This window comes from Pezoporus wallicus, unplaced genomic scaffold, assembly GCF_028554395.1.
Source record: "Pezoporus wallicus isolate ANWC-B61680 ecotype Strahan unplaced genomic scaffold, APGP_CSIRO_Pwel_v1 contig_1739, whole genome shotgun sequence".
NCBI classification, from domain to species: domain Eukaryota; kingdom Metazoa; phylum Chordata; class Aves; order Psittaciformes; family Psittacidae; genus Pezoporus; species Pezoporus wallicus.
The window spans coordinates 446,845-589,010 of NW_026637351.1; the positions used below are offsets into that span (position 1 = coordinate 446,845).

The 142,166-nt window shown below is 43.6% G+C and overlaps 5 protein-coding genes across 18 annotated transcripts; 1 reads left to right on the forward strand and 4 right to left on the reverse strand.

The window, feature by feature from the left end:
* Positions 1-286: 286 nt before the first annotated feature.
* PKNOX1 (PBX/knotted 1 homeobox 1) lies at positions 287-29,329 on the forward strand. 2 transcript variants are annotated; one of them, XM_057405011.1, is made up of 12 exons: positions 296-426; positions 3,235-3,377; positions 4,912-5,013; positions 7,599-7,711; positions 8,845-9,016; positions 18,745-18,915; positions 20,527-20,626; positions 21,656-21,753; positions 24,138-24,266; positions 25,273-25,349; positions 26,903-27,075; positions 28,042-29,329. In XM_057405011.1, exons 3-12 carry the CDS (start codon positions 4,963-4,965, stop codon positions 28,251-28,253), a joined length of 1,296 nt encoding a protein of 431 aa, XP_057260994.1. In that variant the 5' UTR covers positions 296-426; positions 3,235-3,377; positions 4,912-4,962; the 3' UTR covers positions 28,254-29,329. The 2 variants fall into 2 exon arrangements, with proteins under 2 accessions (XP_057260993.1, XP_057260994.1); XM_057405010.1 differs by lacking the exon at positions 3,235-3,377 and having other exon boundaries at positions 287-426.
* An 11,199-nt stretch (positions 29,330-40,528) lies between these two features.
* On the reverse strand, positions 40,529-43,779 carry LOC130596978 (fibulin-2-like). The gene is made up of 2 exons (XM_057405104.1): positions 43,243-43,779; positions 40,529-41,889 (listed from the first exon to the last, which is right to left on the reverse strand). Exon 2 carries the CDS (start codon positions 41,883-41,885, stop codon positions 41,394-41,396), a length of 492 nt encoding a protein of 163 aa, XP_057261087.1. The 5' UTR covers positions 41,886-41,889; positions 43,243-43,779; the 3' UTR covers positions 40,529-41,393.
* An 885-nt stretch (positions 43,780-44,664) lies between these two features.
* On the reverse strand, positions 44,665-70,896 carry LOC130596933 (cystathionine beta-synthase-like). Of its 3 annotated transcripts, XM_057405014.1 has the most exons (16): positions 69,910-70,896; positions 68,663-68,817; positions 64,952-65,058; positions 62,523-62,657; positions 61,111-61,190; positions 59,774-59,905; positions 58,533-58,602; positions 57,219-57,310; positions 56,261-56,386; positions 55,248-55,332; positions 53,543-53,648; positions 52,889-52,960; positions 51,516-51,650; positions 50,898-51,006; positions 50,052-50,136; positions 44,665-47,283 (listed from the first exon to the last, which is right to left on the reverse strand). In XM_057405014.1, the coding sequence occupies exons 1-16, from the start codon at positions 69,919-69,921 to the stop codon at positions 47,186-47,188; spliced, it is 1,599 nt and encodes a 532-aa protein (XP_057260997.1). In that variant the 5' UTR covers positions 69,922-70,896; the 3' UTR covers positions 44,665-47,185. The 3 variants fall into 3 exon arrangements, with proteins under 3 accessions (XP_057260997.1, XP_057260995.1, XP_057260996.1); XM_057405012.1 differs by lacking the exons at positions 68,663-68,817; positions 69,910-70,896 and adding an exon at positions 65,170-66,554; XM_057405013.1 differs by lacking the exons at positions 44,665-47,283; positions 68,663-68,817; positions 69,910-70,896 and adding an exon at positions 65,170-66,554 and having other exon boundaries at positions 49,605-50,136.
* A 10,933-nt stretch (positions 70,897-81,829) lies between these two features.
* LOC130596934 (cystathionine beta-synthase-like protein) lies at positions 81,830-105,919 on the reverse strand. Of its 5 annotated transcripts, none has more exons than XM_057405016.1 (18): positions 105,783-105,919; positions 99,612-99,742; positions 98,287-98,498; positions 97,592-97,698; positions 96,741-96,875; positions 94,853-94,932; positions 93,459-93,593; positions 92,850-92,919; positions 91,494-91,585; positions 90,504-90,629; positions 89,761-89,845; positions 89,460-89,565; positions 88,540-88,614; positions 87,695-87,829; positions 86,837-86,945; positions 86,097-86,126; positions 83,987-84,071; positions 81,830-82,326 (listed from the first exon to the last, which is right to left on the reverse strand). In XM_057405016.1, exons 2-18 carry the CDS (start codon positions 99,651-99,653, stop codon positions 82,217-82,219), a joined length of 1,734 nt encoding a protein of 577 aa, XP_057260999.1. In that variant the 5' UTR covers positions 99,654-99,742; positions 105,783-105,919; the 3' UTR covers positions 81,830-82,216. The 5 variants fall into 5 exon arrangements, with proteins under 5 accessions (XP_057260999.1, XP_057261001.1, XP_057260998.1 ...); XM_057405018.1 differs by having other exon boundaries at positions 98,287-98,471; positions 105,778-105,881; XM_057405015.1 differs by having other exon boundaries at positions 105,778-105,881.
* An 11,435-nt stretch (positions 105,920-117,354) lies between these two features.
* On the reverse strand, positions 117,355-131,468 carry U2AF1 (U2 small nuclear RNA auxiliary factor 1). 7 transcript variants are annotated; one of them, XM_057405022.1, is made up of 10 exons: positions 130,872-131,468; positions 129,726-129,813; positions 129,449-129,505; positions 127,373-127,403; positions 126,730-126,796; positions 122,424-122,473; positions 121,725-121,823; positions 120,440-120,573; positions 120,011-120,103; positions 117,355-117,611 (listed from the first exon to the last, which is right to left on the reverse strand). In XM_057405022.1, the coding sequence occupies exons 2-10, from the start codon at positions 129,770-129,772 to the stop codon at positions 117,473-117,475; spliced, it is 717 nt and encodes a 238-aa protein (XP_057261005.1). In that variant the 5' UTR covers positions 129,773-129,813; positions 130,872-131,468; the 3' UTR covers positions 117,355-117,472. The 7 variants fall into 7 exon arrangements, with proteins under 7 accessions (XP_057261005.1, XP_057261007.1, XP_057261004.1 ...); XM_057405024.1 differs by lacking the exons at positions 127,373-127,403; positions 129,449-129,505; positions 130,872-131,468 and adding an exon at positions 125,850-125,916 and having other exon boundaries at positions 129,726-129,750; XM_057405021.1 differs by lacking the exons at positions 127,373-127,403; positions 129,449-129,505; positions 130,872-131,468 and having other exon boundaries at positions 129,726-130,221.
* Between the last annotated feature and the right edge of the window lie 10,698 nt (positions 131,469-142,166).

Here is a 142,166-nt window from a genome sequence, read left to right on the forward strand (position 1 = left end):
GAGGCTTCAGCAAAGGTAAATATGGCAAATGAATGAAATAAGATGAGGGAAAGCTCAAATAATAGCATGAGTAGGTGTGATTAGCGATTATTAAAATTAAAAACCCCTCCCCCCAAAAAACCAAAATCACACACACACAAAAAAAAAAACAAACACCAAAAAACCAACCAACCAAAAAAAAGAAACCGGATTTGCAAAACGTGCAAGCAAGCAAGCAAACAAAAAAGGCTTGTCAGTTTCAACTTGGGGGTAATAAACTGTAATATTTCCTTTGGTCATACTCAGTCTCAGAAAGTATGTGCTATGTTGTTATCTCCTGAATATTTCTCTGTTGGTTTTTTAGGTTTCTGTTGTCTACTTTGTACATCAGTGGGATCACTCTACTGGAACAAGATAATGTCATTTTCAACCCACTGAAGGAAAGGGGTGAGCTTTCTCACATCCAATATTTTATCTCCTTTAAAAAAGCAGTGCGCCCTGGAAGCAAATATCATTATGTATTTTGATGAAAAGTGAAGATGGTTCTAGATACCTTTAATGTGTCAAACAGACTTGCTGTTTTGATTTTTATTTCTTTTTAACTTTGTATGTGAATATAAGAGTGTATATTATAGAGCAATGAATGAACAAATAGCTGAATCTGCCAGTCGTTCATTTCTTTGTGAAGGACTTCAAAGGAACATGTATAGGGGAAAGTTAGAGGGAAGGATTACTTGTTAACAAGTCTGGTAGGTAGTTTCTTCACAACCCTAAGACAGTTAGTGGTTAGTTTATACCCTGAGGCATAACTATTTATATCTCTTACAAACATCTGTTGTAGCTTGTATATGTTAAAAATGATATTACTGAAATCCAACAGCTTGGTTTTACCTTATGTTAATGTTACTGGGTGGTCCCTTCGCTCTTAATTATGAAGGAGTAAGTAGAGCAAGTGAGGAGTGATGTATGTTAAAGTTATCACTTTGTGTACATGTTTCTTCTCACCTTTAATCTCTTCTTTTTGATATTCCTTAACTTGCACAGTCTCCACATTTCTAATTATGATTATTCCTCTTAATTTAGCTTCCTTTCTACTCTGCATTTTACCTTCATACTTATTAAAGGCTTGATTTTTTATTTTTTTTTTCATTTCTCTTTGTTTTCCAGAACACAATGCTTTTATGAATTCCCTTTTGCCACAGATCTCAGTGGAGTTTCTGATTGCAGTTTGTGCATCAGCTTCCAGTTTACATGACCTTAAACATTTCCTTGGGTTTTCCTCACACTTTGTTTTCAAAATAAATAGAATCAGAGTTAATTCTGTTCTGCATGAAGCAGGCTGGCTCACTTTCTCACCCTTGTGTTATTTTTGTTATTTGTAACTCTTTGACTGTAACACAAATGCACAGTTTTCCTTCTACTCTCGTTTACTCTTGATTTCTTTAACAAAAAATAGTTGACGTTTTTAGAGCTAAGTTGTTCAGAAGTCGTGTTCTTAGGCTCACTTCAGATACCATAGGCTATATAATATTGGGTATAGCTGTGCTGGTTAAAGATGGTCCTGCTGTGAGTTGATAATTGCCACACATGAGCAGAAATTACCACACTAATAGGTCAGCCAAGAGCAGGGGTTGCATGAGTCCACAGCAGTGTGCTTCAGACAAAGTCAGCTGGTTTACATCACAGCCACCTTTAACAGCGGGTTGAGCTAGCCTAGCTGACTTTGTGTAAAACGGATCAGAAACAATTCACATGTTCTGTGTGCGCAGTGGTAGAGCTGTGGAAGTAATTAACTCTGCCAGGGTGGCACTGATAGAACATCTGGGTGCGATACCATTTTCATCTAGCATCATTGCTTGCAGAATGAACATCTGCTTGGGCTGTGTATCTGTTAACTAGAACTGGGTGCTGTAGCCTAAATTAGGTTATAAAAGCCAAATGTGTAAATACCTTTTCAGTTATTTTTCTTACAGTTTAATGTAGTTTGTTTCTTACCAGTACTGGGTAATGAGGAGATGTTCCTCTTTACTGAACCAAAGTAATTCCTCAGTTAATTGCCTCAATATAAGTATGTGATTAGCTCAATTTGTTCTTCTTGATTTGCAGTAGTTGTCTTCGCTAAATCCCATCAGTTGTTATTTTGCCTAATAGCTTAATCTTCCACTGTAATTATAAGTCAGAGGTTAAGCTTTTACAGGAAATGAAGGATTTACCCATGTAGAATTTTCAGCTGTTCTACTGGGTGACAATAGGACAAAAGTCCTTCTTGATGAAATAATCTATGGATCTAGCTTTTTCTTTCTTTGTATGGCCTGAGGGACATACAGATGTGGAATGTCTTTTCCTTATGGAAATCTAGAAGGAAGGGTTGATCCAGCTTGTCAGATTCTCCAGCTATTCTTGCAATGTCCTATTGTCTTCACCAGCTTGTGTGTGTTATCTTTGTTGCTTCCCTCTTTGTTGCTTTTTTGTGTCACTAATATGATTTTACATCCTTGCTAACTCTTAAGACATTCTTTCTCTTCCAGGACTGTTTTACCTCTTATTTCCTCACTTGTGACTAAGAACTTCATCTTTCTCCCGCAGCCAAAAAGTTTCTTTGCCCATATTTTGTAAGGAGCTTCTTCAGCTTCTAAATGAATTATTAAATAGTGTTTTCTCTTCTTTTACTGATCTGTTCTACTTTTGAGGATAGTCTGGTCTGTTCTTTGGATATCACAGTCAGAAATTAAATGTGTGCCTTTTGAGAAGGAAGACAAGCAGCATTTTGTATGTGACCATTCATTCTGTTTGTATAGAAAGACGCTAATGCCCCAGTTGCAAGCTACCGTTTTTTAAAGAAAATAAATGGTTAAATGTAAAACAAATGCTTACAGGACTGATGTTTCAGAATGTACCCCTCTGAAAGTATTTTGAAAGATAAATCAGCATTTGCCACAGGAAAATGAGATAACTTTAACATTAACAATTCATAAATACATATAAAAAAATCTGAAGTACTTCTATCAGTGAGTGGATGTATGTCATTCCTTTTTTGTGAAGAAATCATGTTTTTGGACTTTCAAAGAAAGAACTACTGATGTTCTGTAAAGACAAATTGGAACCGGAAAATACTTTCATTAAAGCGATTAGGAGAACTCTGAACACAGTCTTTACTCTTTTACTCTGTAAATCATATTCCTAAGAAAAATATACTTTAGCATAGGAATCCCCAAACTGTAGCTACTTAAGATGGTATGTGCGTGTTGTCTACAGATAGCATCTTGTTCAGCTCTGCAAGCGCATGACCCAGTACCAGAACTAGGATCTGTTGTCTGTTCATATTTGTGGTTCTGAAGATGCCTTTGCATGTGTAAAAGGGCAGTCTCCCAAAGAGTGTCAGCTCCATTTAAGCATGAGTGAGTGAAAGTCAGTAACCTGCTTTTTAGAGGAGGTCATGTTTATGTCATCCTTGTGGATTTCTCTGGTCTTCGAAGCTAATTAAAAAATCAAAAATCTATGAATGAACAAATAAATAACCATTAGGAATTGCACTATGGGTAGAACTTGATGCACAGTAAGGCTTGAGGCTTGTCGCAAGAAGTTAGGTTTGTCTCTGTGCTTGAAACTGTTAAACAAAGCCGAGGATCCTGAAATTTCTTCGGTTTAGTAAATGAAACATTTACTTGAGACTATTATCTGTGCTGGAAAATATCCAGAAATGTAAACATTGCTATTCAAAATGGTCACATACTTTAGTAGTATGCAATAGTGAATGAAAGGTTTAAAAATAGTTTAAAAAAAAATGTAATGTTTGAACACGTTACAAAGAAAAAAGGTTTTGTTTCAGATTTGAAACTGCTGAGAATACTGAAACTTAGTTCTTTGATACTGGTATAAGTGGAAGAGAGCAGAAAACCTGGAATTAATACCAGGATATAATCTTTTTCGAACTATGAGCTCTAGTCTTCTTTTTTAATATGAGTATTTTTAATAGTAGCTAAACATTAGGACTCCTGCATGTCAAGGTAAATTGAGTTCTGTGGTAATACTTAATGGTAATAGCCTAATGAATGATGTGATTTCAGTTGTAGTGGCTGCTAATCTGACAAGAAAATGAAATGTATATTAGTAATATGATGAATAAACTCTTATCAATGTGCTATGCTTTTTTTTTTATTACTTAATGTCTAACTTGGAAAAGTGTTTTAACTCATTTGAGCACCAAACTCTAGCTAATGCTTAGAATTTCTTACTTGTGCTATAAATCCCATTAAAAATAATATTTCCCAAAGTATCAAATGTCTATGAAAATGAGACTTCTGAATTCCTAGGTCACTTTTGAAACTATAATCACATAGGCCCAAGTGTTTAAAAGTTGTTAGGTACTGTTCTATTCTTTGTTGAGCCTTAAATGGCTGGTGTCAGAAGTAATTTGAGACTTTGGTTTCTAAAAGTAATTTCAGGCCTTAATTTTAGAATAGGATCCCTATAAGTAAATAGGGTATTCCTAAATACTTTTTACATTTGGTTCATCGTTTGTAGTCCATTGTTGTTTCAGTTACAGTAATGGCTCAATGTTTTGTTAGCCTTCTCAAAACACAGAAATGTAGATCTTTTCTCTGTCCTAGATTTTTATATTACTTTAGAGTAACTTAGATAAGTAGCACAAAAATATATGCTAAAGTTTATTTGAAGTTTGTAAAAGAACCACAGCCACTTATTAAAAATCTTATGTTAAAATATAAAAGGATCTTTTTGCTGATGAAATGTTGAAGCATTTTCCAACTTGATCATTGTCCTCCCTCCCCGACACTGAAAAATACGCACCTAACTATCATTGTCAGATTCGCAGATTTTTGGGGGGAAATGTGCATAAACCTTTATATTTTCATCTTTTATAACTGGATTCTAAGTTGTCACTTTTATAACTGACCTTTTTTTTTTTTTAAGGATATTTGTTCGTACTTATGATGATTTGACCTAATTAACGTATTACTAACCATGATGGCAACACAGACATTAAGTATAGACAACTATCAAGATGGACAACAGGTAGGTGTGGTTTTCTTTCTCTATGAACTAAATACAGTTAGCAAGAAAAAATAAGGTAGTGACTTTTTCCTTAATGCCTGCTTTGGCATTCTTTTAAGTATCTCTTCTTGTTTGCAGAGCAAGATCTTTAAAGTGATAAGCAGTTATTTAGATACTTATTAACGGCTTTGCTAATCTTTGCATGACTTCGATTAACTTGTGAAAGAATGGTTAGATAAGAGGTTTTCTTCTGAATCTGCTTTAGATCACTTGTGTGCTGTAATGTTCCTGTTTTTAGAAAAGTCGAATGGGCATCCATAGTACTTTGTAGATGATATTTCAGTGTTATTATGTGTCTGCAGTTACAGTGGATGACACTGATGCAGTCATAGACTTGTTGGTCTTGAGCAAGTGAAGGATAAATTTAGTTACCTAGAATTATATGCTACTTAGACTACACTTAAATTGATTCAATTACGCTTCAGGCTGAAAACTGGAAAAATACTTGAATTAATATTAATGAAGTCATTGATAAAATAGCTAATTAGGAAGCTGGTCAGTGGGCTTCCAGTTTCTTACTTATAGTAACAAACAGCTAGAATAATGAAACATACTCTGATATGTCTGGCTGTGTTGTTTCTTCATTGTACAGCAGGCTGTATATTGCAACTATTTGAATTGCTACATTAAAATACTGTTAACTGGAGACAAGTGATGCAGTGGCCTGTACTCTGAAGACCCTTTTTTACATTACTTTATGTCAGCCCTAAGCAGTAAATACAAGTACTTCTGTCAGCAGATGGAAATAGTGGTGAACAGTCAGAATTAAAAAAAAAAAAAGAGGCAACTTTTCCCATGTCTTATAAAAATGTGTTTACCTGAATGCGATCTGGGATTATTGATTTTTGTTGTTGTTTGCTACTTTTATTGCAGTTCGAATTTCTCTTCTCTCACCTGCTTTACATCTTTTACTTTATTTCCCCTTGCCATCCTGTGACAACAAATCAGTGAAAGTAATACATCTTCTTGTAAGAAATGGATTAGTAGAGAGAATTTTATTTCTATTTGTTTTGTATTTTAAGTTCTGGGTGACCTGGGCAAGTAGTTTGGGTGCCAGCTGCTTTTGTATTTTGGAAATGGCCCACAGAAAATAGCTTGAAGTTTTAAGTGAACTATTTCCCCCTAGTGAGATGGAGCCCTAGCTGAACATGCTCTCTTCCTTCAAACTTGTAGATGTATGGCTCAACATTTTCGATCACTTGTATGAGTCATCCTCTTTATTTTGCTCCTCCTTTGTGTCATTAGCCAAGAAATTATTCCATTATTTGCATCTTTTTTGCAAGCATTCTGGTTTAAAAGTTATCTATGATTGATGAGGAACAGCTTTGCAAGGCAGGCTGCTCTGTTGGGTAGGATATGCTGGCATTTTCTCACTTTCTGATAGTGCTAGGAGATGGCTTGACATCACCTTTTGGTCCTCAATTCTGTCAGATTCTCTAGTAGTTTCTGGAGGCCAGCCCTCCTCTTGGAGGGTTTCTGTGTGTGATGGAATGTATACATTTCATGGGAAAAGAAGGCAGAGGACTGCATTCTGTACATTTCCTTTCTGCAGGTGTCAGTGCTGTCTCTCTGGTGGTATCTGTAACACTGTCTGTCTCTACTTGAGACAGAATGTGCTAGGGTTAAAGTAATAAAAAAGAAGATTGCAGGAAGTTCTTTGTACAGGTGTTCCCAGGGCTCCAATAGGAGCCTGGGTTGGGGGCAGAAACAATGATTTTCACAGGTCAGGTTCCTTTAAGACCTTTTAGTCCAAAAGACACTTAAGGCGATTTAAAAGCCACACATTTAAAGCACCTCAAAGGCATTACCAGCCATTTACCGCAATTTTGGAGCTACTCTGTAGAAGCTGTGGCTCTACGTTGTTTTTCCAATAGTGGGAGATTGTGTAACTTGTTAAATGGATTTATAGAAGCAGTTACTGCCATCTTCTCCAGTAGCTTGATATTCCTAAAATAATTGTTAATTACAATATGTAAATTTGAGTGGTAGAGGTCAGGGGAGGTTATGCTCCTGAAGATAGGAGAGACACAGAATACACAGACTATTTCAGTTCTTTAGAAGAAAATACGCATTTTAATGGACAAGAGACACTTCAAAATCTCATTTCTTCACTATCCTGATACAATGTACAGTAAGTAATAAGAAGGAAAGCCAAAGAGTAGAAACTTGCCTTTCTGTTGCTTGTATCCTAAAGGATTTTTATGCAGACATCCCCATGATTTTTTTGGAACAATGTATTTTGTATGTAACCTGTATTCCAAAGGTAGCCATTTTGGAGACAACATGCTTTAACAGTTTACTGATATCTGTCATTCGCATTTTAAAGCTGAGTGCTGAAACTTGAAGTGACCTTTAAACTACCCATCAAAAAGTGTCAAGGATTAAAAGAGGGGTTTTGTTACTGCTGCAGCTTTTTGTGCAGCTGCCAAGTCATACCAACCTTCTGGCAATTTAGTAGCCCTTTGCATTGCTATTTTGCTGGAAAACAGTATGCTTATTTTACGTCAAGCATGCAGGCTTACTTATAAATTACTCTTTTTCTACAGATGCAAGTAGTAACAGAATTAAAAACTGAACAAGATACTGATGCAGAAGGGGTGAGTCCTGCCCCGGTAGAATCTCAGACTCCAATGGATGCAGACAAGCAGGCCATTTACAGGTAGTAATGGACTCGTGTTCTGTCTTTTGAAGGGTAATAGAAGATTTTTTTTTTTTACTTTTTTAATAAATAGTTTAAAACTAGGTGCCTAGCTGTCTCAGTAGTTTGCAGGGAAAGAATGAGATCAAATTAGCTTCACTGTGAGTCTTCAGCCAAGAAAAAAATCTTCCCTTTATTGTGGGATTGTTCAATTTCAGCATAGTTTTAAAGGGTATTCTAAGGGTGGCTGCCGTTAAAGCACAAGTGAAATTTATCAAGCAACTCAGACTTTTGAACTATAGTCACTATTTGGTATGCTGCAGTTTTTAATCTTTAATGTGAGATTTTATTTTTGTTATAATTAGGTCAATCTTTACCCTCTTTAGGGATAATAATCTATTGCCCAGTAGTTAGCTCAAACTGGATTAAATGTTGATGTATAAATACACTAATTTGAGATTTTCCCATGTTAAATGCTGTGTTAAGCGGTATGCCTAGTTTTGATGAGGTTAAGTGTTCTCTCACTTTAAGTGCTTTATAAAGACATTAGTATTACCAGTTTGCATGTAAAAAAAAAAAAAAAAATCCTAGCAAAAAACCTGAAGCAGAAGGGTGTATCCAGTCATTTTCAGACTTGTGCTAACAAAATCATCTTCTACTCTGAGCCTGATTTCATAGGAGGCCTCTGAGTACAGTACTAAGAACAGTATCTATGCTATAAAGTTATTTGTGATGTTTAAGTATGAGCCACATTTCAGAATAAATGATTTTTATCAGAGTTTTAAATCTACATTAATTCTATTTTAAATCCTAATTCCTAATCTACTATATTAATGTGTTTCTTGCCACTCAGTTACAGTGAACAAAATATTATGTCATAATCTTCTTGGCTTGCAATTGTTCTCTTTATTTAAGTATACCTGGTTTACTGCTTTATTTGCCTCTAGGCTGTGTGGTTAAACCAAAATAAAAACAAAAACCCAAACCCAAGCTTCCATCATGTTTTCTGTAGCTAGTGGTATTATTTGCATTCTCTTCCAAGGCTTGTCTGTTTCTTACATAAATGACTGTACATTACATGAGGTAGATCTTTCTTTTCAGTGGTATACACAAAAGTGAAAGTACTTATTCATGTATTTTAATTTTTATTCTAGGCACCCACTATTTCCCCTGTTAGCACTATTATTTGAAAAATGTGAACAATCTACACAAGGCTCAGAAGGCACAACTTCTGCTAGTTTTGATGTAGATATTGAAAATTTTGTAAGGAAGCAGGAGAAAGAAGGAAAACCTTTTTTCTGTGAAGATCCAGAAACTGATAATTTGGTAAGTATAAACTGTTTATTTCTGAAACAATGATCACATTTGCCTCTTCTTCCTAACATCTGGTCTCAACTGATACTTATTGTTTCTCCTCAAATTTTTTTTTCCTATAGGAGATTCTTCTTTCTGCTAATGCTGAGAAACATTTATTTTGTTTTTTTTTTTTAGGTTGTTCTGACCTCTTTTTTTCCCCCTTTATCCATAAACTTACGCTGGGCCCTTCACAGTAGCTTCCCATTCTAAACTGGTTGAGGTCAGTGTATTAGAGACAAAAAGAAACACATGCTTGCTGTAGCCAGGTTGACTCTACAAATCAATTTTAAGAGTGTCAGGTATATAGACAAACTGATAAAACATGGACTAGATAAATGAGCAGTGAGATGGACTGAAAACTGGGTGAACTGCTGGGCTCAAAGGATTGTGGTCAGCAGCGTGAAGAGTAGTTTGAAGGCTAGTCATAAGTAGTGTACTTCAGGGGCTGATACGGAGCCAATACTGTTTAACATCTTCATTAATGACTTGGATGATAGGACAGAGGGTACCTTTGGCAACTTTACATATGTTGCAAAACTTGTCAGAGTGATGACTATGCCATCATTCAGAGGTACCGTCGTAGTTTAAGCCCAGCCGGTAACCCAGAACCATGCAGCCAGTCTCTCACTCCCCCACTTCTTTCCCCCGCTCCCAGAAGGATGGAGAGGAGAATTGGAAAGAATGTAACTCCCATGGGCTGAGATAAGAACAGTCCAGTAACTAAGGTATAACACAAACTACTACTGCTATCACCAATAATAATAATGATAAGGGAAATAACAAGGGAAGAGAATACAACCGCTCACCACCCGCTGACTGATACCCAGTCCCTACCTGAGCAGTGATCTGGGCCTTCTGGGTAAGTCCCCCCAGTTTATATACTGGGCATGACGTGCTGTGGTATGGAATAGCTCTTTGGTTAGTTTGGTTCAGGTGTCCTGTCTCTGCTTCCTCTCAACTTCCCCTTCTCCCTGGCAGAGCATGAAACTGAGAAAGTCCTTGGTCAGAGTAAACATTACTTAGCAACAACTAAAAACATCGGTGTTATCAGCGTTGTTCCCAGGCTGAAAGTCAAAAACACAGCACTGCACCAGCTACTAAAAAGGAGAAAAATGACTGCTACGGCTGAGCCCAGGACAGGTACTTTGTTTCTTTTGGAGAAATGGACAAACAGGAATCTTACGGAGTTCAACAAAGAGAAATATCAAGTCTTGTACTAGGCAGGAGTAACCCCATGCACTAGTACACTTTGGGGGCCATCCAGCTGGAAAGCAGTTTCACAGAAAGGACCTCACAGTCTTGGGGGATGCCAAGCCAAATATGAGACAGCAGTGCGTCCTTCTGTCAATGAAATTCAGCATACTTGGGCTGTGTCAGAAAGAGTTGTCAGCAGGTCAAGAACCATGATCCTTTCTGTCCGCTTTGCACTAGCGGAGTGCTGGGCTCCCCACTACTGTATACACGATACACATACTGGAATGAGTCCAGCAAAGGACAAAAAGACAATTAGGGGACTAGAGCATCTTCCATGAAGGAAGACAGGCTCAGCAAGCCAGGACTGTTTAGCCTGCAGTAGCAAGGATTTGGGGAGATAGCAATGTATCCAAATACATAATGAAGAAATAAAGAAAACAGACTGTGTGACTCTTCTCAGTGGCACCCAGTGAAAGGGCAAGAGGAAATGGGCGTAAATCAAAATACAGTAAGCTTCATTAAAACATAAAAACCACTTTTACTGTAAGGGTGATTGAATACTGGAGCAGGTTGTCCAGAGAGTTTGTGGAATCTCCATCCTTGGAGCCAGTCAAAAGACAACTGGATGTGGCCCTGAGCCACATCCTTGACCATGCTTTAGGTAACGGGGGTGGATTAAACAGTCTCAGAGCTATTTTGTGGTTTCTGTGAGCCTTCAGAGATTGGTTTCCCAGTGCTTCTGGTTGTACACAAGAATTGCCTCAAGTTTGCTTTGGTTGTAGGTGGGTTTGCTTTGGTTGTAGATGGGTCTGCTGTGTTCAAATAGTCGTTCCGGCCGGTTGACCTGTTTGTGACTTTAGCAGTGACAAAGTCTCTTGGTTTATGTATTATTCACCTTTGGGCTGCATGGACCTGACTGATTTTACTCAAGACGATGAGGAAGTGTTTGTTTATGTCTTGTATTCCATGGCTGCTGAGGCCAGTACTATCTTAAACTGGAAACACATTGTAAAATCAAAAATCTTTGGCATTGAACTCCTGTCCTGTAGTCATATTGTTAGCTATGACTTTCTATTACTAGATACCAAATGAAACTTGAGTGCAACTTCTCCTCTGCCTGTCCTGAAAGCTCAGGACTCTGAACAGCTGACGCTCAGACAGGCTGTTCATTTTGTCAGAGGCAATAGGAAGAAGATCAGAAGAGTTTCTGTCAAGTTGTGGAATAGCTAGTATGGTTTTCAGCTTGAAATACTGGTGCTTGTGCAGAGAAGGCTGTAGCTGGGCAGTTTTTTCTGCCATGTGTCACACAAATATATGTATTTTTTTATATATATTTCAAATTTCCTTATAGTAAAGAGGGATTGTAATATTGTTCACTTTTGTCATATCTTCTGTTCTTGCTGTTCCTCCTTTTTCATCTCCAATATAAGTCAACCATCCCTTTGAAAGGAGAAGGTAGTACAGACTGCTAATTGGAATGAGCCAGAAGGGTGGAGCAGGTAGGCCTGACAACCAGTTCCTTTCCACCTGTGCTCTAATCTGACCCCAGCAGAGTTAAAAAAGGTGTAAATGCTTGCTTCATAGCAGTCATTCAGCTTGGAGCTAAACTAAGGTGAATTGAACATTATAGTACTATAAAGAGCCAAATTCAAGTCCTGTCCAAAATGAGTTGCAGGCTTGTGTACAATAAGGCAATTGGCCACTAATTCAGTTGTTTTGGGTTTTTTCCTTGTTTTGGAAATGGCATATAGAATTCAACTACACTGTTCTTGTGATTGATCTTAAACTAATGGCTCAAAAATAGCAGAATATCATTTCAGGCTCCATACTGCCTATAGACTAATTGACTAGACAACACCCTTCACTAGAAATTGTGAAGGGTCACAGCTACTGTCTGTAGGGCCACTTACAGTCCTGGCAATGTTTGACATTGCAACCTCACTTGAAATGCATTGAATATTCCAAAGGAATAGTTTAATTTTCATACAGAGAATGACCTAATGTTAATCTGGATGGCACAGGCATTAGATCAGTTTGACTAGAAAGGACATTCATTAAGAGCAGTGTATGGGTTTTTTTCTAACTTGAGTAGCTCTTAGTAAGCTGCAGTCTATATTACCTTCTACTTTGGTATTATGGTTTCCATTCTAAATTAATTGGTGGTTTCCTGCATTTGTAGTATAAAGGAGTTTGTCATGGGGAAATAGAAGTAACGTTCACCTGAAACTTAATTTTAAGGATATCCAGGTATTGCTGAGTTTGGCCTGTAGACAAAGTTTCAATCCTTTTTTGTTATCTAGATGGAGGGGTTCCATTCTTTCTAGTTAACCACTCCAACAGTGTCAGTTTGTCACCTTGAAACAGCGTGGCAAAGAGTAATAGTCAACACAGAAATAGCTTTACTAGGCCTTTTACCTTTGTTCTGACTTTGTCAAGCACATTGTCAAAATAGGTGTTTGAAGTGAAATGAAAGAAAGCATTTCTATAAATAATGACGGCTTCTGGATTGGGATAGAACTTTGATATTAGGTTGCTGCATATTTAGAAGACTTAAGAATTTCTCAGAAGAGATTTGAAGAATTTGGAAAAATGTTGAAAAAATGGCACTTTCTTACGGAAGATTTTTTCACCCGAGACAAATTTTAAAGGTACTCTGAAACCACCTGGATGAAGCATATTTTTATTTTATTTATTGCTATGTTCCTGTTGTTTATGTACATTTATATAATGGAATTGGCAATGTTTGTGTTCAAAACCTGCAGCACTGAAAACCCCATAAAATTGAGTTACGACATCCCTGAAATGTGACATTTCAGTTACTGTCTCTTCCTTTGTCTGAGAGGTGTATAATACCTCTTTTCCTTCCTAGGAAGAGCATATTGAAGGAAAATGCAAAGTTCAGTTCTAGATCTGTTCAAAGAAAACTGAGAAGCTTCAGTGCTAGCTCCTGGACAGATTTTATCAGCTTGCTCTGAGATGCATGCAGTCTTGACATTCTAGGTATGTCTTTACTTTTAATGCAGACTCATTTTCCAGTCAGAAGAGGTAATTGTCTTTGGACTGAAACTCTCCCAGCAGTTTCAGTCCATCCCTAGTAAAAACACAAAGAAAATGACTTTTCTGTGGTAGTTATATGTTTGCACTTCAAGAATTGATGGTTACAAACAGAACTTTGAAACTTTTCCCTTCCAGCTTCACTGACTTCTAGCCACACAGGTTGGACTGTGCAGGGGGGTAAAAGAGAGAGGTACAAGTTACGCTTTTGTGCAGTAAATATTTAGTGCTTATAGATATGCATGGCATAGCATGTAATTGGAGCCAGAATTTTCCTCTGTTTTGGAATGTCTTCTGTAGGTTTCTTCTGGCTTTCATCAGTTTAGTTCTCTTTTCTGATTCTTGGTCGCTCATGCTGTTTATGTCTCCATTGATCTTCTCTGAACTTGATAGTGTTGATGGGCTGCAAGAAGTGCTGCAGATCTCCCCTTTTCAAATTCTAGTCCCTGTGGGAAGGAAAGTGAAAGCTGAAGGTTTCTACAGAAACCTTCATGTCCTCATGTTGCAGATCTTTAAGGCTTTTTTTTTTACCAGACTGGAAATATACTTTCTTTCCCTGAGCTTTTACTACTTCCATATCTTTTTGGATTGTTACTTTGCATCCAGCTTAGTCCTTATGTCAAGCAGCAGTACCAGAAGAGATATGTTTGCTGATAAGAACCAGAACTTGGTTCTTAATATGCTTCTTTCTGGAAGCATGCTCAGCTGTAGCCCCATAACATGGAGTATCATCTGTTGAAGCTCCTTACCTTTTGACATCTTTATCTCATTTTCACAGGTAAAACAGATCTTGGAATGAACCAATGAACCAACTTCTCTTTGCTCTCCATTAGTATCCGTTTGTGCTTAAGACTTAACATGGACAGGTTCCTCCATGTTCATGAAGTTGTTCAGCATGAGAGTTTGCAGATAACTTTTAGAGCTTTCACAAATTACATTATGTCTTAAGGCATTCAGTATTTAACCACTTCTTTATTGCTTACTCTTAACCTAGCCACTGCAGAAACACCACAATGTCTCAGAATGGTTCCTGCCTCTTGTAGAGCTTCTGTTCAGAAACTGTTTCCATATATGGGTGGCTTTTTAAATTTCCCCACATTCATAGGACCATAGCATGATTTCAGGTTGGATTATGAGCTCGAGCTGTGTTCCAGCCTCCTGCACAAGGTAGGGCCAGCTGTGAAGTCAGAGCAGGTATCTTAAGGCTTTATCAAGTCAAGAAGCATTACAAAACAAGGGGGCATTAAATATACTCTCACTTTCCTATTTGAACAGGACACTACCTTCTTTTGAAGACACCCGAGTTTTTTTATTCATTTGGGATAAGGAATTTTGGTTCAGTACCTTCTTCTCAAAGACTATCCTGTTGAATTTTCAGTTGTGTCAGGAAAAGTGTTAGTAGTGGTGAAGTCAGCTGATGTCGTATGGATATTCTTCACTGAACAAGCTATGCTTTTACATTTCTGAAAAGTGTTCTTGCTATTGTAATGTGCACAGCTGTCTCATAAACCTCTAATCATACCTTTGCTAGCAATGTTTGGGTCCTAGTTGGGGTCTTAAAACATAGGAGAGAGGTTATCAAATCAAAACAAATGAAAACAAAATAGCCCCCCTCCGAGAGTTCACATTCTTCCCTTGAATACCTAAATTGCCCCAGAAGGATTTGCTCAGGAATGTAGGGTAGTTGTGAATGTACATATTTTAACTGGGTTTTTTGGTGGTTTGTTTCTTGGGTGTTTTTTGTTTTGTTTTGGTTTTTTTTCAAATAAGAAGAGTCATTTGAGCGAGAAGATTAGTTGTCAGTATATGAAGATTTTTCCATATATGTTGTCCCCATCTGTATTTGCTATATGCTTGTGTTGTGTGCCCTGAAATTTGTAAAAAATGGTGGGTATATGTTCTGGATAAATGAAGGTGATCTGGGGATTATGACCATAGTGTATTCTATGCCCTATAAATCATGTGCTTGAGGCACTGAAAAGACAGGATGCAGGCACAATCTAAGGTATTTTTAGGGCTAAAGATGTCTCCAAAATTAATACATGATAAATTTATCACTGCTGTAGATAGCAGTTTTAGCAAGAACTGGAAGTTTTTCTGTAATCTTTTTTTCCCTGCTAAGTAGTTTACCGTTACCTTTATTTAAATAGAACAGTTCCAACAATTGCCATATATCTTATGGTTACTTCTGTCTTTGTGCATTTCTGTGGAAATTATGCTCCAGGTTTATTTCTGCAGCTGGCAAGGCTGAATCAGTTGTGTTATAAAAATTCATTGTTCTGTTGTAGATTTGTTCATGATTGTTGTAGATTTTTAAGGTTAGAAATTTAAGAACATAGGAATGAAGTATTACTGCTGCTGTGATCTGTCTGGAAACATTTATTTGTATTACCTTCGTTCAGCAAGGATGATTTTATCAGGAGTTCTTGCTTTTTTGGTTTGGATTATTATTTCAAGGAAAACTGACCTTTGCCAACAAATTTACGGTTTGGTCCACCCATGCTGCAAGAGCAGGAGCCATATGGCCACAATTAGCATAGCTGTAAATGAGTAAATAAGTCCTGGTGACAGGCATGGCATATTTACAAAGTTTTGTTTGCCTTCCTAACCACAGTAGCGCAGCTTCCTGTAAGAGCAGTGTGACTGTGTGTGGCTCTGCAGAAACGTGGGTACTGTTACTAATTCTTGGTTTATGGTCAGTTTTGACTTTCATTCAGTTTTCACTTCAAGTACCAACCATCAATCGGAAACTAAATCTAAGCTGAAGAAAGGACTTTTATTTTTCCCCTGAACGAATGCTGATAAATAAATAGTATAAATGTGGATTCTGGTTTAAGAGGGGAGAAAAAAACCCTCCTGCCTAAGTAAAACTAATCACTGATATGGTCAAATACTATGTGCCCAAAGGCACCTTTTTTTGTTACCTCAGTTGAAGCTGAATGTTAAGGCATTCACTAATGTATGTGCTCTTTGTTGGTCTGCCATACATGAAAAATTTTATAATTTAAGCTTTTTTGTCTTTGAAACGCAGGTAAAATATCTTTAAACATAGATGTCTTTTTTGTTTTGTTTTAAAACCTAGTTAAATTTGCAGAGCTTAACTCGGTTATGTTTAAGGTACTTAAACACAGTTTAAGCAGTCATCACTGCTGAGGCCTGTTCTAGAAGGCGTACCTTAGCGCTAGGCCATTGCACTTAATATTTAGAAGACTTCTGGTGTCATAGGTAATCAATGGTAGGACAAGGGGTAATGGGTACAAACTGGAACACAAGAGGTTCCACTTAAACTTGAGAAGAAACTTCTTCTCAGTGAGGGTGATGGAACACTGGAACAGGCTGCCCAGGGAGGTTGTGGAGTCTCCTTCCCTGGAGACATTCAAAACTCGCCTGGACACATTCCTGTGTAACACTATCTAGGTGTTCCTGCTCCGGCAGGGGGATTGGACTAGATGATCTTTTGAGGTCCCTTCCAATCTCTAGCATACTGTGATACTCTGTGACAGGTTGTATGAGTTACCAGATACTAATTTGGATCAACTGCCTCAAGTCTACAGCTGAGATTTTTCTGCAGCTGTGCTTATAAAGATATTTTTTTCTTTTTACTCCTGAGAAAGAAGAAGAGGATAAGAATTCTTTCCCTTTTTTTATCACTTTTTTGTTTTTTTGACTCTTGTTTAGCCCCAAAGATGCTATACTAGCCCCCCAGCTTTTGTTTACCATGGTAGTGTTATTGGGTGTACAGTTAACTGCAGCTGTTTAGTACAGGGGGCTCCAGAAATCAAGCCCTTTTGTGCCAAAAGCTGCCACAGAATATGGGGAGCCGTGACTGCCCATTGGGGGAGGGGGGAGGGGGGGTTGGAACTAGATGATCTTTTAAGATCCTTTCCAACCGTAACTGTTCTATGATTCTATGAGTTTAGCATACAGTTGTCTCCACTGGGTGAATGCAGTACTACTGGAGTCCCTTCTGTTGGAAAAAATGGCAAAAAGATCTGTCACAATGAAAGCTAAAGCCATCATGATGGAGAAGGCAGCACACCAAGATGTTTGTTTGCCTTGATCTTCAGGTGCTTTGAACAAAGGCATCTTCAGCTCCCAGTTGCCTTCTTTAGTAAGAACTGTACTAAATGGATTGCTTAGTAAGCTATCATTTCTTGTCATTGGATTTAGTGCTCTGGCCAGGTAAATGACCCTTCACATAGGGCGAATTTTTCCAAATAATGCTAAAAGCAAGCTCTGCACTGTGTTTCAAAATTAAACTCTGCTCAGTTTCATAAAACTGAAGGATATTTTTCTTTGAGGTCTAGCATAGCAAGTAAACGTTGGGGATAGCATGCTGTATAAAAAATAATTACTTTGCCAATGTATTATGTACATATTTGAATGTCCTCAATTTCCTGCTGCTTCATGAAAATTTAGACCATCTGGATTTGATTTTAGCTGCCGATCTTCTGTCGTGACCCTTACAATCACCTAAGCTATTTTTATGCAGTATTAGCTATCCAAGCTTACAAGTATTTTTCTCACAGAAGCATCATAAGTATTCTCATCATGTGCATATCTCCTGTACTTCAATTTTTGTTTAAACATGGATCGTTACTGGGTTTAGTGCTTTGTATTTAATGGTTTGTATTTCAGAAAGAGTCTCCTTTCTTACAAGATTTTACCCCAGAGTTGCTAATCTTTGATATACAATTGCAGGAGAACTTCAGAGCTCTAGGACTGAAGAACTGTTTGATTACTTCAGGCTTTCTGGACAATGTGACAAACTTTGGGACCTTTTCTATTCTAACTTTATAGAAAAATAAAAGCTATTGTGTTTTTATTATAGGTCAGATGGTAGGCCTTTTACCCTCCCTTGCAGTCTGTGTGACAAATTTGTGCTGTTACAGAAGGGGTCTTTGCAGTGTATCTCAAATTCTTCTGTACACTTTTGTTTTTCTTGGGTCAGGGTGTAATGTGGAACTGAACCTGATACTTCTGATATGAGGCTCAAGACGATTGTTACTTACCAAGCCTGTTTCAGCCATGCTTTCCAAATAGTATGTGTGGATGGGATTACTTGCCTTTACTTTCAGTCTTTACTTCAGAGCTGTATGATGAGGATAAAGATCACATGGGCTCCATGTACACCTTAACTGTGGTCTGTCTGCCTAATGAGTCACATGTGACAAAGGTTACATTGTTGTTGTGTTTTGTTTCCTCTTTATGGTGGTTTACTTATGCAGCGGAAATATACAGGTTTTGTATGTAAACATGATCCTTTCACATTTCAGGAGCATAATGGTCACAGCTAGAGAATTCTAGTCAGCACTTAGCAATTAGTAATACTGCTTTAATTGGATAGTCTTTGTTACTGGAAAGTAGTATCTGCTTAAATCCAGATTAAATAGTCTTTTAAATAACAGTTGAGGTTTTTTCTATTTTTTTTTCCCCAATTCCCTCCATAGATGGTAAAAGCAATCCAGGTTCTACGTATCCATCTGCTTGAGCTAGAAAAGGTTAATGAACTCTGCAAGGATTTCTGTAGTCGTTACATTGCCTGCCTGAAGACAAAAATGAACAGTGAAACTCTATTAAGTGGAGAGCCTGGAAGTCCTTATTCACCTGTGCAATCTCAGGTATGCTTCAAATAGTTATGTATTTTTGCTCAGATTTCCTTAGGAAGTTATAACTACGCTTTTGTTGCTTTAGTTTGCAAACAGAGTTTCTGCTGTTTCTTTGGCTTTCTTAAAATTGGTTATTAGGAGTAGAAAGAGCTGTAATTTTTTTTGTGCTCCCTTGTGTGCCATTGCCTGATGGACAAATTTATTGAAATGTGCCAAAGCATGTAGTCATTTTTTTTTAGTCTGTCTTCCTTTTATGATTCCTTTTATGTCAGTTCAGCAAATGGAAATACTCAGAATAGCCTGGATTTTCTATTTTGTTGGGAAAAGGCTAGGAAACAGGATAAACGAAGAAGAAAAAAATTCCTTGTTAAGAAGGTCTCCTTAGTCTGGTCTGCTCCATGAAAATATTGAAGTGACTGATACTTTTTATACACCATTTGTATTCTAGAACAAATAGACAATGTCTGATGGGTTGTGGTTGCAATATTTGAAATACATCATTGCATATCACCTGGGGTAGCTGTGCAGTTATGAACAGTACCTATTTTTATACATGTGAAGCCCAGTTTATGTGTTACTGACATTACCTAAATGTCATAACCAATTGCATCTTTTGTAGTAAGTTGACAACAGTTAATTAACAACAGATACTACATTATGGTTGATGCTTCTGCTGTTGGATGCTAGAAAGTAAGTCTTGTCATCAGAGTGCCTGCTACGTATCTAGTCTTAAGGGATGGCCCTTCTCTGACTTGCCAATGTGTTCGATGCTGTGTATTCTGAAAAGCCTCAGTGACGTAATCTTCACTGTCTGGACTCCTTAAGTCTGGAAGTGTGGAAAGGAGAGTCTAAAATCAGACAAAAGCAACTTATTTTAAAAGATGCTTTTTGTATATCTGTTACAGCCTTCTGTAGAGACAGGAGAAACTGAATTTACCATTTGGTAAAAATAGAGATTATTCCATATTAAAAGAATAATAAAGAAAGTCCTTGGTCAGAGTAAACATCACTGAGCAAGAACTGAAAGCATCGGTGTTACCAGCATTGTTCCCAGGCTGAAAGTCAAAAACATGGCACTGTACCAGCTACTAAGAAGGAGAAAAATGACTGCTACTGCTGAACCCAGGACAGTGTAACAGTTTGCATAGTCATGGTTGAGTAAGAACTATGCTGAGCAGAATAAAATATATTTGGCAACTTGAATACTTAATACATTATTTTGGAATTGAAGGAATTAAGGTAATAATCAAAATTCTAAAGCTTTGACGCTTCTAATAAGACCACTGAGGGTTCATCTCATGTGTCCCCTTTCCCTTGCACGTTTAGAAACTGTTTCTCTTAGTATCTGTATAGCTAAAATCATTTCTCTCCTAAAATTTCCCCAAGCTAGTTTTATGTCTTTTCTAACAGTTGCTTTCTTGAGGGTTTGCAAAGGTAATGGTTGGTGATAATGAAAAAGTTAATGTACGTAATGATGAACCTCTACTGAAAGTCTTCTTATCTTTGAAGTTAATCCTGTGATTAAACTCCAAATGTATTTTTAGAGCCAAAGTTACACAAGCATGCTTTATCTCCCTAAAAAAAAAAAAAAAGTGCAAGCAACTAATTGTTTTATTTTTCTAGCAAATTCCAAGTGCCATTGCAGGCACACTCAGTCCCCAAGGGATTATGGTGCCAGCATCAGCGTTGCAGCAGGGAAATGTAACTATGGCAACAGTAGCAGGTATGACACAGTAACAAAAAACTGGCGCCTTGCTCTTAATTTTGTTTCTTTTATAGTTGTTACAAAAAGCACACAAATACTTTAAAAAGGTTTTTTAACTTCAATACCTGAAAAGTTGTTACAATACAGTTAAATGCCTTAATGTTTCTGAACACTTGTTTAATTTATATGTGTACTAACTATGCATATGTGGGTGGAGTTTACATATATATATATATATATATTAAGTGATCTTTCTGTGCAACACTAGTTTTGTTAAAAGGCATTTCCTTCTTCAAAAAAAAATAATAATGGCATTCTGTTTGACAAAAACATGCATTACCTAAAATACTGAACTTGTTAGCTCTCTCATGGTCTGTGGAATTTGGAACCCCACCTACAAGTCTGTGAAATCCTGGATGTCCAAGTTGTTTTGCTGTTGTGTGGAAACGACATTTGAACCGAAATGTTTTATCTAAGCTTAGAAGCAAGATAAAAGAGAAAAACAGAGAAAAACCTTGACTACAAAGGCAACAAAGCAGTGCAGTCTTCTCCTGCAGCATATACTTGGAGAGAGGTTATCCTGAGACACCATGTGTGCTTTGTGGCTTTGGTGTCCAAGACGCTCTGTGCATTCACCAAGCTTCAGTCACCTTGGTTGATCTGAATATCGAGGTCTCACCCAGCTGACCACTCTAACCACTTGACACGTGTACGTGTGTTATTGGTGTTGAGGCTTATGTTGGCTGAAGAGTTAGCTAAAACAAAACTATGAATTATTTTATAGCCATAGTCATGGCATTGTCCTTTGAAAATGGATTCAGAATGCCTAAAATGCAGGGAAATAAAATGAAATTTTGTACAGATTTTTGTGCATGGAAAATGTAGTGTAGCAAAGAGCATATCTTACCTGCTTACTAGAAGATAATAGTTGATATATTATCAAAACTGATATATTGTTCACAGTGCTGGTGTGTCCGTGTGTTTAAAAAGAATAACGTTTGAAGGGCTTTTACTTACCTGTAATCTTTGTTGCTGTTTTATTTTAAGGAGGGACAGTGTATCAGCCAGTCACTGTGGTCACTCCACAAGGTCAAGTGGTGACACAAGCATTGTCACCTGGGACTATTCGGATCCAAAACTCTCAGGTTTGTTTCATGCCGAATACTATTCTGAGTTCAAATAAATCTCACTGGTTTTAAGAGGTTTGGTTTAAATTTAACACACTGTCAGAATGAGCTATGTGTACACACATATAGTAACTAATGTAGAATTAATGCAATCACTCCTGGAGGATTTAAAAGTTGTATAAAGTGGCATAAAGTCCCAGACAGATCTCCCTCACTATGGCAGGTCATCACAGTTCCTACCTGTTAAGTATCCTTTTTTTTTTCACTGATGGCAGTAAAGTGTACGTGGATTTAAAAAAAAAAAAAGAAAAAAAATTAATAAAAAACCCCAAACCTAACAAGCATCCCCCCCAAACTGAACAACAAAAACAAACCCCTCTGAATTAAATAGACACTTTTTTTCAATGAATAGAACTTCTCTAATTGTTAAGTTAGGTTTATGGCTGGATAGATTTACTGTGCTGCATAATGGTGTGGTGCTGGTATTGTCTGAAATTCGGCTGTTTATCATGATGGCAGCCACCAGTATTGTGAAACTGTATGTATTTTGGAATTTATTTATGCTGAGAAGTATCTTGCCATAAAACCTTCAAAACTCTCAGGTGAGACTATGGGAGATCCTTACATTGGGCTTGTTATATCCTAAAAGATAAGGGCCAGCACTTTTTTGGGGAGGCTCTTAAGGGCTGGATCTGGAGTGTTCAAAGAAACAACTAAGGAAAAGGAAATGTGAAAACTAAACCATCTTCAGTTACAGAAAACCTTGATAGCTTTCTCTTGGAGCAGGAACTGGTAAATAAGTCTTCCAGGAATCTGGAGTCAATTAAAAGTGTGAATGAGGAGCTACCATTTCCACGATATAAAATCTGGTGGTGATCGCTAATGCAGTGTCTTCTCATCTTCCTTATTCTGACCTTCCAAACAAAAAAGTATGCTTAGAATATCCTTACTTTCTTTACACTGGCAGTAGCATATATGTACTTGCCTGTATTCTTCCCTTGAATGCATGCAGTTCTGTCCTCAGATGCCTTTCAGAAAGAAATGTGTAAAATTACTATCCTAGGCTGAAGTGGTTTTGAAGAAAAATGCTTTTTATTCCTCTGAGGGGAAAAAAAAATTAGTGACTGGAAAATAATTCCTATAGCCTATAAATAAAAATGGTCTTGACCTTATATATATAAATATATATATAAAATATACATGTATATATTTTTTATATATATGTATATCTCTATGTCTGCTTTTGATGTGAGAAGTAATCTCCAAACCCACTTATGGGTTTGAACCTATTTTCCTTGTCACCCATAGGAAACCCTTCTTGAAATTCTTCTTTCTCAGTAGGGGAAGACCTATCCTGAGTTCATTGTAAAACCTCCATACACCAGCAGGTTATTTAAAATGTAAATCATTATTCTGGGGGAAAAAAAAAAGAAAGTATGTTCCGAATACATATTTGTTGTAATTTGATAGCATAAGCCTTGTTTAAATCTTGTTTCATACAACATATAGACATAATGACTGGCTTGAAAAAATTGCTCTGTATTGTCTGAAGAAACTGGTTTAGATTTATTTCCATTATAATTGTCTGAAATATAATCTCATATACAGTTTATTTACTCTTCTTGTTATCTCTGCGTAAGCATTTAAGAATGTGTCCGTCATATTCTGGTAACTCATATGTAAATGATGTACCCACAGGAAGTGGAAAAGAAAGTAAAAGTAAGAAAGAAATAGGACCCTTTAGGAAAATAGTGTGTCGTAAAATGCATTGAGGGTTCTACCATATATATCTTCTTGCTCTTTGAGGATTTAGATGTATTTCTTCAGAAGAACCTTCAGCATCTGTGTAGCTCTAGCATAATAATTAATTTTACTTTAAGGCTTTAATCAGTACTGGTTTACAGCTTGCTTTGTTGTTAGTATTTGCACACAGTCAGTATGTTCAGCATTGTGTTTTTGAATTGCTCTTCACGTGTGCAAATGACTACAGAGGCTGTCAAAGCAGTTGGATCCCTAGGGTAGCATAGATAAGTACAGAGGATCATTAACCTGACATGTGCTACATAGGTGGATTTCATTCTAACTTATAGTAAACCAGCATTTGGAATTGTCATAAGATCACGGACATAACCTGATGACAGCTATACTTCTTAAAACAGAAGTTACATGACATGTGAAAACTATAGGAATCTGATACCGCATTCTTCTTGGATAAAGATATCCTAGAATGCTGCTATAGGAGAGCTACTATTGTAAGTCTTCCCTAGCAAATAACATAGCTTTTTATAATCAGCATGCATCAAGCCTGATTTCATTCCTTCTATAAACGAGTTATTCATACATTGATACAGAATGCTATTACTGTGTTAACTGCTTTATTTCTTCTAAAATTGTATGTGCAGCTTCAGTTGCAATTAAACCAAGATCTAGGCATCTTGCATCAAGATGATGGCTCATCAAAAAATAAAAGAGGAGTTCTTCCCAAGCACGCCACAAATGTGATGAGATCTTGGCTTTTTCAGCACATAGGGGTAAGGACGGAACATGATCAGGAGTCACAGGTTTTTATGTAACTCTTTTATGTGGTCTCTTATGATTTTCCATCGTAAAGAAGGTGGATTTATTCTGGTGTCATTTGCGTAATCGCAGTTCAGTTTTCCCTGAAGTAGTTGGAGTAGTTCCACAGTCTAATGTCTGTTGATTTTTATTATTGTTCTAATAAGTATGTTACATTTGTACCTCATGATCTTAATAAACATTGTTAAAAAGGATCTTTCTTCATCACATTATGTTGAGAACTTAATGATCTCTTTGCCCTGGCTCATGGCACGAGAAAAAATGGTTCCATCTGTGTTTTGTGTTTTGTTTTATTTTTTTGAGGAGAATGTCAAAATGTTTTTATCTTCTTTCCAACAGTCCTTCTAATTTGGACTAAGTGTGCTCTTTATAGTGTGTCTTTCCTTTGCTTATCCCTAAAAGGATAAATAGGTCTCAAGTTATATCACAGTATTTAGTTGAGTGATATTTTGTCTTTTACAAATATTTTACAACAGACAAATGATACAGGGGAAATGCATGTACACTTCTTTAATATTACATATGCTCTTCATCTGTTTAGTTCAGAGTAGCTTTATTTAAGTAGAAAGTGCTTGTCAGTACTCTCATACGACATTGCTTTTAGACAGCATAACTAATCAGATCTTATCACATGCTGTGTTGCCTGGGGATCATGCTGTTTAATAAAGACTGTCAGCCATGAGAAGCTTTTTATTCTGCATTACACATCAGCAGTTTAATGGTATCACTTTCAAGGATAAAATCAGCTTTGTGTAGTAAAGTGCTGTTTGTTAAATTATCTTCATATATGAAAGTTTGACAGATTTCTAAAGTTTTGTTTTTAATGAGTCAGGTGGTCTTAATCTAGCAGCTTTAATCAGTTGTAATAAAGGAGTCCTTATTTTTTATGAGGAGATGAAACAAGCTTATGCCTTGCCTTTTTTCTTTTTTTTTTGTTTGTTTGTTTTTTGTCCTGTTCAGCATCCATATCCAACAGAGGATGAGAAGAAACAGATTGCAGCACAAACAAATCTGACACTACTCCAGGTTAACAACTGGTAAGCGCAGAATCTCTTACTTAGCATCTGTCATTGTCTCCACATGCTTGCAACATAGAGAAGTAGTTAAGAGTATAACTTGGACATGTGGACTTGAACATGTTACAAAATACATAAAAATACAAGAATTGCTCACTGATACACAAGGATATTATTTTATAGTTATGTATAACATTAACTTCTGCCATTTAGATTATATAAGGACTCCAGAAAACTTTGCAACATTAAGGATTTACGTTCTTTTCCATTGCTGAAAGAGATGGAAGTGCTCTCATGTCTCTCCTGCAAGTAAAGAAATTGAAATTTAAAGGCATCTAGTGACCTGAGGCTCTGAAAAGTGTTCTCTGGAAATTGTGGTTGCAAATGTTCAAGAAGTTACTGTCCACAGATATTCATTCTGCTCTTCAGTGGAAGGATGCTGTTCTCTGAGCAATGATGTCCAAATGGAGAGTGTCAGTACTCCAGCTACTCTAGTTCATGGTTCACCATGTTTTTAGCATGTCTCACTAGAGGTTTAAGATAATATACTTGCCCTGCAGAAAAGAGCATAAAGGGTGCTAGCATGCATCCTATTCTGCTTGTGGTATTAGTTCCTAAAATTGCTGCAGCTAAGTCCAGCAGGGATCTTCCTCAGATTTCAAAGATGACGCTGGCTGTGTGGCTGCAGAGAAATACTCAAGATAGTAGCAGTACACTCATTCCAGAAGTGGAACAGTGTAACTGTTTCTCTGTGACACCACAGTAACTGAGCTTTATGGTACTGGGATCTAACTAGTATCTCTACAAAGCATTGCATTACATCATGTGGAACTGCCAGCTGCACCTTACTTCCTTCCACTGCAGGTAAAAATGGGTCCTGGATGTGTTCTGTCAGATTTAGCAAGGGATGCCATCCTCAGTCACAGCAGCTTGCCACAGCTAGCTACACTGAAATTGATTCACCTAACTAATGGTAGCTAAGTGAGACCTGGTTTAAGTATGTTCCTTACTAGCAGAAAGTGGAAGGACAGCAATCAGCATGCTAAAGTAAACAAGTGAAAATCAGGGAATGAAAAGGAAATGGGAAAGATCTGGAAAACGTGTTTGCTGTTGTCTCCTGGATCAGGAACCAGACCTTGGAAAGCCAGGGAGCCTGTAAAATAAGTAATGCAGGAGCTTAAGGAGGTAAATGAAACCAGACCAAACAAACATAGGCAAGGGGCTATGTTTTAGGTGAACTCTAATGAGAGGAGTATCAGCTTCCTGAGCTGTGCTGTCAGCAAGTTTTGTGGTGCTTAGTTTTTAATAACATCTTGAAATGTACATCTGTCATGCTGTCTAGAGAATTTCCCCTTCTGAGGTAGGGGAAAAATTGCTGCTAGCAGCAAAATGATAGAAGTACTTTCTTAGCTAGTTCACCAAAAATCAAAGGATGTCAGTGTTCTAGGAGCAGTTTTACATGTTAGAAAGAATTTTTTATATTTCTTCCCCACCCCCACTGCACACTGTGTGAATCTGAGAGAGAATTTATAGTCAACTGCTTATAAGTACTGCTTACGTTTGGTTGTGTTTAGGTTTATCAATGCTAGAAGGCGAATTCTTCAGCCAATGCTGGATTCCAGTTGTTCCGAAACTCCAAAAACAAAGAAGAAAACGGCTCAGAACCGACCAGTTCAGAGGTTCTGGCCTGACTCCATTGCCTCAGGAGTTGCTCAGCAGCAATCTAATGAGCTTACAATGTCAGATGGTAAGGAGAACTGGCTAAACCACAGATACTGAAGTTAATTCCTCTGTAACAGGGAAATTAAGGGTTTGATGCCCTTGGGGAGAAGGAAACTTCTTGATATTTTGGTATAGATGTGTTTTTAATCTAGAAAAACATAACAGATATGTGTTAAGTTATACCTCTTTAAAAAGTTTCTGTGTTTTTAGAGGGGTATTTTATTGGAATTTATGTGAAGAGAAAATTGCTTTTGTTTCAGAAGATACAAAACAAAGGTTAGGTGAACAACTAAGTTCTTTCAGTATGTGTAATGCACATCAGTAGCATTCTGTTTGATTAGCAGTATGAAACTGAAACTGCAGTTCCATGACTCCCCATCCTGTTCACATTCCTTTCAACTGTTCCTAGAGGGACTAAGCATCTGCAATTCTATATATGCCTCGTGTTTCAAGTTGAACATTGAGAAGCAGATAAATGTAATAAAGCTTCCAAAGACTTTGGCTAAAATAACTTCCGTAGCATCAGATCAAATAGACTCAATTTAAAAAAGAAAAATAACTGCTTTAAGTTCAAGACCATCCTTTCTGTCCTACTGTCTCCTGCTTTATTCTTTCCCAGTTTGTAGTTACTTTTCCCTCAGCATCTCCTGGGTCTGACAATAGCTTTATCCATTTAAGTCACCCTGAATCTCTATGAACCCTTGCATTTTTCTGCAATGAATTAAGCTGGAATACTTCGCAGAAATGGTCTTGTGATGACTTGATTGGGAAATTGTTGTAATAGGTATCCATAACACAGCTATTCCTGGCCAATTTAATTCTGGGATTTCCTGGTATTTAAGTGTTTGACAACCTGTATAGCTTTTGTTTTCATTTAATTCCTTAAATTTTCTTCCTGTTGATTAGAAACAAGCTCTATTATATATGAATATGCATTACTTAAAATTAGAAACAAGAAAGTTAATAAAGTACTGCAATTGTGCTTCTCCAGGTGCTGTTGTAACAATTACAGCTCCAGTCAACATGAATGTAGACAGTCTCCAGTCTTTGTCATCCGATGGTGCTACTTTGGCTGTTCAGCAGGTTATGATGGCAGGGCAAAGTGAGGATGAGTCTGTAGACAGCGGTGAAGATGATGGAGGCGATCTCTCAACAACAAACATCAGTGGGCTGGTCTTGGATAACAGCGATTCTTTGCAGTAGGAAGCAAGAGAGTGTGACAAAATGTTTAGGAGAAAGAATAAACTGACTGACTGACTTTTTATAGTTTGCACAGCAAACATTTTACACAAGTTTTATTTCTAATATGTTTTATATGTAGATATAGAAGGGTGCACTTTTTTGTATTTCATAGTAAGCTTAAAGAGTGTTTTTGCAGGTGCAGCAACTTCTTTCAAATGTTTTTTTTCTCTTCATTTCTTTTTCTTATTTCGTAAAATTATATCTAGTAATATAAAGAACCACATAAGCAACCCTTTGTTCTATGAATTAAAAGTGCTGTCATTTCTAAAGAATTATGCAGTTTCAGTTAGTGCTGTTTTTTAACACAGCTTTTGATGGGCAGATGATGTAAATTTAAAGCATGTGACACTAGTGTGTGGAACTTGATCATTAAGTTAGATGCATATATTTGAAAGATGCTTCTGCACCTTAAAAACTGCTAGTCTGAGGTGGACAGCAACACACATAAAAAGAAAATGTTGATGTGTGATTCGGTAGCGAATGTATGGCAATTTAAATAAGTTTAGTTTCTCTCATAATCCGTGAGCCTGTTTATCATTTGCTATGAAAACTCCTATTTTTACCTTGCCGGGGTTATTGGATAAAAAAAATATTTTTATAAATTCACTAGGAATTGGGATGACGACTGTATTAAGCAGGAGGTAAAAAAAAAATTTCCAGAGGGGAAAAATAAATGTTTAGTATTCCTATTTGGAAGGTCTGAAAACTGACCCAATTTAATAAATGAGCCTATGCTAGCATTCTATGATTGTCAGCTGTCCCACAATGATATACTATATTTGATAATAGCATAAGAAGGCCCCAGTGTTTGGTGGGATTTTGATATTGTCAAACATTGGTTTATATTATGTGTAAACTAATACTCAGATTGCATTAACTCTGTATCTAGACTTGTATCTGCAGATACTTGCTAAATGAGTATTCAGGTAAGTAAATTCAAATACCCACAACTTTTCCAGTTTTAGAGCAATTTAACAGTTTATAGTTTGTACATCTGAATCTGAAAAATGAAAAGGTGCCTACTATACAGTCATGAATTCTGCAATCACTGCTATTTTATTGCATTTGAAATATTTTCCCCTAATACAAAAAGAAATATAACTTAAGGATTTATATAAAATTTCTTCAGATATGAAGGTTACTACCAGAATATACAGCAGGCTTTTTTAGAGTAGAAAATCCTCGTGTGTCATTTAAAAACTAAGAGCTAGTGCTAATTTTTTTGTTTCGTTTTGTGGTTCATTTCTTCTTTCCCAAAGTTTGGAATCTGTCTATCCATGAACACTTTTGAAGCTTTGTATTTCCTGTTGTTAAGTACAAATATCAGACTCCAAGAGTCTCATGGTATGATCAATGTCCTCTTTTCCCCCTGTCCATTCATCACAGTGTTGGATTAGATCAAAGCCAGAACTTTCTTCTGATTTAGACCGAAGCTAGTTGCGTTTCTCACATGACAGGGAAAAAGATGATAACTTTTAGACTCTTTAGACATTGTATTTGAACAAAGTCCTTTGGCAGACGCAAATATTTAATTGTATACTTAATTTCTGCTTCACAAAACACTCAGGCATGTGCTTAGGTCCCATTGATTTCAGTAGGATTAATGCATGTACTTTTAAACATGCTTAAATGGTTGGAAGCTGGTCTTTAAAGATTGTCTTCCAAGAGTTGGTATGAAGAAAAACTTAAGAAAGAAATGTCAGTAGCATTTGCATACCTACATGGAGAACAGTAATAGTTTTCAGTGGCTAGTAGCTATTTTGAACAATTTGTGTTGGGTATTATTCAACACAAGTGATGTTTCTGGTATGGTTTTCACTGATTCCTGGTTGAGAATCTTGCTGCTTAGTTCAAATGCTGTATGATCTCCTCCAGCTGGAGTGGTAATTTCTAAAGAATTTGTTTACTTCACACTTTTCTGCTTTGTTACTAATGTGACATGTTTGTTAAAGAATATAGTAAATGAATGATGAAAACTGTAATTAGGAAGGCTTTGACATAGCATAACTATCTCAAAGGCTATCGCCAAATCCAGTTTGACGTCAAAACATTTAAAAAGACAGATACTACGTACAAATCACGCTCCTTTGGAAACATTCAACCTACTGCTCCTACAAAGGATACCTGAAATGACTAGAGCTGAGAGGCGGATTCTGTATTTTTAGTTGGTTTTGATTCAACTCTGAGTGCTCCATCACCCCCACAGTTTCCATTACAAAGTAGGGTATATTTGTTGGTTGGTTTGGGGTTTTTACTCAGCTACCCTTCTTGATGTTTAATATTGCATTAATCCTTGTACCCCCAGCACACAGGCAGATGTACAGTCCGCTTCTGGGTGTGTACAGGCCTGTGGACAAAAATACACTTTTCTAAACCAGCCTTTGGTGGAAGAACAGGCTATTTCTCACTGTCTCCATTCCCTCCCTGACCAGTGCTGCTGCCTCAGATCTACATGCAGAGCTTTGAGAAAGTCTGGGAAGCAGCTCAGCTGGCAGATCTGTTGTGGTAGCCAGTGGCCAGCAGAGAAGGGAAGGGTAAACCAAAATGGACAAAACTTCTGTGGTTTGGAGATAATGTGGCAATGGATGTTTGCCTGCATTCAGAACTGTGAGAACTGAGATTTGAAAAAGAAAGGATATTAGAACAATTTAATATCTGTACAGATGCTGAATTAGGGTTCAGGAGCACGTGGTTTATGTGCCACTTGGAATTCAATTGGAAACAACCAGGTATCAGGGTTTGCAAACTTCTGAAAGTCTGTCTTTCAGAAAGAAACTGTTATTAGCTTTTTTTTATCCCTCCCCCCCCCCCCCCTTACACGCAGCAGACTTTCTATGCTTCTGGAACACTTGCAAACTTGTCTTCAGTTAATTTCTCAATACCTGGAAAGTGAAGTTGACAGAATTTACTGTGAAAGGGGGAATATGGAATAGTTTTATTGTCAAATTAGAGACATAAAAATATATGGATGTGAATTCCTAAAACTGAAAAGGCTTTACCGATATAGTCACAGGTATTGCTTTAACATATGGAACTCAAACCTTGTCTTTTAGTTCAGTCAGAATTTGGTGGTGGATGTGAACCCCACACAACTACTTGTTCTTTTCACAATTAAAAAAAACGTGTCCTTCATTTCTTGATGTGCAAAAAATATTGGTGGTTTAAGCAAAGCATCACTATTCAGGAAAGGTACATGTTTACATTAGTTAAAAAGTCTTTATAGGGGGGCCTAACTTTAAACCCATGTATAATTCCTCCCCGCCTCCAATTAAAGTCATATTCATATGCAATAGAACTGATTTGTTTTCAAAATAAATTTAATAATTCTGCAATTATGAATTTTGAAGCTTTTAATTATTTTTCAGTGTGATCTAGATTGTTAAAACAAGGTTTTCAGACCATTTTTTCCAAGATTTCTGTAACAGGCAAGGCAATGTCCTCTTGCTTTTTAACTTCAGAAATACTGCATTTTAGTAAATCCAAATCAGTCAGGATATATTTTTAAGTTACTGTTCCAAAGAAATAACCATGTTGGGAAACATTTAGAATTGACAGGCGTGGCTCTGGCTCTGCAGAGAGTTTGCTAGATGTGGATATTGGGTCAAGGTGGAGTCCTGCCAACCACAGGGAAACACCATAAGGCTGCATGTCAGGCAGCATTTACCTGCAAGAGAATTGGTTCTTTATTCTGGTCCCTGATCACTATTAGGAATCTTTTTAGAGCCCTCCAGTTTTATCTTGCCTGTATAGCTGCAGTTTCTTCCAGTGAAGACCAGGGTATGGTCAAAGGGCTTTGGAGGGCAGGAATTCATATTGACCTGTGGGCACTACGTATCATTTTGACATTCAAAATATGGCCAGTTCCTGTGCCAATATCCAGTTTATGGATATTCTAGTGGACTAGGGCCACTGAGATTTAATCCATGAATGATGTATCTGTTTGTTTCTGGAAGAATTAGAATGCAGTTCACCTTCCTGTCTTTATGAACTTGACAGCCAAAAAGATGAAACAAAGCCTTTCCAAGGGGTGATAGTTTCATAAAACCGTTAGTCTTGTAGCGTTTAAACAGAAAACCAGAAGACCATGGTATTTTGAAAAATTGGAACATGTGCATTTAATTGTGAAGTTGATTTAAGATCTGTTTTCTGAAGCTGAGTCGTCTTGAGAGAAAACAGTTAATTATTTGTCTATGCAAGACACAAATGTCAAAAATATGTGAATTACCCATTTTTAGGTGCTGTACTGGTACCTGTTTTCTGACTTCCTTGATTAGACTTTTAATCCTTTCAGCCATATATTCAGCTTAGTTTTTGGAGTTGAATAGGCAAAATGTAGTTTTGAAACCCTGTTGGAAATGTAACTAACCTCCATTCCTTCATGAAAATGTCACGTTAAACAAGTAAAATGGTTGGTTTCCTAATAATAAATTCAAACTCTCACCACCTGCTAAAACCAGAGCATATCCATGAAAATGCACATTTGATTGCAGCGTGCAAATGATCAGATCTTTAACCTTAATGCTGAGTACACTTTGCTCTTTACTGTTCAGTGTAGCTGAATAATAGATCGGGTTCATTTTGCCCAACTCAGATTCAGTGTGGATTTCTTCCTCCCTGCCCTTGATTTGCTAAGTTCCTTCAAATAGGTTTTGGGTTGTTTAATTTTCAAATCCTAAAGTAACTTGATCATCCCATGTAAAGTATAGCGAAATTGGCACTAACATGCTTTTAAGCCATTGCCCAGGTCATGTTATTTGTTCATTCTTGTCACCTGGCAATATAAAATCTGTTCCTTTTCTGTGACTTAGCTCTTTAGGACCTGCTGAGTGATCACAGCTGTCTTTGTCAAGAGAAAAGCAAGGTGTGAGAAAGCAGTGAAATGCTTTAAAATTCTACTAGACTACTATAACGATACTTGTTTCATGCTAATAGCATCCAGTGTTTTCAGGCCATGGCAGAAATGGTCCATAAATCTTCCCATGGGTTAGCAGCATTTGGTCTATACAATTGATAGTCTTTAAAATGTGAACCCTGTAACTTTTTTTTGCCTAGGTTGTTAGGGGATTTTGAAGCAACTGATCTGTCAAAGGATAAAATTCGAAGTGAGAATCTGCTTCATGGATGATTTGTTTTTACACTACTGTTCTCTGTGAACAGAAAAAAAAAAGCATATTTTTAAAGCAAGGCATTTGTGTTACTTTAAAGTTAACAGTGTTGTTTGGCTGAAAGACATATGTTTTTGAGAAATCTTGAGCATAGTTTCAAACTAGTTAACCAGTTCTTGGCCAGAAACAATCCTGGGCCTTTTTGTTTGGTTAGTATGTTTACTAGTTCTTACCAGTATGGGAGTTTTTATTATGCTTTTGTAATTCAGAAGCAGCTTCAATGAAACCAAGAATTAGCAGGTAAATAGACCATAATGTATGTGACTTGGGGTTGGGTTTGTTTAGGGTTTTTTTTTGTTGTTCCAAAATGGTTAATTAAAATGGCATGGACATGAAACTTTCAGTAATGGTTCCAAGCATGTATGATAGCTATGTACTTAAAAAGACGTCCTCTGTTAAGTCCCATGTGTTAACTTGTTCAGCCAGACAGATTGAAATGCATTTCTAAAATTGCCATCTTCCACGAGATCAGAAATCTTCAGGAAATTAGCTGCCTTTTTATTACAAGATTCCTCTGTTGCAAGAAACACATCCAGTGTGTGTGAGTCTTACTGAGCAAAGGTGAAGACAGACATGGGTGCTTTATAGATAAAATATACTTCTGCTTAGCACTGAAATGTTATTTATTTATTCCTACTCTTGCTTCCCTGGTATCTGGCATGATGCCATCCAAGTTCAGTCGCAAAGAGTGCAGCCCAGAGTCTGGTACACTGAGCTGCAGGGGTTGTGTGTGTGACTGTACTGACTACAACAGGTATAGCCTTGTGATGCCGTACCTCACCTGGCAGCACATCCCCCTGAGTAACAGGTGGACGTGGTGGTGACAGGGTGTGGGCACCTTCCCTTGGGTTTCATGGGCCATGTTCAGGTTATCAGGCCAGGGGCACTGTCAGCTTTCTCACTGACTGTACAGCGTATTTCCTTTATGGGATTTTCCTGACGAACATGCAGTTCCAAGTATAATTGACCATCTTAGAAAATGGTCTTTTTATAGCTGTTAACTTATTCCAGAACATGTCCCCAAGGATTTGGATCGTATTTTGTTTTTAAGGGGTTAATCTGCGATTAGCCGAGTAGTACGTGTTCTAGACACAGGAGTAATTGATCATTTCTTTGTCTAACGTTAAAAGAGTGCCCGAGAGTAGTGCGAGTTAACTCCTGGTAACATCACTGGGAATAGTTTTAACTCCACTAGTGACAGGGAACAGTTTTTTCCCTCAGTACTTGCTTTAGTGCGCAGTTTAGGGCTGTTCCTAAATACCCCTCTTTGTAGAAAACCAGAGCGCTATTCTCAGTACTAAAATGAGGAAAAAATTAATTCCACAAGTAGCGTAAAATGAGGATTCTGCAAAAAGTAACAGGTTAGGCCAGGACACATACTACGTATTGTAGTATTTATTTAAAATCTACATTTAAAATCATGCAAATTCAGCATCTGCAAGGTATTCAGGATTAAGCCTGTGGTGTATTTAAAAATCACAGTATGAAACCACCATTTAGATGCCCTACCTGAAAGCAATGGGACCTTCATAGGCTGGGGTTGGTTGATCTTCCCAATGCAGCTAAGATGTGATCTAGAGCTTATGAAGTGGTTAGGGAGAATCTGTGGGTATTTATCTTCTCTGTTGGTCTTTGGACTTTTGTGTTACTATTAGCACAAGTCAGAAGATTAGGCCCTTGCACCTACTGACTTTTATTCCTAGCACACTTTGCTAAGTTGATCACTGAATCCTAAATATAAACTGATGCATATACTAAATGTGAATGTGGAAATAAAATTTAATTTAGAGACATTCTTGTCAAGATCCAAGCATTTTTAAACTTAGATTTTTAATAGTCATGAAAATTATGCAGATCGTACTTAAAAGCTAATGATCGACTGAAACGCCAGTTTTGCTGTTCCCCCCTCCCACTGCAGCCGTTCACTATGAGCTGGGGAGTGCAGAGACTCTCCTTAATGTCTTAAGGATCATCAAATCACATTTACTACACAATTCTGCATGTAAATAGTAAATAAACCAAATAGCTCAGTTTATTTGGTTTTTAAGATTTAGACCACTTAGCAGGGCTAGCACACAGAAAAGACAGGGGGACTTACAAGGATGTAAGCAAACTCAGTTACTGCCCAGGTACTGATCTTTCTAAGATAAGAGCATATATGGCTCCGTGGGTGAGATCTGAATTAAAGCCAGGAAAGAGGGAGAAGAGTATTTCTGTTACTGGTGTCTCTCTGTATTTTGATACTGGAGCACGAGGGTGGTTGTTTTTGCTTTAACACACAGAAGGGCTGTTTCACACAGCTGATTCTGATTTAACTTGCTTAACTCAGTACTACAGCTGGATTGAGACCTGAAAGCTCTTGAGAATTTTGAGAAGCATCATCAAATGAAACTCGGAATTGTAAAACCAGGGATTTTTACGAGCTGGCTAGCAATTGTTAGGTAATACCTGGGCTGCCTTTTCAGATACTGGGGAAAACAATACTGCTTGTAAAGGCTGTGACACTTTAAGCGCTTACAGAAAGAATTTCCTCGGAGATCCTCCAGTCTGCTTCCAAACAACTGGTTTTGTATTCCTGCTCTGGTTTTCCTCCCCTTTCGTTTCTTTAAAAACTTTAAAAACAATTAATCCTTGATTACACACCCTAGGCTTTTTCTGTGTCTCTTGAACTGTGAATAGCATTGAATAATGACTCCATGAATCGCTCCAAGACTCAAAGCCAGCTTTGCTGGAAAAAGCCCAACAACCTTCCTGAACTGAGTTGTGGATGTGCTATGAATGCAGGATAGGAATGATAACCGAAAATAAGCTGTCTTTGGCAAAAATACACAACATTAAGCTAAATCATTTGAAGCCTAAAGCAATTTGTGTGTTATTTTCCCCTATCAATGTGTGTCAATTTTGTCTCCATGGTTTGTTGTTTTTTGATGTTTGTTTTTTTTTCTGTGGGGTTTGGTTTTGTTGTTTTATTTTTAATAATACGTGTTTGCTCCAGTGAAAGATCTTGGGCATAGAAAGGCACATTGTAGTACTCTGTGTCACAAAATATGCACATCTTAGGGACACATGCAAAACCCCTCCCGATTAAATCATGTGAATTCTTAATTTAAAGAAATCATACTTAATGGTCAGAAAAGTCCATTTCTGTTTTCAATTTTGGAAGCAAAACATCTACTGTATCGAGTGTGCATATATTGAGTTTGCCCTGAAACTCCTGAGCACTAAATCCTTCTTCTTATACAGCCCCTTGCTTGCTGTTCTGTAGTTTTGACTGAAAAAAACCCAGTGCTGGCTCCTCTGCTCTTCCCAGAGGACGTCTGTTTTAAGTGCTGAATCTACACTTCTGGTCCCCCCTGCCCACCTACCCGAAAGAAGGGAAGGCTGTTACTTGTGTAACACAGGTAAAACAGAGAACATCTAAGACTTGGGGATTCTCTTAATTCCATATGATACTGCTTGCAATTTATTTTAAAATACCTCCATGATTTTTCACTGTGATACTGAACCAAGGAGATAGGGAAAGAAGTTGCATTAAAAAAATGTGTTTCAGCTCAGCATCCTGTTGTGTTGTAGGTCAGCTTTCACTTCGTAATATTTTTACGTTGATCTGTTTGTGCATGTGGGTTTAGTTCTCATCCTTGTGCTACTTGCTGGTTAATATGTTGGTATGCCTGGAGGCATCCGGGGCAGCAACATATGCTTAAAATTTCTGATGAGGAACGTGTTCAAAAGATGATTGTCGAATATTACCTCCCTTCCTGCCCCCAAACTGTTAAAGTATTTCTAGGGTGATGTAGTCCAATGCATTACTAACATCGAGTGGGTACGGTTTAGTTTAACTAGGGCATCCTCTAGGAAACCTCTGTCACCTTGTTCTCACCCTGATCAGAAATCACAAGTGCAAAACCTGCCACAGGATCAGGATTTATGATAAAAGCATAGTGACAGAAGCATAGAATGGTTTGGGTTGGAAGGGACCTTAAATATCATCTAGTTCCAACTCCCTTGCCATGGGCAGGGACACAGTAATAATTCCCAGACAAAATGACGGGCACCCACCTCCTACACCCTGGCTTTGCAGATGCAGGCTGGGGGAATGGAGCAGCAGGGATGCTAAAGCTGTTTGGTGTTTAGTGAAGCTGAAGCTGTTTGGTGTTTAGTGAAGGAATTCACTAATGCAGGCAGATTGTCAGTAAAGGTAGAAGGACTTGGGGAAACACTTTAACTTCCTGGCACTGGGTATAGTTGTGCTGAAACCACATCTCCTAACAGGCTTCCACTAATAAATGTTTTAGCTTACTATTTTACAGCCTCATGAGGCAGGAACAAAGAGGGCATGTCAAAAGGATTGATGCCCAAAACATGGTTCTGTTTAAATCAATGACTGACTCATTAGCACAATGAAGAAAGGCCCTGTCTGTTCCATAAATAAAGCAATGCTGACAATCTTTTACAAGTTATGGGACAGGAAGAACACAGACACCCCCCCAACTTGACTGCACTATGTGTAAAATGAGTTACTTTTAGGAGTTACAAATTTCAGCTTTTGACTCAGTTTTCAGGGCTAGTTCAGGGATGCACAAGGGTGAGTGATGCTTTGCACTTCAGAAACAAGTACAGCTCCTAACCTGCAAACGTGCCTGGCTGTGATGCAAAGCAACAGTGACCATGCAAATGAGGAGCCACAAAACTGCACTGTTGTCCAGTCCATGGGGAAAATCTGAGCTGGAAAAATACAAGTAACGATGCCAGCAATACTGTGTCCAAAATGCGGACAAGCACATGGGTGGTTAATGTGGAGAATCCAGGGCAACACCCATTCCAATAAAGCATGACAAAACCCAAGACATTAAACTTGAGTGAATAAATTCTGATGACTGAACAGTGTGTTGTGTTTGAACAGGTTTCTTTCTTTTCTCCCCTCTGCTGGTGCTGTTCATGGAAGACGTAACACAATGCAGCTACTTCAGGGTGATGAAACGTGGACAGAGATCCTGTGAGACTTCCAGGCAGAGCCTGCACATGCAAGCTGTCCTGAAATCAGAGATGGTGGCAACCCAGGCATTGCTGTCTGTTGGCCATTTTCTCCCTCAAAGGTTATCAGTCACACAAGGCAGGGGGAGGAGGAGGGAGCTGTAGTGCAACAGATAAGATGTGTGACAAAGGATAAGCAACCCCAGCAGACCACCACCCTGCCCAGGCAAGGAGTCTGCCCAAATCACTTGTGACTCCCTCTGAACAAACACTCCTCTTGCAAACCCATTATTCTTTCCTTAAATGCTTGTCAGACACAGAAGACCCAACCCCAAGGACTAAAATGCTCACACCTTGCAAGCATCAAGCAAACAAGGGGGATTTAGGTTAGTTACAAGGAAGAAATTCGTCCTTGTGAGTGTGGTGTGGCCCTACCTAGAGCAGGCTGCCCAGAGGACCTGGTGGTGTTCAAGGCCAGGCTGGAGGGGGACTTGAGCAACCTGGTCTAGTGGAAGGTGTCCCTGCCTATGGCAGGGGGTTGGAACTACATGATCTTAAGGTCCTTTCCAACCCAAGCCATTCTGTGATTCTATGATTCTATATACAGGATGTGAATTAATTCAGCTGTTTGTTAATACCTGGGCAGATGTAATTACTGCCTTGTAGTGGGCAGAATTTGTCACGCTGCTGGCTCCAGCAGCGGCACAGGATGTCTGCTGTGTGGTCTGGGGGTTGACAACTGAGCTTTGACCTTAGTGAAAAATAAGATGTTTTCAACCAAATGGAGAAGAGCAGAGGGGGCAGGGGCTCCCTTCCCTGTGACAGAGAGGCGTGAGCAACCTCTCTGCCTGGCGAGGGTGATTTGTGACCCCTCTCCACAGCTCAGCTGCAGTAAAGTCACTGGTGGAAGAGGTGTACCTTTGCTGTTGTACGCTCAGTATTAGTCACCGTCTACCTTCCTTTATAACACCTACCTCAGAAAACCAGGGAAAAGAAGAGGTGGTGTTTCCTAACCTTGTTGGGTGTTGCAAGTGACAAGTTTCTCAGCTCTGACCTGGGAAGCACTGTGGAAATTGCTGACTTCCCAAACACAACTCAAGTCGGTGCCTCCTGTGCTTGTGGTAGCTTTTGTGAGGCCGCATCATGTCTCGGTTTGCAGTGAGGGCTCTTCCTCACCCACACCAAACCCGGCTTCACTGTGGTTTTCTATGAATCACACAGGCTGGAGGCAGAACTGCCGAGTGCTCCAGCTCTGTAGGGTGAGTGATGGCCACAAGGGTTGTCCCATCCCCACTGGGGAGCTTGCAAGGCACAGGCCAGGCACATGGAGGGGGGGGGGGGGGGGCAGTTTTCCCTCTTGAATGTGTCTGTCTCCTCTCCTGCTCCCTTGCCTCTGTGTCCCCACAGCAGGTGGTGCAGGGCCAGTGCAAGGAAGTATCCCAGCTGCCAGCTCCGCACAGAACATGTCCCCTCATGTCAGCAGCATGTGCTCTCAAACTGTCCACTGCAAGGCCACAAACCCTTTTCCCTTTTAATGCCTGAGAGCCCTCCAGACATGGGAAGAGTCCAGGCTGGGGATCCCAGCCTGCTCCCACCCTGCAGCTACCAGCCAAGAGCCATCAGTGGGGTGGCTGGGCTGAGGGGGACAGTGCAGTCACTCGGATGCTCTTATGCCGCAGGCCCTGCTTTGAGGTACAGTGGTTTTGGGGTATGCTGAGCTGTTACATCCCTGGCTGAGGCTCACTAGAGCCCTGGGCAGGGTCAGCCTCTGACAGCCCTGATTGAGAGACACGTGTTTCATCCTGAAAGGCAAATTCCCCTCCTTCCTCCAACATTCTTCTAACCCTCGCCCTGAATCTGATCGTCTCACTGTTTTTATTGCAGTCAGAGCAGTAGAGAGGATTATGAAAAAATCCAGAGGGCACATATAATGTTTTCAGGCATACATGGGGCAAGGTGGCTGAAGAAAGGCTCGCCTGGCCTGAGTAACACCAGCTGACACATAGGAAATTACATGCGTGCTTATCAGTAGGTTTCAGAAGTTTATTGGTAAAACTGATTTTATTAAACCTCTTGAAAGAACACAATTAACACTGGTTAACATCTCAGCCTGAGGAAGCTGTGGTGTTTATTGAAGTATCTCTGCATATATATATGTGTGTGTCTGTGTGTGTAATATATCTATATACATCAAAGCATTCAGAAGACGCAGTTCTGCTGTACCCTGTGTCTGTCTCCAGTGGTAACAGGAGAGCACAAGTGAGGACACAGTCACTGACATGCAGTCTGAGGTATTGGGACATGTCAAGGACTGACAATGGTATCGGCCCTGGGTGACTAGTCCATTGAGGTGGCTGTGAAGGACTGACCCTAGACTGCCAACATCCTTACGTGAGTCTTCAAGGCTTTGCTCTGGAGGATGCAGGCACAAGAGGAATTTGCTTCCTTCTAAGGACACAGCCCTGTGCTAACCCACCTACTCCTCCCACCTCAAAACAAGCCTGGAGAGAGGGATGCCAGCCAGCCTTCTGAGTTTGGTCCCATCACCTTGAACTTGATGGAATTACAGGAAGCAAAACCCTGGCTCCTGGGAGGAAGTTTATCCAGCGAGTTATATAGACAGACTGCATAAACACGTACAAAAGCACAACCATCTTACAAATAAATAAATAACTGCCTTTGCTCCAGTTACATGCTAGCAGCAACCAGTCTAAGCTCTCATAGACCACCGCCATGGAACAAAACTTAAACGAAGCAAGCTCACCCGCTATAGACGCTTTGCCCTGGTGTATACATGACATACAATGAGGCACCTCTCTAGCGCTCTTTGGCACGGCCACAGCCATCGCCAAGTCCTCTAAACCAGTTTGAAGCACTTAATACCTCCCAATGAGGATGCCCTCCTGCTGCTGGAGGGGCTCCCCTGTCCCCCTGCCCTTGCCGGCAGAGGGAACAGCGCAGTTCACTCCTTGTTCTTGCACTGCAGCCGGCCTCCCTGGGCTGGGCAGGTACAAACCTGGTCCCCCCGGGCGGTGGTGGTACCAGCGGACACTGCCATCTCCTCCTCGTCATAGCACACGCACTGTGGGCAGCCGTCAGCCACAGGGCTGCCCACAGCCTGGCAGGTGGGGGGCAGGCTGGGGCACAGCGGGGTGCAGGTGATGTCCCCACCGGGGTGGCAGGTACACAGCTTGCGGGCAAAGTCGATGTAGAAGGAGCGGCCGACGGGGACGTGGCCGCTGGCGAAGCCTTGCATCTCACAGTCGCTCTCCAGGTAAGGGGGGCAGGCGCAGGGTGCGGGGCAGGGCGGGCAGCAGCCCTCAGCAGTGGTTGGCTCCTCCATGTCCCTGTCAGGGCACGGGGTGCAGGCGCCAGGGTCACACGTAGGTTTTGGGGCCACACCACCGAGCAGGAGGCAGGCAAGCAACAGGCGAAGGGCACTGGTGAGAGCCATGCTTCTGGGGAGAGAAAGGGGAGGCCAGCGCAGGTGTCAGCCTGGGCATGGGCGCACCAAACCCACAAGGTCTGCACCCCTACAACATTCCCATAACCCATTCCCACAGTTTTGGTCATCTGCAGTGTGCTGGGGCCAGCATTGTTTGCCTTAAAACATGAAGTCTTGCGCCCAAAAGCCCACCCTGGCTCTACCGAGGTGTCCTCCAGCCACCAGCTGTGGCTGTCCCCTTCAGACAGCACAAGATGGGCACTGTGGCAGCAAAGTCCACACTGCAGCACACGCTGAGCTTTGCCATGGTTGCCCTGGCCAGCAAACAGCACATGTTCACCCCTATAATGATACTGATATTTTATGTTTCAGTGACTAATTGTCCCCGGGAGGCATTCAGGCATGGGCACTTGAAGGACTCAAAGAAGCACTCTCTGCTTTGCTGGCACATCCCTGTGGCTGCTGCTGCAGTTGGGACCCTGCTTCTCTAAGGAAGGTGTTTCCAGTGTCAAGTGGCCCTGTGGGACACTGCTCTTTGCCTTCTCCAATGCTCTCAAGTAGAGAATCTCTCACAGGATGAAATCCCCTCCCTGTGCCAGCTCCCTCCTTCTCCACCTGCAGCTCCAAGGATGCACAGCAGCGCCTGGCAGCTCATGCTGACTCCCCTCTCTGTTTTAAGGACTCTTTGCCAGCTTTTCAAAACCCGACATTTCCTTAAGTGCAGCCACAGTTTTGGATCCCTTCCCTCTGATTGACCTTAGGTGCTGCTGCATTAAATACACTTGATCCCTTCCTGCACTGGGTCCTCCCAGGCTGGGTCTCTTCTCCAGTTGCCCTAGTGCCACCTTTGACTGCACTTACATCATTACCTTCACGCTGTGCATTTGATAGCCCAAATTTCCTACTCTTGCAGACATGCAACTACTTGTAATTGCTTCTTAACATTTCTTTAAGCAATAATATTTAAAAATTGCATGACACTGAAGAAAAAGCTTGAAAGCACAAACTCCAGTTCGAAAAAAGAAAGCCTTTGAAGCTTTCCTGGGTTTAAGGTAAACTCTTGCTTAAGTTACTGTCAACTGCCATTACCAAAGGCTTTCCCCTGCAGACCCATTCCCTGCTGAAACCTCCAACCCCACCTATGAATGGAACGGGGCTTCTCCAACAGAGCCTATTTCCCACAAAACCACTACATGGAGTCTGGCCTCAGCAGCTGCAGCGGGAACAGCCTCCTGCACATGCCCGACCACCTCTCCTAGTTCGTCCCCCCCTCAGTTCTGGACAGCCGGGATGCAGGCTGGACAAGGTGCTCCCCTCTGTCCCAAGCCAAGTCCCCGGGGTCTCGGCCTCCCGAGGCGCGGGTTACCTGCTGCAGGGTGGTCGGGCAGGCGGGACGGATGCTAGGGTGCAGAGCAGGACCCCAAGTGGTGTCTCCGGTCTTTGCCCCACAGCCTGCCCTGGATCCTCTATTTATGTGCTGCTGGTGGTGGCTCCACGATGAAACACTGGTGGGGGGAGACGGAGGAGGCGGGGAAGGCTCTGTAGCACAAAAGGTGGGCGGGCAGGGCCAGGGAGATGCTTATCTTGCTGCTGCTGGTGGCTTAGTCTGTCTGGCTGCAGACTAGTCCGGCATCTCCCAGCTGTCTGCAGGTCTGTGCTATCTCCCCACCCCCCTTCCTTGCAGGCTTCAGACAAGGTTTCTGAAGCGTCAGCATCTCCCTGCGCTTCGCAGGCTGCCGGGAACATGGGTAACAGTGTCCAGAGGGAAATCAACTGATTTGAAAAGTCTAGTGAGGCAGCACGGGTGGAGGGTAGCCTGCTCTGGGGTGATGCACCCCCGAGTGCTCCCGCTCAGGAGCCGGACATGGGTATGGACCTTCTCAGGGCACACGTTTTATCCTTGTCTCCATGCAGCTTCCTGGGGCATGCTTGACACAGACCATTTAAAGTGCTTTAGGCTCTGCATGGCTGTTTTCCTCTGGATTAAGACACCTGGAGCCAGGGCCATGTGTCTCAGCGGAGGAGGTAGGCATGAATTTCACATGCAGGCATAATCCAGGTGCCCTGACCAGCACAGGCAGCCCAAGCTTCCCCCAAGCTTCTGTGGGTCCCCTCTGCTCTCTGGTGTGAAATCATCTTAGCCTGATGTACTAATGAGCTCACTGGAAACATGCCCCCCGACCTTGCAGAGGAATGGGATGATGAAAAACAGAAATACCTCACAGCAGATGGGACTGTGGAGAGTAGCTCCCTCATGTACATGCGTGTGCCCCTCAGAGCAGGAGGTGCTGCAGAAGAGCATGGGCTGGTGCTGCTGGACCACAGTTTGTCTCCTGCAATGGAGCTATGCTGTGCTCAGTGCAGTGAGCACAGCATACTGAGGTGGAATACTGCCCAGCCCTCACCCTCTTCCTGCCACCCTCTCACAGCTCCTTAAGATGAAAATCCCCGTTCCTCTGGGAGATATGTGTGACCACCATGCCCCACAAAGCCCGAGCTCACTCAGATACACTGAGCTGGGTGGCTGTGTCTCACTGCACATGTAAAATACTGGTATGGCCTTGGTGGCAAGGGGAGGGAAATGAACTTGAAAGACCAGTTATCTGGAAGGGGTTGTCACTGGTAGAAGGGACAGTGGGTGATGGGTGACAGGTCACCCACTGGGCTCTTGGCCCTGCTCTACCATGAACGCTGTGTACAGGCATGTCTCTACAGGTCCCTCAGTGATTACTGCAGACAAAGCAAGTGAAACCCCATCCCCTGCTTCCTGAAGCCTTTTCCTCCCCAGAGACGTGTGGGCAGAACAGAACCAGCCATTCCCTCTCACTACCTCCTGCATCCAACCGAGCACCCCGCGGTGCCACTGCTCTGCCCTGGTGCATGCTGTGGAGTGTATTTGCATCCTCAGGATCGCAGTCTGTGGCGAAACACCACAGATGCAACACCGACATTGCCAGCCAGGGAAATGCCACTGCTGGATGTGTCTGCAATGTGGATGTGGAGCAATCCCGGAATGTCCAGGGCTCACACCCAACTTTATTGGTTCCCACACTCACAGTTAGCACACAAAAGCCATTGTGTTTGTGACTAATACTCAGCAGTTACTTCACCTCTGCTGAGTGCAGCTGCCTGTCCTGTAGCGCTGCTGCTGCTGGGGGCACAGGGGCTAATCCGTAGGGCCCGTGCAGACTGCAGAGAGGTTCAGGGCAGCTGATACCTGGACTGTTGTTACGTGTTGTGAGCCCATCATCTGGGCTTTCAGGTGGCTGGTTTTGAGAGCTGACACATTCTGCACGCCCATGCTCAGCGTGCCGGGCAGGAGCCTGTTCTGCAAGCGAGCATCAGCTCAAATGCATCAAATAGTGTATTTGTTTCTGTTCAAACTCACAGTAATGGCACATGTTTTACATGAACAGATGCAGTTCCTGAGAGGACAGCCCTTTAGCGAGGCTTGTCCCCCACAGCCTTGGGCTTCAAGGTGGTTCAGATTCACGCTCAGGTCTGGGCTCCATGGAGTTACAGGGCACTTTTACTCATGTGAGTTTGGAATACATACCCAGACTAAGATCCTTCGGTTTGCAACAGAGCTGTTAAAATAAATACAACACGATGAGGCTGAGCTAATCAGTTTTTACTTTTTTCCCAACAAATATGGTTATTACTCAAGCAAAAACTTGCAGAAGATTTGATACAGCTCGTGTTCAGGAAGCAAAAGACAACAGAGACATTCTTCCTAAATATAAATACTTCAGCATTCTATAATTTAATAAAAGTCTTGTATAAACTAGATTAGGCTGAAAGTATGGACTAAACACTTGGCAGCAAACCAGAATTGGAATTGGCTGTTGTCACCTTGGAGCAGCTCCCAAGACTTATGGAAAGACTTATGGCAAAGCTCAGTGTCTTTGAGAGCAACTCCCCCAAACCAGGTTTCAATGGTGCTTCGGTTTGATCTCATGGCCCACCCTCCTTTCACTTTTGCTTTCATTTATGTTTAGTGCTGACATGGCAAATGGCTCTTATGACCTTCATTATCAGTTCATGGAACACAGTGCCTTCACAGCAAAACTAAGATCAACTTCTCCTTCCCCTCAATAATGAGCTCCCAGGATGCATATCCATGAGATGACTGTTACAGGACACAGGGATGAAGCCATATTCCTTCTCCCAGTTACTGTACTGTGAGAATGAGTCTTTACTTCTTGAACAGGTTTGGTTCACTGCCCCATCCTGAGGGACTGTGCTAGAGACACCCAGTGCTGCCAGCTCCCTCAGAGGTAAGGAAAGTGTTTTCAAAAGGCCGGTTGCAACTATGGGAGCCATCCTTTCCCCACCCATCGCAGCCTTTGGCTCTCCCTTCATATCTCTCCTGCCCAGGGCCCCACCTTCCACATACCGGGGTGCAATGTCCCACCCATTCCTCACTCTTCACCACTCCTCTGGGGCCCTGCCTTTCCTGCTGCCTCCTTGGTCCACAGACAGAGCTGGGGATACGCAGGAGGGTCTCCCAGGGGTGCCTGCAGCTGTCCTGTGAAGGGTGGAGAGGGGCAGAAGGGTGCAGCCATGACGTGGCTTGCCCCAGCCCTGCTTCTCTCACAGCAGAGATGGGCTCCTGTACTGGTGTGGCCAGGGTGACTCGTGGCAGCACCAGCAGTGCATTGGTACCTATGGGTAGCAAATACATGGCAGAATCACAGAATTGTTGGTGTTGTAAGGGACCTCTGGAGATCATCTGGTCCAAGCCCTGCCAAGGCAGGGCCACCCAGAGCAGGTGACACAGGGATGTGTCCAGGCAGGCCCTCAATGTCTCCAGACAGGGAGACTCCACGACCGCCCTGGGCACCTGTCCCAGTGCTCTGCCACCCTCAACATAGAGAAGCTCTTCCTCGTGTTGAGGTGAAACTTCTTGTGTTTTAGTTTATGGCCATTGCTCCTTGTCCTGTCACTGGGCACCACTGAAACGAGTCTGGCACCACCCTCCCAGCACCAAGCCCCCACCTGCTAAAATCTGTGCAATAACAACCTTTCCTTTCCCATCCCCACCCCTCCCTGTGTTACCCCTTCATACCTGGGAAGCTCCGTGTAACCACGCATGGCTATTAAACACAATTTCATTAGTTATCTTGTTGTTAGTGGTATTCTGGGATGGCGTTTAGCGGACAAATGGTCATTACAGTACAATTTTCACCTAGTCATTCTGAGAAATGATCGGCTGGATCAGACCAGAAAGCACCTCACTGGGAGGTGGAGGCTCAGGGGGCAGCTGGCTCTGCCGGAGGAGCAGAGGAGGGTACAGCCGAGCTGCTCTGCTACTTCTTCTCATTTCTGCTGACAAAGGTGAGGAGGTCCGTGGCTGTGACCACACCGAACACCATCTGCTTCATGAAGGAGCTGCCGTTCCCATTGACTGCAAGCACAGAAAACGCCAGTTTAGTGGAAATACAACCAGAAGAACCCCCCACCCAGCTGTGCAGGGGCTGCTGTTTGTTTATGAAACAAAAACCTTAATGGAACAGCAGCTGTCTCTGCTCTGCCTCAACAGGAAAGACTGATGGAGCCTCGGTCAGGTCACTAGGATCATATCAGGGAGGTTTTAGCTGCAAATAATGTACCTTTTACCAGAGCAGGAAGCTTAATTCCCCAGCTGTTTTTATCCAACCTCTGTTCCAGTCTTGCTTCTATCACCTCAAAGCTTTTCAGGCCAAACTAATGAGACTGTAAAAGCAGCACTGAGGCACTTTCTACTCTGCCCACATAACGTCCTACACCACCATTAATGAAACATCATTGCAAGAATTGCTTTGACTATCTGATAAATGTTTTCTTAAATAAAATAGAACTAGCCACCAGAGCCCAAACACGAGATAAAATGCAGGCTCTGAAGGTGTGGGGATAAGGTAATAAATACGGGGGTAACTGCGACGGCATTAAAACAGCAGCTCTGTAAAAGCAAATGGGTGTTGTCTGAAAACCAGAACAAGAAGCACTGCATGCAGCTGGCAGATGTTTTTCAGTGGGTGCCATTTAATTTGTGGGTACCATTTAATTTATGTTGAAATGTGATACAAAACAGATCTTCACTATTTTGTGATAACAAAGCTGAGAAAGGAGATTTTACCCAGCGTTATTCTCAGTGAGTGAATTGAAAATGTGAATCAAAGGCAGCTTTGAATGACAGACTTTTGCTTGCAGCAGTTTGCGGGAACATGTCTAGACTCATAAGCCAGCTTTAGAGCCGGCTTTGGGGCAGCAGGCTATAGAGAAGGAAGCAAAGGAGTTGGGATGTTTGCATGTGGCTGGTTTCAGAGACCCTGGGTTCAACAGGCAGCCCTTTGCTGGCAGTCAACACAGCACAATATTGTAGGAATGCTCTGCATGTAGCATGTGTAATCCCATAAAATTAGTACAGTTACACCCTTCAGCTCTAATTTAGAAGACCTAAGCATGAGTCTTCTGGCTGCTTTTTCATGCTGTTAACATTTTAAACAAAGCAACTCCCCGGAGATAAGGCCAGATTTGTACTTCTAGAGGTTTTACAGTATAATTGCCCTGGAAGGGTGTGTTAGGTCAGATTTGCAGAACAGCACCTGCCACCATATCTATTGTGGTCAGAGGAGCAGAAAGGTGTGATACCTCTGTTACGGATGTGTCAGCAGCCCTCATGTGGTCCCACTGCATGTGACTTCTGAGTGGTTTGCTTCACTGAGGAGGGGGTGGCTGTACAGTGGTTTGAGAATAAACCAAAGCTGCTGGTACAGCTGCTTTATTGGACTGGTCTAGTGGTGCTCCTGAATTGGCAGAGCATCCCTACAGCCAGCTGTGGTCCAGGTAAGGCTCGCACACAGATGCCCCAGGCTGTACCCTTCAGTGTATGTTGTGCCTCTTGAGTCATGTGCCTCTGATGCAGGGCTTGCTCATGGTCCAACACATTTGTTTTCATCTTTCTCAACTTACCCTGGACCTCCAGGGTAGGTGTCTGATAGCACCAGCATCAGATAGCACCCTAAGGTCCCTCAGCATATCAATTTCCCTAGGCTCCTTGGGGCACACAGGCATAAGAATGTCTCTTGGCTGCATCTCTAGGGGTGGCAAGCGGGAACAGGGGTGTTCAGAAGATGGTACAGCCTCTGCACATGCACAGTGGAAGGTCTTTGAGCAACAGGATGCAGACTGTATAGTTTACTTCCTTGCACTTAGATGCCTAAATTCCACCTAAGTTTTATCGAATGTGCACAAATGCTCCTTTCATAGAATCACGGAATCACAGAATGGTTTGGGTTGGAAGGGACCTTAAATATCATCCAGTTCCAACCTTTCTGCCATGGGCAGGGGCACTTTCCACTAGACCAGGCTGCTCAAAGCCCCATCCAGCCTGGCCTTGAACACTGCCAGGGATGGGGCAGCCTCAATTTCTCTGGGCAACCTGTGCCAGTGCCTCGCCACCCTCCTAGTAAAGAATTTCTTCCTAATGTCCAGTCTAAATCTATCTACAATTTAAAATCATTCCCCCCTTGCCCTAACACTATATGCCCTTGTAAAAAGGCCTTCTCCAGATTTCTTGTAGGCATCCTTTCAACCGTGCCTTGGGTACTAAGCCTGCGGAGATCTCTCATTTCCCTTGTTTCCCCTGTTGCTCACAACCAGTAAGGCAGTGATTTGAATTCAAGGCCAAAAGGCTAAACAAGAACTAGAGGCCTGAGCCTACAGATGTGAAGCAAATGTACTGCACCCGAAGGTGCTACTTACAGTCCACCTTGGCTGTCAGAGGGGACCAAATGAAATCCCTTAATGAGTACTTCTCAGCCCCAGAAGTGGATATCTATGAGAAACCATGAGATGAAGGGAGGGGATTGAGATGATGGGTGCTTCAGCGTCACCCCTGCATGGAGAGGACAACACAGCTCCCATGGCCAGGATCTGGGAAGGGCTCCTGCAGGATGCACATCCTGGTGCTAGTCCTGGACTCCTTTGATTAAGGCTTCCCTTCTCTCCCCTCATCTCTGTGGTGTCAGGAAAGGAAATGGGTGAATAGTTGGCAGTTCCAGGGCTTTGCAGGGCCAAAGGGCAGAAATCTTTCCTGTAGGGGCTTATACCTACCAAGCTCAGTTTGAGAATTTGCCTTTCCCCTCTCAGACATTCATGCAAAGCCCACACAGTGCTGCTGAAGATACCTACACTGCATTTGCTCATGTACAACAATAGCAAAGTGGTCGTTCTCCAGGATGCCGGAAAGCTTGCCGAGGCTGTCCTCCAGGCCAATCTGAACAGGACAGAAAGAGACATTTTAAGTTTCACTTCACATTTAAAGGAGAGTGGTAGCAGAGCCTGGTTCCTGCCTCTACGCCATGAGCTGCCAAGGTGCCACACAGCTGGATCAAGATCAGGTGTACCTCACCCACTCACACTGTTCTGCGGAGATGGGAGGGGATGCCGGCCACCTGCAAACCAGGTTTTTCTGTAGAATCAGCTAGGTTGGAAAAGACCTTTAAGATTATCAAGTCCAACCTTTAAGCATCCCCCCAGCCCAAGGGCCTCCATGGGCTAGCATGAGGAGGTGGCTCCAGCTCCCCTAAAACACCATACATTTACCTCACTCCCTCTCTGGACCATTGATGGACATCCAACATAGGCATCCCTTTCCTGCACACCCACCAGAGCCCGTGCCTGTTGTCCCAGCCCTGCTGAGCCCAGGCAATGCCTGGGCTCTGATTTCAGAGGGTGCTGAATCCCCAGCTGGACAAAACCCTCTGACAGTGTAAGACTGGAGGTGGACATTCACACACTTTGCTCCTGGCGTGAAAACTCCCATGTCTGAACCCTACAGGCTCAGCAGCATTTTTGCTGGTGCCTGTCCTTACTCTCATCTCCATGATGTTGCCAACACCCTCCCATCTCTCTTCTTTCACCTTTCTGTTTTTTCATTGACCTTCTCTCCCAGCTCCTGTCACACCTCAGGGTGATTATGCTTCTCTCCCCATGTCCCCATCCCTGGGCAGCGGATGCCACCAGGCACAGCAGTACCTTTGAGAACTGGTCATAGATGACCTTCGTAACGGAGTCTGAGAACTGTGCGTTTCCAGCTAGCACTGAGGTGAGGGTGTTGCTGAGGGTCACCATTCCCAAAATAAGCCTGTAAGGGAACAGGGAGTTTTCCAAAAGGTTAGGGCTGAGACAGAGCACATGATTTATGTAGGGGCTGAACGGCCCCCCTCAAAGTCAGTGACTAAATCACTGCTGCTGTCAACGGGAGGCACCAACTTTTTCCTCATCTTAGTGGGACAGGAAGATTCTTGTCCTCCCCAAGCTGTTGCTGTAAGAGTGGTTAAAGTCTGCTATTGCAGAGCAGGACTTAGCAGATGGGAGAAGGAAAGCTTGCAGTCTCTCCAGTTGATTACTTGCGTGGGTTTTCCACCCAGCCCTCACCTCTCCTGTGGCCTCCCTTTGCACTGATCCAACCTCTGCTGAGTCTGGCGGGCACTGAATTTGGTTTTGACTTTAACTGACTCATTTACAGACACGCTTATGCATCACAGAGTCCAGCGCAAGAGCCCCATCATGGGATCAGTAAAGGCACTTTCTCTTTAGCTTCCTTGTGGCTGCTTTTCCTATGTGAATGGCTATCTTTGTAAAAATAGTTACCCTGATTCAGCAACAACAGGAGCTTGATCATATCCCTTCTCCTGGAGGATCTCAATTGCTTTTTGACAGCTGACTTCAGGGAGGAGAATGAGAGGGGCCGAGAGATTCAGTTTCTGCACCTTGATGTTCCACCACCTGTTGAAAGACAAATGGCAGCACCAAGCTGTTACCCTCTGCTGTGGGCCTTGCTCAGGGAGGCAAGACCAGCAGAGATGAGACCAGCCACACAGAGACATTCTGCCTGCCTGCAAAGATCACCCCGCTTCTATCCCCAAAGCAGTGATGCTACAAGTCCACCATGGCCAGGTCTTGTTGAAGCCAAGCCCAGTGTTCATACAACTCGTGAGGCAGGGCTGAGACCAGCAGCTGGCAAAGTGTGGAGCTGTCCTGAATCCAAGGGAGTTACTGAGGGCTTTGCTCCAAGCTCATGAGCAGTGAGGACTGCCAGTTTTACTTCTTTGGTCTGCATCTTTGGTCCTCAAAATGCAGCATCTGCAGGTCCTCCAGGAGACAGCCTGGCAGAGATGCTCGAGTGATTTATACAGGACAAGTTACGTTTGCTTGCTGGGGACCACAGGCAACTCCCAGCTCATCTCAGCCCTTCATCCTTGCTAGAGGCTGGAAGACAAATTCTAAACAGGCACAAGATGCCTTGGAAATGTATTGAGGTTTTAGGAAATATTTGGCAATAACCCTTGGTTATAGTAACCTGCAGGAGCAGGTGACATCAGTAATACCTGCTGTCTTCAAAGTGAGACTAGGTGCTTTCTAAACAACTGGCATTTGCCCAGCCACATGTCAACTGGCATCAGCTCAGCTGCATGTCAATTGGCATCAGCAGTGTGATTCCCTCCCTTGAGGGGACTCTTTCTCCATGGCATCCAAGAGACAGCTCAGTTGCTCATCTCTGCTGGCCTGAAGCTCTGGAAAGTGAAAATATACTGTTCCCTTCCTGAAAAGACCTTCAGAGCTGTTTGAAAGGGTGCTTGCTACGGGAGAGACCCATCTCCCTGCCAGCCCCATGTTCCTTTGAACACAGCTGTGGAATAGGACAGGAGGTTGTGAGTGGAGCTAGATGTACCCCTCAACTGTTCTGCTCAGCAGGGCTTAGGTGGTCTGGACAATGACTGCCATGTGCGAGCAGATCAGCAACTTCAGGATGTAAACATCTCCTTCACAGACTTTGATTGCAGAACAGGGATTTCCGATCACTCAGAAGAGAGGAGCTGACATTACAGCCCCCCCAGAGGGATCCAGCCTTAACTGCAGTTTTTCTAAATACTAACAGATAATGCTTTCCTTTGAAGTTGTTAATTTCCAGGCTCAGAAAGCTGGCTTCTTAGCACAGTTTGTACCACTGGAAGCTGTCTTACCAAGGCTTCTGCTCCTGGGCGTCGTTTAGGAAACCGTTTTTTATCATCCACTTATCATTCAGAAATTTGGACCTAGAAATGACCAACAAAGAGTGAGTCTGTGAGCCCTCCAGAAGAAGTCGTGCTTTGTTTCATGCACTAGACCTCAGCACTGCCCCGGGGCTCCCATGATTTTTGCAGCTGGCTGCTCTTAGTCCCATTTAAGGTCAGCGGGAGCTGCGGGTGCTCAGTAACTCCTGGAAGCATGTCAGCTATTTGCCTTCCTAACTTTAGGCATGCAAGTTCAAAAACCGTAGCTTGACTGATTCCTGCTCCGTGCAGTCAGTCAGTGACAAGAGGAAATAAAACCCAAGCCTCCCAAGAGCCGGCCTGTGGTGCTTGCCACAGCAGTATGCTATTTACCCCTGTTGTTTGCTTTGTTTTTCCTATGAGCTGCTCCAGGGGGACTCCCAACTCTGGGCTCACACTGGGTGCCATCCAATGAGACGTACTGGGGTGTTCTCCAGCAACCCATGCCACCAGGGCTCAGCAGTGCTAAGCTCATGTCCCTGAAGGGCCCCATGGCCACAAGCCGTGGCATATGCAGAGTTGGGGAGAAGACTGTGGAAGCTCCCACCCAACACCAGAAAGCAGGTGAGGAAGCATGAAACTCACATGTAGTTCCTGACAGAGTCGGGCAGGATGACAACACAGCGCTGACCTTCCTTCAGGTCCTTGGCTGCCTGCACGGCAACAGACATGGCACTGCCCGAGCTGCCTCCTGGGTGGGTACCAAGAAGAGAGAGACAAGCATCGGGGCTGCCCAGGGTGTAGGACCACAGTCCCAGTGAATGGGGCACGGCACTGCCATGGCTAGTGGCACAGAGGCACCCAGGAAAAGCAGTAGCAGAGGTGGCACCTCCTACACCAGGCTCAAGACACTGGGAATAGGAGAACAATCAGCCCCACAGCCCCATAGGCTTTAGGATAAGGAAGAGGTAGGGGTTTGAAGGGATATGTTCATATGATGGCTCTTGGCAATTGGCATTCATGGCAGCTTTAAGAGTCATCTTATGAACTTCATGAACCATTTCTTGTGGTGAGTCTGTGGGCAGGCCAAGGTCTGAAAGGTTCAACACAGGGACATTCTGCTGCCCACACCATACCCTTCCTTTGGGTGATGAGAAGACCACACCAAAACTAGACCTTCTAACTGACATATCTGGCAATCAAAGATTGGCTTTAAATGCATTGTAAAGACTGAAAAAATCCATAAACATTACACTCGTGCTTAGAATACCAAGCCAACGTGATGGAAGACTTGAATGCTTCCTGCGCCTGTGTGCACACATGTGGTTTGCTGCACGTAAGGAAGCAGGTCCCTGCTTTACAGAGGCAATTCTTCCACCAGTAGTTCAAGTACTGGAAGTCAAACACATTCCACTATCTGTGTGCCAATTACACACTGCATTCAAGGCAGCACGTATTTTACAGCAGGTTAATTAGCACATTTTTCAAACAAATGGGGAAAGGCCCTGAAAAATGCAGTTCAGGGAACATGGAGCTATTCACAAATTATAGTTGGGGTCAGTAAGTGGTTTGTGGTGAAACACAATGACTCTGTGCCTGCTGGGTTAAATCAACATTTAAGTGTTCCATTACAAATGGCCTGATCTTTTCCAAAACTCCCTGGATGTGAGCACTCAGGGCTTTTATCAGCTGTAACTATAAGCCTACGTGTTGCCTGATCCTGCATGGGAACCTGTGGCTAGCTGCTCGGTGGCAGGGAAAGCTGACTAAAACGCTGACGCTCTGTAGAGGCTCTTAGGGCACAGGCAGGGTTTGTTTGAGGGCATCCTTTCATTTTGGAAAGCTGATGGGATCACTTACAGCTTGTTGGCACAGGGAGAAATGCTCAGTAAGAACATCTTACACTTTCTTTACTTCCAAGCTTTCCTTGGTCCAAAGCTGGCCCCTCCTGTGTGTGTGGCAATGGTTCAACAAGTGTACTGCCTCAGAGAGTTGTCAGTGGAGCAACAGTTCTAGCCCACCTGTCCTGCCCCGAGCCCCATTAATCCTCTCTTGAGCCCCTGTAACACTATACCGCACAGGGTTAGGCCTGAAGATCCAGTTCCATGTGCAGAAGTGCCCCGGTAAGAGGAGAGTTATTGCTTCTATAATTACTGTGGCCAATGAGTCAGATCCCAGAGCAAAGGCGCACTGCCATACCTCTGCAGTAGACACAGCCCTACACATCAGCTCAGGGTTCAGCCGTCCAGCAGGCACTAAATGCAGAGAGCACCCGCACCAAAGAGTTTTGGTCTCAAAAGGATGAGATTCAGAATATGCATTAAGAGAAGCAGCTGCTGTTGGTGCTTACCGCACAATAGTCCCTCCTCCCTGATCAGCCTGCGCGACATGAGGAACGAGTCTCTGTCGTTGCATTTATACCACTGATCGACCACCTAAAGACAAAAGCAAGAAGGTTGGGTCTTGGCAGTGTTATTTCAGGCTCTCTCTACCCTCTGAGGTATTCCGTGGTGCTGATGCCTACAATGTCTGGCAGCTTTGAGCTGCTTTCTATACTTGTTGAAAGCAAATACATTTGTCAGGACATCCTTGGTCTGCAGGGCATGCCTTTGCTTTGCAAGCACCCACTCTAGCCTGTCCAGCCAGCACCCTTTCCTTGGAGAGTTAGGGATGTCTGAAAGCTCCAGAATCAGGGTGCTGTAGAGGGAATGATGTCCATGATGCCCTAGGCTGTGTTACACTAATGGTCAATATTTGCAAGGCAAAATCAGACCCAACTACAAAAAGAGTTTGAGGTTATTACAGGTCCCAGTTCTAAGGCCATGTGCCAACAACAGAGAGGTAGTCAGCACAATACCTGAAAGCAGAAAGAATCTGAGGTCTGAGGCTGTGGGGGACCTTTCTAAGAACGAGGACTAGGGAACACAGGCAGCTTGAGTTAGGGCTTTAAAGCTCTGTACCTGGTGCCACAGATACACCAAAAAGAAACATAAGAAGCAGAATGGCATTCATAGTCTGTTGCATTATATGGCTCAGGAAATGCTAGGGTGATGAAGAGCAGCCTTAGGACTGACCTCTTCTGTGTGATCACAGTGAAAGAGGCTGCTGAGAAGTGGTACTGTGACATATTCCTCATTTACCCCTGTATTTACCTTCTCATTGTAGGTCAGTTACAAACAGATTTACTCAGATGCTTTAGTGCTGGGGTCCCAGTCCCCCCACAACAGCTTGTTCTGCACTGGGAAGGCACACAGGTAGCCTTAGATATAACTGGGTGCGAGAGCTGGCTACCCCTGACCTTGGGGGTAGGCTGGATGCAAAGCCAAAGATGGGACAGAGGCCTTTCATCACATGGCTACTTACTGATCTGTCAAGGACAGTAGGGATAAAGTCATGCCCAATGCCCTCCACTTCAATGTTTGTGGTGTTTGTTGTGTTCATCTCACTGGGCAGAGCAACGATGGAGCCTTCAGGATCCACACCAATTACCTTTGAGGGAAGGGAGTTTTGTTAAACCACTCACAGGCAAAATTACCCACAGCCTTATCAGCAATGTTTTCCTTCCCATAACATCCATTAATATTCCACCCACTGGCAGCAAGGAGAGCTTACAGGATAAAAGGACACTGTTTTGCACTGACCTTTTAAATAGATCCTAGGTAGTGTTCAGCTGCTGAAGTGACTGGTGGCTTAAAATGTTATCACTCTTGAGGTGTTTGTCCTCACTTCTTTGGCAGTGACTGCTACTTCCAAAGCCCAACCCTTAGGATAGTGTGAGTGCTCTTTAATCTGCTGCAGTGCCAGATAGCTCAAACCTCTGGAAACCCATGGCTACAAACATCCTTTCTGGATCTAGTTGTGCTGCCAGTGACACCTCCCTGGTTGCTTATAACTTTACGTCTGTGCTGAGGTCTCCTCCCTCAGCACACGGCATAACGAGGGCTGGTGAAAGCTGTCAGCGAGGTAACTTCATCCCCAGCTCCTCCAGCAGCTGGGTGCACGCTATCTCAACTTGCCTCTGTTGAATCAGGTATCTCTCACACTGGCTTCACAGAGGGGCAGTAACTGTCAACCCTCCAGTCTGCTTTGAATCACAGACTCTGCAGAATGAGCATCTATGACTGGTGTCAACCATAGAGCAGGGAGGCTTTTGCAATGGCAAATTGCTTCCAACAAAAGTCAAGCTCGCTGTGGAAAAACACATAGGTGAAGACCACAACTGCTAGCTGAGGTGGGCCGTGGGGTTAGGTTTGATTCAATCACAGGCAGGAAAACCCAGGGAGATGCAGCTCCCAGCAGGCAGCCCTGCCACCCAGCTTACCTTGCATTCTGGGCATTTCTCCTTCAGCTTCCTGGCGATGCCAGTGACGGTGCCTCCTGTGCCAGACCCAACCACCACCATGTGGACCTTGCCTGTGGGCCAGGGAAGAGAGAAGCTTGCAAGGCCTCAGCATGGCCTCCAGCATGGTCTTCCCTCTATTCAGGGCCCTGCACAGAGGCAGAGCCCGTGCCCCTCAGCTGCTAGAACCCCGCGTGTTCTAGGGTAGACAACAGTCGTGCTAGTGGTCAAAGCAAGGTCCTGTGCAGAAGCTCAGAAGAGCTTGCAGGGCAGGAGGCTGAAGGTGACCTCCAGATATCCCACTGGTCTTCATGATTTCTGTGTCTTTGTTGTCCACTGGCTTAAGGGGGATGGAGTATCTCAGTACTTCCAGTCCTTTCAAACCACACCACATTGAAGCAAAGCATCTACATTAATAACTACACGTATCAATAACAAGCACTACTTCTCTGCTAGTGTTAGCATCCACAGCAGAGAGATGGCAGAGCTCTGCCCTGGCACCTGTGTTGGTAGGATGTAGCCCCAGTGGCATCAGTGAAATTGTGCTGATTTAAGACTGGTAGGAGCAGAATCAGTCAGAGACTTGTGCTTCATCTGCATTGGGAAAAGGGCTTGTAATTCACTACTGCTGGCAGCCAGCAGGAGCAAATTTAAATGTGCAGAAGGGGAGGCTGGGACTCCTTTGTTCCTGTTGCTACCCAACTGCTTTAGTGTTATGATAACTGCTCTCCAGTTAAAACCCTTGAGTCCTGTTTACATTCTGCAGTGCTCCCAGTACTGGCAATAAATTTCACTCCTATCTACATAGACATGGGCTCCTTCATCCTCCAGCAGCTATCACATCAAACATCATTAGTCTGTGAAGTTTCAGTCTGTTTTGGTTTGCAGATGAATGTGCTGGATCAGATGCAGCCCGCCATGCCCTGATGCATTTATGCTCCCCTGTGAGGCCTCTTGGGCCATCTTGTGTTTGCAGCTGACAGGTCACAGAGATTTTGTAGCCACAAAGACTGGTTCTTCCTCCTTGGGAACAGCCTGAATTCGTCTGGTCTCCTCCCTCAGGGTTGTGAAATGGGAGGCCATAGCAGGGAAGCCCTGCAGGCTCAGGTGTATCTGCAGTGGGCTAAGAGAAGTTGCATGTCAGTATTGCTGAGGGTGCCTTCACCTACAGAGGCCCTTTTGGCTGTTTCTGGACATTTGGGTCAATAAATGATGTAAAATAAGCCTCTCCAGGGGGCTATAGCCTTCTGCACATCCTCAGCACATACAATGTACAAACAACAGCACAGACAGTACCTTCACACTGCTCCAGTATCTCCTCAGCCGTGGTGTCGTAATGAGCCAGGGGGTTGCTTGGATTTCGGTACTGTTTATTTCAACAGAGAACAGCATGAGTTACCGCGGTGTGAAGCACAGGTCACATACCAAACCAGCAATAGCTCCTGATGAGCTTTACCCAAAGCATGCGACTGCCCCCTCCTCTCCCTGGCAGGGGGTGAACGGCAGCCTGGCCAGGCCACGTCACTGGTGTTGCTCCTGGTTGTCACTCTGAGACAGATCTCCAAGGACACTTGGGATTTGTCCACATTGGAAGATTAAATATGCTCACAAACGCTCACTCTGGGACCCGTGGTGCCTATTCAATGTGGCTGTCCCAGGTTTTGTGGGCTCTGGTGGTTTTGTCATGGCCCTAGCTGCCAGAGGGAAGAGAGCTCCTTGGTATTTTAGCTATTGCTTAGACAGAAGCATTTTAACCTTTTCTGTTGCCTTGAAAAGGTTTAAAACACAGCCCCACAACACCGCTAAAAAACCTGGGGGGAAAAAATATCCCTGCACAAAAGCCATACTGGAAAACCTTCTTTCAAGTATCATACATGCATATGCAATTCTGAGAACTGCTTTGTCATTTAGAGGCATTTGTGGTTGGCAGTGCATCAACTTAGGTGGCTGGGAGCTGTGGGGCAGTGTAGCTGTCCTACCTGTACAGAGGGATTTACCACAGGGGTACCCAGGTACAGCACTGAAATGTGTGCAGCCTCATGTTCACACCCATAGAGCAGGCTGCTTCTGAAAAGTGTATTCAGACACTGAGCTCCCTTTTTCTTAAAAGGAAGGAGCTTCCCTGACTCTTTTGCACTACAGGAGATCCCTGCTTGCTCTGGGAATGCCTTCCCGCAGCGGGGTCAGACCGAAAGCAGAAGTGCCCTCTTGTACAAGACCCAGCACTGCAGGAACTGACTTTTTTCAGGTCAAAGTTAAATCTGAAGCAAAGTACACCTGAAGTAGTCTCTGAATTGTGCAGGAAACCCCAGCCTTACCCACGTCCAGGCCCTGGTAGAAGTACTACAGGTTTGGAAGGGTCCCTTATTTTGTTTCTGCCACCCCATGCTTTACAATTACATTTCAAACACCATAGAACACTGGCAAAATCTTCTCTGTTGCCAGTTTGAATGAAGTCCCCAAACAGAGGCACACTTGTAGGAGCACATGCTGTAAGCCATGTTTGGAAAGAGAGTCATTGGAGGAATGGCATTTACCTGGTCCAGGATGTGAGAGTTTGGGATTTCACTTTTCAACTTCCAGGCCACACGAATGTTAGACTCTGGAGCATCAAAGCTGGTGCATGGGGTCCTCACAATTTCAACACCCAGTGCCTTCAGAATATCGACCTTTGGGAGGGAAGAAAGCAGATGTAACACAACTGATCCCACATAGAGGCAGTAATCTGAACCTGAGGGCTTATGGCAGCACTGGGTGCCAGAGGAGCTTTGCGTGCAAGAGGTGTCTAGCATTTGGAGATACGATGTCCAGTTCTCAGTTATACTATCTCTGACATCCTCATGGCAGCCAGGGACTTCTGCCTAAAGCTGGCACAGATATCAAGCCTGGCTTTGTGCCCTGTCCTACTCAGAGGGCAGGCTGGAAATGGCAGAGGTGGGTTAGCACCGTGCTGCTCCTTGATAGAAGGAACCAGGATAGGCAACAGTGTCTCCTATATGCTGTGGTCTGAGCCCTTGCATGCAAGGAGGAGGGAGGTCTTAAAAGTTGTATTTGCCCCAGATCCCTCTGTCTGTTCACTAAGAACAGGGAAGGAGCAACTACAAATCATCCCCAGGGTATTAATCCACTGGGAGATGCAGCTGCTGGGGAGAACTGGTCAAAAGAGAAGGGTGGGTAAGTGCTGGGGCACCTGGAGATAAAGCCCATGGCAGCTGGAGGTGGCATCTGGTCCAGACTGAGCTTAAGTGAGATTTAGGTTGAAATGAGGGTGGTGCTTTGGAGAAAGGCTCAGTTTTGAGCTAAGGTAGGGTCTGGGTCTGGCTTCACTGGCAGTTCAGCTGAGCAGCTTGTGAGAGTTCTGGCTCCCCATGGCAGGTGTTTCTGCCATCTCTAGGAAAGCAGTTTCACCTGATCAGCAGCTCTCATGCAAGTGACTTCATTTCCAGCATCTCGAGAAAGCAGCTCAGACAACCATGGGTGTCTCCAGGTTTCAGAAAACCACAGAAACACAGAGACACAAAGGACACATCAGATGTCAGAAGGGAGGTCAGCAGGACCTGCCTGCCTCTCCTCCTCCCCATCCAGCCCTTGCCCTCACAGACAGCAGATACTGCTTCATGTCTCTGCAGCCAGACACGGTGTTTGGCTAAGACATGACCACATGCACCAGATAATCAGCCAGGCCATCACAGTGTGCTTTTTTTTGCCCTCAAGAGGAAATCTTCTGAATAACTACAGAGCTATGTCAGTGTGTGCAGTAAGGCTTGTTACCCTTTAAAGGAGAGAGTACTCCAACCCTACAGAGGGAGAGGCAGAGAGAGACAGGGCAGAAGATGTTCCCTGCCTGCGGGGTAATACCATACAGAGCTCTGACCTTCTCCACGCTCATCTTCTCCGGCAGGACAATGATGCAGCGGTAACCTTTCACTGCAGCCACCATTGCCAGCCCGATTCCTAGGTGGTGGGGGGGAAAGGGAAATGGTTGACAACAGCATTTGGCAAGGCTAACTGACATTCATTGCTGCTTATGTTCATCTCTGCTGCCGGTGAACATAACCTAGGTATGTTCCCTGATGAGCTACAGGCAAGAGCATCCTTCATGAGCCTCTCAGCATGTACCAGCACTCCTAGGGAGCATGGGCGAATGTGGAACAAGCAGGCTGAGCTGCAGCATCACTCCTCCTCACAGACGTCTATTAGCATGGCACAGAAAGAATAGCAAAGCTGGGGAGAGCTTTCCTGCAGCCCCCCCTCGAGGCTCAGGCCTCTTCCTCTGTTTTCCAAAACACAGGAATGCCTTTCCCCCTTCCCTAGATGCCCTCGGCTGAGACACACACACACAAAGCTGCACATTTCACCCCATGGCAAGCAGATGAAGGGGACCTCTGCTTCAGTTTCACTGTGGGTGATGGATGGAGCCAGCTGCTCCCCACATAGAGCAGGAAGGTGAGGCTGGAGGAGTGTGTCCCTGTGGGAGGCTGTAGGGGACATGGTGCAACCCCGCCTGCCCTGGCTGGGCAGGAAGCCACCAGGGAACAGCTCTGGGACACACAGGTCTCCTCACCCCATAGCTTGGGGTGGCTAGGGCAAGACAGGTCAGTAAGGAGCAAAATGGCTATAGATGAGCCCTGTTCTGCATGGCCAGTGAGCAGGAGGTGCGGAGTGCAGGGAGGAACATGGTCTCCACTCTGTCCAGAGCACCTTGACTGCCTCCACTGGGCATTTTTGCAGGAAAGCATGTTGTGCACATACATGTCCCCACCATGGTGAGGATGCTGGTGCAGCAGAGACATGCAAACTTGCACCAATGGTCCTGCACAGGCTACAGAATAGAGGGGAGGCTCCTCTGTTGTCCCCCCTCATTTTGCACCCCACCATAATCTGGTGCCTGAATAGGATGGCAGTGAAACAATCCGGATGATTTATCTTCCAGCCCATCAGGGAAACACTCCCTGGGAACCTCTGGGTATTCTAGAGCTTCCCAGCCTGAAAACACCCAGGGTTGCCTGAGCTCCTCCAGCTTCTGAAGCTGTTTGCCTTGCCACAGGTAGCCCAACAGGCACACGTGTGCAAGTGTGCTTGCAAATTTCAGCAGCGAGGCACTCCAGGATGCCCATGGCCACTGGGAAAGGAGCCCAGGGGAGGATGGAGCCAGAGCTGTGGGGTCCCAAGCTGACCACGTAACTCCAAGTGCAAGACCTCCTTGAATACCTGCCCCTCTGCGGCCCCTCTGACATGCCACCCTGCTGGGTATCCAGCTGTTGGGAGCATCCCTGCTGTTCCCACCTGTGTTTCCTGAAGTGGGTTCAATGAGCGTGTCTCCTGGTTTTATAATCCCAGCTCGCTCTGCATCTTCCACCATCCTCAGGCCGATGCGGTCCTTTACACTGCCCCCCGGATTGAAGTACTCACATTTTGCCACTGGAAATGAAAGGGCAGGCTCCATCAGGGACAAGCTGCTGCCGGGAGCATCAGCTACTTGCTCCCCCAGCCCTTGCTGCAGTCATTTGAAGATACCCATTCCTCCCCTGCAGGATGATCCTTTGCACAGGTGAGCACATTGACCATCTGCTTACAGGGTGCCAGCTTGTCGTAGCATTACCCACCATTAAATCACCCACTACGGGATGCTAAAAGTCCATCTTTCCCCTACATTTCATATACCTGCAGCACCCTCAAGGCAGCGGGCAGTGCTGGTAAGTCTAGGATGGGTTTAAAATCAGCTGAACATAAGGTGAGCATGGTATTGTCAGGGTTAACAGTAAGGTTTCAGGGTCTTTCTTGGGGCATGGCTGAGAAGGTGCCCTTCTGTAAGGATGATCTGTATTCCTGAAGGGGGAGCCATAAAGAAAAACGAACAACAGAAAGAGCACCTTTAAGTGTCAGTCAAAATTATAACTTCTTCACTAAGCTACCAACAAGAAAGGGAGACTTGCCATGGCACACTCAAACCACAAGGCACACCTCAATTTCCCATTCAGGCGCCACACACAGCTGATGCTCGGGGCAGGGCTTTTCTTACCAAGGTTTTGATGAGCATCTACATCTGAACGGGTGATACCAAGCTCTGTTTTACAGACACCAGGGAGAAACGGGTACTTTTTTTGTGTCATTCACTTCATCCAGCAGAGACAGCTACTTGAGGCTGAGAAATCAACCCAATACCTCAGCAGACAGAATGGGGATAAACCCCCTTGTGCTCATTGTTACATGTTATAATGCAAAGCGCTACACACAGGGATCCCTGGAGGCACAGGGATTACCCGCTAATTGCCTCCAACCATAACTGCTCCCTCGATGAGGCAGTGCTGCATTCGTGTGTTTGCTTGGTAAGAGTGTGCTGACCTGCAGCTCCGGGAGGACCATGCAGCTGCTCTGCCTGCCCTGCTCTCCTTCCCCTCCTGCGCCAGGGGAGGGAGACACCGTCCCAGCAAACAGGGTCTCCCTGGCTGCCCGGCTGCTGCTGGCACCAAATCTTCCCATGTCCCTAAGCCGATATTCTCCAAGGGACAGACTGCTCCAGAGGTGGGCCAGACACTGCAGACTTGTCCTCCTGCCTCTGCCACCTGTGTTCCACGGTCCCCTAACATCCCCTGAGGTCTCATTCTGGTGCAACGGGGAGGTTGCAGGGTTATGGGTCCGAAGATCCCAGATCCTGAGAGAGGATCTGGTCAAAGAGCACAACACGCTTCACACAGCCATGTGTCCGGTGGCAATGGGCTGGTGTGTGGATTTCCAGCTGCCAAACAGGACTGCAAAGTCCTACTGTGCAATTTTACTGCGAGCACTCATCAAGTCACCCCTTCATACCCAGCTATGTAATGCTCATGAATCTGCCTCCAAAACATCTTTTTGCCTAATATGTCTGAAATGATTTAATAGCATTAAAAGTTGTAGGAAAGGAGACTGAGAGGTCTGTATGCACAAAGAGAGCCTAATCTTACTCTCCTAATCTCTGAAGGCAACCAGGTTAAAACCAGCTCTTACATGAGATAACACCAGCATTGTGCTAACATCCCAACAGAGGGAAGACTTGAGTCCTGCTGGAAAACCTGGCCTTGCAACCAGCCCGTTGGCTGCACTGTGGGAAGGCCCCCGAGGGAAACTGTCACTGCTCCACAGAGAGAGATGCAGCAGGGCAGCGCCTGGCCCAGCTCCAGCTGACCTGGTGGAGATGATTCCACAGCAGAGCAGAGTCCCTGCTGCATGGGAGCTCAGTCTGGCAGCCAGGGGCTATGCTGGTGTGTGTCCCTGCAACCTGAGATGCTTCCTCTGCCCGGCTAGGCTGTGGGAAGGATCCCACCGTGCCCTTCACCCCATCCTAGGCACCATGTTTCATGAAGGCTTGGCCAGTCTTCTGTGCACACAGCACACTACTGCAGGTGCTGCAGCATCCCTGCCCGATGTCAGGATGACATCCACCCATCCACAAGTTCAGCCCAGCTCTGCTCTGAGCTTATGCTTCAGTTATGTGGGAAGAGAGATGCCTCTACTACCATTAGCCCTATTCATTGCAGCTTGAAACCATCCTATCTGGTCTGAGAGATGACTGTGGTGTAACCTAATTAGTGGGAGAACCCAACACGCGCCACCTCTGGCCTTCCCCATCTATCTGTGCCTGCTCTCGACAGAGCCTCTTCTGAAGCCCTCTTCCAACACCACCCCTTACCCTCACCTTATGGCATGGAAAAACCTGGTGGAAAGGGGACACTCACAGAGCTCACACTTGAGCCCATAGGACTTCCCAATCTTGTTGACTCGGACCATTGGGGTGCAGCCAATTCTCTTCAGGATGTTGGGCAAGATCTTTTTTTCTTCTGGTCTGAAATGAAGTGGAGAAAAGAGAAATACATCAAATCAAAACAACTGTTATGCAACATGAAACAACATAAAATTTGAGTGAGATTTCTGCAACTTTAGCAAGGCCACTGACAGACAACCCGACTCCAAGAGAAAACGTCCCCATTGACAATTAATGGCAACAGGAGCCAGTGACGGTTTTCCATCACTCCTACAATGAGTTATTAATTCTTCTGCATAAAAAATAAGGTAATTAATTTTCAGGGCTGTTCTGAAATGTCTTGTTCTGCAAGGTCCTGGGCCAGGCCTGTAATTAAGTGCAGTGAGAAGAGCTGACAAGCCTTGGGATTCGATACAGTGTGTGAGATAGCCAGAAGGCCATGCACAGTGTAAGGCTCCTCCTCTTTTCTCCACCCTACCCATCGCCATCTCTGCTCTTCACATTTTCAGCTACCTCAGGGCCATCTGTTGCTTGCCTGGCCACATGCGTGGATGGCTCCCAGGCATCTGACAGGCCCAAGACACAAAACACTCTGGAGGGTGCTTTCTGCAAATAATTAAACCAAACCCTTGGATCAGTGGAATCCAGCCTTCCCGTTCTGCTAGTCTCAGGGTCCAGCAGAAGCCAAGAACCATGTCAAAGCAATTGAAACCAGAATGAAGGACTTGTATGCCCAAAGCCAATGCATCTTGCCATGCAGTAAGAGGACTCATGTCCTTGAGCTTTTTAAAAGACAAAGGGGAAAGATTGATGAGGGCTGCTTTTATTGAGGCCACAAAAGTATTGCCCCTGGTTGAGAGCCAGCACGTCTCTCTCTCAGTGGGGTGGCAAAGCCCCACTCCCTCACTGCTCAGCTCTCCTTTGCACAGCTCTTGCCTACTATCATCCTTTGAACCTTGAACCCAAGTTATCCTCGTCAGCTATCACAGCCAGGCAGATGGCTGTCTGCTGACAGAAAGTCCATGTGGTGCAGGAATGACGTGCAGATTTACTTAAAGACACACACACCTCCCTCTGGGTTTTGCAAGAGTGAATGAAACAAACACTTCTTGCTTTGCAAGAGTACAGGGGTAGTGGCTTAGTGCAGGTCTTTACCACCAAAAGGAGCCAGCCTTCTTACACCGCAAGCCCAGAAAAGATGGAGTATTACTCGTGTGCTGTTACCTCTCCCTCCATGAAAAGTATTACTGCACACATTGCAACCTCTACTGAGTGCTGATAAATGTGAGGCAATAACTCAGTAAATGAGCTTCCCCCACTGCTGCAGCCATTTCCCATCTGTTCTAAAAGCCACCAAATACTCAGCGATTTCAGTGGGGCTGAGCCACAGCAGAGGGAGACTCCAGCTCCTTCAGGCTATGTTTAACTAGAGAGTTAAACACTGCCTTTCAAAAGAGTGATCTGTGTATTACGCTACACATCTATATTGCAGGAAGACAGCTTGAGAGAAGAAAGCAAGGCCATTTATTTGCCTTCACCTAATAACTGTGGTGAATAAGATGTGAACCCCAGCAAGAGGTGATCGATACAGCACAGTGAGACGCTTGTGCAGCTCCGGGGTCTGCAGTGGTGGACCCTAGCAAGGGGATGGAGAAGGGGATGCATGCCGGTGTAAGCCTTGCGGGGAGGGTGGAGGTGGGAACCAGAAACTGACCTGCTCTTTTGCATTCCCACCAACAGATTTTCTATGGCTCCCGTCAAATACCTTTCCTAATCACCACCATATTTTACTAGATAAATAATCATAGCATGATCAGCTTCCTTCCCCAGCTGCATGTGCCTGGAGGCAGCAGGTCTATGGGAATACAGATGTCTGTGACAAACACCTTTGGTGCTCCTAAAGGACGCAGTGCGGACACTCTAGTCCTGCAGCTGCTGATTCTGTTCAGGATTGCAGAGGACAAGGATGTTATTTTGCTAGGATTCCTGCTTTTACTCATGGCATGTTATTCCGTAAGATGTCCAGGGAAAAAATCAATCCTGGCAAACAAAGTGATTGTTGTTGAGATTATGGCGGGTCAGAATTGGCTCAAAGGATTTCAGAGCCACTCTAGCTCTGTATATTTGGAAAAAAAAAAATTAATTAATACTCTTAGTTAAAATAACATCTTGTCTTCTTAACTGAAATAACATCTCCCTCTGCCCCCATCCTCTGCTTTTACCCCCCAAAAATCAACCAAGTTGCACACAGGAATCTCAGAAAATCCAGAGATTTTTGCTACTTCAGTGCTATCTGTGGTTTACCAAGAGAGGAGAAACCAAACCACCCCTTCCATTCATTGCTGTAACAGAAAACAAATGGTGAGATGTGTCCTGGTGTATTTTCTTCACTGCTGTACAGTGGATTATGTTTCATTCCCTGCCCCAGCGATGCTGCACAGGCCCCTCATCCAGACCCCAGTACCTGATTCCTGGATGTGAGGCTGCCCCAGTGCCCTCCTACTCCAGCTGCCCATCTCCTGGCACCCCAGTGCTAAACTGTTAAAAGCCAGAAATACTATCCTGGCTGGTTGAGAGAAAAACCCCAGTCTGACTGAAAAGAGCTGGTCCTATCCTCAGGCAGCAGCTACAGGGGTTGCACTGAGTGCATGCCTGGATGCATATTTGCCAGGTCAGCAATAAGGCTGTGGATTCCACTTTGGCAGTTCCTGAGCCAGAGCCAGAGGTGGTTCTGGGTTCCACACACACCAGTGGCTGTGCTCTGGCCATGTCCTGCCAGGCACGTGGTGTGACGCTCCTCCAGCTGGCTCCCGGCTGGCAGGCATCCATGCAGAGCAGTGCCGCACCTCCCATGGGCTCCTGTTCCTCACATGCTTGAGCTAAGTCATGTTTTACATCTTTGGCACCGCAGGGATGTGTCTGCAGCTCCCCTGACATTTATAGGACAGCCTTATCTTTAATAGCTTGTCTGTGTCTGCTCTGGCAAGCTATTAAAGCGCCTCTCATTGAGTCTAGTCTGAGCACTTTGGCAGGCTTATCTCACCCTGGGAGGAAACACGCTGCTGTGAGGACAAGAACCACTCAGAGCAATGACTTTGCTTTGCACTGCACTCTTGTGTTGCTTACACATAGTGGGCATCCTCCGTGTGGACCATTTTCTGCCTATTTTAAAACCCAGGCCCTGGTTTTCATGGAAGTCTCTTAGCTATCAGTAAAGACATTGCTAGTGATCTGAAATCTTCTTACACACAGCTTCAGACTGTTCGAATGAAGAAGGGTAGCCAAACCACAACCCTTCAACTGATGACTGCGTAACTGCTACTGACTGTGCTGTAGAGCAGGATGGGTGCACAGCTTTGGGGTGCAAGCATGCATTACACTGCAGCCAGGAGAGCCATTACTGCACATCCTCCAGCATGTTGGAAGTGCCTTCACTTGTGCTGTGCAACACCAGACCTCGCAGAGTCCACTTTGCAGATGTGTACAAGACCCTGGTTGAAATCTACCTCTGAAATATGTTCTTCTGAATTCTTCTAAAATAAGATGCTCCAAACTGCTTCGTACTGACAAGTAACTGCTGACTTCAGGTCATGACCATCCTGGTGTAACTGGAAGTACTATTTACTTCCTCTTCAGAAAAAGATAGTCTGCACTCTGAAATAACCAGCATGAAAGAATTACTTACAAGGGCACGCAGGAGTGTGGAGACTTGGAGGCAGGCATTGTAGGTGTCCACGTGCACTTACTGGGCAAGTTGGGAAGAATCCAGGAGCTGTCGGCTTTGTTTTCATGATTTCCCACACAATTGCCGTTCATGAGCGGGCACAGTTTGGTCAGCTCCTGTGTTGAGGAAATAGAGACCCACCATCACCTGGGAGGACAAGCAGGCAGGAAAAGCAGGCAGGCACCTTGGCAATCATTGTGGAAGGCAAGAAGTGACACTTGGGTGTGAAGGCAGCCTGCACGGGGCATCCCTACTGGCATTTCAAACACCTGATTCTAACAGACGCGTAGAATTGCTCTTTCGGAGTGGTATACTAGACCATGTACATGGTAAATAATCATCTGGCCACCATCTCCAGTCAATCTTCCCCTGCTTTAATGTATGTTGAAACATCCCTCCCACTAGAAAATTTAATACTTTGTAATTAATTATTCTGTCAAGAGCAGTATTTGTCACTCTAACACTGAAAAAAAACTGCAGGTAAGTCTACCCAGCAATCATTTGAGAATACTTGTGTGGTGGTAGTGAATGGCCTCAAAGCGGCAGAGGACACCTATACTCTGGCATCTTAGTGTGTTAAAAATGAAAAGAGAGAATTGATAGGAACAAAACTTCAGGAAAGGGCAGCAAAGGTGCTCAGGGGTACAGAGCAAGTTCCACCATAGAACAGCTTAGAGAATGATTCTGGTGGTGAGAGCAGGCTGTAAATCCTGGGGGAATTTTTGGGTGACTGAGAAATACTTTTTTGGCTCTCAGCATCAAATAATAAGGCAAAATAAAATTATCAGGAACAACTATAGGAGCAGAGCAGGTAAAACTGGAAAAAGAATAGGATTAAACGAGTTCTAAACGCAGAGGGTTGCCTGCAGAAGGATCAGGTCTGCAGCCACTTGAAGTGGAGGGAATGTGGGAAAGCCACTCTGGCTACTGCCCTGCAGGAGGAAATTCAGGCCACTAACAGGAGGATGCTGGAGCCAACATGCGCAGCTCAGACAGTGGAGGCCAACAGGTCCACAGAGCATCATCTTCATCCTAGGCCAAAAAGGCAAGGCTCTGCCGCTCCTGTCTACCCGGGCTGCCTGCTGTGCCTGCAGAGCCCAGCTGAGTCAGAGCGGCCAGACCAGAAGCCAGCACGCTGTTGTGGCTGGGTCCTCATGACCTAATTTATCTGTGGCTCCTCACGTGAGCCCAAGGACAGCCTGAATTACCGTTTCTGCCATCCTCCTCCTGCTCGCTTGCCCGTTTCACCCACTTGGCTGGAGCTCCTTGGAAGCAGCACGTCAGGACTACCTGAGGTCAACGTTGTGCTTTCCCAGTGGCTTCCACACTGGCCGGGAGGATGTGGCTGTGGTTTTCTCCTGGGTGTTGGGCTGTCCCTGAAACACAGAAGTACACCACACTGGTGTTCGAGCAGCACCACGGCGTGTGGTCAGGCTTGCTTCTCCACCAGAAGCCCTAGGGAATCTCTGAGGATGGACGTCAACAACCTCATGTTGCAGCCTGGCCCCAAGACTGCAGCTTGAAGCAGGGCAGCAGGCAGCAGACACTGGATTGCCTTCACATCAGACACTGAGCTGCCTTTTCTCCTCCGGACACGCTAACCCCAGTCTCACAAAGCAGAGAGAGACTATGAAGGTGCAAGGATGGTCATGCCAAAATGGCTTGGACTCTGCAGCCAACAACTCTTCCAGCAAACTTTATCTCTCAGTGTTCTTCCCCCCCAAATCTGCTCTTTCTTGGGACGATTAAGGGAAAAAGAATAAAAATGTTATTTCCTTGCAAGCCAGGATTTGTGTTGGCCTTGAGTGTGTCTCCCCCAGCAAATCTGTATTTACCTAATGAATTAACTGGGAAGGAGCAAAAGTCATCTGTGGGTAAAGAAGAGATAAGCTGCAGCGTACCAGAGGCGCCTGCACGCCTGAGGTCACTGGTTACCAACCAAACTGGAGGCAAGCTGGTTTACAAGTATCTTTCTTTCTCTTGTTTTCTTTTTCCTGGTGATGCCCATCTTGACCGTTTCACAGTGAGGTGGAAGGAGAGGAAAGGCAGAGGGCTGAAACTATTAGAGCTCCTTTTGTGGGTCTTTTCCTTCTTTGCCAGCATGTTGCTGACATTATCAGCCCAAGGGAGGCTGACGTTGTCTGTGGAGCCCCACATAAGCCCCCTTTTCTCTCCAGCCCCAACTATGTGGGCATGCTGCCTGTGTCCCATCTTCCCCTGGGGGCTCAGGAGCACACTGAAGCCCTTCAGGCACCCACCTGAAGACAGCTGGATCCAAGCTCCTACCTCGCTGCCACCAAGAAGTGCCACAAGCTGCAGCATCGCCCCTGCCTGGAGCAGCCAACCTGGCCTTCAAGCCAAGAGTTGAAGGCAACATGCCATGCTGAGGCGGCTGGTGCTGGAGGACTGCATGGAAGGAAGAGTATTACTGGCTTTCTGCCTTCTAAAATAACGATTGTATTCTGCTCATTGTGTTCAGTTCCCTTAACATCTGATATAAAAAAAATGGCAAGAATGGGCATCTCATTTGTTTGCTCACCCAAAGCAGATCCAGATGTGCTTTCTTAGATGCCTGGAGAGCAAAGAAACAAGACCTGGCCCTTGCCAACATCTACATTCCTCTCTGCTGGAGGATTTCTCATGTATCTTCTCAAGGGCTGGTTAATTCCTGGTGTGGTGCTGCAGCACTGCACAGATCTTCTAGTTATGAATCACTTAAAAAATGTCGGCATCACTGTGCCCAGGGTCTGGATTTAAATTAAGATATGTCTGAAACCACTGGTTCCGAAGGGAACCTTAGAAATTACCTGCACTGTAGGAACTCCAATACTGTCTGTATGAGATGGCAGATGACCTGGTACAGTACCAATGGCAAGAAACTGACTTTCCCCTATCTTTTGGAGGCCTTGACATGACACCAGTGAGCTGCTCCCCTGCTAATGGTCTCAGCAGTCACTTCCATAAACATGCAGGCTGGGTAGCAAATGTGGACAGAAAGGGGCATGGACAATCTGACTGCAGCCAGGAATGACTGAAAGGAGCAATACCCAGTGCAAACATCTCCCCACACTGCCTCCAGTGCAGTTTTCAGTCATTTTATGTCATAAATCGTAGATACGTCCTCTCTTGATTACCAAAACTCTCACCTACCATAGAATCATAGAATAGTTAGGGTTGGAAAGGACCTTAAGATCATCTAGTTCCAAACCCCCTGTCCCAGTACAACTTCTAACCCCTGCCTGAAACTTCATCTGATGAAACTGATCATCTGATCAGGCTGTCAAATATACCTGACCTGTGGTAGGTACCCTGCAATGGCCTTGTTACTTTTCTAGATAGAGAAGCTTGATGTGGCACTGGACAAAGGATAAATGGAAATATCTACTGGAGCTGGGAGGCAAGCCAAGATACCAGTCATGTAACAGTCCTGTAGTTGTTGCCGCTCACTGAAACTTTATGACAAAGAGCATAGGCTAATGTTTATAGAGTACTTTGCAGATAGCAGATAGTAATTATTAGGTTATCAGACTCCACTGATAACATCAAAAGGAAGAAAATCAAGACACTCATTAATTCAAATGCAGGGGAAGTAAGATTAACTCAGCAGGGCACAGAGTTACACGCGAACCTGCCCCATCCAAAGCAAAATGACATTTTCTTGCTCTATTTAAAGAAAACCCCAGCACTGCTGTCACTGAGCAAGACAAATGCAACACCAGTTTAACAGAATCATGGAGTGACCCAGGCTGGAAGGGATCTTGTGAGGTGCCCAGTCCAGCCTCCTGCTCAGAGTAGGGTCAGCGCTACCTTCAGCCCAGGTTGCTCAGGGCTTTGTTCCCTTGAAAACCTCCATGGATGGAGGCTGCACAAGCTCCCCGGACAACCGCCTCTACCACCCGGCTGGCCTTGTAGCGCAAAGCCAGAACATCCCCACGTTTCAGCTTCATTCAGACCTTTCTGAAAGCACAGACACTCCCTGGATCCGCGTCAACCTTTGAACAGGCTGAGAAGCAAAGGCTACCAGATTCCTCCTCTTTGCATGCTTTTCCACAGCAAAGTTACCTGCTCAGTAGGCATGGCTCCCATGCACTCCGCCATTGGAAAAGCAGTGTTCTGTAATAGCTAAGCCATACTTACCACCTCCAGCGTTATCAGCCAAGTGCCTTCGCTGCACTCCAGCACTGAGCTTATATGCGCCCGGTGGCAGGGGACACCAATGGGCTGCGGTAAGCACCCTGCGCAAGGACGCTGATTGGGTCCTGCCCCACGCCTAAGAATGCCCAGCACCTGATTGCTCTCCAAGCGTGAATAATAGGGGTAGAAAAAAAGATGAGCAATTTATTGTTAGTTTTAATTCACACTTATCTTCAGAAGTGCTGTCAACCCATCTCTCAGTGATCCTGCTGTGGTTTTATACTTTTGTTTCTGATCTGATTTCATGTCTTGTGCTTAAACTCTGCTCATCTGTGTCAGCATGTGCCTTGCTGAATCAGGTGTAAGCAATGACAGCTATAGCATTTTACATTAGATGCTGCCTGATACAGACTGTCTGTGTCCTCTGGGAACCTGTGGTTAGTCTCCACAGCACCCCCAGCCCTAAAAACCTCTTTTTCTTGCTAGCTCCAGCTCCTCATGCAGCTGCTTTACCATTAAAAGGGCCAAGAGCAGTGAACAGCTTCTGCTCCATGGTGATTCCTGAATGCTGGCTGGGTGTTTAGGACACTATGTGAGTGCAGATTTACTGAAAGAGGAAAAGTCCATGGGAATTTCAGTCCCTCCTTTACCTGCTCCTTCCCAAAGCCAGGGCAGTGCACAGAGCCACATGGCCCAGGCTGGGGCCATGCACCCCCAGAACACAGTCGTGAAGGAAATTTCACCCCTATTCAGACATTCAGGTGAGAATAAGGCTTTTTGGAATGCTTATTTTGGAGCTAAACCTTTCAAAGACACAACTGGTGTCAGTGTGAGCGCAGAAAAGACATTACCTTTGGTCTTTTTGCAATAAATGAACTCTCTGGAAAACATTGCCAGAGGTAATCCGTTGCAGAAGAATCTTGTGGGCTATCTGATGTGACGCAGAGCATGGAGGTCTCTCGTAAAGAGGCTGCAAATAACCCTAACCCCTGAAAGAATTGTGTTTTCTGGGCACTGCAGTTACAGAATAACCCAGCCACCCTTCCTGGCTACCTCCTGAAGCAGCGTGTGCTCCAAGTGAGGCCACATTGAAAACTAAGGTTCTTCCCTTCAGTGACCAGACAGCAAGAAATGGTGATCTTTTCAACCTCAAATTAAACCCAGCTTTAGATGGGTATTGGAGGGACAGAAGATCTTTTCTAGATAAAATACTTTATTTAGAGAAGTAGTTTTTTAAATGAAAGTTTTTTTCAGAAAAGGTCTAAATGGCAAGTTTGGAGACTGGGGAAAACAGAAAATCCCCCCACTTCCCCTTTTCTGGGGCAAGGTAAAAGCTGTAGCTACATCCAGTGAGGATGCTCAAGTCATTTGCCACCTGCTGCTATTGGAGCTGCTATTTGGTCTGTGTGTGCATCATCAGCTGCGCTGGCACAAGTGACTGGTTTTGCCCTGGACAGGTGAGGACAGTGGGCATTTTGACATGGGTTCTCCTGCTTTGCCTGTGACTGGGTTGAGAGCAGAGGAGGAGCTGGTCCATGGGGGACTGGCTGGGGTCTGCACTGGCATCCATGGTCATGCTTCCACTCCACATAGGCACACCAGGGGCTTCACAGCCTGTGCACATAGTAAAAACATGTCCCGTGGGTACCTAATCCTGCCTTGCCATAATGCGGTGCTTGTGTAAGCGTTACTAAGTTGAAAAAGCACACAAGAGCACATCACACAGCCTTCCATTCCAGCTTGCACTGTACTGCCCTTTATCTGAGCAGTTACCTTGCGGCTTTTTCCCTGCAGGATCCCGCTGACTAAACAGCAGCTTCCTCAGGCTGGGAAGCAGCAACCAGAGAGAACCGGCCAGGGCCATAAAAAGAGAAGGAGGGAGGCACAGGGAGTGACAGGCTGGCTGGGAACACTGGGATGGCCCCTTGCTCTCACAGGAAGGTGTGGCAGAGAGTTCATGCCCATGCACAGGGAGAGAACCTCCGCTTTTAAAGTGTCATCAAAAAGATTCTGCAGAGGTGGTTTCATGGAACTCCCCTTGGAGGGTCAGAAGGGACACAGCACTCAGGTTTTACTTCTGTGTGCTTGGGACATCTTTTGTGACCACAGAGACACTCCTTCAGTGAATTTTTATCTGGGGACAATCAGGTTTTAAATCAGGTTCCCGGATCTGATGTACCAAGTGGGAAGAAATCCATGTTTTTCCCTTCCGTGTAATTTAAAAATCAAAATGGCTTTGCACAATCCAAGACTGAAATGGGTTAAAAAAGTTACATTTTTGTTAACTGCACTGAGGAAGCCATTCAGGCCCTCCCGCTTTGCGAGAGGTCAGCATTTGCTTGTACAACCCACAAATACTTTGAGTGCATCTGCTGCTGGTGGTTGTAAGAGAGCTGTGCTCCAGAGACAGACATGACAGACAGTGTTCAAGACCAGGTTGGACGAGGCCTTGGGTGATATGATTTAGCGTAAGGTGACCCTGCCCACGGCAGGGGGGTTGGAACTAGATGATCTTAAGGTCCTTTCCAATCCTAACCATTCTATGATTCTATGCTTTTCTCCAGGGGGACAGCAGGCCTGCTTTTCTTAGGAGAACAGTGGAAGGAGCCCAAGGCATGAGCAGCTCCAAGCTCACCAGATTTCACACCTTTCACAGGTCAGACCTGCTCTGCTTGCCCTGGTCAGCACATTCCTGTATCCTGATGAGTCCAAAAAGCAGAGTGGTGTCACTGTGAATCAGCACATGGCCTTCACTCCCCTTTCTCCATGGATATGAAGTGTCTGTTCCAAACCACATAATGCAGGGAATATAAGGGTGGTTGATGCATGCAGGCCACTTGCCTGTTTGTCTGGCCATACAAATCCAGCTGGTTACCCCTGGAAGAGGCAGCATTTTTCCAAGGCCTGAGAGTTGGCAGGTGTGAAACAAGATGTATTTGTTTGAAGCAGCTATGGCGTCTTTTTACTGGGGAAAGAGTAGTGTAACCTGTAGTGCAAACAGCACTTGGCTTTTCCCCTGAATAGGGGCGGATTTTTTACTACGACTATGGCAGGGGAGCACAAGTGATGGCAGGTGAGTTGGCTGTGCTTCTTACTGCCATACCACGGGTCAGGTCCTGCAGGCTCTCCCCTCACTCACCTTCCTCTAGCACTGCATCCATCAGGCGACTCAGTTTGGCACCAACCAAAGCAGTGGTTGGACATAGCCACAACACGTGGGTCTGCCTCATCATTCCCCATAACCTTCAGGAAGGCACAGGGATGGCCCAGATTTGCAGGAGCTGCTGCTTGATGTAGTGGCTATACCCAGCTGAGCAGGGAGCTGCAGTCCTCCCTCCTATCCCCCTTCCAGCCATCCCCGTCATACATTGCTTCCTCCGTTACGAATGCCTAGAAAAACAAACCAGAAACCTGACTTCACTGATGAAGCAGTGTGGTGTGTGGGGGAAACTGCCTACTGGATGTAGTCTGCAGTGCAGTTCACTGTGCAGAGTCAGGGCAGCTTTGAGGCCAAGCTGGAGCCCAAGTGGGCAAGACAGAGTGACTGGGTTCACAGCTGGGCATGGGCATGGCTATAGCACACCTTTGGCAGCGACTGAAGGAGAGGGCCTGGGCTCTCTGGGACCCCCGTACAAACAGAGCATCCCCAGTGTATGCGTTTAACCCCACAGGAAGCAGGACAAGCACCCTGGTGCAGGCTGGGCTCCTTGGGCCATGGCACACAGCCACTTTCCTCTGCAAAGCTCCATTTCCAATGAGCCCATATAGATAAAGAATGCCTTCAGGAACATTTAATGAGCAAAGCTCAGACAGATCTACCTTTACTTTGTAGTGGCAAAAGGTAGTGCATTTCCATCAGCAATACAAGTGTGGTTGGTGTTTGTTTTTTAGCTCCCAAAGAGAATTTATTGCTTCTGTAAGGTACCGTTCTGGACTGAAGTCCTCCGTTTATCTCCAGAGCCAGAACAGCAGATTGTACCCAGTAATTTTCCTGTGCTGGTGACCCACAAGGAGGGGCAGCTCCACAGCTGGGGCCAGTTCAGTCTCCCAGAGGTTACATTAGCTGCCAGGCACTGCCTCAGCTCCCAGGAAAAGCCAAGCCTCCTCCTGCAAATATGGGGTGTCCCCAGAAATGACGACTCCCTGCAGGCAATGCTCAAACTCTGGGGCTGCTGCTAAGTAGATGACACTGAGGAGCCCTGGATGTCTCTTTCCGTAGCTGCACTGGTTAAAACCTCTCCTGATCTGCCTCGCTAGGGTAGTTTTTAACCAGTGCATGTCCCTGTTCGGGATGGCAGCCCAGCAGCACAGAGCAGGGTTCGTGGCTGGGGCAAGCATGCCTTTAGCCTGTTGGCAGGTGGAACTTGATCCCCTGTGCTGCCAGCTGCTCTCTGTGCCTGGTTAGCCTTTGGCCTTTCTGCTGGAATGCTCTTTCCTTGCACGGGTGAGCCAGGGAGTGACATCAGCCTTCTACGTATCAGACTGCAATATCAGGATCCTTTTTGCCAAAAGGTGAAGGTAAAGTGATGATCTGCAGTTCCTGCTGGCAACGACAGCATTTCAACCATCACAGGGAAAGGATGTGCAAGAAAAAAAAAGTTTAGTGTACCATTTGCCTGCTGTGTCAGTCACTCCATCTTGCTAGAGAGTGAACTGGATTAGGAGCAAGAAGATAAAGCTGAGAACAGAACACTGTCTGAGGAGGTAGATGAACACTTGGCATGCAGGCAAGTGAACTAGCAAGGAGTTCATGCCACAAACCTGTGGGGCTGGCCTGGCACCCGAGGCTGGCAGAGGAAGCCCCCCTGCACCTCTCTGCCCACTGGCCTATCCCTGTGTCTCTGAGATGGAACAACACCCTGGTCAACATGGTCCTTTGCTGTGTGGATGAGGCTGAGCAAGGACTGACCACATAAAGAAATGGGGACCAAAATCCAAGGGATAAGGTGTTTACTCACTTGCCTAGCAGACATGAACAGCCTTCACTGCAGTCTAACTTGAGCAATTGACCAAGACAGCACAAATACATTGCTCTGAAATAACACAGACAGTCCATTTGGTTTCAGCCAGCTGTTCCTTATCCACAGAACAACACCCATGCACCTCACTTGAATTTGTACGCCTTTTAAGATTACAGCTTCACCATTAATCTCAAAAGACATTGCCTTAACGCAGGCTGGCCTGTAGCCCTTGCATTTATTCAGAAACATTATCCAATTGACCCCATGGACACCTGGTGCTTATAGGAACTTCAGTGGTGGCATCTGAGCCCTAGCTCTACATCCTTACTTTCCTGCCCTATACAGATGCCAGCCATGGGAAGGAGATGCTGGGCCAGCCCACCATCAGTTCTGCCATACTGGCAGCTCCCTGAAGACAGAAGAAAAGAACTGCAGTCTTGCAGTCCACACATTGAAAGTGAGAGGTCTTCTGCATCCAATAAATAATTTTCACAGCTTGTGGACTAACGCTGTCGAACTGGCATTAAAAACCCATAGTCACTGTGCGATCAAACATCTTTTACTGAATCTTCGCATTGCACATTTGTGAATATCTATGCAATAACAGCACATAGTACTGATTGTTTGCAGCTTCTTAACACATAAGAAGTCTTACCTTTGTCATGGTCATGCGTTGATACCAGAGAGCAAGAAAGGCTTTGGGATGGCAGCGGCAATGCTGCGCAACTCCTGACAGCAAGCAGCTTGCGTGAAATTCATAACAACAAGCCACGTTTTCACAAACCACTCAGTGACGAGCTCGGAGGGCGGCAGATGGAACTGGTCTGGTTGCTTAGAGGAACCTCAGGTAGACAGAGCTCTGGAGTCAACCACAGTTTGTGCAAGAAATGGGAAGTAACAGCGTGTGCGACAACTTCAAAATGATACTGAAGTCATTGCCTGATAACTGCTTGCAAAATATTATACAGATTTTACTGGATAATTGTCTCCAGGTGGTAAAATAAAAGTATTTTTGCAGAGCCAACGTTAGACCAAAAATACTGATATTATCTTTCAGTGACAAACAAACATGGCAAAACTGTTTATATGAATATCCATGTGCAAAATAGTTTTCAGGCTTAGTCAGCACTTCCATAATCAGCTGTGTGATGGTTTTGGCTTTGATAGAGTTCATTTTCCCCAAAGCAGCTCTCATCCTGGCAGAGGGGAGTGATTGAGAAGCTGTGTGGTGCTTAGTTGCTGGCTGGGGTTAAACCATACCACCAGCACAGGTAAATAGAAGATATAGGCACCCACTTCAGAAAAAAAATTACAGTTCTACTCACGCTCTAGGCTTGAACTTCAGGTCAAAGACCAACCACCCACCCTGCAATGTCTTTCTTGATCCTCAAAGTGTTTCAAACAAAGAGCGTTAATAAAGCCCTACTACTACTACTAGCCAAGACCAGGCTAGTAACAACTTTCTCACACATGCAGAAAAATCATCACTCTCATAAGCTTTTGTATGAGAGGAAATTCAACCCTGCATAATTCTTGTCCCCTTCTCTTTGCTGCCTTCATCTCAACTATGTGAAAGATCTCTGGAAAGATTTTCAGCCATTCAGCAACTCCATTTATTTACCCAGTTTCTCTGGTCAAACAGGGCTGCTGCTGTGAACCAGTGTGGCTGGTGGCCATTGCTACCTCTCTGTGCCAGAGCAGAACAGGAGACAGCTCCTGCTCTTGACAAACCACACAGGCAGAGCGGTGCAGGTACGTTTCTTTGGACAGTGTGGTAATCAAAGGATGCAGCAAAAATTGAAGTAATCATAGAAGTAAGTCTCTCTCGGCCTTCCCTGTAGATTAAGTATAGATATGAAAATATATTTGTCTACAGTATTTGAAATGATTGGGAAAGTAATTTAGGAACTTGCCTGAAATACTGTCTCAAGGAAGACCATTCACCAACTGCTTCTGCACTAAGAGACATCATGGATGTTAAAAGTGCTAAGATCAAAGACCGTGCCCTTAACTCTGCTAAATTATTTATGACCTCTTGGGAAGCAGCTCGAAAGTACAGTTTGAAAGATGAGTTATTAGGCTCTGCCAAGCAGCTACAGAGGTAAGACAAAGCTGTTCAGCCTAGAAAAGCCAAACCAGATTTGAAAATAGCCTCTTTAATACACAGGTACACACATCTGATTCTCCCACTAGTTCAGCCTTCCACAAGTTACAGCACTCAAGCTGGGGCTGCTACTACAGTGAGGGGGAACAGTGAGGAAGAAATCACTACACAGCATAGGGGTAAACAAACAAGAAACCAATCAAACAAAAAAAAATCGTCCATCCTTTAGAAACATTATTAAAGTCACACATTTTAGACTTGGTGGTTTATTCCAGAGCCTTGGGGAAAGTTGTCTTAAATCTTAAGGAAGTATATGAATTTAACGCTTAAACCACAGTTTCAGGTAAGTATGAGTCACGTTACTTTACTAATAGCCCTAATCCGAAGGGACAGTCAATGCCAAAGGAAATAAACTGAAGAAGAACAGAATAAACTTTGCATTTAGCAGCACAGCATTAAGGAGTTAGCAGAAATCAGTCTGAGGCTTTTTGTTATTACAACGAAGTTCTTAACTTTCACAAATTTAAGGTGAGATAGAAACAGCTAGAAAACAAACAAAGCTGTCACACTGCTGGCAGGCAGGCAGGCACCGTCACTGGTGTCACTTCTTTGGCTTTGAGCTCTTGCCTCCCTCCTCCAAGCCAGAAAAATTGCAAAGGCTCTGTTTGATGCTCTTTGCTCTGCACCGACATGAGACAGGATGGCTTCTGCCACCTCTCTCCTCTGAGCACACACTTCCAAAATGTACAGCAAATTTCACTGCTGCAGGGAGGCCAGCAAGGTAGAAAGAAATCTATATATACAGGAGGTAGTAATTGAGATTTTTAAATAACCATTTTGTTTTCTCTTAGCTGACTTAGAACTCCCTTCAGCTTTAACAAAACCAAAAAACCACAAGAATACCCAACACACACAAAAAGAACCCAAACCCAACAACTTTGCTATCCTAACAGCAACAGCCCCAGCCTAAATAGTATTTTTTTTTACTTCAGTGAAGAGATAAGCTAAAAAAATTTTCACCCTTGCTGGTTAAAACATTTATACTTGGCAAGAGGCCAGCCAGAAAATGACCAGAGTAGTCTTTAATGAAGATGAGGAACCACTACTTTCCTCCTGTAACCATGGGGTGATTCCATTCATCAGCAGTAAGTAGCCTCAGCAGAGCAGTGCAGGGATGCAGCTGCTAGTGCCAAGCTGCCAAGGCTATGCAAGTCAAACATTACTGAAGGATCCAGAGTTACAGAAGTTGGCCAAAAATTGTAGCTGCACACACCTACTGTGCATTACTCTTGTGTACTTTTGACACTACCAGTTCACACCATGTTTTCCAGTTTTTGCCAAGCTTGCCTACAGTGAATCCAGCTACTAGCGGGGTTTTTCTCCTGGAATAAGGCACTACAGCATAGGAGCACTTGAACAAGACTTGAAAGATTTTACAGTTCTTGACAGGTTACCTTTGGCTCTTCTAATGCAGGCATAAAAAGAAGCACTTTAAGATAAATAAGAAGGTGGGGAGCTAGGGAGAAGGTACTAGATGAAACAGTGTGATTTTCAAAAACCTTCAGGCAAGAACGTTGATCTTACCTTTTAATCTTTTCACTTGCACTTACTTGTCAGGTTACAGTTGGAAAAAAGAAAGGTCCATCTTTGCAGTGAAAGCTGGTGCACCATGTAAAACAAAGTCACTAGTTTGTGTTTGTCACTTCAGTGCCAGGCTTCCACTCAGGTCAGTTTTACTTCACAGCAGCTGGTTGAAACAACCCTCAATGCCAGTCCTCAAGATTTCCTCTTTACTCTGCTGTCACCACCAAAGGGGAAACCCCTCTTTCCTCTCAACACACCCCAGTCCCATTTTTGCCTCCATGCAGGCATTATCTAACTTAAGACCCTTGCACACAAAAAAAAAAAAAAAGTTTAGCTCTCTTGGGCCTTTGCTTCTGTAACTCTTTATTTCAACACGTTTTGTGAATCTGAAACAATGCATTGGAAGGCCAGACTTGAGACATAACAAGTAAGGAACATACCAATTAATTTAGGCATTATTTTTACATATATATATATATAGAAGTAACAAAAATAAATTGTCTTGGTGAGAAACATTGTGTAACTTATTTAAGATACAAGTCTCCAGAAGCTGTGTAATACAGCAAAATGCACTGGCTGTGTAGCTGACACCAGAACAGCTGACTGCTTATTTTCAGAATTTAAAAAAAAAGAAACACCCTAAGGACAGACCATTCTACCTTGGAAATAAACCTGATTCTTTGTTGGAGATTGCAAAATGTTCTTGAAGAGGCTCCATGTTGCTGCTTGTGTTTAGGTGGACTTTCTTTCCCGTTCTCGTGCAGTCACAAAGTTAAGCAGGTCGATGGCTGTAACAATGCCGAACACCATTTGCCGCTTGCTAGAGGAACCGTCAGTGTGATCTACACAGAAACAAAGAGGGGATTCTGCCTTTAGGAGCCACAAAACCACAAACATCCCACTTGCCTTTAATGTCATTGTTTGTAAAGGCACGTGTCAAGCCATGCCAGCTCCAAGTGTCAGGGCCTGTTGATCGAGATTGTCATCACTGATGACCCTTGTACATCGAGGGGGGATGTGCACCTTGACAAACAGTCACACAGAAGATTTTCATTTCAGAAAGGCTCCTCAATAAAAAAGCTACAGAAACTGAAACTGATGATGGGAGGAAGGATAAGGGTTAATCAGACTTATTTTTCTTGACATGAAAATTCAAACCAAATCCTCTGTTATTAAAGATATTTTCCTCATACATTAGTTTCTGAGGCTCTATTCAATACAGCTGCAAACTGGTATTATCCTATTAGAACCAGAGGCCACTACCTGAGGACATGTAACATTACCATCTATCTTCCTACACCACTACCAAATACAGAATTAGTGTAAAAATCACAATACAACATTTTTCCATTTATAACCAAATGACTTATTAACCATCTAATCATTGCTGCATTGAGAGTGCAGGTTCAAGTGATTTCATTGTGAGCATAAGCCTTTGACCTGGGAGCCAAGTGGCTAAGTGACCTTTATCTGTGGTTTAAGTTGCGGTTCCTAAAGTCTAGCTGTCTTGAGATGTTTAGCTTACTCATATCCTCAGATGTTCAGCCAGCTGGATTGTCCTGAACTTTTCAGTTATTCAATCACTGTTCCATAGCAAGCTTCCAGGGACATTCTAGGTTTATGAACAGTTAGCACAGAGTCAAAAGCACATCTTTATGGAGATTATCAGGAACAAGCCCAAATTTGATGTCTGCTCTTCATTTACAGTTATAATTGAGACAGGTGTCAGACAAATTCATCTGCTGAGTCTTGATACTGTTTTTTAGCCTAGTTTCTCAGTGCTTGTTAATTTGCAAGTTGCCCACTAAAAAGATAAACCAGGAAAAAATATTGTTCACATATAACAGTGATATACTCTAGCTTTGAATATTTATTTAGTCATTCCCAGTTCATAAAGAAGGCAGTGTAAAGAGTTTCAAGAAGGCTGATGAAAAGTAGAGTTCGGAGGAAAAACATAAAGTAAAGGGGAACAAGTTAGTTAAACAAAATAAGCAGCAATAAGAAATACTAAGCTGTCTTGCAATGGTGATGTCAGTGTTGACATCCAGATCTTACCAAATTTCACAAAGTTGTAATAAAGGTTTTGCTTTAGAAAGGAAAAAAAAATGTAGTTAATCTGGGACACTCAGTGTGGTGGAACTGCTGGAAGTTGCATGATAGGAGTAGGAAGAAGCAAAGCTCAATTGTATTGCAGGAGCTCATTCACTGGCTTACTGCTACTAATAAAGCTGCTGCACAACAGACTAGACTCAGGCATTCAGTTTTGAGCAGTAACTTGCTCCAAAAGCAGGTACATTACAGGATGTGAGGTTATTAATGGATTTAACATTTACTCTGCAAGAATTAAAGTGCTAGTGTCTTACTAAGTGTTAGTAGCACATAGTTCCATACACAGAAAGAGAATTTGGCTTCTTCAGAACTTGTTTACACCTTCACAGTTGTACTTGCTTTTTGTTACTACTCAAAGATTATCTCTTACATGCCACAGAACATCATACTCACATTGAATTTGCTCATGAACCACTAGAGCAAAGTGGTCAATTTCCAGGATATGAGAGAGTTTCCCCAAGCTGTCTTTCAGGTTAATCTGAGGAGAGAGTTACAAAACTTAAACAAAACAGTCCTTTATACATAAAGTATATCCCCATATACTTTATGTAGTATTAAAACAATACATCAGCATTATATACTGCTCCCATCTGAAGTATTGTAAAACACTAACAAATCAAGGCCAACTTAAAAGATCAGTTTTCTTTGGTTTTGATTTCAAGAATACAGAACAAAAAATGAAGCACTACATGAAGTTTTTCATTCTGGTTCTGTAAACCTAATGAATATGCCGAACACACTGAACATCTGAGAAATGTTAATGATGGAAGAAGGTCAAGTGTTCCATGTGTCTCACAAAAGGAGTTATCGTAACACTCATTATACTTGGTGATTCTACCCTAGCAAGACTGGGAAAAAGTGAATGAATCTGTCAATCAATCATTGTGGAAGCAAATACAATCTACAAAGGAGGCAGGGGAAGAGAAAAGCACAAACAAGCCAAAACCAAGAGTAAAGATTGCTCAGCTAACACTGTATTCAGGTACAAAGGAAGGAACTAGGAATTAAAAATTCATTTTTAGTGAGGTCCAACATTGCAAAGGCTAGACAAGAAAGCACCTATGTTGACTACAGAAAGAATACAGATCCTTCTAAAATACTTAGCCAATCCCCTGCTGGAATCATTTGAAAGAATGCACAAAACTCTTCTTCCTACATGCTTTAATGTATGAAGCAGCAGCAACAGGTTCATTATCCAGGTGACTCTCCCAGGTAAAAGCAGCACCCACCATCTGACATACTTTCATTAAAGGGGATTAAAAGAATTTATAGCAAAGTATTGCACCGCAGATTAAAACGCCTTTATCCTGCCATGAGGTCAGCTTGTAACTGAGGAATAAGTGCCGCAGCATAAACAGTTGGGCTGCACTGGAACACAGAGCTCTCATTAACACACCGTAAGTTAGAAGAGATCAAAAGGACCCCCAGTAGCCTGTGTTTAAGGGACGAGCAGGCTACAGTGCATGCTGAAACACCAATCCTTAAACCTGTGGACCAGGTGAGGGTGGAGAGAAACCTAGACCTACTGCCGCATCAAGTCAACTGTCAGTCACCACCACTGACAGACAAGCAGTTTTGTGTGCAATTGTGCATGCAAAGCCTAACTTTTGAACCCAAGTTCAAAGGTCACTGAAGGGGTAGAGCCCCTTGCCATCTGATTGTGTATAATCAATAGACGTGTCTTCAGGAACAGGGTAGACTAAAGATAATCAGGACAAGGAGCCCACAGGCAGCACTGGGACAACTACGAAGACATAAACTGGAACTAACACCTGACTCCACAAGAACAACCCTCCTCTCCTTTAACACACAGCACTTGTTTGGATTGGCAAATTATCCTATGGCTAGTGTTTCAAAGCCCTAGTGTTCTATTCTACTGGAGACTTTAAAAAAAGTTATAACCATTACTCTTCCATTCTAAAAGATCTCCACAAAATAACTGTGGTGCTCACATCAAAGAATAGCTTTGCCTTGGTAGTCACAGGTTAAGCCAACCTCGTACTGGTGCAGGCTGTGGTACAGATCCTAACTGTAGCACATCAAAAGTCATTTCATGACATGATCTGTTTTCCTAATTTTACCTATAAACAAGTCAATAAGCCTGACTAAAGTGGTAAGAAAAGCAAAATCCACAATACTTCTGATGTTATGTGCATTTAACTGTGTTGCTTCATTAAATCATCAATTCAAATGGAAAATAACCACAGAATGACACTTCTAGTTAGCATGTTAACAATACCACCACTTCTATGTCACTCCCCTTGCATCCTCCACCAAGGAAAGGTCAAAACTAAAGGCAAATGAAAAGGTTAAGCTGTTCATTACTGAAGAAGCATAAGAAATTTCAAGCTGCTCATGGAAAAAAGCCACAACCTCAGAAGTGCAGAGAATTGGCTACCGCAGCTAACACCAGCGTAGCTACAAAACTGCACACCACCAGCCCCAGGAACTCTTAAGGTGTCCAAGTGAGGGAGAATATGAACTAAGCAGTTTTGTTACGCACCACATTTCCACCTGATGCTTGATTATCTGTCTGGGAAGGAAAAAGATATATTTACATTTGTCCATAAAGAACTAGCATCATTTCTCAACCTCAGGGACTTGGTAGTTTGTGGACTGAATGGAAACATTACATATACTTCTGGAATACAGCACCTCATCTAGTGTGGGACAGTGTTGAAACTAAAGCCTGGTGAAAACTAGGTCAAGCATTCTGTGTTAAAAAAAAAAAATCCTTTTCCTGCAAGAGAAGCAAAGCAACAGTAACAACAAATGTATTTTAGAAGAGCCGGGAAGTTGTGGTATCTTGGCATACCACGTTGGATGAACAGGTAAAAGTGACTAACATCAAAATTCACATAGCTTGACAACATTAGGTTTCAGCAGCCACCTTGCGTTTCAGCAAGGCATCTGATACAAAAGGCAAACATTTGTTTTCTGGCTGATACAGAAATTACTTAGAAGAGTTGTTTCAACAACTCCCTGTCACTTCTCCTGGTTACATTGCCATCTGTGCCAGGATTTTGGGGGAAAGCGGAAAGGACAAGCATACTAGAAGAAAGCCTGTTGAAGTAATGGAATAGAATTATGTAGAGACAGAACTCAAACCTGGGTGCTATTAAGTAACCTAGCACATCTGTGCCCTGTAACCTTACCCAACCCGATGCCACTGCAGTGTTAGGGCATATACAGTAGTAGTACTTTGAACCATAGAACTAGGAGTTGTAGAATATACCTGCTTACCTGTTTAAATTGGTTGTAGATTACTTTGCTGACTTCATCAGAAGGCTGAACTTTTCCAGCAAGCAGTGAAGAAAGCATGTTACCCAGGGTAACCATGCCCAAAATCACCCTGGGGAAAGAGAGAAGGTAACATATAAGGATAATCAACATAAAAGCCTCAGGTATTCCTGTAGATAAAAGCATCAGCTCTCAGACAGCCTGGAGAAGTCAGTTCAACTGCTTCATGATATAAAGCAACATTAGTGATGGTATACTTGGATTCTTTGCCTCTGCAGGAGGCAGCGTCCAGTTCTCAGAAGCTCTGGAGACTCACACAGAAGTCAGCAGGGTGCCTGGCCCTTCTGAACATCAGGCCCTTTGTATCTCTAGTCCTTGCACCTGGAGAGTTTCTTGCAATCCAAGAGAGCTTCTGAAAAGCACAACTTCACTCTTTTAACCCCTCATCTCTTTCGAGGGGTCACTACAACATTGCACTATAATGCAGAGTTCTGAAGAAACTAGGTGAAAGCTGTTGTGGAGATGGGCAGGTTTGGGGTTGTTTGTTTTAAACATGAAGTTTTGCTTTGTTAAGTTAAACAGCTATTATAAGAAACAATGAAAATACCCTGCAGAAACACAGTAAGTATGTCATAATAGTCATTAGAAGCTCATTACGTGAAGGGCAGGACAGTCCAGGCATGACAACATACTAAGTCCAGCACTGGTGTGTTTAAGGTAGCATTTCTGAACTGTGTTACTGTAACTGAAGAAAGATGAGTGACAGGATATTATACTTCTTGTAACCACTTAAAAGACTTCCCTTGGGACCTGGTGAGGGAAGTGATACATATAGATGAATAATGATATATGTGGACATACCCAGATTCATCAACAACTGGTACCTGGTCGAATCCCTTCTCCCGCAGAATTTCAATAGTCTTTGCACAGGTAACAGTTGGAAGCACAGTAAGGGGAGCAGAGAGGCTTAGCTCCTGAACACTGATGTTCCACCACCTGGAGATGAAATAAAAAACAAACTCACACAAGTCTTACAGAGAGAACAAAACCAGTTAGTTATCCACATACAGTGGACTTCAACACTACAGGGATGACAAAAGGCTGCAGGGAAGAGTCAGGATTCAGTCAGAGCCAGCAAAGCTTCAAGGCTCTCAAGTTTTGTCCCCAGTATCAGAAAGTCACTGCAGTGTGAGAAGGCTGTAAGACCAAAAGTCTTTTCCTCATTTCATCTACTTCCTAGGATTACAGATAGTTGGTGGAGAGTACTGATCTCCCTAGTTCCATTATTTGTACCTTAAACAGAAAATTTTGTGCTCCTGCTCCAAGAGCCAGCCATATTTACAGTCATTATAGGCACCAATTTAGGGAAGATCCCCTTCCACTTACATAGACTCACAAAGCTTTGCATTCAAGGACACTGTTTTCAGAAGGGTTCTCTGTGAACTACTTTTTCATTTCAGATACAACCCTTTTCATGAAAAAAAAATCATCAAGTACCAAGTTTTCCTTTGCTGCCATGCAACTCAAAGAAGGATATCAAATAATTTAAGCAGACCTGATTAATAGCTGCAATTATGCATCAACACAATAGCATGAAATATTAGCTAAATCAAAGGTAGTGTAAATTGAAATAGCTTTAATTTAGCAACTGCCATGAAGTCAACTGAACAGACTCATTAAAATCCAAATGGATCTGATATGCTTACCAAGGTTTTTTGCCAGGGTCCTCTTCTTTCATAAACCCTTTCTGAATCATCCATTTGTCACTCAAGAACTTGGACCTGGAAAAGTATCAGGAAGTGAAAAGCTCATTAGCAGGCTGAACATCTCACAGCAAACTTAATATCATAACAGAGGCAACTGTTTTCAGCTCACTACCACTAACAACTAGAGTGTAATGGAAAACGTATTGCCATTTGCCATCCAACCTTATGGGACACAGACCCACTCAGCCAGGGACATTGAGAAGAAAAAGAAATCCCATATGAAACAGTTTCAAGTACATGAGTCTCTTGCAATACAATAGACACATAGCCTAGAACAGTAAAGTGCCAACCTGTACTCAGGCAAGGTCTATCTTAGTTTCTAGTTGTCTAGTGTTGTGTTGGATGCAACGGAAGTCAGGAAACACAACTAAAACCACCATGTTTTGGGATATGTTTCGGGATATGTTTCAGTGTGGTAGGACAGAAACTTCCTGGCACAGCTCAAAGTCCTCACACTTCCACCTGTAAACTCACTCCAACACTGGCTGCTGCTACAGTAGTGCTGTGTTCTGCTGTGGACACAGGCAGAGAAAGCAGACAGCCTTACAGGGGCTCTTCCACTAATGGGCTGATACCCATGGTAAACAGTGAAAGCAAGCTTTTTCCTGTGATAGATCCTGTCCAGTGATGGTTATATACTGAAGTCAGACACAAGAAGTGGCTCAGCTTTCAGAGGCCTAAGCTCATTTCTACTTCATGTCAGATCCTTTCTAGATACCTCAGAAGTTGTGTCCCAGACACATTCCTTGCTTGGGTAACTGGGTACTGTAAAAAAATATGTATTCAACTCGCCACTGCTATAAGGAGGTCTGAAGGAGTGTCTCACCCTTTTCCCAGAGAGAAAGCAAGCAGGTTCTTACATATAGTTCCTGATAGAGTCAGGGAGGATAACAACACATTTCTGACCTTCCTTCAGCTCTTTGGCTGCCTTCACAGCTACAGACATGGCACTGCCTGAGCTGCCACCTGTCAAAATGCAGATCAGAAACAAAACTGTCAAACTGTAAGTGAAATGAGAAAGCATGCGAAGAAGGGAGACCACAGAGGAGCCCAGGGTGAAGAAGACAGCTTCTGAAGTGGCAGGAGGTCCCCCTGACCTGCACAAGACTTCAGCCTCCCACACTATTCAGAGAAACTCAAAGGATTTGCATCTGCTCTTACCACACAGCAGTCCTTCCTCTCGGATCAACATGCGTGCTAAAGCAAACGACTCCTCATCGTTGCTCTTGTACCACTGGTCCACTGTCTGGGAAGGAGCAGGAAGACAGAAACAAGGGTATATTTAAATGAGGAAGACTAGGGGAGCTACACAACTAGTGTGAATTCAACTCATGCTCTTTGAGGTAACAGCTGCCCAACTAAGCCCTAGCCATGTGCCTGGGTTTCCATCCTCCAAATGCCAAGTGGCTTTTTTTCGCCAAGGTAAGACGATCACATTAACACAACAGACTCCTTATTGAAACCTCGCTGTGAGAACAGGCTGTGGCGAGACAGACACAAAGAGCATCAGTTTCCTCCCGTCTTGGAGGGCTTCCCAGGAACACAAGCGCTGCTCACAACAGTCATACCACTTTTGGCCAGGAGGGGTTGGGGTGCTCTGTTGGTTGGTTCTGGCTTGGGGTTTTGGGTTTATTTTAATTGATTGACTGGGCTGGGTTTAAAGAGAAAAAGAAAGGTTCTGTGTTCTAGGAAAATGTTATCTGCTCGCAGCATTTGTAAACTAATGTGGCCATTGCAGAAACTTTCCAAGGACTCCTTTTGCTGATGGAACGGGAATAGCTCTGTCTGCTAGCCCTCACCTTTCAGCTCAAAGAAATATTTCCCCAAGTTTTCCTTCCACCTTTCACCTCACTTGTGCATCCCAACAGAGGACAAAAGTCAGTAAACGAAGAAGCGTGACTTACAGATCTATCCAACACTGTGGGGACAAAATCATATCCAATTCCTTCCACTTCATACATTGTCTTGTCAGTCTTGTTCAGTTCTTCTGGTGTAGCAAGGATGGAGCCTTCAGGATCAACACCTATAATCTGAAGAAGCAGTTTTCACTTTGGCTACTATGATACATTGTTTTTGAGAGTACAGCTATTTACTCATGAGCACTGGCCTCTTTACAGCTGTTTGTGTCACACTGGCTACACACACAGCCAAGCTAACAGCAAGCTAGTCTCCTATTCATTTCTTCCTGGCAACATTCACCTCCCCTGTGAGCAAAATGTTTTGCTGCTTCTGGCCCCTTGGCAACCCATCCTGTCTCCTCAGGCTGTGGACACTAAGTGAAGGGCACCATCCTGTTTTACATGGGCTCTGTTTGGTTTAAACAGAAGACAGGGTTTCTGTGAAACAAGACTATTGTTCTTCACATGTAAGGCACCACTGCAGCCAATATATTTGTGCCAAGTGTAAGCAGGTAAGTATTATTTTGTTTACCACTCCCTGTCTGTAGGCAAATATTCACAATTGAAACACAATACCAACTTCTGTGAGGAAATCTAACACAGCACACAGGTAGACACATAGGTTTGTGTGTGCAGAGAAAAGTTCACTGGGTAGAACCTGGGCAGCTCCAGACAAGTTAGTGAAGGCACAGTCTGAAAGGGGACACAAAACTGCAATACACACCAGTGAAGGAAGTTTCTCAGACACCCCATGAAGGGATCTGAGGGCAAGTTTTCATCTGCTGAGACAAACCTGAACTCTGGTCACCAGTGAGACCGACCTGTCATTATTTCAGACAGCCTGACAACTTTTCTTTGCTGCTTAGAACTACCTTTTAACTGAGAAAATCCATGAGCTTCCCATAGAGACCCAGGGCAGGCTTGCAAGGAATGGCACGGGCCAAGTGGAGCAGTTTGGAGTTCACCCCACTACAGAAAAATAGGTTTGCCACTTACTTTGCAACCTGGACACTTCTCCTTTAGCTTTCTGGAGATACCAGTAATAGTGCCTCCTGTGCCAGCTGTAGCCACCAGCATGTCTATTTTTCCTGTTTAAGGATAGAAAACAGTTGTAAAATCTCCCCCAGAATCGTAGAACCATAGAATGGCTCGGGCTGGAAAGTACCTTAAAGACAATCTAGTTCCAATCCCCTTGCCATGGGCCAGGTTGCTCAAAGCCCCATCCAACCTTGAACACTTCCAGGGAAGAATGAGGGATTAAAACCTCACTTACTCCAAGTATGGACTTTCTTCAACAAAATGCAAAAAGTGTCAGAAAAGGCTCTTTGTTTCCCAAGAGCTGTTATGAGACCTACCTTGAGACCACCTTTCTCAATCTTTATTTACTTCAGCAGTGGTTTTGAAATATTCATTCAATGGGCTGGCAAGGCACCAATTTGTGGTACTCTGGACATAGATGGAGGTGGCTCATAGAGGAGACACCTGTAGTTTTACTGTTACCATATTTCCTGACACAGATAATTAATTTTCTAACTTAAAATAGACAGCCCATTATATTAGATAATTTACTGAACAAGTGCCAAGTGCATGGGATAGGCACCATTTTAGAGAACTGTTAATACAACTACTCTTTCATTTTCACATGATAAATACTGTTTTGGTCATTGTCATGAGCACTATTTTATAAGGCAGATCACTAGCCTCTTATATTACTTCATTCTACTGCCTATGGCAAATGCCTACATGGTAGGCTGCAGCCCATTCATCACACTGAATGCCTCCAACAGCTCTCAAGCCAATTCCTCAGCCGGGAGTTAGCCCAGCTAAAGCTCTCTGCTGCCACACTTCAACCATTTCCGGTACTCCAACTCAGCTGCCTGGAGCTAACATTGAAGTGATCCGTGCAGACTAAAAACGTCTTACTGGTGACATCTGCAACACAGAGCAGTTTCTACTCCTGAGGACTCCGAAGTGAAGAAGCTACCAAAGTGCTTGAGTATTTGGTCTGAGGCTGTACCTATATTTGTATTTCTGAGCTGAGAAAAATGACCCTATTCATTCATGCCAGTCTATCTGTGGCTTTTTTTTTTTTTTTAATAAGATAACTTAAGCATCACTGTTTTCTCCACCTGATCACAAGCAAAAGAGTCTAAAAATTAAAGCATCGTTCTTTAATGGGGAAAAAAAAAATCATTACTACAACTACCCAAATAAGGTAATTCTCTAACGACACCCAGAATAGGCATGGGATTTGCTATATCAAAATCCGTGCATTCTCATCCACCTCAGTACTCATTCTCTAAGAACATAACAATAAGAGACTAATAGGGACCCACTGAAAAGCAAGCATACCTTCACACTGCTGCAGGATCTCTTCAGCTGTGGTGTCATAGTGTGCCAGGGGGTTGCTGGCATTACGGTACTATATTGAAAGACAAAATAGCCAATTAAGTAGACCAGAAAGACAAAATTCACATTGTGAGGCATTTCAAAAATATGGCTAAAATTCCCAAAGCCCCACAACAGCTGCATATACCCTTTCCACACTGCTTCCTTATCTATCATCTGGACCTAGGCAGAGTACCTGAGGGGAGATACAACCTTCCTAAGTGACCTAATTTAAGAGTAGTTCTAAGGTGCCAGCACCCACTAATGCCATGATCAGTCCTGTCTGTGGGACAGTTTCTTTTAGGTACGTCATGACCCTTGTGCCCATTATTCTACAAAGGAGTGCCCATGCGGCAGCAAAACCCCTGTTTTGCAGTTTCTGCAAACATGAGCTCGTTGCTGCCCTCTAATGACTATAAAAACTTGCTACCCCACAGCATGGTGACAGCTCAGCTTCCGACCTCAGACATCTTTTCCTCCAGATACACACTTCAGGTGTTGAACAGTCAGCCAAGGGCACTAAGGAACAAGCAATACCTCTTCCCATGCCATGCCCGACGCCTTGGCTCTTACCTGGTCTAGTATGTGCGCATTGGGGATTTCGTTTTTCAGTCTCCATGCTACACCCACGTGAGATTCAGGAGAATCAAATCTAGCAGTAGTTGGGGTCCTCACAATCTCAGCACCCAAAGCTCTCAAGACATCCACCTGTAGCAAATAAAGGTGGTCACAACTCCAGAAAACACTCTCCCAGTACAGAGACTTCACTAGGATACAGGGGAAAGAAAACCTCTTCCCTTTCGCCTGGCCTGCAATAGCCTCCTTAGGAGTTCTCCTAGACCCCAGCCTCACATCACTGTGCCATGGGTCCAAATCCTTAATGTCACTTGATCTTAAAAAAAGCTTTACTGAGAAGATAGAGGTCAAATTCCTGCCTCTATCCTCAGCCTTCAGGCCTGTAGGGACTATTTTTACATATTGAGAAGATTTACTGAGGCAAAACACCACCTCCTCTCATGCTGGTCACGTATGTTCCACACTCCAACAGTGCTGTTAGCCCAGTATTTTAAGTGCAGATTATGCATATGTACCTCATCCTTTGGACACAGGCAGCAAACAAAATCCTCCAAGACCCTATGCACCACTCAACTGTAACCACTCACAAGTGCAAACTGATGATACCAAGGCAAAGCCTGTCTTCAGAAAGGAGGGAGGCCTTTGGTGCTGCATACCACCAATGACCATGCAGTACCTCTCCCTCCACAGCACATAAGAGCAAACAATAGGTATAGGCCTTCAGGGGATATTGTTCTTATTTGTGACACTGCCTTTCAGTTGGAACACTGGAAGTGATTGAATGGAAATAAGCAGCTTTACTGACAATTTGCTGCCTCAACTATGAGTCACATGGGATCTCTTCTCTACTCTCTACTCTTGGCTGCAGGTGTAGCACCGCAGGACAGGGCTTGGTCTAGAGCTAGATGTTTTGTGCTTTCCACAGTGAAGGTAAGTTGGCATTACTCAGGCACCTTTTCCTTCCCCTTTGTTGTTGTGGTGGCACAACTCAGATGCTTGCCAGTACTGCTCAGTGTAACCTGAGGATCTCAACAGGCTCTCTCACAGCCTTGCTTCAGCATTGCTTTCTTTCATCCTCCTTTGCTCAGTGACAGAGAGCTAATCCAGGGACATGTAGTCACTTCAATGGGCTAGGTAAATCTCAAGTTCCTTTGACATTTGTATTTAAAACAGCTATATCAGTTTTCAAAGTGACAGTGCTGTGGGGATGGGTCTTAAAAGAATTTTCTGTCCATGGATTTCTCTGGGCTCTGGCAACAGCCCCTCAGCAGAGTTGAGAGACCAAATGCCTAAATCTTGGTTGCTAAAGGCACAGCACTCATCTGCACCAGGAGCTCTGCAAGTGCAAACCTCCTTATTTGTAAATTCTTGAAAATAAAAACAGATGTGACCTTCTCCATGCTCATTTTCTCTGGCATCACAATGATACAGCGGTAACCCTTCACTGCTGCAGCCAAGGCCAACCCGATTCCTGCAAGCAAAGACATGTAGAGTATTTAGTGAGGAGCAACAAAGAGCAAAACCCACAATGCTAGCTTTGGCATGCCCTGGCTTTAATCAGATTTTCACCAGAGGCTTGAGTACAGTGTCTCCAGAGGTGTGGCAAAAGGAACATTTCTGGCTATTGAGGAGAACTGGATTGCTGCTAGTTCTCTGAGGATCACAACCAACACAAAGTTTAGCCAAGGATGGGAAAACTTGACTTGTACAAACTACTAGCTTTAACACATGCATATTCCCTTTCTCCTGTCTCAGCCACTTCATCTGGTAAAGGAATGAGCTTTAAGCTAAAGAAGACTAGAGCAATCATTTTGATACTGTCAGAAGAGCATTAAAGACCCACTTCTGCCTTAAATCCCTAGTCTGCAATGGGCTGAAACTAAGTCCTTTCAGAAAAGATGTGATTTAGATGCTGTTTGTGATTGAGGCTCTAATGCACTGTCTCAACTTGCTACCACAGTGAAGTACCTTGACAGTTAGAGACAGACACCTCATTTCTACTTTAAACATCTTCACCTCCAGCCTGATTTCTGCCTTCTAGCTTGTCACTGTCTGCCTACCTGAAGAGCTAAGCTCAGAACTGCCTCCCCTATAGAAGAGAAGCTTACACCTGTCATCAGATAACCTTTCTGCTGGATAAGCTAAACAGATCGAGTTAGTTGATACGGGCACTAGGCACAATACCAACACATGCTCATGACAATGCCTCACAGGCACTTCACCCCACACAGAGACTTGCTTGTTCAAAGTTGGCTCTGTTTCTAGACTAGGCTGGATTGATTAGGGGTGGGGAAAAAAAAAAAAAAGTAGTCTTTAACTGTTCCTGTAAGAGAAGAATAACTTACACCTCTAGTAAATCAAGTAGTGGTTAAATACTAGGGGGGTGAGCCCAAAGAAACTTTTCTCAGCATATTACAGATAAATAAGGATGCCAAAAAAAAAAAAAAAAAAAAAGAAAAAAAAAAGACAGCAAAGGCCTCACTAAGGCTGAGGACTGAAGAGAAGCCTTCCAGCACTTTCCCTCTTTCCATTTTGGTCTGTGATGAAGAAAGTATTTTGAGACCTGAACTCTACCACTTTGTAGGTTCTGCTACTCACCTGCAAATGCAACAAACATCAAAACAGGACTTTGGCTGAGGGAGAAGTGGGATGCAGAGAGGACAAAAATATAACACATTAGCTCCTACATTTAACATACTCAGTAGCTCTAAGCAGTTGTCTAGAGCAAAAGCCAGTTCTCTCAGGTTACTGTCTGCCCTGGTCTTTGCTTTTACATTAAAAGATAGCTTTCTGAAGTAATTGTTTTGTATCTCCTTCAGTTCTGCCTTCTTTCTATCTTTTGGGTTCTGTGACAAGGAGAATCCTGTAAAACCTATAGACCAGAAAGCAGGATATCATAGTATGACCTCAGAAGGGGAAGATCCAGATTCACACCAGCCTTTTGGTGCTTTTTTCCCCAATAATTTCAGTCAGACTTTCATTTCTGAATAGGGCCTAAATATCCTGGTGAATCTGGGCTAAAACTTCTTTTATTTTAAAGCAAAGAGCCCCTGCAAATTGAACAGGCCTCCTGCATAGTCTGGTCAGCATAGGCCATTGCAAAACTGTTCCTTGTGTGAGATGGAAGAGGCACTGCTCCCTACACCATGCAAGCAGGAAGAGATCCTCTTTCTTCCCTGCACAGACGGCCTCCATGCTCCAATCTTAAGTCTTGCATTTTCCGGGAAAACCATCACAGCATTTTCCCCCACACTTTGCTAAGATCTCTCCATTCCCTACCTGTGTTTCCAGAGGTTGGCTCTATGATCGTGTCCCCAGGCTTCAAGATCCCAGCCTTCTCAGCATCCTCTACCATCCTCAGGCTGACACGGTCCTTCACACTGCCCCCAGCATTGAAGAACTCACATTTTGCCACTGGAAACAAAGAAACCAAGCAGAGTTCTTAAACAGCAGTAATTTGCTAAATAGACTGCTTATGCCTCAAATATCTGCAAGAGCAACAATGTTAACATGTCTGTCCAATTCACCTCAGTGTTTCACACCACCAGAGATGGGGATTCAGTTCACAGCATCTCCACTGTTATGGGTCACAACAACATGGCAAGTTTCGTACTTGATGCTGGACACAGAAGCCAAGCCACTCATATTCTGTCAATCTCCTCAAAATATGACCTCTCCTTTAATCTTTACTGTTTATTACAGTCCAGTCATTAAGATAAAAAGCCCCTTGGCTCTTCTAGTGCAATAGCATGGGGGAAGAGAATTCCACCAATACACCTTACCTCTTCCCCTGTACATTCCTCAGCCAAAGAGTTTCTGATCAACCTGGAAGTTTCTCCCCTTGTTCAGCCTACACTTTGATTTCACTACTCCCAGCATTAATCCTTTCAGTGGTGTTAAACACCACCTTTCAGGACTCTGATCAGAGCCTCCAGATATCTCCAGCATAGTTGGGGTTTAAACAAACAAAACAGCAAACCATTCACTGACAGTTTCATTACTTTAATTGTTTTCTGTGATCTTCAGTGATAACTGCAGATCTGTATTTTGCACACACTGATGTATACTCCGAATATGAGAAGCAGCCATAAACTTCATATATTTGATTTTTGGCCTGCAGCAGTACTCACAGAGTTCACACTTGAGCCCATACTGCTTCCCAATCTTGTTGATTTGCACCAAAGGTGTATTGCCAACTTTATCCAGGATGCTTGGCAGGATTTTCAGAGGCTCTGGCCTGGTACACATACAAACAAAGTCAGTTTATTCACAAAGGGAGCCACAGGCAGGTCATACAAAAGTAACACAGTATTTCCGATGCTTTTTCAATCATCCTTCTCCCTCCTTTTCACGAGAGTTAATTTTTGTAAATATTTTAGTTTAAAATAGTGTCAACTGGATACAGATTCACAAACATTCAGCCCTTGATCCAAAACAAGGATTAACCAGACATCAAGCCAAGTGCTAAGGCAAGAATTAAGTGCTCTGTACTTCCTCCTGGCATGAAGTAGCTTAACACTGCTCAGAGGCAGCTATTTTACAAGCAAAAGGCATTAACAGCGCAATCTTTCATCAATTCAGGGAACTGCTTGCCAGGTTACTTAAAATAAGGCACTTTAGTCCATGTACATTTACATTTTTGGTGCAAGGCCCCTTATATGCTTAATCTGAATTCTTAGCTTTGCTTATACATGGGAATTAAAAGCACTAGCATACAGGCTAAACAGCATCAATTTAAATCAGTCATCTTTTGTTAAATCCACATAGCTCTGAGGGGTCCTGGATTAGTGATGCACTGAAAATTAGCACTATATGTAATACTTACAGAGTAGTATGACGATGGGGTGAGGCAGAGAGGGGTTTCCCCAGCTTCCATGTACATTTGCTGGGTGTATCAGGGCGGATCCACTCCCTTTCCTTCTCATTAGCTTTGCAGTTCCCATTGTTCCTCTCACCAGAGATACAGTTTTTGCCAGGCGCATGAGGGCATGAATTTGTCTCTGGCTTCTCCTGGGAAGGAACCATAGGCATTTCATCCTTGGGGATGGGGGAAAAAATTAAATAAAATAGGGGGAGAGTAATTCATACGCCTTGCTGCAACAAGGTCAGAGCATTCTTTGAGGTTATCAAAGTTACTTAAGTTCTGTACCACAGGAGAACCCCATTCACATCACTGGCCCCCCTAAAATGATTTTTAATCATTTTACTAATAAGGAGTCCTTATTCTTGTCTCTGTCTCTGTCTCATCACCACCATATCTACTGCCAGCCTAGTGTTTCAGCATGCAGTATTTCTGCTGGAAGCCTGAACAGCAACTACCCTGGTGGCAGTTTTCAGAACAGTATTGCCTATAAGCTAAAATGGGCAATGGCAACAAGTAGCTTTTAACACCCACGAATAGGTACTGCCACACCCTAACTAACTAACTACTGCTAACACCCAAGAATAGGTACAGGAGATCCTGCTACTTGTACCCAAGACCCAGGCAGTAGGGGAGAAAGCATAGTACGTCCCAGTTACAGGACTGAAGTGTCCCAGTCTTGGTTTTCCTTTACGTGAAAAAGGTCATAACAAATGGGTATTTTCACGGTCAGTTGATGCTTCCACCGTACTGTGAAGATGGAAAAGCATTTCAGCATAGTTTTGCTTTGCTAAATCCTTATTGCCAAAACAAGAATCTTACCCTGCAACACTCAGTGCAAAAGCTCTATACAGTACCCTACATGAAGATAACTTAAACATGCTGAAGCATATGCTTACTGTAACTACCCTCCATAAATATCAAGAAAAGAGGACCAGTCTCATGGGAGACACCCCTCCCACACTGAAAAGCAGCTCTTAAATAAAACCTCCCCACTCCGAGCAGAAAGGAACACAGGAAGGCTACTTGGTGACTAATTAGAAAATGGTGCCAGAAGATCCTGCACTGCTCCTTGCGGTTATGAAGAAGAACTTCTCCAGAAAGGCCTCTGGTTTCAATGGCACCTACCTCCAGAGCATTCCAGAAAAACAAAACAAAACAAAAAAAAAAAAAAGAAAAAAACACACCAAACAAACATTGAAATCCCTCTAGGGGTTTCACTTTCCCAAATTCTGGACACAGAAAGACTATTCCCCAGAAAACAATATTCCCCAGAAACCATTGAGTACCTTAGACAGAACAAAGGGCCTTTCGAACATCAACTTCTCCATGTTCTTTGGTGAAGGTGACAGCACAGTAGACTGGACTTTCTTCAGAAGACTGAGTACTGTGGGTCACGGGACTGGAACCCTCTTCAAAGCTGCAGATCATGCAAGTTAGGGAAAAAACAGAACAAAACCAATCAGGAAAGAGTCTCTCCTAGGGGCAAAACACACCTTTTGCTTTCTTAGGGAAAAAAAAGCAGCTGAAAACAAAGTAAAAGTGACCTGTATAAATACGATTAGAAAACATAACAATCATGCAGCAGAGGTATTGCACAAGAACAATGGAGGGTCTCCTGACTCTGCTCTTCCCACATTACCTTATCTTCCCTCTGCCTTGCCCTCTATAGTTCAGATCCAGGGAAGTAAGCAAAACCAGAATCTCTATTGGACTGACTGCAATTCCATAAGCTTGAAAGCTACATAAAGCAATAGCAAATACTCCAGTTCACATGATATGTACTTCTAAGCGACATCAAGGGTGAAAGGGCTTTGTGGTGCTATCACCAAAAGACCCTGTACACATCTTAGGAAACTCTCTTATACAGAAACAATTTCAGAGGCCTCTCTACCCTTGAGAAGACCAAAATCTCACAAGTTCCTATCCAAACTGAGTTATTGTTGCACATACAAACTTAGTGATGTTGGATATAACACAAACAGCAAACACTCCAACCAAAAGAAAGCAGGGAAATCTTCTATCAGGCTTCTTGTTTCAGAAAATAGCAAATATAAAATGCAAGCAGTGATTTCATTTCTCCTAACCTAAACAGTTCATACAGCCTGCCTGCTTCTTTTCCACTGAAGACAAAGACCTGGCTGAAGACTTGGAAAGTGTAGTGTTTTTCCTCCAGTATTTGTTTTTCTCAGCACCCTTTTGCAGCGAGATTCAGCATTTTTCCATTGCTGAATTGCACTAGGCCTGGAAACGGTCCCTCCTTCTTCTGACAAGTGCACACAAAGCAGGCACAGGTTAGATCAGAGAGTTGATGGTCTGGTCATACACTTAAAAAAGAAAATAGAATCTGAATCACAGGACCAGTGATCCATTTGATCCTGCAAGTTAATATGCACCAATAACCACTACTACCTTATGCACACCAATTCCTTTCTTCCATGCTGATTTGAAGAAAATGACTAAGGAGTTTAAATTGCCCTCCTTTAGGAACAAAAAGCCTTTGGAAGTGCCAACTTTCTCAGCTAAGGCTTAAAATAATTCTCCTTCTAGATACAAAGACTTCCACACCACCAAAATGATACAATTCTACTTTATTGAGGTTAATACATGCGTAAAAGCCAAGAAGAACTACATCCTGACCTAGACTACTGACCAGGACTAGACTGAGAGATATCAGTCCAAGAAAACTAACATTCCATAAATACTTGTTCTTGGAATGCAGCTTTCCAAAAGCTGCCTTGTGAAGGATTCCCTCTAAACTAGGCAAGACAATACCATCTCACTCTCACTTCCTCTATTGTAAGGCAAAACCCCCACAATCCACTAATAATATGCTACACCTCTTGAACTACGAACAGCAGAAACACGAAAATCTGTATTTATTGCCTTCAACCGAGCTGTGAGATTCTCTCATGTTTAGAACGGCAATAAAAAGCTTCAGCAATGGGGCTAGAATTCTGAACAAAAGTGAGGAGAGAGGAAAAAAGCTACCACAGGCATTGACAACAAAAGTCCTGGCCCCAAATGCTAACATTAAGCAATATCATTCATCGGAAGGAACACAAGCTTCTGTTCAATAAATCCTTTTAAATAATTTTATTAGGCATTATTTTAAATAACCCCACACCCATCCAGCATAAACAGGTAAACATGTATATTTATTAAGCCAAATTCTAATCATACTAGTCTATAGTCAGTCCCAGCTATGATTACATTGACCAGCTATGGTCAACCTAATATGTTACGGTTTTGAAGAAGGGCAAAATCCTAGGACAGACTTCATTGTTCTACAGGGGAATTCTCACTACAGCAGTCAACAGAGACAGAAAAGCACCTGCAATGGCTTACAGTTATACCTAAGAAACAGGTCAGGAGCCCAAGAGCGACCTGTCATGTTCAGGGCCAACAGGAAGACTTCAGATCTTCCAACTCCTTCAGTGCTACTGATGAGATTCCTCACACAACCCAGAACATCCACTGGTGCTTACAGCCCTAAATGATGTAACTTCAGCAAATTAAGAGGCAGAGGTAGCCAGCCTAGGACATCCATGTTCCCCTCCCATGATCCTGCCCACAGGCCCAAATCAGGCCATAGGAAGCTGGTACCTCTTTCTACTGGGGAGACCTTTGGGGAAGGTGGAAGGGGGTGATCAGAAATCACTAAAAGAGAAGCTGACAGCAACTTCTTCGCTAGCCTGACCCTCTCCTCAGTCTTTCTTCTGGAGATACAGACTGGGGAGACAGGACAGAAGAATGGCAATTCTGCTTTTCTAACTGCAATGAGTGCTGCTCCAAAGAGTTTGAGGGAGATAAGCTGCAGGAAGAGCTGCCCATTTTCAGGAAATAAATTCTGCCAGCCTGAATTTAAGTTTGCTGTAATAAAGAACACTTCCATAGCTAGCTGGGGGTGTGGGCAGAGTCTAACTAGAAAAGCCTGACTAACTTCTGGCATTAAATCTGATTTTTTTGCCTCATGCTCTGCAGAGAGAATTCACAGATCCATTTAAACCTAAGTCACAAAGGGGATTGAGACATAGACAGAGATATGACATCCAGAGAGTCTCATGGGCAAGGCTCACATCTCTGGATCCATCTCCACAGCAAACCCAAGACTATTTCTTAACTCCCATAGAGCACGACTGAAGGCCAGTGAGTGAAATTAATCCTCAAATAGCCTGAGTTGTACTCACACCATAGATATGTTAGGAGCTATGGCTTCTAAAGCTGTTTAGTCAGCACTAACATAGATACTTAAAGACTACCATGCATGCAAGAACCTAATTAATTTGAGTCTTGTCTGAAGCAGACATGAAGCTATCCAAAAGGCACATGTAAAAGATGAATCAGAGAGATGCCCCAAGGGCTGACAGCTCAGCAAGAGAGGAGATTATGTTGCATTTTGCTGTGGCCTGAGAATGGGAAACTTTGATGTTAAGCAGGTACTTTACTGTGTGAACAAGTAAACCACTGCAAACCAGTTATTCTGCTCACTCTGAGTATCACAGAATCTTAGAGAGCTTTAGGATCTTTACAGGTTACCAGACGAAGAAGTACCCATCCAGCCTTTGGAAGCTGTGCAGAAACACCACAGTTATAAGTGATCAGGAGACAGCAGACATTTGGGTTTTTTTTTTGTTTGGTTTGTTGGTTGGGTTTTTGTGAGAGTGTGTGTGTGTGTCCATTGCCTTGCTAATTCCTCAGTGGCAGGCAGCTCCTGTGTCAGGAGGCATCAAGTGACCCAAAGTAACCAGGTTATTAATTAACACTGTGGTTCTAGGAAGAGATCCTTCAAGAACGGAAAGTCTTATTTCCATTTTCTTCTACAGAGCTGATGAGGGAACCTGTGCATGCAGCCCTAACACAGGTATCTTCTGACATCCCCATTTTCTGAGCACATTTCAAGACTGTCTGGACTCACCTGATAAGTCTTCTAAGTGAAGACTGACGTCTCCAAGGAGCAAAACGGCATTAAAGACCAGAGAATACCTTATCTGCATTTTTAACTGCTGCAGTCAGAAGCTTTCTTTATTTCTTTCCCTGCTTCCAATTGCCTCTCTTTAGTCAGCACAAAGATGGACCAACGCTACAGCCTGACCAGTGCGCCTGATCTGCCAAGCTCACCAGGTACAGGGAGAAAAGCATTACAGGTAGGGTAAGAGAGGCTCAGAGACTGAAAAAGTTGCCCATCATGACAAAAGAGTGAGTTGGAGCTCTGCTCTCAATTTCTGACCAGGACTATGAAATAAATGGAAGCACAGCTCCCCTTCCCCAGCATTACATTGCCTCACTGCAAGGCATAAGATCTTTTGTTAGCCTGGGGACCTCTGATCAAGTCAGGGACCTCTCATAAAGGCTGGCAGAGAACCGCTAGTCACCACTGCCTGGGCAGGAAGCCAGCTTTTTGGCCCATGCATGTTTCATGGGAAGGACCAACTGACACCCACTCTGGCTACATCTGCAGAGCTTTTGGCAGGCATCCACGGTGCAACCAAGAGCACAGTACACCCTGCTGTCTGCCCAGTTCCTGTGGGTCTCACGTGCAGACAGCAGGTACCTGCCAATAGCCAGAGGCCTGCCTATCCTGGCAGCTGCCAGGGCAGAGTGACACACCTGTGCCAGCATGTATGCTCCAGGAAGCTGGTCCCCCATGACCCTGGCTACCAACCACAACTTTGAGAAGTACTACTCCAGCTCTCGGAAAGCAGGCTGATTAAGTCACACACAGAGAGGCCACGATAGGGTACTAAAGATCTACCAACTAATATCAAAAAGGATGATCTGTCCAAACACCATAAGTACTGGACCTAACCTAGCACCCTAAACCGTACTTCATCAGTAGTGATCTCACTATAGCTATTCTCCTGCCAAGAAATGCCAGGCTCTGGGCCGGTCTCAGTTTTCTGGTAAATACCTTTCCTCCCTCACACAAAACCCCAGATTTTGCCTATTCCCATAGTCTGAGATTTCCCTCCCTTCTGCAGCACATGTTTTGCAGAATGTGGAGCTCTCATGCCTCAACTCAGGAAACAGGCTCGTTAAAAGGGTAAACAGTCTAAGCAACTTTGCTGGTATCTGAAGGGGTCCTATAAGGATGCTGCGGAGGGACTCTTCATTAGGGACTGCAGTGATAAGAGAAGGGGTAACGGGTTAAAACTTAAACAGGGGAAGTTTAGATTGGGTATAAGGAGGAAGTTCTTTACTGTAAGGGTGGTGAGGCACTGGAATGGGTTGCCCAAAGAAGTTGTGAATGCTCCATCCCCGGCAGTGTTCAAGGCCAGGCTGGACAAAGCCTTGGGTGACGTGGTTTAGTGTGAGGTGTCCCTGCCCACGGCGGGGGGGGGGGGGGTGGAACTAGATGATCTTCCTAACTATTCTATGATTCTATGATCTTAAGGTCCTTTCCAACCCTAACTATTCTATGATTCTATGATTAGGGGTCAGCACTCCAAACCTCGACGGTCAAAGGCTTCAGGATTAGAGAGATACACAGAAGACTAGTTACTCAAACAGGAACAAGAGAAGAACCGCTTGCTTTTCAAGTAGTGGCTCATTCAATAGTATGCCAGCAGCATTACTGACGCTTTTATTGGAGTTGCTCTCTCAGGTTTTAGTCAAGTTCAGACCCTTCCCAACGGAGGAAGGGCAATATATGAAATAAAAGGTTAAGAAAACAAGCTTCTTGGTCCACTGCATTAGCCAGACTTAACAAGAAAACATTGCCAAGAGACACTCAAATAAACAATGGATGACAGGCCAAGAACAGCTGAATCATTCACTGGTTTGGGTTGGAAGGGACCTTCAAAGGCCAACCAGTTCAACCCCCCTGCAATAAGCAGGCACATCTCTAACTAGAACACGTTGCCCACAACCACATCCAGCCTGGCCTTGAATGTCTCCAGGGATGGCACACCTACCACCTCCCTGGGCAACCTGTGCCAGTAGAAGAGCTGGGGCCAAACCCAGAGAAGGCAAACAAAAGGCACAGCGTCACCTCGCAAGCCCGTCTGCGAAGCCGAAAGCCGATCTTTCCTCCTCCCGCTCCCTGCTGGGCGGAGGCACTCCGCAGCCACCCTCTGGCCTGCCCAGGGCATCCCCAGGGCCGCTGCCCCCGCGGTTCCCCAGCAGGCACGCCGGCACCAGGGCTGGCTCCACGGCTCCGCTTGTCCAGCACGGCTCCGAGCTGCCCGTCCCTACCTCTTTCATCAAGCACAAAGAGAAACCGCGCAGCAGGACAGCATCCACCCCGCAAGCCCGCAGCCCGCCATCCTTCCCTGCCGCCCCAGGGAAGCATTCCTGAAGCAGCGCCCCCCTCAAAGTGATCGTTCAAAGGCCGCCGCCGCTGAGGCGCAGCGTGGCGCAGCCCACCCCAAGCTGAAGGATGATGCCCAGGGCGGCGGGAGGGGGACCCACCTGCCTCCTGCCTCCCCCCTCCCTCTCCCCACATGGGGCCACCACCTCACCCACGGGCGCTCCACAGGACGGCAGCGACAACCCGCGCTCCGGCAGAGCAGCCAGAGGAGGAAGAGGAGGAGAAGGAGGAAGAGCCCGCGTGTCCCGGGCTGGCCCCGCCCACCGAGGGGAGAGAGCGGGAGCGCACACGGCGATTGGTATCCACGGGGGCGTCGGCGAGACAGAGACAGCCAATGGGGAGGCGGCGCGCGGCCACGGGGCACTGCCTCCTAGAAGAGGCGTGCTGGCCGGGCCGGGCCGGGCCGGATCGGATTGTGGGTTCGCGGCGGTGCCCAGCCCGGAGCGCTGCGGGGAAACCGGGGGCAAAAGGGCTGGGTTTCCCTCAACGGGCTTCGCGGGGTCCGCTCTGAGGTCGCTGCAGGCGCCATGGGGTGCGGGCCCGAGGGGGCGTGCCCAGGCCCCGGCCTTGGAAGGCCCATGGGCACCAGCTGTCGGGAGGTAAAGGGATGTAAGCTGCTGGTCGCTTCCGAGCACTGCTTGTGCTACGGGCTGCTTGTATAATCTGTGGATAAAAAACTAAAACCCATACAGGTTTCACAAAACAAACAAACAAACAAAAAGGTATTTCTTCCTAGAATTAGGCTTTCCAATAGCTGCCTTTCCCTCTAAACTAGGCAAGACAATACCATCTCACTCTCACTTCCTCTATTGTAAGGCAAAACCCCCACAATCCACTAACACCACCCTCCACCTCTTGAACTAGGAACAGCAGAATTAGGAAAAGCTGTATTTATTGCCTTCAACTGAGCTGTGAGATTCTCTCATCTTAGAATGGCAATAAAAAGCTTCAGTAGTGGCACTACAACACTGAACAAAAGTGTGGAGACAAAAAAGCTACCACAAGCATTGCCAACAAAAATGCTGTCCTCACATGCTAACCTTAAGCAACATGATTATGCTTGTATAATTTGGCAGAAAAAACACCAAAACCATACCCACTGCAGAGGAGCAGCTGTGAGGGGAGCTCCATAGTTGGATCTGCAGCTCTATCACCTGAACCCCCTGTGAAGGCCTCTGGGTTGGACCTTGTGCTGACAGCACTGCAGGCTGCCCTAGCCTGCCCAGGTTGGCATCAATGGGTAAAAAGGGCCCAAGCATCTCTCAAGCTCAGGTCAAAGCCTGTAAATATACAGCCTGAAGCATAGAGGAGCTGGTGAATCACACATCTGGGAGCTGCAGGCTTGAAATGGTGCCATGGAAAGTAAGTGCAAGTGTCCCACTGAAACAAACCCACACTGGTCATTTGGACCTGCTTGAGCAAGTCCAGAGGAGGCCACAAAGATGATCAGAGGGCTGCATCACCTCTGCTACGGGGACAGGCTGAGAGAAGAGAAGGCTCTGGGGAGACCTTAGAGCAGCTTCCAGTCCCTAAATGGGGCCATACAAGATATCTGGAGAGGGACTTTCTACAGGCAGGTAGTGGTAGGACAAGAGTTAATGGCTCTAAACTGAAAGAGGGTAGATTCAGATTAGAGATTAGGAAGAAATTCTTTCCTGTGAGGGTGGTGAGGCCCTGGAAAAATTGCCCAGAGAAGATGTGGTCGCCCCACACAGGAAGGCGTTCCTGACCATGGCAGGAGGATTAGAACTAGGTGGTCTTAAAGGTCCCTTCCAACCAATTCCGTGATTCCGTGATTTCACTATCAGTAGCTGTGCCACAAATCAGGATATGGGTTTACCCTAAAAGATGCCAAGCCTGAAGCATGGCTCTGGAAAACACCTAAAACTTCCTCTGCTAGAAGCTCCTGTGTTTCCACTTGTCTGCTGATGCACTTGTTGGCACACACATAGCCTGTGCACTGCTTGTGATCACTCCTGTGAAGAAGTAGCAGCCGTCTTGAGCCTCATGGTGGGGCTGCGTCCTAGTCAAATCGGCTTCATCTTTCCATTGGCTTCAACTATCCATTACATTAGTCCTTATGGCACCAGTGTAATGGATAGTTATTATGCTCTGATATTATTACACTTCTGATGGTGTCTGAGAATATGAAAATGAGGTATCTGCCTGGGAAGTTACTCAGTGTCACAACTGTTACACCTGCACTGCTGTGAACAGAGCTTTATGATGTGTAACAGGGGGTGCCGATCAATTTGATAACACTCAGTGCAAATTGTCTCAGAGTAACTCTTGGCAACTACAACATGCTCCAGATTATGCAGGAAGTTAAAAAACAAAACAGAAATCCTTGCATGAATGCATGAGGAACCGAAAAGGCTTACAAGAGAGAAATGTCCCAAGAATGTAGCTTGCTGCTCTAAAAAGTCCAAGCAGCAATATCTTCTGTATCTGTAAAAAATACCAATAAAGAGAAAAGCGATTCAAGGTAGCTTTAGTTTAGAACACAAATCACCCTGAAGTGTTCCATATGTTTTAGGTAATTGAAGGAGTAGGGGCAACTCTATGTCTCCATCTGTACGTATAGATACCACACAGTATAGCTATTTGGAGAGTATTGCATGCAGTATAAAAATAAAAGGAACAGGTAATGGTAAATGTGGTAAAAAAAAAAATGGTAAAAATGACAGATGAGATTTTTATAACTGGAAGTGACTGGTCTGAAGCTGAATGACCAGTCTTGGAATCAGCAAAGTCTCTGTGGCAGGAAAATGGACCATGATTACACTGTACAGCAAAATTTATGAAAGAAGATAGGAAAAACACTGAGCAATTAAAAACAAATCAAGAGAAGAGCCAGATATTTTATATTGGCCTTAAATAAACAGCAACACTGAGGCAGCTGCTTCATTACACATAAAAATCCACATACATTAGAAAAATCCATGTTGTTGGCAAATGACATTAATTTTTCTCTGCCTCTTTTGGATCAAAATCGATGTAAACCTACTTTGAATTCCATGTTGTTATTTTCCTAAAATTTTACTAGCCGTAGTATGATACCATAGACAAGGTATGATTTACTAGACAATACTGCTGTTGAACAAGATAATTCTTTACTTTAAATCACAGTTTGCCTACCTAATTATGCTGGAAACATACATGTAAAGTGAGGTTTGCGCAAGTAACCATTAGCCCCACTGGAAAAACATTGATTGGAAAACTGTGTAGAATGAGTTTCTAACTTGCATTCGGCACAGCTAAATTACAAAATGGCACAAGAGGAATACAGAGCTTGAAAAGGGTGCTGTTAAGTATGCCTGACCCTTGAAGTAGATACCAGAAACACCATGAGACACAAGGGCACACATGAGACCTGGCCACAAAGCACAGCAAAGAAAAATTCATGAATATTTGGAACAGAATGAGTGCAAGTGCTTGAAAACTGCAGTAGTAACCACAGTTGGTAGCCAAAGAGGGTTAACCATACCTTGTATGCCTTGCAGGGACGACTGAGGGAAGAGGCATTGAGTCAGCTGTTCTGCACAGAAAAAGTGCCAGCCTTGCATCAACCACTGAAACTTCAGGCAGATGGGTGTCGAGATGTGAAATTGGCAGCACAGATGGGTTTGCTAGATCCTGTAAAATGTAAAATAGATACCTCAGAGGAGACTTGTAAGACCAAGTGACAGTGCTAGGCATGTTGGAAACTATCTGAACAGAATATGTGAGGCTGATGAGAAGGATTTGTAACTGCATCACAGCCCTGTACTCAAAATTCAATCTCCTTCACCATGGCAGCAGCCAGGTGAAGGTAAAGAGGCAACACTTACAGGAAAATATGAGATTTGATTAAAAAAAATACTTAGAAGATACTCATATCAACACTGACCCAGCATGGTGCCACTGGCATTAAAAATAGCCATGGTGGCCGCGTATGAACACACAAAGCTTTTCCCCACCTCACTGCCCACTACTTAGACCCATTGTGGCTGTGGCCAATGAGTGGAATACTTAAAGTGCTCTTCAGCCCAACCTTTCGAATAACTCCCATAAAGGAGCAGGTCACTACCAATTTCCTGCGTGGAGCCACTTAAGCCATTTCCTGAGATCTGACAACACTTGCAATTATTTTTTTTCCCAAGGAAAAAGAGCAGATGTGGTGAGGGTTGGTATACAATCAAAATTATTTGATCCGTGTAGTGGCTGATCAATGTGACAGTGACTGGAATATTAACATAGAAATAAACACTTGTTTAGGAAGGGCAAGCAGAGGATGTTTTTCTTGTGTCAATGATGAGGACTGAAAGGTTAGATAACTGCAATCAATGATCAAAGGGAGAGGAAAAAAAGGCAAATGCTGTTGTGGTAGGAAGAAGGAGGCTTTTTGTGAGTAACTAATGAAGTTACCCAAATAAGCAATGGTGCCTTGGTGATATCCAGAGCCCTTACGGGAGGGGAGAACAGAAGGTTATCATACAAGCTCAAGGAAATGTTTTTATACAAAGGGAGGAAAAAGCAGCCCAAGAAGAGCTGCTCCACATTGTAACTGCATGGGACTGCCACAAACAATTCAGAAGACAGAATCATAGTTCAAAATGCTCTTTGATGGACTGGAGAAATGAGACGAGAAAGTCAAATAGGAAGTTGTTGGAAGGATAAATGCAAAATTTTACAGCTAGGCAGGAGCAATCAATGCTGGAGTAGCTGCTGTCTGAGCACCAGCTGTGTAGAGAGCAAGGTATGAGTGCAGTGCCACGCAAACTCAATGTGAGTCAACAAGGCCCTACTGTTGAGAAAAAAGCAAACATTTTGCAGGGTTATGCAAACAGGAATATAGGCTGCAGGACACATGGCACTCTCAGCACTGGTGCGCTTTGGGGAGGGACCATGTCCCATCTGGAATGCTGCATTTAACAAATAAGATACAGCCCATGTGGGACATGGCCCGAGAAGCACAACATGCAGATACATGGCCCTGGAGTAACAACTGGAAGAACTGCAGTTGTTCAGAAAAGGGAAACCTGAAAAAAGGCAGAACTGCCTTCATTTAGCTAAAGGGAAATGAGGAGGGGGATAAACCACTTTTCATGTTCCTTCAGAGCAGGAGAAAGTGGAAAAGGTCACAGTTACAGCAGTAACGATTTAGGCTGAACATCTGAACAACATCATTGCTCAGGCTTGAAGGGACCTTGGGCCATCTGCAGCCCAGCCTCCTGGTCAAGGCAGGGTCCATCTAGATATCAACACAGGTTGCTCAGGCCTTGTCCAGTCCAGTCTTGAAGGCCTCCCAGGACAGAGGCTGCACAGTCAGTACAGTGCCTTACCGTCCTCACAGGGAAAGTGCTCTTCCTAGACCCGTCTGGTATGTCCCCTCTGTCAATCTATGACTTCAAGTAAAGATCCTGACTTTTCCTGTTGCTGACCTCCCTGAAGGCACAGGGAGGAGGCTGTTAGATTCCCTCACAGTCATTCTTCCCGTATGCTAAGCAAGCCCTGCTCACCTGGCCTGTTCTCACGGGGCCACCACTCCAACCCTTGGCTGTCTTGGAAGTTCTCTCCAGCACCCCAAGCTCACTCCAATTTACTGATGTCTTTTCCATACCAGGGGCTCAAAACAATAGACAGTATTTGGTGTGGTCTAATGGGTGCTGAGTAGAGGGGGATAAGTGATTCCCTTCTCTCAGCCTGCTGGTTGTCCCTGTTCATCCCACCAAGGATGCAGTTGGCCCTCTTTGCTCCCAGGACACACTGTGGCCCCACATCCAACTTGCTGCCTACTATGACCCCAGGGCCTTACCTGCAGAGTTGCTCCCCTGCCAAGCCAGTGCCCTGCCAGTAGCCGGTCCACCCAAGGGGTGGAACTTTGACTTTGTCCTTGCCGAAATTCACAAGGTTTCAGCCTGTCCTTGTGGATGATTGCCTGGCCCTTGTGTGTATCAGGTGAGCCACCCCAGTTTGGTGTCATCCACTAATCCATGAGGACACACTCATTTTCTCCTCTAAGTCACTGCTGGAAATATTAGAACAGATACCAGCACAGACCCCATACGGTAGTTATAACTGCTCTCTAGGCAAGGTATGAACTATTTATCACTGCCCTCTGAGCCAAATGACCCAGCCAGTTTTTCTCTCATCTGGCAAGCCACCTATGCAGAGTATAACTGAGCTTGGATGGAGTGAGAGACTCTTTCAGAAACCTTCCTCACATAATCTACAAGTACTACATGGAGAACATAATCTGCTGCTCCCTCTTTATTATGTATCTATTTCCTTTGCAGGTCCAAAAGCACAAGGCTTGCGTCCTCGTAGGCTGAGCAAGAAGGGTGGTTAAATGTCTCTTTGTTGTGGTCAACACGGCCACATTAAAAGGTAAAAAAATAATACCCAAAAAAGAAATAATGAGTCAAACCCCAGACATTACTGAGACTACTACTTGGCCAGATTTTGGGCTTAGACCTTGGAATTTCCCTTTCCCATCCCCAGTCCGGCAATGTAAGAGTTAACATTGCATGCAATCCCAAAGTCAGTAGGGCTATCTGCTCACTTTCCACTTGTGCTTTGTCCACAACACCAGTTCTTCATGTTCTGCCTCAGAGTCCCCTTACCAAGTTTTTCCCTTCTGTAGCTCCAGGAGTTTTTTCTCCAGCAATGCAAGAGAAAAACAGAAGCAGCGTCCTCCATATTCACTAGAAGCGAGGGAGGAAGGAAGAGGATATGATGGAAGATTCAGGGCTGTTTTGATCTGTGTTCTCATCTCTCTCCTAGGCACAAGCAGAATGAGCTCTCAAGGGAAATGGGTGGGTAGGAAAGGGAGGAGCGGTTGCTCCGTGTGGCTCTTCCCGCAGGTCTCAGGCCCAGGAGGCAGGCTGGTACACATGCTGCAGTGGGAGCAGCTCAGTCTCTCCCTCAGCCTGGCTCTAATCCCAGACAGCTCCAGGAAGAAAGCGAGAGCAATCTGAAACACATCCAACGCTCAGCCGCATAGGTAGCAGACTTGAAACCAAGCCAGGTGCTGGCAAGAGCACAGCAGGCCTAAGCCTGGCAGACTAAAAAGGCTTTTCTGTGGAAAGTGAGGAGGTAGGGAGACTGGCTTGACTGCCGTCTGCTGCCTTTCTGCTGCTTTGTCACTGAAAGCAGAGCAGAGACAATTTTTCTTCCTCTAGACTTCACTAAACATGCAGTTTGCAATTGGGAGCTGGAAGTGGCCCTCAGCACACTGGTTTCACAGTGGCCAGGAAGACAGTGCTCTGCATACCTCTGTCAAAAATGCATGGGTTTGAAAGGAGTACCTGAGACATACTAGTTTTCTCTTCCTAGTGGGAACAGCTTGCAGAGCTCTGAATATCACTAAGGTACTTAGATCAAAGAGGCAACCACACCCACAGAAGCTGCCCAGGGGTACAGCTCCCCACCAGCCTCACTGGCATCCCACTGCTCCCTCAGAAGCTATCACCATTCTGCTCTCCGGATGTACAAATGTGAGTAACTTGCCTTTGGTCCTATCAAAGCAATGTTGTTACAAAGCACACACCAAAACTGAAATTAGGAAGTTGTGCTGAGTCCAGTGATTATCAGAGCATCGCTAAGGAGGTTTTTGCATTTTAACAGAGATAAGCACACCCTCATCCCTCCCACTTTTCAGGTGCGGACATGAAGCCACTGGCTACCAGAGCTGGTTTACCGGCAGCAGATCTGGTTTGTTATCCACAAATCCAGTCTACAGCTGTAGATCAGTTTTGTGGCAGTAAGCTCCAGCAGGAAAATGGGGACCTTCTAAAGTGGTTCTGCCCTTACTGAAGTACTATGGGCTCGTGGTACAGGACAGCAGTGGCCTTTCCCTTGTGGTTCCTCCTGCTGAAGGTTATGATTGCAAGAAATAAAGCATGTAATGCATTAACAGGGGATTAGATGTTTATGACCAAGGAGCACATTGCAGACAAGGAAGGATTATTCACATATTCCAGGAGACATGCTCAATTTTCCATATATGTGGATTTAACGAAATGAGAACTGCAAAAAGAAAAATAATTTGGAGAAATTTGTAAAAATAACACCAAAAGTAACACTGGCTAATCGGATGAGTTCAGAAATACTTGTGCACAGCTTTAGCATGTATCAATTCAGCATCAGTTTAGAACATAGCAATTCAACATGAAGAGATACTGATTTATTCGAGACATTTACCTGCAATTTTTATATTTTCAAAAACTGAAATTCATGCACTCCAAGGCAAAATTGTGCTCTACAGTAACACAGCTCAGTGTCATCCTTGCAATAAACGTCAAATACAGGCACAATTATTCTCTCCTCTGACAGCCTTTCAATTAGCAGTTCTTTACCAGCTGGAATGGCCACACACCAACTTGGTTCTCTTTTTTAGCTCTCACTTTTCCTGAACAGGACTGTCTTGTGGGGCAGTCACCAGTGCTACAGCATCAGCAGCTACAAGTGTCTGGAGAACGGAGCGATTGACATCCCTCCTGCCCTGAAAGCAGCTTCATTTCTAATGTACTAAAGACAGTAGGTGCAGTTTAATGTGGTGTTGTACAACTGTAGGTGTGGTTATTAACACCCAAAGTTTTGCAGTTTGAACAACGCAACCTTAAGAATCGTCTTTTAAAACCATGACTTCTTTCAATCAAACATGCTCCTTCTGTCAAAATGGAGCCTTCTTGTCCTCTACAGACCACACCAGAAACTTGCAGGATCTCTCAACCAGAAGCCTTATTCATTTAAAAAAAAAAAAAAAACAAAAAACACCACCAAAAAAACCCAAACCAAACCCTAACTCCTAACCCCAAGTTGCACTCTTGATACTTCAACTTTATCAAGTAAATATGGAGATGACAGGTGTTTTGTTGTTTTGGTTTTTTTTAGATGAAGACAAGCTTCATCAGCTTTAAGAAACAGAAGGCAAAGAATAATCACTCAAAATTAGCTCAAGTCAGACAAGAGCTAAAAATCTGAAACTTGAAGTCCATGTCCTCATTAGTCATTTAAGAGCAGCATCCCATCTAAAGGAACGGGATAAATTTTGTGAGGTTCTTATAAAAACAAGGCTTTATTTTGAGCAAGTTTTCTCCATTTGGTTTTACAGTCTCAACATACATCATATCCATGGACAAGCAGTATTTTCACAGAATAAGAGCCAAATACAAAGAGGAAGCCACTTGGGATTAACAGTTTCAACCTAACTGACTCAAGACTTCAAAAAATACCTTATGCTGTCACTTATTTGAGGTAAAGGAATTCCATAAATTAGGATCTAAAGTTTAACAGAAGACTTAACAATGAAATATTTGAGAGAAGTAGGTATCTCAAGGAGGAAGGGGTGGGGAGAAGTGATCTTACTCTAAGACATTATGAGCAACTACAGAAGGGGAAGGTAGGATTTCCACTTGGTTTGTATTGGTAAAGCCAATACAGTTTGGACTACGATGTGTGTTTAGCCAAATTTGTGCAGTTTTAAATTTCAAATGTGATGAATTTTACTGGTAATAGTCTTCAAAGGTGAACCTAACTGAAGTTAGGTCATGAGCTTAGTTTGTATGTGTAATGATTACCTAGTGACAGCATTCAACAATCAGGTAATGGTTGATGCACAAGTTTTTTTTTCCTTTGAGTATCCAGCAAAATCCATTGCTTTCAGTGCCCATTATGACATATTCCAGTTACACGGTTAACTTTTGGACAGCTGTGCAGTCAGACCATTTGGTGGAATTCAAGAGGGCTTTTTTAAAGAAATACTGGGCTAGAGGGAGAAATCAATCTTCTGCTATCTGTTCATACAGAAATATACCTGCAGTTTAACAGGGCTTAAATAAACAGATGAAAGCCATTACAGGGACACATTTATAGTTTAACTTGTTTATACAGCAAATCAGCTTGTGTCATTACTCTATAGGAAAATAAACAATCGTAAACCTTTTTAAGCAGTTCTGCCATTACACTAGATACTGGTTTGAAAACAAGAAAGACTATCCTCATCTTTTTGAGCCCAAGATTTAAGTTAGCTCAATAATCTTACATTTCACTGAAGAGGAAAGGGAACTAGATTCATATCCTGTAAACTGCAAGAACTGAATTATCAATGTTAGATTACTAACACCTAGCAGAAATACCACAGGTGTCAACTCAGCTATTTTTTGCCAGGCACTGCTCAATTTCTCCAGCAAAAAGAAAGCATAATTTGATTCATGTATTTGCAAACATAAGCAGTGAAGCCAACTTCAGAGGGATATGCTTCTTTTAAAAGGTTACTGGCAAAGCAGATTAATTTAGAACAGCTCTTTTTTCAATATTATTTTGTTTCCCAACTCCAAGTTCCAGTGAGCAAAAGCTTTATACTTACTTTGGAGGCAGAGAGAAGCTGGTTTGTTAATCTATGTTCTTTTGTTTTGAAGATTAATAACGGAGCAAATTTATAATTTAGCAAGTTATCTGACTCAGAACTAAAACAGGACTAGTAAATTCTCTCCTCCTGTGGAAAGCTCTATTACATACCTTCAAGTACATCAAGTTGTATCTTGCAGAAATATGACCACTGACCAAAATGTCTTACTATGTTCCACTTTGAATAAAAGCAGATAAAGTTAAACTGCAAGCCAGCCATTGTACAAATTCTCTCTCAAGATGTTCCAGCAACATTTCATTTAGAGCTTAAACTCCTTAGGAGATACAAAACCTAAGATATACAGCTATTGTGTAATTCAATTAAAATTCAGATAGAAAAAGATGTCTTGTTTGTGAAAAACTGCCATCTATCCATTAGCTTTTATCACACTTCAAGCTAACAGGAAGTTAGTAAATGTGGAAAGACACATTTACTAGCTTCCTATTAGTTAGTAAAGACACATTGAACTAGCTTCCTATTAGTTTCCTATGACCTTGAACACTTAACAATGCTTTTCATTAAATGACAGCTAAGAGAACATGGAGTGGAAAAAAAAATCCCTTCAGTCCTAGAGAAATTTGGTCCTTGTGTTTAGGACCTTGCATTTCCTTCAATAGATGCTATGTATTGTGCTGCACAGAACATAAATTTCCTTACAAAGCCTCACCTGCCTATTATGAATTATTGCAATAAAAAATATTACTATTTTCCCCCCACTAGGGAAAGTTGCACTAGGCAACTTTCCAGCCAAAGACAAGGAATTTAGTGAAGAATCATAAAAAAAAAATTAAGCTATGAACTCTGGCACAGTAGCAATTCAGCTACTCCAGAGTGCTTATAAAATAGGCTTTAGATGTTACACCAAGAAATTGGATTTATTGTAAATGCCACAGTCACAGTGATAGACAGAGCACAGACTTCTGGTAACAAACAAACATACATTTTTTTAACTAAGCGCTTCTACTTTGTAAATAAACGCATTTTGCACAGCCTTCCTTTTAAATGTGCCTAAACTAACCTAAATAAGCAGACAGCATAGCAGAAAAGGGAAACTTATGTGAGTAACTGTTTCTTAAGCAGTATATTATTTTTACTATGTATATAATATTTTATATTATATACACACACATTTTCATCAACAGTTCAAATTATACCCAAATAAAGAAGAAAAAAACAAAAAAAAACAAAAACCAAAATCAAACCCAAAACTGGCGCTCCTCCAATACATTTACCACCTTTCCCTCAGGCATAGTTAATCCAGGTAATTTGTCAAGATAGAGGAATGACAGTTAAAAAGACTCCCCCCACAAGAAACAAGTTACACAAAGAATACTGTATCACTACAAATTTTTTATTCAGAAGCCCATCTTTTAAAAAAAATCTCATTATGAACTTGTTTGGTCAAACTACAACACTTTCTAGCAGACATACAGTAAAAATGGCATGGCTCAGAATCGACCAGATCTTTCACGATCTCTTGACCGCCTCCTATCACGTTCGCGTCCTCCTCCTCCACCACCACCACCTCCACGACCACGATCTCTGGATCTAGACCGACGTTCACGGGACCTCGACCTGGATCTATGCCTTTGAAGAAAGTTGGAATATTTTATTGTTTCATCACAATTGCCAGTTTACTTGTAGTACCACACAGTGGAACATTCAAGGACGTACATAACAAGGAAAAGAGACAGTGTGATTAGGAGGGCTGGTGAACTGGCACTCAGGCTGTGAAACCACATAGCATCAAAAAAGTTGGAAAAGGCCTTTAAGATATTTACAAACTGAGCAAACTTAATACCAGGGAGTCAACATATACTGTTAAAAAAGATTTCAACTGCTCCCAATGGATGAGCAAGCCTTGGAAAAAGGCAAGGAGAGGAACTAAATGCACTTTATGCAGCTGTTAATTAAAGCAGCAAGAGAAGGGGACACCTGTTTCAGCAGTTACAAATAGCTCTTAACAACACACATCAAAACCCTACAGCTCCAAGTCCATTCCTATTAAATCAACTGCATTAATCAGCAATAACAACTCAGTTATCTTTTTGGGGGGTAGGTTTTTTTTCATTTTTGTTTTCCTTCCAGAAGCCATCAGTATTTGCAAATAATCCTTCCTGCCTCTGAGGTCAATGACATATTCAAGAAGAAAGCTAAGACCACCCAGCATGTAATGCTAACACAGCTAGTGTGGATTTATACTTTATATGGACCTTTTCAAGGAAAGGAGTGGTTTGAATGCTTTTAAGCATTTTAGAAAAGCCGATTTTATAAAAATAAGTAAACAGTACATTTTAAAATAGGTGTAGAAATCAGCAGAGCTAAAAAGCTCAGGAAATTAATGCTACAAGTCTTAAGTATGCAGAATATTGTTACATGACGACATTTTTTGGGGTGGGAGTGTGGGTGGTGACAAATTTTACTATGACAGAGACATACAGCACTCTTGCACTTGCATACCACTGAGCTGTTCAGAATTATTAAATTAACCTATCACTCAAAAGTTCTGGGTTACTCGATTTTCTCCTCCCTCCCCCCAAAGACTTTGATGTATTTCATTGTGCAGAACTACTTTCAGGTTAGTCTCATTTATACAATCTACCTGTGAAACCTCCCTGACACTTTTTCTAATATCTAGCCTTACTGCTAACCTGTGACAGCTTTAGCTGCACAAAGGATTTAAATATGGCAAACTGGGCAATGGGTAAAACCACCATATTCCAAAGCCAAACACAAAAGTCTGATCTTTCTTGCAATAAAAGGTGAGACCTTTTAAGTGGTGGTATTAAATTCAAGCGATCCAGACCCATAAAAATGACCAAAAGGCCAATATAAGAGCATGTTTCATCTTTTTAAACTTCTTAAATGCTTACATTTGAGTTTAAATTAGTATTAATTGGGAAAGTAGTTAGGCACAAATACATATGCTTAAGCAACACAATCTACATTTTCCAAAGTTGTATTCATCCTCACGAGTTCTAAGACACTGCCAATCAAAGACATTTATAGGAAAAGAACACCTTCCATCATCCCAGGCGCCTTCTGTGATTGGAAGAAAATTACATAATTGTGCTCTCTATAAAAGGAAGCTCAACAGCTTTATACGCCTTTCCTAAAGAGCAAGCTCCTAAAAGCAAGCAGACTGAATCCAGCTCAAAGTGAACCATACACAGGTGTTATCGTAACAGTAGTGATATAAGCCTTTCTACAAGTTACCTTAATAAATGAATGTAAATATAAACTGTATGTACCACAACTTGTTGCTATTAAGCAGAATTACTACTCCTTTGCCCTACTGAGACTTTCTATCAAGAAGGGTCACATTGTGAGGCTAGTGCTATTAAAAATAAGCTCAGTACAGCAACTGCCTCTTGCTGACACTAAGGAATGAATACAGGCTAGAAAAATTAGCCACTAATTGTTTAAAAAAAAATAAGGTTGGGTCCTGAATATAATCTATAGTTATACTTGATTGTGCATAATGTTGAAAGTGGCCAGTCTGTTCCTGCCAAAATTACCATTAGCCAAATAGCCTACTTCTGACAGAGGATGTGAGCAAATACATTTAGAAGAGAATACAAGAGAGAAGGGGCAAAGCAATACTTCTCCAAGTAATGTCCACCTGCAACAGTACACAGTTCGGAGACTTGACTCACAGGCAGGTCCCATGTAATCAGTAACTCGGTGGATGTTGTTGTTCTTGAACCCTGACTTCTCTTATATCCACATCAACCTTCAAGCTTCCACAGCACTCACAGCACGAACCACCATAACTTTTTTTGTTTTTAAACAGAGACCTATTCCTTTGCCCTAACTGGCCACTTGCTAGTTTCACTTGATGCCCTTTACCTGGTGCCTTTCACTGGCATGTGCCAGAACTGCTTTAGAAAGAACGAGGAGGACTTAAGTTTAAAGATCTGCCTTCAGAATTTTCAGCAACTGGCTCTGAATTTACCTGCTTTAATCATATTTAAAAGCAAACTTACTTTTTACGCCGCCGCCCATACAACTCGCGCCTTAATTCTCGAGAAATGGGCTTCAAATGCATAAAGTTGCAGAAGCCTCCTCGTGTACACTCGCTGAAACAGAATTCAAGAGACACAGTTACAATTCCCACCTCTAGGCTTTATCTCTTTCCCCTAAACCCTAGTGGGCCTCTAGCCATCTGAAAGTTAATTTCCTCTAACACTAAACCGAGTAAACTGCAAGCATCACTTACTGACTCTGACTCACTCCTAGATCAAAATCTTACAAAATATGTCAAAAGTCAAGAGGTTCAGTGCAGATACTTCACATTAATATTACCTGAAGTGGTTTTTTTTGGTACCCTAAGCTACATGTAAAGGCCTGACCCAAGCAACCACCCTGTTTGTCCAAGCATTTCAGAGATACTGCCAGAGGAAGTCACTTTTTACCCCATTTCATATTGACGGCAACAGGCCTCTCTGAAGTCAGTCACAGGGGAAAGCTCAGCATGAATGGGCTGTCCATTAAACCAACGATTGTTCAGGTCAATCACAGCCTTTTCTGCATCTTCTTCACGGCGAAACTAAAAGCAAAATCAACATTTTTTCATATTATAGAGAAGCAAGAGAAGTAGCCTGAAGATTCCTATCAGATCAGCTGTGTGTTATCTGAGGCTTAGAACTAGTAATCAAACTAGAAGCTACTTCAGAATTCCTGGGACAGTCCATCAAATCAAGGGTAAAGATGACAGCTTCTCATTAATCAGGAATCGGCTAATCAGAACATCAGTGTCTCCTCTTATGTTCTATTTGGTCTTTCAAGTTAGAAAGTTAGTCAACAGAAGAAGATATGTATTCTTAGTATAACTTTAAACAAACAGAATGCTTAAGAGTACTTTCTAGAACATTAATGCTCCAAACTGAATGGGCCTTTTCCCCCAACATTTAAGAGAAATGTGCACAAGAACTGAACCTCTCAATCGATCAGATTTCTGTAAATTCTGACTTCAGTTTTATGATGAACATAAAACTTCAATTTGAAATTCCTTTTCACACCTGAAAACTCCTGAATTTTTTATAACAATTTTTTCCTCTGATGATAATCTACACAACTGAGAATTTTAGGCTTTACTTTCCAGGGAAAGGAATGCACAGTAAAAATTGTCAAACTAACAGTCTCAAAACTCCCCAACTCTGTGTACACACCATGAAATTTCTTCGGTGACAACTTTTTGCTCATTATTCAAGAGATACCAATGACTTCTAAGAGCTAAGCTCAAGTGTTCCAATTTGCACCTTAAACCATCCAGGTACTGCCAAATTAGCTTGGTTACAAGACATTTTGTTTAACAGAGAAGCTAGAAAATAAATGCAACCATTGTGAATAAATCTCTGCTCGTAACTAAATGCTTAACAGGCAGCACGATAGAAAGACCCCAAATTAATTCAGCAAACTGAACAGGCCATCAGTGGTGACTGTATTTATAAGAATGTATAAAAAAAGTGTTAATCTTTATGAAAGCAGCAGATTTGGAGTATCGAGAACTTCACATAATCTCTTAAAATTTCAGATTCCATTCACATTTTCACTTCCTACTTTATATTATGAAGTTGGAGAGGAACTTATGTCCTGAAGAGCTACTCTCACAAGTTACAAGCATACAGTAGCTTTCAGAATTATAAAGTAAATAAATACCACCCCTACTGATTATATAAAAACGTTTCTCTATCCTACCTTTACATATACGTTTCCTACTAGATGATCTCCAAGGTTATCACAAACATTCATCTCTTCAACTTCACCATATTTTTCTTCCATTTCTGTGAAGACCTCCTAAGCACAAAACAACCAATTAAAAGATTGCAGCTCATTAGTTCTAACTACAGAAGTACTGCATTTAGATATTACTAAGTACAAAAGAAGTCCTTTCTTTAAAAAAAGGGAAAATACCCCCCCCCCCCCCCCTTTTTTTTTTACATTTCTGATTTTAAAATTAGTACTTGCTTGGCTAGTACTGTGTCCATCTGTAATTAGGGCACTAACAGGATACAATAAAAAGCTATGGAAAACATTACGCATACAGTATTTACAGAACACGTAAGATGCACTGAAAACACTATACATAAGCCTTGATGCTAATAGTTTTACTCAATTTGCTTCTATAGTTAAGTATATTTTAAGTTTACAGCAAAGAGGAGTATTAATGGAATCAAAATGCTACACTGCTTAACTGCTGTTGATTTTTAAACAAAGTCCATTATGAACAGCAAAGTTAATGCCAAATCAAAGGTTATACCAGGAAATACGAAGCACTCAAGGTTGTAATTTTTAGAATGCCACCTGAGGAAACAAGTGCTTTTCTGTGAATCTACCTAACTTATTTTGCTGACAAATCCACAAACTCTTTAATACATTTTTACATCTGTTACATACCTCAAAGAATTCATCGTAATGTTCCTGCATCTCAACATCACTCACAGCACCTGTAAAAAATCAAGAGTCATATTGATTAGAGCCTATAAGTAATAAAGAAGAGACTCTGATCATACTACAAAACAATCTAGAGAGGCCGTCTGGAGCATAAAAGACATCATATAGCATGGAGCTAACTAACAGGAATATTAAAAATAAGTATGTTTGAAAAACTTTGAGTTCCCAAAGTATATGTCAAAACATTACATTGACATGATCAAATAAAAACAAGTTTTAATCAGAGCCAAACTTTTATGCCACAAATTTAAAAGGGGAAAGGAATTACTCTTAAATATCACTTAAATTTAATATACAGTCCTACCCTCTTTCTACCAAGTTTTACCTAAACAGAAGGCAAGTGGCTTTGTTATATTTGCATATTTTTATATTTTATTGCATGATTAAAATTTAGTGTTCCTCTTCCTAAAGCCAGAATTTTATTTTAAAACCTCTCCAGCACATTAACACTAGAATTTGCAAGTTCACAATGTAACACAGCCTAGAATTCTTATTTTTACATTTGCTTAAAATAGTTATTGAAATGACACACTTCCCTGAGTGCCCTCAAAGAGGGTACCATCATGCTCTGCAACAGAGAGCAATTTCCTAGTTTAATTTTGAACATCACTTCATTTTCCTGTAGTCCTGCAGAACACCTTTAAGTGCAAGACAAGCCAGCCATATATTCAGGTTAGATTATTTTCGTGCTTTAAGCTGGACTTCACAAATGAGCGCTGCTTGCCTGCTGCTATAAAAAACAATGCAAGTTTGGCTGATTTTTCAAAGCATTAAGAATATATAAACAAATTTCATTTATTTCTTCCAGACTACAGCATTTTAAACTACATTAAGGTGTACACATTAAAGCTTAATGTATTAGCTCTTCAGCAGTTAAGTGGTTTATCAAGATCAAGCAGACCAGCTTTAAAATGAAGCCTGCATTTTATTCTAGAAAAAGTGTTCTAGCCTTTAAATTACAAACACTGCTGGTTTAGTTCACAGAATGTGAGAGAGAGACTGAGCCAACAAAGTTGTGTTTATTTACTTCAGTCTGCTATGGAAAGAAAGAAGTGCCTTGGGCTCAGTCATTTTTGGCTAATGTTACCATTTGGATGAGCTTCACATTTTCCTTCAAAGGCTCTAATATTAACCAGCCACACTCTTTGGAACGGTCATTACTTTCTTTCCACCTATCTCACCTCCTGAAGAAGGATAGGGGGAACGTGCTATACAGTTTGGGATAGGAGTTTCTACATTTGAAACATGTCTGCTTTTAAGAACTTTTTTCTTCCCTTTGGTTATACAGCAAATTAAGGAATATCAAATATTAAACCAAACCTTCTATACAGTTTAATACTTAACTATATTCCCAGGGTTCTGCCAACACTACTGATAAAAGCTTACTAATATCTAATGATTGGGCTTGGTTTTTTTTTGTTTGTTTTGTGGATTTTTTTTTTTAAAGAATACCATACAGGGGCTCTGTAAGCCACACTGGGAATAAATACTATAATAATACTTGTTAACAGATGGACAAGCACTAAAAACTTGTAAGGAGATTTCACTGTCATATTAGGATATCATAAACAACAGTTAGTTAATGACTACTTGAACGTCCTTCTAAAGTGGGAAGCATACATATGCACAGGCTTTATAAACATTCATTTGCCAGGGCCGCTGGTATCTGAACCTTGAGAAGCCCAAGTACTAATTGAAATACTCAGGAAAACTACTGCTGTTCAAAACTAAGGTTAATCCTCTATGACGGCAATAGAAAGGAAGACAGTTAAGCAACAATAACAAAAGCATTAAATAGCTACCCAATTTATCCATTAAAAATACATGCAGTACTTAAGTAGGGACAAGTTTTGAGAAAACAAGCCAGGAGTTTCAGCAAACTTACTGGTAACAACAGAGCTTCAGCTCTACCACAGAAGGTATAGTCAAGCTCTGTTGACTAGCTACCCGCTCTTCAAGACAAACTAGAGACGGATACCAGCATTCAGAAAACACTAGAGAATCTGTTCAAGGCTCTTGCAACTTTACAATCTAAACAGCTCCACAGACCAAATTGCTGTTAACTGTGCAAATTAGTTACCAGCTCATTGAGAATTCAGGGACAGATTTATCCAACAGTAAATTTTTTGGTTTACTGAAACAGCATTAACTACTAAGCATCTGCATCAAGAAAGCCTACAAACCAACAGAACTGTTTAAGCATCTAGACAAACTTACGTAACTTGATACATATCTAGCTCAATTGTGTGACAAAATGCTCAAATTACATCATTGGGCCATTATTCACTTTTAGAAGCAGAAGAGACAGTGTTGACTTTGAAGTTAATGGATGATTTCATGAAGCATATCTGATCAAATGCTGGTAACTAATCTGAACTAGTCTATAATCCAACAGTCAAAAAAAAGGAATAGCCAAACAAAGCTTTATTACCACACAGTCAATAACCACTTCAACAAGAAATATTAGTTAGAAAATAACACCAATTCTTTTTGGTGTCGTGTCCCCCCCCCTTTTTTTTTTTTTAATTTTGCTCTAATATTGCGGATTCAAATCACAGTATCAGTAATCACCTATCAACAATCCCCATCATTTAACTTCTGCCAGTCTCACAGCAGGTGTGTTTTCTTATGCCCATTCCTACTTCTTGAGGAGTTATTAAATTAGTTCATGACCATACCCAAATGCCTTCCCCTCCTCAAAAATACTTTTAAAGATGTATCTGCCTAGGTAAATAAGCAACTTGGTTTTGGAATTTGAATTTTCAAAGCATGGAAGGAATTTTAAGTATGCACCTATCCAAAAAAGGACAGCTGCCAGAAGGGAAGTGTTGTCAGTCAAAGTGTGTTCTTCCAAAGTACACTCTAAATGGAAGCTGCATTAACGTAGGACAAATTTCTGCATGCAGTCTGAAAAGTTTAAAATCCAAGTTCTCTTAACATTTACAGAGCAGGAAATTTGTTCTGGATGAAGTCAACGTGTCATTGTACTGCTCTTTTAGGCAGTGGAACCTAATGAACAGCACAAAACATTCCTAGGATGCTCCTAGGATGCCAGATTCTCCAGCAGGGAGAAAGGCATAGGGGAAGAAACCAGTGTAACCAAACTGCTTTACAGGGGAAGTACAATTGCAACCCTTTTTGATTAGATGGTATACAGATTCCCCTCATAGTTCTGGGAGAAGGGAGGAAGGTGAGTGGGACAAAAAAAGGTCGTGTTTTTTTTTTTGTGGATGTGCGTTGGTTTTGGACACATTTAATGAAATGTGGTCAGTTTGATCTGTTAAACTAAAATGGCAGACCAGCTTAAGTCGACACTGAGCTCTGACAATCAAGCCCAGGGAACCAGTGAAGGAACTTGTATGAACTTACAGCGCAAACCGTCAGCAGACTGGGAAGAGTTTTGAGGGTTACGGTAAATGTTCAAGAGGGCAATGGTCTGAAATACAAAACGCAACAACTTTATATTATGGAAAATAATTTTAACAAGAAACCGGTTTCCTCTAGGGTCGCTTTAGCCGAGTCTGTGCTGAAAGAGAGGTGGTTATTCTCTCCCAAGGAGAACTTGCACTTAGCTGGTGACCTTTCTGAATCAGCCTAACACTGTAAAGTAATAGAGATCTCATGACACTCCATTATTGTATTTCTGGTTTTAATTTGACAATGTTACTCTAGTGCAGTTTTGCACAATTTCAGGCAGATACATAATAGATGACATCCAAACACAGTAATCAAATTACAGCCGTAGTAATTTGTTTGAATTTGGTTGCATCAAATGGTTTCTTAGTAGCAAAATCACAGGAAAATAATACAATAATTACAGCATAACATGAAATCTCCATTTTCCTGAAAAAGTTAAGATGAAAAAAAAACCCCAGTTTTGGGAAACTTACCGTACGTCATGTATGTACCTATTTTTATCCCTTTTTGGTTTTAATTTTTTTGTTAAATCAAGAATTTGAAAAATGTCTGCAGTTTAACCCTTTAAAAAGAAAGGGTTACTACGCAATTGAGTTTCACTTTGCAGTGCAAAAGAGCGTCTGCATGAAGACCAATTTATGCAGTCACTTCTGCATTTTGAACTGCACACATTTGACAAGTTCTTGATCTATGCGCAAGAAGAGTTCCGTCACTTGTCCTGTTTGCAACAGCTTTATGTCAGCAGCTCAGAAGCCAACATTATTTACTCATAATTAGGAGTGGGCTCTTTAACACCATTCTTTAAAAAAATTTCTCCAACTGTGGGACTTACAGTGTGAGCCGTCAGCCGTCTGTGCACTGTTTTGGGGGTTACGATAGATGTTTTGAATCAAGATGGTCTGCGGGGAAAAAAAATAAAAAGGGGAATTCTACTGGCTGCTGTGCATATAATAGACAATTGCAAAGAGACAACTTGTTTGCAAACAGCTAAAAGTAAGATTCTGTTCTCAAGATTTCCTTTTGTATTTGCAGAATATCTTCCAAAATTGCATCCAGACCATCATATTATGAAAACAGTTTTAATTAACCACCAAGAAAGAGCTGCATTTGTCTCAAGAGCTATCCTCAAAACGAGTTATGAGGCAGTCACCTGAAACATCAAACTATGTGATCTTATGGAGATGCCTAGCTTTCAGGATGAGACTCATCATTGCAAGGCTGGGAGGGGGGGTGGAAACAGTGTTATGTGCACAGCGTGTAATACAGAATGCCAGAGTCTAAACTGCTACACCAGACAGTAAGGTTTTTAGGCAAGTCTCATTTTGTGTGTCAGGAATTTCTTGGTGGAATTTCTGTTTAAATAATATAATAGCATCATAGGTATCACGTTTCCGATCCTTCAAATAAGGACAATATCCTTTTAGCCCTTCTGCTTTTTACTTGAAGAATTAGCCCAGGCAGACTTGAAACCTTACATTTGTATCGTTCTTCTTAAAATCAAGTTGTCTGAAAAAACAAACCATGTTTAAGTTAGTAAACTAATATTACAAAAAAATTCCAAACGTCCATATCACTGTAAGCAGCTCAAAAATTGAAATTTGATTACTTAAAATACAAGCTCACCGTTAGTTAGTATGAATCACAATCCCCAAATAATTTTAGCTTACACATTATTATTAGTCACAGTAAGAATTCAGAACTTAAGTCACAGGACCAGCAATGTCAGACCTACATATGCTGCCCACTTCTTATGTAAAGAAAACACCAAAAACTGTAATTATCACATTTAAAAATTACACACATGTTTTATAATGGGTACAGTCATACCAACCAAAGCTTTGTGCTTCCATGGCCCAGGTTTAAAATAACTTATGTTTTGCCTACAATTGGAGAGAGCCAGAAACATGCACAGTTACAGCATTTCTGCTGATCAGTGGTAATTGAATCACCCTGGATCGCACGACCTTTCCTAATGCAGCTCTCCCATATAAAGGAGCTGTACCAGCAATAGCAACACAAGTTAAAAATACTGCGCTGGTAACTTTCCATTAATGAGTATCTGTTCTTCTATCACAGCTGATTATCAATCTGCATACAAGCAAAGATTTCTTTAGTGAACCCTACACACCTGCCAGGTACATTACAGGTGTTACAACACAGCACACCTGTCAGGAGAAGTGCTGAAGCAGTCCCAGACATCACTGGAAGAGTCGCACATTCCCTGCTGACCCACATCAGCTGGCACCGCTAACCACGGTCTCTAAAACAAAGCTAAAGGCTGCCTGCAAGAACTTCCTGACAGAGGAAAAAGTTGCCACAAAAGTCGCACAAAGGGTTGGGAGGCTGGGTTTTTTTGTTTGTTTTAAAAAACACACACACAAAAAAAAAAACAACAAAACCAAGATGTAGTTTGTAGTGTTACATTTTGGGTTGTGGTGTTTGGTTTTTTTTGGGGGGTGTGGGGGAGTTGCTTAAAACCAAACCAAACCTAAAGAGAGCTACTGTGGAAGTGTCTAATTCAGGAATATTTTCTGGTAGCCAATGACCTAAATTCAAGTCTCTAAATAACCAATCACACTCCAGCATGCCCTTCATGTAGGTCAGCAACATGTAGTCATTTTGAAAATGGGCAATATTCCTTCTGAGATACAACAGTTACATTAAAAATTATTAACAAAAAAAAACAAAACAAACTAAAATACCAGAAGCAGGAAACTCTTTTTTGTACATGAAGTACCGGCAGTGGTCCCTCTTGGCCAGTATCCTCCAGTTACTGTCCCTTGGAACTCCCCCTGCAAACTCATGCACTCAAGAGTTTAACCTTGTGAGCATCACTGCTCTGAACTCCAGACACACGGATGGTACCTGCCTCCACAGTTCTTCCCACATTGACACCAGCCCACCATTCCCACCAATTCTGCTCTAAGTCAGCTCAAATGAACTTGCACAGAACTCCACTGCTATACAAGTTTTACCTTTGTAGGTGAAATCACTGATAACGGAACAACTTTCGTAAGCACTACCTGCCATCTACAATATTCCTGAAGAAAACTGTTTACCTGTGCACCTTGACAATCAGCAGTGATAGAAAGATAAATAATACACTTCTCTAGGAATGCAATTTCTGAGAACTACAGAGGTCATAATAACAAAACCCCTATCATCCGCTGCACCTTTTATTTTCCTTTTTTTTCCCCTTTCTGGCAGACATGCAGTAACACATCATGTCTCCAACAATATTCACCTTGTCAGATTAAATAATTTGTCAGGTCAATTGATACAGACACCCTCAGCAACCAGGCAAGTTGTTTCCAAGAAACAACTCTTCCACATTGAAAAGAACAATGTACGTTACTCTCAAAACTGATGAGCCTGGGTCAGAGAGCAAATGAAATGACAGACAAGTCACTTAGTTACTAATTAGTTTCTTCCATTATATGTATAAAAGATTTAAGTTCACACCTTTGACATAGGTGGAACATGCTGCCATTGTGATTAAAAAGATCTGGGATGGTTTAAGTGCCTAAACACCACTGAGAAGGCACACTCACCTGAAAGTTAGCACTGGTTGGTCTCTACTACAGGCAAGCTTACAACAGCATCGCTTCCTGCAGCCATTAAGGGTGACAGGAGATAATTAGAAATGCTGGGAGAAGTAAATGGAATACCCCCAAAAAAAAAAAAAAAAGCAAAAACCCATATAAACTGGGGCCAAAAGTGAACTACTTAATCTGGAGCTTCGTAATTATTCACTTGTATCTGAGAATCTATCCTTTAAAGAAGCAAACTATACTTCCACAAGAAAGAGGAAACAAAAAGAAAACAAACCTGGCTAAATGTTGGTTTGTTGTGCAACCGAGAACATCTGTCTCCATGACGACAAGCTCCAATTTTGAAATAAAATGAACAGTTGACTCTGCAAATAAGAACAAAGTAGTTACATATTGGAACAGGAAACATTAATATGCAATTACCATAAAACATAGGCCCTACATGCCTTTATCTTGTTGTGCATAAGTAACACAGAAAAAAAAAAAAATCAGTCTAGGAAAGTATTTACAACAAACCTGTTCACATCCATTCCTCTTTACCCCTAATGTACAGCAAGTAATCTCAACAATTTCACCTGCTACTCAAACCAAAAGTGCATTCAAAACACCACCACAGATAGAAGCGATGATCACCATTTTACCCTTCGGGTTCTCCGTTCTTGTCTTTTTACCAGTTTCACTGGGTGATGGGGTGGGAAATAATGTGAAAAACAGTCTGAGAAGCTTTACTGTGAGCTACATAGTTATGTCTTGGTTCATGCAACCCCCTAGTCTAGGCAATACAGTTGCACCTACCTAACGTTTTATAAGCTGCCTGTTTAAAGTTACACTCTAAGCGTAACTCAGACTGCTGCCAACACAGTACCTTCAATAATTCAGGTAAGAGAAAAACCACATTACAGAGAGAATACAAACAAGCAAAACATTTAGTTAAGCCATTTTGATGAGCGTAGTTAATGATTCGAAAAGGAAGCATTTAATATTTTTTTAAACCACAAGCTTTTCTTGAATTAACCATCATCTTGTGACATCTTCAGAACTACGCTGGTTTAGAAGTGCCAGCAACACTCACATATAAATTGTAACTCACTTGGAATGATGAAAGAAAACCATAAGGACTTCAGTTACCTTGACTGAGAAAACTGAATGCAAAATTCTGCAGGGCAAGAGAACTATTATGGGCTATATATGGGTGACTGAAACATAAGAATTCTCCTGGAAGAAAGATTATTATTTCCATGCTCAGAGTTAACACCAATTCTTTCCACAATCCTGTGTAGCCAACATCACCTCATGGAAGGGAGAAATATTAAAGTACTAAATCACATCTGATCTCTAGGAAAACATTCTACTGTAAAATGGTAACATGTTTATTCTTCATTATGTTTTTGAAAATATATACTTAGCATTACAATATACTTACTGTCTTTTCTGAACTCTAACCTGAAACAAAAAAAAGTACCTAACTATAAGATGTCCAATATGCCTCCAACTTCAAGACTTTCTGAAGAGTTCTGCTTGCTTTTTGAATAGAAAATAAGACCTGTAACAGGAATTTCATGCCTGCCATATTGGCACATACTAATACTGTTAAACTGCAATGCATAATATCAGAAAGGATGCTACAGCAGCAGAGCTCAAGAGTGGCTGCCGGCACTGCTTTTTCTGACAGACGAGTGCATTGGAACTGGCATGTAGCACTATAAAGCAGAAGGAAATCAGAAGCCTCATGGCCAGGGGCTGGCAAGAGTAATTTAGTCCAGCAGCACATCGATGCCCCCTTTCATTTTTAGGAGTGGAAAAACGCGTTGCTTTGGTCAGGCCGACGGTGGTGACCAAATTTTCGTTAGGAGTGTTTTCTAAGTACGCTTCCAACAACCAGAGAAACTAGAGGCGTTCCCGACGGGTGGAAGGCTGCAGGCAGAAGCCTGAGGATCAGGATGCAGCAGTCGGGGAAATCCTCCGCACCCTGGGGAGGGGGGAGAAATAACCAGTCGCTGTCCTCGCAGCATAGCGGGAGCTCTCGGGCCGCTGCGAGGCGCAGAGACACGAACAAAAGGAGGGAGAAGAGGCCCTCCCTGGCAGGGGGACTGGGGGTGGGGAGTGGCGGCGGGAAGCTCCCGCCACCGCCAGAAAAGCGCCGCCGCCGGAGGGAGGGAGGGAGGCAGGGAAGGGAGAGGGGCCGTCAGAACACCACGAGGCACGGGCACTGGGGGGGGGGGGGGGGGGGGGGGGGGGGGGGGGGGGGGGGGGGGGGGGGGGGGGGGGTAGGAGGCTGTCTCATTCTCCTTGGCCGTGGTAGGAGTGTCTTGCCCGCCCGGCCGGCCCCAGAGCAGGGGGAGGAAGCGGTGCTTCCATTGCAGAAGCACGGGAGGTAGTGCTCCGGAGAGTGGGCAACTGGAAGCTTCTCCTGTGCCTTGTTGGGGTGTTGGTTTCAGTTGTAACACACGTTCTGGTTGCCCTGTGGGTCAGCTAGGGGTTGTTACTGAGGGGTACTGTGTGGTGCAATGTCCAGATGTGTGCCTGGATTTATTCATTACACGTGTTCTGCTGTGTTTTGTGGCTGTCAGGGTGGATAGCTTAAAACAATGGGTCAAGGAAATTGAGAACCTTAGAATGGTCTGGCTTGGAAAGGACCTTAAAACTCATCTAGTTACAGGCTTTCTACCATGGGCAGAGACACCTTCCGCTAGACCAGGTTGCTCCAAGCCCCATCCAGCCTGGCCATGAACATTGCCAGGGATGGCGCAACCTGTTCCAGTGCCTCACCACCCTCATGGGGAATAACTTCCTGAAGTCTAATCTAAGCCTACCCTCCTTCAGTTCAAAAACACTCCCCCTTCTCCTGTCACTGCATGCCCATGAAGCACATGGCTAAGGGGCCTGACAGCTCAAAAAATGGCAGTCTGAAAAAAAAAAATACCAAAATGCGACATGACAGAAGGACTGTGGCAGGGACAGGGAGGGACTGAGAGGGAACTTGGAGCACCTGCAGTAGGTAGTGGGAGCACTGGGAGGGATTGGGAGTTTAGCATGGCTGCAGGTGGGAAGAGCTGTGGCAAGGACTGGGAGCCCTGGGATGTTGAAACCCCAGCAGTATCTGGGGCCCTAGTGGCCTATATTGCTCTGTACTGGTGCAAACTGCTCCATACCGGGATGTGTAAATTCGCAGATGACACCAAGTTGGGTGGGAGTGTTGATCTGCTGGAGGGTAGGAAGCTCTGCAGAGGGATCTAGACAGGCTGGATCCATGGGCTGTGGCCAGTGGGTTGAAGTTCAACAAGGCAAAGTGCCGGGTCCTGCACTTGAGCCACAACAACCCCCTGTAAGGCTCTGGGCTTGGGAATAGCAGCTGGAAACCGCCCGTGGGAAAAGAGCTGGGTGTGCTGATTGATGGAGCTGAACATGAGCAGCTTGTTTCCAGGCAGCCAGGAAGCTACCAGCATCCTGGCTTGTATCAGCATCAGTGTGGCATCAGGGCCAGGGCAGTGATTGTCCCCCTGCACTGGGCACTGGTGAGGCTGCATCTTGAATCCTGTGCTCAGTTCTGGGCCCCTCACTACAAGAGAGACATTGATGTGCTGGAGCAGGGCCAGAGAAGGGCAGTGGAGATGGTGCAGGGCCTGGAGCACAAGTGTGATAGGGAACTGCTGAGGGACCTGGGGGGGTTTCATCTGGAGAAGAGAAGGCTCAGGGGGGACCTTATCGCTCCCTACAACTGCCTGAGAGGAGGATGGAGCCAGGAGGGGGCTGGTCTCTGCTCCCAAGGAACAAGGGACAGGACAACAGGAAACAGCCTCAAGCTGCACCAGGGGAGGTTTAGATGGAGATGAGGAACAATTCCTTCCCCAAAGGGTGCTCAGGCATTGGAACAGGCTGCACAGGGCAGCGCCGGAGTCACCATCCCTGGAAGTGTTCACACACCATGTAGAGGAGGCCCTCAGTGCCATGGGTTAGTGGTGGCCTTGGCAGTGCTGGGATAAGGGTTGGACTGGATGATCTTAAAGGCATTTTCCAACCTGGTTGATTCTGTGATTCCATGATTTGCTGGGGAGCAGCATTAAAAGAACTTCATATGACTGTAGAGAAGATAAGGATTCTGCGTAGAAGATAAATTGTACCAATTAGCCATTGGTACAAAGGACACTGACAAGAAATCCAAATTAGACCATTGTTATCATGACTTCAAATGCTGGAATAAAGTAATTGCTCAAAGGCAGGAAGGTGCAGGTTCTGAAGGAGTTTAAAAGCCAGGTAACCTGCAAAGAAAACCATGCGTCGTAATTAAGAGCAGAGGAGAGGTAGGACCAAATTTTTTGATTGTTTTGGGAATTTACATGGAATTATGGACCAAAAGCCTCAAATTTGATCCAAGCAAATTGAAATTTTTGAAATTGAACAATAATGCATTTGGAAGACTGATACCATACACAGCCTGATCAGCTTTTGCAACAAAAGTAGTGTGCCCGTCTGAGAATCATGACAGCAACGTGGACTTACTCACTTTGTTGACGAAGAGAACAAGACTGAGCACTCAGTGTATTGCAAGCAAAATTTGTCTCTTTAGTATTTTGGAATTCCCTGAAACATTTACAAATATGCTTTACTTCACCTAGTGTTCACAGCCCCAGTTGGAGTCCATAGGACTATGTACAATCAACAAGTGCTTGCTGTGTTGTGCCCTAACACAATAAAGTTGAAACTTAACACCATGTCCAGTTCTGAGGAAGCAAGCTGAATGTTTTTCCTGTCTGACTCCAAATTATTTTTTAAATACATCTGCTGTAAGACTGGAACAGCAATCTTAGTAATGTTTCACTACTTTGACAATAGTTGCACCCAAAGAAGTCAGTCTAATTGCTTTCTATGGCACCCTCTCAAGTTCCTCAGTTGGGCTGAGCTGATTCAGAGACGAAATCCATCACAGGACAAGAACAGCCCTGGAACCACTGTATGTCCTGCTACATTCTTTCTGTGTGTAGTCTTCTGGGATGTAAAGCTCACCAGCTCTCCACTGCTCCTTACTGAGATGTCAGCAAGTTTCTGCTAGGACTTCGGCCACATGCAGACAGGTTAACCTCTTCCTCCTGCAGTCCCTGACTCCTTCCAAATTCACAATTTTGATCCAAGTGTTAGAAGCAGAAATTCCTGTCAGATTCAGAAGATCTTGTTACCAGAGAACAGGTACTGCTGTTTAGTTTTGCCTTGCAGTATACATGCCCTGTAAGGTTTGTCTGTTAAGAGGGTATGCTTTTTTGCCTCTGTTGCTCACTGTTGGTGTGCCTCCTACCTCAGCTTACCACTGCAGTTTAAATTCACTAAACCAGCAGAAGCCAAACCCTGCAAATAAAAGGGTGATTTTCTACTCATGTAGTGAGCTAGACTGGCTCACTGAGCAGTTCAGTGTCCGAGCTAGCATGAGGGAAGATTGGGCCTCCTGCAGCTGTAGCTTGGAGCATGGGTGGTGAAGGAGCAGCGCAGCCCCTTTCAACAGCAGCCTCCTGCTAGATCAGTTCAGTCATCTGGTGGAAACCTGCTGTGAGTCTTGAGCTAGCCCCAGTCATCCAGGGAACTACAACTGCAAAGGCCTGCAGTGAGCTCTGGCAAAGTACAAGTTCCTGGTGATTTTCATTCATCAGCCTGTAGTGTGTGTTTGCAGAGCATATGCTTTACATAACAAGCAGAACAAACTTGCACTGATTTTCACTTTATTGTTTTTTTTAAAGCCTTCAGCTACAGTATGCTGAAATAAGTCTATCCTGAGGAATTAAAATTGGTTTTCGCTGTTTGAAATGTGTTGGTTTCTCCCTATCTTCTAAAGACCCTGGTCGCTTTAGATTTCCCTTAGCTCTAGCTTATGTGATGGACTGCTGAGAGCAAGAAACATTTTCCAGTCTGTGTCTTTAACTTAAGCACTGTAAGTCAATTGTACTGAAGTCTGCTGACTATGGGAGCCATGTTTCACAGGGAAGTAACTTGACCTAGAGGTGCTATTGGAAAACAAACAGCTGCTCTCATGGTAGAAATATGCCTTTGTACGTGACAAGCAGAAATCTCATGATGCCTCCAGTGAAAGTAGGTTCCTAAAATAACTTGTTAGGAGTACAAGCTCAAAGAGAAAATTGCATGGCATTCTGCTTTGTGGCTTGTCAAACTGGCACAGTGCTGGTAATGATCTGCTGTCTAGAGAGAGCTTGACTAATAATATCTTCCCTCAGTTTTGTGAGACAGTAGTTGTAGGACCAGGACTACACCTCAGAGGCAACAAACAGTTGAAAATAAACCCACTTGTATTTTGCTCTGCATTTTCTCAGCAGTTCTCTGTACCAGGGGTTGCCCTTACACTGGGGACAGCGGAGTTCATCTCCACCAGAACTTTATAACCCTCTGCCTCTTTCTGCATCCCTTTTCACTCCTGTGCTCAGCCTGGCTGTGCACATGCCAACAACAAAGTCATCACCATGACGTACCAAAAGTGTCAGAGGTGTTAGCAGTAATGTGACTGATTATCTGAGAAGTGGGATATCTTCCCCTTGTGCCAATGTAGCTGAACAGTTTTTGAAAGAATGTGATGCTGCAGTGCATCTGCCTAATGGAAGGGCAGCCGTGTACACAGAGCCTATAGGCACTGGAGGCAGCATTATGTGGACATGTCACACTGAGGATAAAAGGCTCTTCCTCAGCTTCCTTGAGTGAATTCACCTTGCATACAGGGCCAAGCTTAGAAGAAAGAAGGGGACCTGGGGCAGAAACTAGGGAGTGTGAGAAGACCAGGGAGAGGAAAGAAGATCATTTGAAGTTCATGTTGACAGCAGAGCTAGAAAGATGGAAGACAGGAGCCAGTGAAGTAAAGGAAACATGAAGGAAAGGGTCTCCAGAGAAAAACAGGAATCCAAAACAGAGTTCCATGTAACTACTTGTTACTGCATATTTTATTTGCCCAAATCTACATGAGAACATTTGCAGGACTCAAGAGAGAGAAACATAGTCTGTATGTGTTCCTGGGCTTCACCCATACTCTGCTGCTATGGTCTTGTTCAGGTTAGTGACTTATTGCAGGTTACTCCTCTGCCCCAACCTGCTTAGATCTATCAGTTTTAATGCTACCACAAACACTCCTGTGTTTTAGTCTGCTTTTTTAAGCACAGTGTCTTCACTGGGTGTCAGTTAAAACTGGGGAGGAGAAAATGGTGCCACCCAGATTTGGAGATAAGGAACTGACAGAAAAAATAAGAGGGTAGGGAAGCAGCCAGTTTCAAGACAGGCAGAGCAAGAAGGAAAGGGGAAGAAATGGTGGTGAAACAAAAGGCACCAGTGCTTGGATATAGGAAAAAAAAAAAAAAAAAGAGATTAAACCAAACACATCCTGGGGGTCAGTGCATAAAGTATTTAACGCATTCACTGGAAAATGCCACTTTATTGTTGCTGGTGCCCAGAACTCTGTGTTAATGAAAGAAGTACCTGGAGTTCCAGGCCAGTGCACAGGACTTGGTTTCTCAGGTTGAAGGGATTTTGCTAAGGGCACATGAGTAGGGGTAATTAGTAACCTACATCCAGCAAGCCCTTTGAACAAGTTTACCAGCTCTCCGCCTGACACCAGTTGGGACAAGGCAGAACCGTGAGGAAAGAGAACCAATTTAAGATGTAATGATCAGAGGAAGGGAGTCCTGTACATTAGAGCAGAGTAATAGTATCTAATTCACTTCTGTGACTATGCTTCACTGATCACCCTGGTTATATAAGCAGATTTTATCAAGGATCCTTAATTATAGCAATCCCAGTACATGCTACACAGTGCAGCAGAGAGAAGGGTGAGGTCTTCATAGCTGTGTTCCCTGTATGGGTCTGGGGCAGGAGCCTGTCTGGTGCAAAGTGGCTGTGGGTTTGTTTCATCAGGGTGACATGCACAGGCTTGAAGGACCCAGCCACCACACCCATGGGGACAGGCCCTCCCTGAGGCCTCCAGGTCACTCGCAGTTGGGTGTTAATCACCGTCAATGGTGGGAGGGCACTGCTTTGGTGCTGTGTGTGAAGGTCTGGTATGAGGGGCTGTCAGTGGGGTAGAATGAACAGCAAGGAAGAGGAGAGGAACTGCTGAGTCAAAGAACAGTAGTAGAGAAGTAATGAATGTGGAGCATGGTTGAAAGATTTGGGTATGCTATGGAAACTTTTCTTTGGAGAGTTTTCAAGACTCAACCCTTGATTGGGAGCACTGCTAATTTGTTAACTGTTGCTATTAGAGCATGCCTTACAATTGAAAACTAGGAACATTAATAAAGCTGCAGGACTTCTGAGTTCAACACATTATTTGATGTTGTGTTTAGCACATAGGTCCAGCAAGCTGCTGTGGAGTCTGGGGTCAAGACCCTCATTACGCTGGCTCCTTTCTATAAAGGACCCTCTCTCCCTGCCCAGAGGAGCTTTCAGGCTTGGCAGAAATGCTGTCCTGCTCCCTTTTCAGAGGAGGCACAGAAATCGGATGATTTTCCCAAGAGTAAGATGGACAGGAGGTGTTTGGAGTCAGGATAAGAATTCAGGTACAGCTTCGGAGATTGAGACAGTTCACCAAGCCCAGGGTCACGGGGAGGGGGGGTCTTACATCCAGGCCCTCTGCCTCCAAACAGCATTGTGAAGGCACTTCTCCACATTCATGCTGCACTTGCTGGAAGGAGCAGGACCTCTTAGCTAGCAGTCGGTGGAGCAGCCCAGCAAGGGGTGCAGACCTGGGCCCCAGGCTGGGAGCAGACGGAGACCATTCTGCACACAGCAGCGAGCACTGGTATGTTTGTGGCCTCTCCTCATTCATGCCAAGAAGGAGACCTCAATGGACAAGTAAATCTTGTGCCCAAGGCTGCAGCCTCACTGCTGGCTCCTCCAGAGCCACTTTTTGAGGCTTTATTTTTTGCACCCCATTGTTTACACATGCCTTATCCAGGTGCGAATCACTTGGTTTCTCCCTGTTGTCTTTCCCCAGAGCCCTCTAGCCCCGCCTTGCTAGGCAAGGAGTTGAGATCCTTTCAGCACATGATAGCCTGACCCTGAAGACAAGTCAATATTGAGACAGTAGTGATACCAGCTGGGCAGGACAGCTCCAGCACCAGGAATGTGTTTTTTCCAGGGTGAGCCTCATCCCTTGCCCTCTGGCTGTGCCAACCCTTGCGCTTTCCCCAAATGCGGACAAGTTATGCCCCGAGGGTGGAAGGCATCCCTGTTGTTCCCCGGAAAAAGGAGAGACCCCCTTTTTCTTCCACTCTCAATGTCTGCCCCTGTGAGTATAATCCTGTCTCTCCTGTCTCAGACCTCCTGTCTAAGCCTTGTGAGGTGCTGCCCCAGGGGATGTTCTTGATCCACCTTGCTCCTATTGCTTGCCCAAGGGGCAGAAGGATTGACTGGAAAGTAATCAAAGTCTGCCTGACAAGCAAATCCAGCTGCTCCTTTGAGGGAAATTCGTCTCTGTGTTGACCTGGGCAGTTTGGATGGAGCATTTTTTAGAAGCTGATCTCTTTGACCCTTCTGAGTACTTTTGGAAAACTTACCCAGGTATTGCTTGCTTGCTGCCCCCAGGTACTTTGCAGCAGTCAGAGGATGGAGAGAACAGCAAGGCAGCAAAAGCACAGTTTGGGGGAAACCTTGGCAAGTTTGCTGATGGCACCAAGCTGTGTGGTTTGGTTGATACGCTGGAAGGAAGGAATGCCATCCAGAGGGACCCTGACACGCTTGTGAGGTGGGCTGATGCCAACCTTATGGAGTTTAACCATGCCAAGTGCAAGGTCCTACACCTGGGTCGGAGCAATGCCAGGCACAGCTACAGGTTGGGCAGAGAAGAGATTCAGAGCAGCCCTGTGGAGAAGGACTCGGGGGTGTTGGTTGATGAGAATGAACATGAGCCGGCTTCAGTGTGCGCTTGCAGCCCAGAAAGCCAACTGTATCCTGGGCTGCATCAAGAGGAGCGTGACCAGCAGGTTGAAGGAGGTGATCCTGCCCCTCTACTCTGCTCTCGTGAGACCTCACCTGAAGTATTGTGTGCAGTTCTGGTGTCCTCAACATAAAAAGGACATAGAACTGTTGGAACAAGTCCAGAGGAGGGCCACAAGGATGATCAAAGGGACTGGAGCACCTCCGGTATGAAGACAGGCTGAGAAAGTTGGGGCTGTTCAGCCTGGAGAAGAGAAGGCTGCGTGGAGACCTCATAGCAGCCTTCCAGTATCTGAAGGGGGCTATAGGGATGCTGGGGATGGACTGTTCATTAGGGACTGTAGTGACAAGACAAGGGGTAACAGGTTAAAACTTAAACAGGGGAAGTTTAGATTGGATATAAGGAGGAAATTCTTTACTGTGAGGGTGGTGAGGCACTGGAATGGGTTGCCCAGGGAAGCTGTGAATGCTCCATCCCTGGCAGTGTTCAAGGCTAGGTTGGACAAAGCCTTGGGTGACATGGTTTAGTGTGAGGTGTCCCTGCCTATGGCAGGGGTTTGGAACTAGATGATCTTAAAGTCTTTTCCAACCCTAACTATTCAATTATTTATGAAATTTGGAGGAAGCCCCTCCAGTCACACTGCTGTGTCCTGTGGTGGGGAGCCCATCATAGCAGTTGTCTATCTGGCCTTGGCCAGAGCACTGGGGCCCTCCCAGCTGCTTGGCTGTTGGAAGCAATCCCTTGAGGTGAGGCACTGGGTGTGCAGCAGGAGCTTGCTGATAAGGCCACAGGGACCGACTGATTCATACATGTTCAGAGGCTGCTTGCAGCTCCGTGTGGGTGAGTGCGGCACAAAGGTGCCAGCAGTGAAACATCTGCAGGTCCTCCTGGAAGCAGCTGCTGCAGTGCTGTGGTGGAGCCCAGGCTGGTGGCTGCATGGTTATCAGGAGGGATGGGTCAGTGTGCAGAGAATCTCCTCCCTGTCTGAGGAGGACGTGCTGCCTTCTGGCAGGAGACAGCAGGTCGCTAGTGAGCGTGTGTGCTTGGTGAAAGAAAAGGCGTATGTCCAAGAGAGAGGAAGAGCAGGGCATACATACATGAGCTACCCTGTCCCCCTAGGTTTGCTCCCAGCCTCCCAACATTTTACAGCTCAAGGGACCTCCTGAGCCTAGTACCCTGTATTATAATAAGTACAGGAGTTGTCTAGTGCCCCTTGAACCCATGCAAGTTCTTTGTGTATGCTGTCGTCCTCTTGCAGATCTGCTCTCCCCATTGCGTCATTCTGTTTGTTTTCAGTGTGGCTCCAGCTGGCTTCATTTGGTTATGATTTTCTGAAACAACAGGCGCTTAGCTAACATTAGCTCAGCCACAGTGTAAGGGGCAGAGTTCCTTCCACCCCTCCCAGTGCTTACTTTGTTCCATCTCTCATACTCGCCTGACTGCATGGTAAACAGATTGAACTTGCTCTAATGGCTGGGTTAATAAGCTGAATCATTTTATCTTGCAATCGGAATTTGCAAGGGGAAATAAGGCTTTCCTGCACAGATGGAGCACAAAGTGGGAGGGGGGAGGGAAAGCAGGAAGGATGGGGTAGAAAGAGGAGGACAAAGTGTAAGGCTTCTCCCTTTCTGTAGCAGCAAAGTTGTTCAGCTCAAGCCTATCATAGGACTCTACCCTCGCAGTGGGGCTTTTTTATCAGCAAATATTAGACCTAAATATAGCATGTATTTTTGCCAGTGAACTAGAGCAGAAGTATCAGAGCAAGCTGTTGGGGGGGGGGGGGGGGGGGGGCGACGGGGGGGGCGACGACGATGTGGGGATGACAACCTCCTGCACATTCCCTTTGCTGTCTGCAGTTAACTCTGCTCACAATGACATGTTCAAAAAGAAAGGAGCATGCCAGATTTATCCTGAAACACATTTACAGAAGACATTTAGTTTATGAAAGGAGCCCAGTCATAACAACCTGCAGAAAGGCAAGGCATAACACACCTACAACAAGCTTCCTGCTGCTTCACTGTGTCAGACAAACCTCCCACCAAATCCCACGGGAGTTCTTCTAGGCCAGAGTGGGTAAGAAGTGCAGGTGAACAGGCTGCTCGCATTATCCTGTGGTACATGCACTCAGTGGGTGCTCTAGAGCTTTCAGCATCACTTTGCTCTGTGGTCTAGTAAAGAAGCACGCTGGCATGCAGTGATGGACACCTCCTGGCAGCCGACGGGCTGGTTTTGGTGTGCTTCCCATGAGCCTCTTCCCCCGGAAATAATCCCCTGACTCCGAAGAGGGATGACCGGGTGAAAGCCACTGCTCCAAATGATGGATGCAGCAGCTCCCCTGAGCCTTGATTTGCTTTGCTTAGAGCTCCCTCCGGTGGCCTTCAGCTGGCAGGACTCACCCAAGGCAGAGCTACAAACGCTTGGCACAAATTGAGCCGGACACAATGGCGAGGGACCTCTATGCTCCAGGAAGCAGGAGAGTCGCTTCAATGAGGTGGTGGGCTCAGGCTCCCTTCCTGTGAGCCCCAGCAGCCTGGGCAGCAGACGCAGGCTGCTCCAGTATTCACACATTAAACATGCAACTTGCTCCCTTGGAGTCTGCCTTTTCCTCTTCTGCAGAGTGACCTCTCCTGATGTGGCTGCAGTGTGGATGCTGCTGCCCTATCCCCACCTGGGACTATCTCTGAGCATCTGGGAGCTCCCAGGAATCCTGGCGCTCTGCTGGCATATGAAACAAGGCACCAAGGGTTGTGCTGCCTGCATTCACCTGAACACATAGATGCCGGGTGATGATAGGGGAGCCTG

Coding starts and splice junctions, on each gene's coding strand:
- PKNOX1 (XM_057405010.1), top strand. CDS start 4,963: ATGATGGCAACACAGACATTAAGTATAGACAACTATCAAGATGGACAA. Junction 18,916..20,526: donor ATTCACCTGTGCAATCTCAG/GTATGCTTCAAA, acceptor TTATTTTTCTAG/CAAATTCCAAGTGCCATTGC. Junction 24,267..25,272: donor GGCTTTTTCAGCACATAGGG/GTAAGGACGGAA, acceptor TGTCCTGTTCAG/CATCCATATCCAACAGAGGA.
- LOC130596933 (XM_057405012.1), bottom strand. CDS start 65,465: ATGGCGATGGGTAGGGTGGAGAAAAGAGGAGGAGCCTTACACTGTGCA. Junction 55,333..56,260: donor CTACTGTCCTTGACAGATCA/GTAAGTAGCCAT, acceptor TTTTGTCTTTAG/GTGGTCGATCAGTGGTATAA. Junction 51,651..52,888: donor GCCCAGGAGCAGAAGCCTTG/GTAAGACAGCTT, acceptor GTCTTTCAACAG/GTGGTGGAACATCAAGGTGC.
- LOC130596978 (XM_057405104.1), bottom strand. CDS start 41,885: ATGGCTCTCACCAGTGCCCTTCGCCTGTTGCTTGCCTGCCTCCTGCTC.
- U2AF1 (XM_057405021.1), bottom strand. CDS start 129,881: ATGTTTTATGGTAATTGCATATTAATGTTTCCTGTTCCAATATGTAAC. Junction 120,574..121,724: donor TAGGAAACGTATATGTAAAG/GTAGGATAGAGA, acceptor TTTTGCTTTTAG/TTTCGCCGTGAAGAAGATGC. Junction 120,104..120,439: donor TGCCGTCAATATGAAATGGG/GTAAAAAGTGAC, acceptor ATTCTGTTTCAG/CGAGTGTACACGAGGAGGCT.
- LOC130596934 (XM_057405016.1), bottom strand. CDS start 99,653: ATGGAGAAGTTGATGTTCGAAAGGCCCTTTGTTCTGTCTAAG. Junction 89,846..90,503: donor CCACAGTGTTGGATAGATCT/GTAAGTCACGCT, acceptor GCTCCTTCCCAG/ACAGTGGACCAGTGGTACAA. Junction 89,566..89,760: donor AGAGGAAGGACTGCTGTGTG/GTAAGAGCAGAT, acceptor GCATTTTGACAG/GTGGCAGCTCAGGCAGTGCC.